This window comes from Homalodisca vitripennis, chromosome 8 (genome assembly GCF_021130785.1).
Source record: "Homalodisca vitripennis isolate AUS2020 chromosome 8, UT_GWSS_2.1, whole genome shotgun sequence".
Classification (NCBI taxonomy): Eukaryota; Metazoa; Arthropoda; class Insecta; order Hemiptera; family Cicadellidae; genus Homalodisca; species Homalodisca vitripennis.
The window spans coordinates 105350563-105472458 of NC_060214.1; the positions used below are offsets into that span (position 1 = coordinate 105350563).

The 121896-nt window shown below is 33.7% G+C and overlaps 2 protein-coding genes across 2 annotated transcripts; both read left to right on the plus strand.

Annotated features, from left to right (window-relative positions):
* Positions 1 to 42799: 42799 nt before the first annotated feature.
* On the plus strand, positions 42800 to 65897 carry LOC124368302 (serine/threonine-protein phosphatase 6 regulatory ankyrin repeat subunit B-like). The gene is made up of 3 exons (XM_046825575.1): positions 42800 to 42965; positions 55285 to 56507; positions 64065 to 65897. Exons 2-3 carry the CDS (start codon positions 55287 to 55289, stop codon positions 65478 to 65480), a joined length of 2637 nt encoding a protein of 878 aa, XP_046681531.1. The 5' UTR covers positions 42800 to 42965; positions 55285 to 55286; the 3' UTR covers positions 65481 to 65897.
* Positions 65898 to 70122: 4225 nt separating this feature from the next.
* Positions 70123 to 121406, plus strand: LOC124368303 (G-protein coupled receptor Mth2-like). The gene is made up of 7 exons (XM_046825576.1): positions 70123 to 70224; positions 78990 to 79273; positions 79425 to 79636; positions 109421 to 109499; positions 111725 to 111909; positions 113904 to 114069; positions 119034 to 121406. The coding sequence occupies exons 1-7, from the start codon at positions 70123 to 70125 to the stop codon at positions 119392 to 119394; spliced, it is 1389 nt and encodes a 462-aa protein (XP_046681532.1). The 3' UTR covers positions 119395 to 121406.
* The last annotated feature ends 490 nt before the right edge of the window (positions 121407 to 121896 follow it).

The following is a 121896-nucleotide window of genomic DNA, read 5'->3' on the forward strand; positions in this document are numbered from 1 at the left end:
AATTCGTTTTTTAAATCTAAAGTGTTTATTTTTATTTCTCTATCGGTTTGCTCTAATTTTTGTCTAGTTGAGTTTAGTTCTTGTCTTATCACAACATCGTTATTATTAACACTGGGACTAACATTGACGATCCTCCTTTTTTAACCAGCGCAATGTAATAATTTTATATATTAAAAATCGATTGCTCGCTATTTTGTATTTCATTTTTCAATTTAGTTTCAAGATGATTAATTAAACCGGTAACATTTTCCCGAAAATAAGTTTTTAATTCTTCAACTTTTTTATTTATTATTGTAAAACAATTGTGAATAGCATCGCTGAAAATATTAAAATTTATTGCATCATTAGGTTCTGCTGCATTACCTAGATTCCAAATTCTCTTATTTAATACATCATAGTTTCCATCACCGTCGATATGGAATCCATCACCCTTAGGTCCTCTCAGATTACTAGAACTAATACCATCACCATTCGAAAAATGACCAAACTTATCAACACTCATAGCTACTATCAGATACAAAGGATGAAATAAAAATGAAAAATACAAGTATTGTAATCATTCTTTATTAAAATAATTTATCTCTTAATTCATATAACTCTTCTAATATTGAATTTATTTCATTTGAATGTGCTGTATTCCCCGCTTTTAGAGAAGCCAGTAACATTCTCAACCTATCGACCAGTTCGTTAGGATCATCATAGTAAATTACATCTGGTTTTAAATTAGATATAATTATTCCACTGTCTGCCGCTGCTTCTTGGTGATTAATCTCATCTGTATAAGTGTTCACCATAGAAATTGTTTTTTCTTTTCATAAGTATTGGAAAATTATTATCTTTGTTTTGACTGTGATTTTTTTCTAAAGAAGAAAAATTAGATAGTACTATTCCACTACCTGAGGCTGCTTGTTGTTGATTACCACTTTCATCGGTATTAGTGTTCTTCATAGATTTTGTGTTTTTCTTCTCTTTAATATTCGAGAAATAATATTTTGATACTTGATGCCTCTATTTGATCTTACTTTTCCTGAAGACGAATAATTAGATTTATGTACATTGGTTTGCATTATAATTAAATAATAGTTTTCTAAATCATATTCAGAATAAATATATGCATTAGGATTATTCATAAATATTAATTCATAAAGTCATCGTGTTCCTTCATATCGTATTCCATCAATAATTAAATCATCACCGTCGATATCTACAAGTTTATCACCGATTTTCCATGAATCACCCTCACCATGTAACCCGTAATAATTATGATCAATATGTTTACTGCCTGTTATTAATTTAGAAAAATATTCTTTGGTTATTTTACCTGTGAAATTTTTTCAATATAATATTTAGCAAGTTGTTTTCCTTCAGGTGTTTTTAATAGTTCCTCGCCCGTAGGCCGGGTTTGATGTATTTTTTCAAAAACATCTGATTTTGCTGGAGTAACAGCAGTTGTTGTTTCCATTTCTTTTTCCTCTTCATCCGTTCCAACTGCTTCCATATCACTGTTATTATCATTCGGAATTTGAATTGCTCCTCTTTTAGATTTTGGAATGTCTAAAGTAACATCATCGTATTCAAGATCACTTTCAAAATCACATTTACCAACAAGGTAAATTAATTTTCTGTTTTCTTTTTATACCTAGAGGTGGATTTACAACTCGAAGTTTTACTGGAACTGAATCAGATTCAATTTCGGTTTTAAATAATTTCCGTTTCCGTTCAATTCTTTTAATATTATCTTGTTCTTCTTTCTATGTTGTTGTTCTTCTTTTATTAGTTGTTTTAACGGTTCTGATACAGGTTTCAATTGTTTTTCCCACAATTCTTCTGTGTCAAACTGTTCTCGTTCAATCGATCTATGTTTATTTTTTATATTTGTTCTTAATTTATGTATTTCTTTAACCACATCGTCTTTTGTTTTGTTTTGAAACCAAGAATCATCAAATTTCTCCAACAAAATACTCACTATGAATGATAACATTTAAACTAGTTTTATATTTTTATTTAAAAATCTGAAGTAAAAACATCAAAACCTAGTCGATAACGTCCATTATTTAAACTTCTATCCTTATCAATCACTACAGATTTATTTTTCCTACGATTCCATACTGTAATACACATTTCTTTAAACCGTTCATAAGTCATATCCATGTTTACATGATCATTATATACATGGTGTAAATTTCTATCATCTTGTCTGAACAATATTATAAAGTTTGCATTATCTCGAACTAACTGTTTAGGTATAAAACTGTATGTTTGACATAGATAAAAAGTATCAATTTTACAATGACGTCCCATTGCAAAATAATTTTTTATATTTTTTTGACTATCGCATATTACATTATCAAAAATCATAATTGAATACGGTTTAATTTCACTAGGAAATGGAACCTCATCTTTATCAGAAAAATAAAAATAAGCAATTTCCTTTATATTTGATAACACACATTCCAAAAATGTATATTTTTCTTGAAATAATGATTTAGAAAAAATATAAACATTGGAAAAGAATAAACCTTTTAGTGAGAATAGTAAATTTAAAACTAAATTAGTTTTACCGCAGTTAGAAGGGCCGCATATTATACATCTTATTGTGTCAGGTAACAAATCGCCATGCCTTTTGGTTTTATGCATATCAATTGACTTTCCGCTAACTAATCTATCCAAATTTATTATTGGTATTTGTACACTTTGTTTAGAACATTTCATTCTAATAATTCTTTTTTATTACTCCAACTGTCGTGTGATTCATCGAATCCTAGCCAGCGTACTAAAACTTTATCACCTTTACGTCTTATTATCTTTTCTACTAAATAAATATCGTTAAATTTAGTTTTACTTAATTCTTGTTGATAAAATCCGCCTTGTACTATTTCTCCTCTATCATCTTTTAAAATGTAAGTAACAGGAAATGTAGATTGTACTTTCCATATTGTATAAATTTCATTGCTCCATTTTGGTAAATAACCTTTTGTAAAAATATGTTGAACTCTACTTATTCTAACACGATCACTAACCATGTTTGTTTTAAGTAAAGTTTTTCTTGCATTTATAATTCTAGTTAATATTTTTTTTTCATTTTTACTATTCACTTTAATCGGTCTCATTCCTATTGTACGATGAACTGTATTATTATATTGTTTTACCAAATTAGGTAAAATATCTACTATAGTTACCTTACCAACAATAGTTACCTTGTATACTAAACGAAATCCACATTTTATTTTTTAATGCGCGATTCCAACGTTCTACGATACTTGCTTTTAAATCAGAGAATGATTTATAATGGTTAATATTATATTTATTGAATAAAGATTGAACTTTCACATTAAACCATTCTTTTCCTGCATTAGTTTGAATATGTTTCATTGGAAATTTGGATAAAATTGGATCTAATGCTAGCGCAATATCAGTAGCGCTTTTTGATTTTAACAGCTATTGCAAATTTGGAAAAAACAATTAATCATTGTCATTATATATTTATAACCTTTATTACATTTAGAATAAGGTATCATTTCAACTAAATCCGCTTGATATAAATCTTTTAATCCCTTCAATTCTACATATCGCCGAGGAAAGTTTTTACGTGCTTGTCTGTGCAGTTATTTTGCTATTTCCTCTTTTACACTCATAGCTGATATGAAAAAGTTAATAACACTAGTTTGTATTTGTATGCTCTCTCAGTATTTATAAAGGATAAGTGTAGGGTAAATACAAAGAAAACATTTTTCAAAAACAAACATATATTTATTTACTATACACGTTTTTACCAGTTACAAAAATAACAGTCCTTTATTTTCGGTTGTGGACCATCATTTTCACAAATTCTTGGGAAAAAATGCTCTTGACAACGTAGTGAGTTCAATATGTCCTTGTCATTTTTCAAATAAACTGGTAACTTATCATAAATACAATCAATATTAATAATGATATTTATTATATATTCTTTTGGTAGATATTCGAATTGATCTTTTGTCAAATTTGTGTAACCAATTATGGAACAAAGTTTAATTGCTGTATTTATTTTTTCCAAATTTTCTTTAACATATTTTGTATTCTTCCACCAATTTAAAATTGCATGTACATTTACATATGCACAATTTGATGAATTATGATTAAATACACATGGCTTCAATATATCTATATTCATTTGTTTTCTTAAAATACATAAACTAGGACAATTTAGATTTTCAAGATTAATTACTTCAACATTGAATTCGGATGTCAAATTTTTTATAAACTTTTCTTTTTCATTGCCTTTTACATAAATTTTACTTTGTACCTATTTTTATATTTTTAAAAACGTCTTTCAATTCAGAATAATGTTTAATACCAGAACTCCATTGTAAGCCGTGATGTTGTTTCTCTAACCAATTAACTTGTTTTTGTAAATGTGTAGGGAGGTTGTTAAAATTATACGGTGGTTGAAATAACTGTAGTTGATACACTTGTTCGTTCGTTGATATTAGAGCAAGCTCTTTTATGACAAAGTCGTTGATAATGTTTTTGAATCCTTGAAAATCCAGTATAAACTCCATCCTATAAAACAAAAATTTAAAATAATATATTTTAAGTACTATATTGGTAATTTAATCTATTCCAAAATTCACCATCAATAGTATTAATTTGTTTTTTTAAATTCAGTCCATTTATCAAGATCCATATAAGCAAAATTATTTTTATTATCTTTATTTACAATACAAATTTGAACTTGGGTTTACCAACCACTAACAACTACTTTCATATCTCCTGTAACAATAAAAGTTTTACTGTAAGAATACTCCATATTACCTGTTCAGTTCAACAAGTAGAATGAATATGAATTAAATATTATCACTCAAGCATATTTAACCAATAACAATAGCAGTTCATTGAAACTAAAAAAACCAACTACGTTCTGATTTTCTTTAAGTAACCATATTAAATCATTAAATTTTTGAAAAATGATGTTATTTACTGGAAGATTTTTATATATTGATATATAACAATATTCATTGTGTTCTGAAAAATCTAAAATTCTAAGATTATCATAAAAATTAACTCTCAAAAAATCTATTGTAACACTTCGTAATATATTAATATCTAATAATCTAGAAACACTAAATTTAGTATCACCTACAAATATTGCATAAGTTGTAATACACCCATCCTCAACATAACAATTTCCTTTTTTATAAAAATATGTAGCCATTTATATAAATGATTACCTACGTAAGCTACAAAATCTGAAGAAATTTGATGTGAATAAAATTGACCTAAATACAATGTAGATGCATAAAAAGAAACTATATGCACAGAATCTTTATTTAAAGTTTTATTAAGAATAACATTACTTTTCCAAGAAAATATTGCATGCATTTTTTGAATACAGTGTTCTTTACAAAATAAATACCAAAAATAATCGTTTTCTATAAAATAAACATCTTTATATGAAAGATTAAGCAATATTTTAAATTTTAACTCAAGTGGAAGTGAAGAAATATAATGGTTTATTAAATCACACATTACTATTCACAAGGTTGCCGTCCCTGAGGCGGCATTAAATAAGTTTCACAACTCGTCTTTAAATAACACACATGAAAGTTTCCCACTCACGTTGCACTTGGCTTTTTCAAAGTTGATTTAAACACTTCTTCAAATTCAGCTATTCTTTTTCTAAAACGATCTCTGTCGCTTGCAATTTGTTCCCATTCGGATTTTCTATCTTCATACTCTTCTAACATATAAAATTTACTAACCACAGGATTGGAAAATGATACTGTTCTATAGTCAAGTCAATCAGTTGTATCTTCATCATCAAAATTATTATGTCTCAATCTAAATTCAGTATCAATAACAGAAAAATATTTTTAAAACTTTTTCCAATTATCAATATTTAATATGAAAGTTTGATTGTTTAATTCTAAAAGAACTTTTGTTTTATTAAAATTTTCTCGCACAAAAACTTTAAAAACATTGGTAATTTGAAATAGCCTTTCTTTAAAAAGTTCCATATTTAATTACCTGTATCAACACACACAAACACACATGAAAAGAATGGATTTTGGTTATGAGAACCGTGAAATAAGATTTTAGAGGCTCGATTAAGAAGGACCACTTCACACTAGGCAGTGAAGACGCCGAACACACTGATTTTAACAAGAGTTCACCAGGTTACACATAATGAGTTTATGAACAGTGCATATTCAAATAAAGTGCAGAAAATAAACAGTTACCTTTGTTTTCATGAGGGGTAACCGTAGTCTGCTGTTGTTGAGGGCCAGGTTGTGATCAGGAAGTGTGGAAATATGCTGCTGTCTTGTAGGCAGGCGTGACGATGGAAGATGTCCTTCACGGATTCACTCACGCACAATACGACCGCAAACGAATAGTTTATAACACTGTGGCCAGTCCTGTAGAGCACGGTAGACGCGAGTGTCCGGGAACAGAGACGTTTTGGTAGAGATTGCCAATCCAGAGCACTGACTTTAATGTTAATGTAAATGTACAACAAATAGAGATAAACTAATATTTAAGTGAGAGAGTAACACATGGGGCATAAAGTCACGTGTTGAGTAAGTATGGTCAGCAGTGGCTAGAGTGCTATATAAGTGCCCCAGGCGGGACTGAGCGTACACTGAGCAAGCGTGCAGTCGCTTGCAAGGTGGGCAATTGATAAGTCAACCGTTGTAATTGGTTGGTGAGTGTACAGTAAACAGCTGATTCGTGAAACAATGGTTCATTGGTCTGTCACTGTACGTGAATATTTTAATCCAGTAAGGAATGGTATTGTAGGCACTAGGCCGCAGAAAGAGATATAGAATTAATGCAGTATATACAGTTTAGTAAAATAAAGGCAAATATAGAGTATAAATTGCCCAACAAATATATACATAATTATTGTTCAATAAAAGTAGCCTTTTCATATTAGGCAATAAAAAACAAGTTATTTAACGCAATAATACTTAACAACACACAAACTAAATAACACTATATGAAATGTTGTTCGTTACTAATGATTTCGTTCACAAACAACTCGGTTTAATACTAAAATTATGACGTCAATAAAACAATATTCTTATGAATAATGATTTATATTAAATTTAACCAATCATATCAATCCTGTAATAACATATTTTTAATCACCTAATATCTCTGGCGGATGCAAAGTACACAATTATTAGTATGCTGATGCAACAAACGACCTTGCACTGCGCGTAGCTTAATCACTGGTATTTCCTAGTCATGTGCATTTTACACTGCGCAATCACCTAAGTATTACATCGTTACGCTAACGTCACAGTTGTATGACGTACATCATAAGTAAACTACGTATAGTCATGTGTTGTCATAGTTGTATGACGACTCAAGTCTTATGACGAAATGTTCTTACAACTCAAGGTCAAGGTCATTGAGTGACCTTGAAGTCCAGAACATACATTCCCTCTCTACTGTAGTCTACACTCTTAGTCTAATTAGACACAATATTGCCCTAGACATAGGAGCAATAGTCGATCACGGAGAGCCCGATAGTCTAGACAATACAAAGTTATCTATACATCGGAGTAGTGTACACTCTTAATCTAATTAGACACAATATTGCCCTAGACATAGGGGCAATAGTCGATCACGGAGAGCACGAGAGTCTAGAAAATACAAAGTTATCTATACATTGGAGTAGTCTACACTCTTAGTCTAATTAGACACAATATTGCCATAGACATAGAACCAATAATCGAGCACGAGAGCCTAGACAATACAAAGTTATCTATACATCGGAGTAATATACACTCTTAATCTACTTTTGACACACTATTGCCACAGACAGAAGTCAACAATCGATCACAGAGCACGAGAGCCTGGACAGTAGAAAGTTATCGATACATCTGAATGTTCGTCTTAATTTAATGTAGACGAAACATTGCCATAGGTATAGGGGTAATAGTCGATCACAGAGAGCACGAGAGCCTGGGCAGTACAAAGTCATCGATACATCTGAATAGTCTACACTCTTAATCTGATTTAGGAACAATAGTATAATTTTATAAGCTCTTCCTGGACGTAAAGTATAAGTCGTAAATGTTAACTATGAACTACAAATAATATTTACAGAAACATTGTAGAAAGAAGTATTTTGTTAGAAAGAAAGTAAAATCACATACTTGATCAAACGGAATAAAGTGTTTTTCAACTATTTTGTAATGCAGTCTGTATTTCTTCTTCGATGAGTATGACACTGTAATATAAGCACAGATAAATTTGTAAGTTCTTTATTAAGGTCTTTTAGAAGTTTTGTGCAACAAAAACACAATAAAATTTCAATTATAGCCTTAACCAGTTATGAAGACTAGCAATACAGAACAAAAATGTAAAATCTACCGCTGCCTTTTATTCATTTCACACAAAACATATATCGGACTTATGCGGTATTACTCTTACATAATTCTTGTTACATAAACAGTACTAGAATATACATTATGACCAAAGCTATACCAACAACAATATAAATCATCAAAAACAACATAGTCTACCATAAATGGATTTTTTATTATTGAAAAAGATCTGATCCGAAATAACAATAATAAATATAAACAAATATATAACAGTAATAAATAACAAAACCAACTTTTAACACAGCTAGAACTAAATAATTAAAAACAAAAATATGCATTCCATCCACTTTGATACCATCTCAGGAGGTTATAATAAATAGACTTTTCTGGCAGTGCAATAAGATTTTCTGTGGGATTTTCTGCTGTATTAGTACTAGAATATAGTGAATATTTCGGCTACCTGCTGTATGGAGAAGATTCAGCAGACTTTGGTTCCATACTTCGTTCTTGATAACTCGGTAAGCTGCCTGTGAAATGGGGGGGAGGGTAATTCTCTGCTACATCTATATATATAAAAATGAATGTTTGTATGTTTGTCCTTTATGGAATCGTGAACTATTGGACCGATCATGATGAAAATTTGTACGTATATGTATTTTTCCACGGAGAAGGTTTATAAGCTATGCCCATCCCTTTCCCGATTCAGGATTCCGCCCCACTGGTTACAGAAATACCCATAAGAAATGCATTGCAGCAAACATATGTTAACGTCTTTTCAAATGTTTAATCAGCTGTTCTTTGTAAACATATATTACACTTATAGTTTTAAAGCATAGAGTAAGCTTAAGAGAAACGACAAATTTTGTTTAAACTGTTTTTGCAATCACTGTTAAACATAGACTTTACTATCCAGATAATACAATTCAAATTTGACGTAAAAATTCACCTTTAACTGCAATATTTATTTAATATAAACCATGCTCATGCTTGATCAGAAGAGTAATGCAGATATCATAATTACTATCTTACGTTGGCTACAAATATAAAGAATGTTATAAAATCAACCTTAGTTGTTTTTTTTGACAGAAGTATGGTTCTCAAAACTCCGTGTGTACATATTCTCTCGATCGAGACAACAAAGCAAGCTCAATCGTGGCATCGGAGATATAACTAATTTAATCTAAAATTTATTATAGTAAAAAAAAAAATTACTAAGTAATATAAGGACTTCGGTTCTTAAGATTTGCGTGCGAAGCCGTGGGTAACAGCTAGATAGAGGCAGGAATATGGTACATACCTTCATAATACGCCCAAGAGGCTCACGATGGAACGACTATCAATTATCTCAGCAATGTTTAGAATGTGATAGAAAAAGAATAAGTGAATATAGTGTACTGTTTTCAACGGGAAATTGCGTGCGAAGCCGCGGGCAACTTTTGCAAAAAATTATTGAAATGCGCAGCAAAGCGCGCCGGGCCCGCTAGTAGTACATAAATGCAAGTCCGCTCCTGTGGAAAATATTAAATTTCGATAGATAAAGTAATTTATTTCGCGATATTCTGGTACTGGAGAGTAATAATACACTGCTGGGCAGATAAACTTGGAGGAGCTCCATTGGTGTATTTAGGCACTTGCTATTCTGTTCTCACGCACAGGGCGGGAAGATTTAGAGGGGGGGGGGGCAAAAATTAAAACTTTTTTGTCTGGTTGACAACCCTATAACGTGTTAATCAACACACGCAAACGATCAGACTACTGAGTGCAGTGATGCAACGAACGTGGGCGGCCCAGATTGCAAGAAACCGTAATAACTGTTTTAAATATATTTAACCATTTTACAGTACATAAGGGCTTTTGAACAACGAGATTAAAAATTAATTTCTTGCTAAGAAGCCGCTTTTATATTTAATATATTTAAGCCCATAGTTAAATTAAAACCGCAACTTGGGAAAGCCAAAGGTTATTTTTTAAATTCTAAGAGAGACTTTCAATTTTTCAATGTAATTATTGATATTTTTATCTGTAATCTTATGAAAATAAGTAGGCCTAATTAGAAAAATCCGGCTTTTTATTACCATGTCAAGGCAAACTTTAGAACTATCAGTAGGTTATTAAAGAAATTGCTCTATATCTTATAGAAATCCACAAAATGAAACATGTTAATTGTTTATTAAATTATGGCTTGGTCTTTTATGCTTGAGGTATAAATTATGCCTTGTATTACTGTACGGGGCTGGCTTGTGGATAACGAGAAGAGGTAAGAACGGGCAGAGCGGGGAACGACACAGGGACACACAATTAAAAAATACAGGCATCGTTATATGCTCAAGCAGCCACAACGATGGATTTCCCAGAACCAGTTGTTTGGAGACCATTCACACCTTCTTTCAGGGTGGAAAATTTTTTTTGTTAAATATTAATTCTCCTAAATTCGCCAACTGGGACAAATGCTATTTTTGGATTAATCATTTACACTGGGATATCACTGCTGGCCACCATAATTTTTTTAAGGAGAAGCCGATCCCTTTGTATGCCTTTTTCTGCCCGTCCTCATGGGCCACTGGCCTGGCGAGGATCTTATCAAACAGAATAGGGGGGGGGTCGATACAGTACAAGGTCGATGGTACTGATAAAAAGTGCAAGGGTCAAAGACAGGATTCGAACCTGCGCTATCTCAAACTCAGACTCAAAGTCCAAAGTCTTAGACAGCTCGGCCATCGGCACTCCCATTCCTGTATAAGGGGGTTCGGTATGCCCTATCCTTCCCATGTTAATTTGGCCAATTTTATGTACCTTTTTCTCAGAAACCTTTAAAGCTCTCATCATCAATCTTTAGGACACTACTATTTAGACCTTTGTTAACATTTAGAGCGGAACAAAGTTAAAAAAAAGAAGTTTTTATTTAATTTGTTGTAAATAAAAAAATGATTAATTTTTTTGTAAAATAATTTATAATTATAATTTTTTTAATAAAAATTTAAAATAGATTTTTATAATGTCTTCCGCTCTAAATGTTAACAAAGGTCTAAATAGTAGTGTCCTAAAGTTTGATGATGATAGCTTTAAAGGTTTCTGAGAAAAAGGTACATAAAATTGGCCAAATTAACATGGGAAGGATAGGGCATACCGAACCCCCCTTTCAAACTCAGTAATTTGTTTTTCATTTGATGTTGGATATTCAACACAGTTGTTCACTAATGATTTCTTCTTTCAATATATTTGGAACAGCTGGTCATTGAAAAAATGTATAGCCTATATTGTGTGTTGTTACCAACGAACTATACTATATATAATTCGTTGGTTGTTACTAAGGAAACATAACAAAAGAACCAGATTGTCCAGCAGTATGTTTCACCTCATAGAAACATTTTTTTCGCTTTTCATCTCAAAAACGAAACTATTCTCTCATAATATTCATAGCCAGGAAAAAAGACAACCCCTTCTGTACGCAAGTATTGTTCTAAAGGTCGTTACGCAGGAACTAATATTGGATTATCAGAGATTTTACACCATATGATAACAGTCATTCACAAGGTGTTGGTAGCCATAGTGGTGTGACTAAGGCTTGTCTCTAGGGGAGGGGGCTTCTGATTGAAAACCACACAGAACCAGGGAGTGATTATCTCATAGAATTTTCATGGAGTAAAACTAAAAGAAAAATCATTGAAACAAAAGTTACGGGTGCCCTAAAAACCACACGGGGTTCTGATTGAAAACCACACAGCACCAGGGAGTATTAACCCCATAGAACTTTCTTGGAGTAAAACCAAAAGAAAGGTAATTGAAACAAATATTACGGGTGCCTTAAGTGGGGTTCTGCTTGAACACCACACAGCACCAGGAAGTATTAACCCCATAGAACTTTCGTGGAGTAAAACCAAAAGAACAATAATTGGAAGAAACTTTATGGGTGCTTTGACTCGGTTGAAGGTACTTAACACCGCCGTCATTAAAACAGTTACAAAGGAAGATTAGGTTGGCTATATTAAACATGTAACAACAGTTGAAGAAGAATACTGGAAGAAGACGATATTCTGGAAGATACTATTGACTCTAATTGTGCAGTTGGGTGTAGACAGTGAGGGAAATCTATCTACAGATGAATCCTCGGAAGAGTCTGGATCATGACGCAGCAGTGGACTAACCAGGCCAGTATTATATACTAGAATATGATTGATCGATGGCTTCAATTAAGTTAAAATGCATACATAAAATAACAGTGCATACTATTAAAATAATTCTTGTATGAGAAGTAAAATAATTTGCAATTCTCATATATTTCCAAACTAATTTTAGTAATCACGCATTGTTAAAGATACACATAAGCTTATTTATAGAGGAGGTAAAAAAATGAATTGTGTAAAAAATTGAAAATTGTATTTTACCAATAATACCATAAATACTCAATGAATAAAAATTAACGGATTCAATATAAATCGAAGTAAAATAATTTCTCATTATTACTGACTGTCTCGTTGAATTTGTAATTAACTAACTATTGTAAATAATACTAATTAATAAGTTTGTCCAAAATGTATTGTTTAACATTCTTTAATTTTCAAGCTTTTGAACGGTTGAATTCGTCCAATGTTTTCTCCTACAAATTATTTATTATAAACTGCGCGAGTTGATTTTTTAAAATTCTCTTTTAAGCCTCAGCTCTTAGGCTATGCTGGCTTGTTTTTGGGCTACTGTGGCTATTATTCCTATCATGGTTGGACCTCCCCGGGATTTGAACTAGTGATGTCTCAGTTAGAGAGCCGTGACTGTATCCACTAGTCTACGGAGGAGGACAAAAGTTGACGTTTTCAGGTTTAGCAGAGGTTAGTAAAACACCTGTAACCAAATAGGTTCACCCCCACGGATGATCCAACGTGTCTTATGGACCTATCCCAGCAGACCCTCCACTACATTCCTGCCACCATCTCTCTCCTAGCGATCGGACTGTACAGTCTGTGCCAGGAGAAAGTTGTCATGTTACTAATGAATGATGCATGGGTGGGTGTTTCTGAAATCGTTCCAGGCTCAAGGTAAATTTAATAATTCATATGGATTGTTACTGTAAACAGCTTAAATACAATTAGTTTTATTTCAAGCTGTAAGTGTTTCTCTTTATTTTATTCACGTGTATATGTGGTATTACATATACACGTGAATAACATGTGCACAAACATACATCCAATCAACCTTTGGTGGTAATGTAATTTATTATTAATCATAAAATTTTCTGATTTCTATAGGCTTGAAGTAAGTGCTTATGGCTGTGTTTTATTCAATATTATACTTCCTGCGGAAAAGTTTTACATTTCGGTTTGAATAATCGTTACTATTTTAACCTTTTTTTGGTAGGAAGTAATTTTGCTTCATTTATAAGCGATATTGCGGAAAAAACTGGTGAGGAAACTGATGCTCGGTTTGGCTGAATCTAGTTATATGTAGTTTTCACGTTATTGTCATCATAATACACTAATATAAGAGTCATAAGTAATGGAATTTAGATAATAAATTCCAATTTTGGACTTAAACGGTACAAATGTGTATTATGCATTTCATTTATAAATTACGTCATAATAAATCAGTTCAAATGTACTTAATATTAATTCACATGTTTAACACAAAACTCAATACAATATGAATTATTGTATTATTCTAAACCTCAATATTAAGATGAAAATAAACTAAAATCATGGATAATGTATTATTAGTTTATGCAAAGCTATTTGTTCCGATTAGTTTTTCAGAATTCTTTTAAACCTATTTCACAGTTATATTTCTTAGCAGGGCGGCAGCCCCGCAAGTCGGAGGAAAATCTTAAATATGAGCATAGGTTAAGTAGTACATAAGATTAAAGGGCTCTATTAAAAGAACACAATGCTGCAAATCCGACCTCAAAATTTCATGCATTGAAATGGTGCTGTAATTGTTAAAAAAATATTAAGCTTGTGTATGAATTTGTTAGCCCCAATATTTTAAAATAATATGAACCTACTAAAAGATTTAATTTTTTAATCTTCGATGTTTGTTATAAAGCTTTTAAACATTTGATAATTTGTATAAAATATATATATCAAAATTATGTATTTTTGTTCACTTTAACCGTCATGCAAGGCACAGAAACATAACCTTTTTAACTGGCACTCAAAAGGCGTGAGAGGCTTCTCATTTGATAAACAGGGTTCATACTCTGTTCGTTTTAATACGTCATGCGTCATGCCATCATCACAACAAAGAACAAGAAAGTTTTAACTAGCCACCAAACACTCCTTATTGCTCTGAACTTAGGGGCTTCGAAATGATCCTTGTTAAAATTTTAACATACAGGGAAAGGGCTTTGATACTTAATAACTTGGCGAAATAGATGTCTGAGGCAGACATGTGAAGGGAGCGGAGCGCAAGTGCCGGTGCTCGATCAGCTAGCTGATGTTGGTAGAGGTCAGCGGGTCTGCATGTAGTCTGCCCTAATCTCACTTATCATTAGCAATGGATAAAACCATATGGAACCCTTCTAAATAAGATTTGTCATCGCGCACATCCTTATATCTCGTCACTCTCCCTTCCCCGGAAGTTTAAGTTAAAGAAAAATAAATAAACAAGCCTTACATTCTTCCTGGTTGCCAGGACAGTGCCTCTCTTGTACCGGATTATTTCAGATCTCTAATGGCTATTATATACTATCAGTGCGCTAAGATTTCAACATAATCAAAATTGGAGTGGTGCGTAATTTAATTATTAGTTAGATCTCAGTTTTGTTACTGAATTCAATTAGGATTTGATATTGCACTACGTTTATAACGTTAAATCGTGATTGTGGAGTCAAAATGTTAGAAAATTGGATAATGATACATTTTTTATATTTTTTTTATAATTCATGATGTTTTGCATTCAAAATTAGTTTTATTTTAATTCTCACCGAATTGATGTTTAAATACTGAAATATTAAAATAGTGCGATTTTTTTATGGTAGTGTTACTCGAACTCACCGCACCACATTGAAGTTGTATACTGAATGGTAGATTGGCTGCAGATGATTCCAAAAAGAATCGTCAGGATGCAAGTTGTGAAGATCGTCCCAGGAAACTTGTCGGACGCTTTTCTTTTAGGATACGGGAGTTGAAGAAGAAATAGAACCTCGAGAGTTTTTTCCCGAAGTTTGCTTCCAACCAGAAGAAAGCGTGAAGATCTCTCTTAGACTCTCTGGATGCCTGTCCTGTTAAAGTTCACAGATGGATGTGAGAGAACTCCTCTGCTGACTCGAGAATTCAAAGAAGGAGCTCTTTCAAAGCCTTTGCGGGACTGTTGAAATTAAAACCTCCTGTTGTCTACTCCGCTGGGCTGTGTCCTCTTCAAGAAACCCTGGTGGTTGGGACTTTTATTGCCTTTCCCTTTCTTTATTGAAGACGACGCTGTCTCTAACAAAAGATTATAGACTGCAGCGGACACTGGTCTAACTCTTTCTTCGTCAGAACCCTCTTTCAACCGGGTGGATAAACTCCTTGTAGTGTACCTCCTAAACTTTCTTTCGACTCCTCTTTAGAAGTTACCTTTCAACTAGATCTAACCGTGATTTGTTTACAGTAAGGAGCTCTTAAAACACGTGCAAAAAGCACAAACCGTTAAATAAAAGACCCCTAGTTACCACGGAAATAATGAACAATACAGAAGTTTTCAATTTATTTGGTTTCCATGAAAACAAACAAATATAATTGTTTTGGATTAATTTACATTAGATTTATTTGCGATACACAAAACATTATATTAATATAGGTTTATGCCTCCCAGAATCGTTGCAATCGAAATCCAGTAACTCAGTTATATTAGTGGCCATTATGGTTTTATTACAAGATCACGCTTATGCAGTCAAATCATGTTTTTTTTTTTTTTTTTTTACACAAAAGTTCTGTAATAAATCATTATGCCCATCATTATGTATGCATGGCCAAAAACTAACTCGAAAACTTAAATTTTCTTCTGGTTGCTTTAATTCTTGAGTGAGTCTAGACGTCTCAAGACAGCATCTCAATAGGAGCAACTTTTCGAGGAATCGTATTCACATTTAGTATACAGTAGAAACAGTTCAGCACTTGCCGTTTTCAAAACTCTACGAGTGTCAAAGGACCTGACATAACGCAACGATGGCTTTATCGCGGACGGACACTAGATGTCCTTTGACATTTTTGACCTCAAATTCAACAAAGTTCTCCTTGGACCAAGAAGAATCCATGTACCTAGTTTCATATCTATAGCTGTTTCTATTTGGGTCAGATAAAAAAATTCGTATATTTCCTACTTTAAATACTAGTTATTTCGCGTTTAGGGGATAACACCTTTTCAGTTTTTTCCGTATTTATGGAAGTTTTCTGTACTTAGGTCTATACATTTAACAGTTTGTTCATGAAGTTTATGCATTTGTTTAAGCATTTAATGACATTATAGCGCCTCAAACGTAAAAAGCGTGTTTTTTTATAGTATGTTTTTTGTTTTTAAAGCAAGCTATTTTTACAAACTATGGGGTATACAGTTCTGGGACCTAGTTTACTCAATTTTTCTGTTCAAAAAGCTCCTTAGTATTAGTGTAAGTTATTTGCAGGGTATTTACAGATTGGGTCAATCTATTTTAAGTTGTTTGTATTGTTATTCAGTAGACAACGTTGTTCCAAGGAGACAATGAAAACCAAATTTTGATATGTAAATCACGATATTGAAATTTTAAATTAATACTATACAAATATTATTAATTGAGGATTGTGGCTGAAGGTCCATCTCAAATCGTGCAAGCGCAGTTGCTTTTAGTACTTAATATATTTGTTACTGAATATTTGTTTCGTATATCACGGTTTACATAATTTCCAAACATAAACACACTTCCGTGTATGAGGACCTTGCTTTTCACGTACATTCATCAAGGGCACTTGTGGGTCAGACAAGTGATCTCTTAACATTTAACATTTGTTTCTGTCATGACGTTTTGCTTATCTTCCAAATATTTTAGTGCACAGGTACTAACACGAACTGCTCCATATGGCGAGACATTTTATTTGATACCTTATTAAGTTTTCAAAACGTGTAATTCTAACACGAAAGCGAGGTCCTATACCAAGTACATGTATACAACACACTTTCGAAGTCCCCCTGTTTTATTTAACCCTTTAAAATGTTGACGACTACGGAATGATGTTTCTTATATTACATGGTCTTGTAAAGGTTGAATATCGACTGTCACATTTTATTTTACCCATTCACTACTTTACTGTTCCGTTTATGGCCTTATAATTTCCAGTGATCATACCAGAATTTCTTTCCGTACATAAAATATTAAATACGTTCCGTCTGTAAGCAAGAAATCACTAAACACGAATTTGAAGATGTTGCCCATGCATGAAAATAGTACATAATGAGATATTGCACATCAGAGATGTCCACATATCGTACTATACAATCATAAAGGCACAACTAAGATCTGTTCACATTCTACATTCACAGATCTTAAAACCGAGGCCTTGTTACATTAACATATGGTACGCCACAGGCAATAGAGTAGGTTTATAGTAAGTACATAGAGCAATTTAGAGGTTAAAAAGTGTATGCACTGGAAGTAGAAAATGTTAACTTTGTGAAAAGGCCCAAATTGAAACGACTGAAGAGTTGTACACAATGAAAGAGCATGATTTAATAATATTAACAAATTAAGAAAATTAATAAAATTCTAAATAACTTCTTTTCTAAGTAAAAACACATTCCCTTCAGCGCTTTTCTTTAGGGCTGTTTATTAGATGAATCAAAACTATCCCCACAAATTTCAGTCAACAAGTCCACCAAAGATCGGCCGCCAACACAATGCTAGGAGAGAGCTGGCGCTAGTTATTCAAATGTCATACGGACACAGATGAATAAATCCGTGATCACTGACCCAGCTGGACGGATGTTGCTCTCTATCTTATATATGCGCGCTCTCTCTCGCACACTCGCCCTGTGCCTGACCGATGCCCCTGTCTTCTAGCGCTTGCCAGACGAGAGGAAACACTGTTATTATTGTTCCCGTTTTACTCTGCTTTCATTGCACCCTTTCATGAGTGACGTATTTGTTACAAACCTTTCAACATATGAAAACAGTTTAAAAAATAATCCCATAAATAATGAATTTCAAAATTAAGTTTATGAAACTGTAGATAGTGTACATACTCGTATACTGACGAGAACAACTTAAATGTACGCATGAGGTATTCCAATGTAAATTTTCTATTATGTGCAGGTTGATCAGGAAACGTAACATAGGCCTATAATTGTCCTCGAAATATAAACAATTTTTTCAGAGTCAATGTTTTTTTGACTGTATAAAAATGTGAATGATAGGCCTTAGTTACTGTACAAAAATGGTTTTGTATTAACTTTGTTTGGACAGTTGAAATTGACCATAACTTTTGTTGGTATTGTTTTTGGCATACAGTTTGAATATTAATACGATCAACAAAGTATTCTTTTACAAGACTCAAGAAAAATTAAATGTATTTAGTAAGAAGCATTTAAAAAGACAAAATTTTATGAATTGGATGAATACATTTGAATTTTTGTCTGGTTAATTGAAATTGAACATTGAACCTCAACGAAACCATGTGGTGTGGCGGGAGAAAAGGAAAACATTTCAACAGGTGATTGTAGACATACGAATAAGACAAAAAGTCCATGTAAGCATATGTCAGGAAATGCTTCGTTAGCTTGAGAAGGATTTCGCCCAGATTTTCACGCCGAGGATTAAATGAAACCGGAGTGAAACAGTTTCATTTAATGAGTGAATTGATTGAGTGAAAACGGCAATTAAGACCAGCATTTTATCGTTTTATGCGAATCTTGACCTTAAACATTTAATAAACTAGTTCCAGAACTGTAAATCCCTTATTTTGAAAAATTGCTCGCTTTGAAAAAAACTTTAAAAATCACGTATTTTACGTTTGAGGCGCTATAATTCCATTAAATGCTCAACAAATGCATAAAATCCATGAACAAAATAGTAGTGAATTTAATTCTAAAAAATTTATGTAAATAAAGGCAATAGCAAACAAATTCTAATTAATGAATTCAAATTTAATGCAACCTGCACTACCACCCTCCCCTTACAATGTAACAATTCTGTATTATCATAATAAATGTTTTTTTTAGCTGATAAAAATTTAATTTACCATCAAGATACCGTTCTAAATAAAACTGTCGTTCGTTTTCGATTTAACGAAACGGCCGGGTCGGGCTGGTTCGATCGCAGTGGGCGCCGAACTTATATATAATATAATATAATATTTTTATCAAATAAAGATAATCTATTTTACCAATCAATCTGATTGAAGTTGATTGATTATATATTTTTATTGTTATCTGAAGAAGCATGGAAATTATATACCCCCGTTGTTGAATAACTTTTTTGCGAAACCAATAGGCCTACAAAATCCAAACATGTCACTGTTTACCTCGTCTATTTTCATATTATCTGTATATGAAAAAATACCTCTAAGGCCCATCACGAAATCTCCAAAACTACAAAACTGGTAATGTTCAATAATATTATCTTCATGATGTTACATATCATAAACTATTTTTTTATGTGCGAGATTTCCGTTACCTTATTAAGTCAGCTATGCCACAACTATTAGGTCAATATATCGGAACCACTATGTAATCTTGTTGAAGAAGCATACTACACATTCATACTACATTCATAAAATATCTAATTGCTTCAGTGTTTCAATCAAACACGTACAAAACCCCTCATATTTTTCCAAAAACTATTCTATTCTATATAGAGACTTAAGCTAAAGTCAGTATATTCTGTCAGAACAGGATGCCGTGTAGGTCTTCCCCATCATGTTGCACCTGTCAACGCCCCTTTGTCCCAAATGAGTGGTTTATTCATACAGAACTCCCTCGCCCTTCGGTCGGGCGGTGACCTTGTCCAGGCTCGGATGACCTCACCGAGTTCTGTCCCAAGGGTGATACTCCACTACTGTTTCCTTATACTGTCAAATTTCTCGTAAATAAACACTAATTTGTACGAATTTATACACATTCTTGTATGAAGTTAAAAGCATTTTTAATAATTAACACATTTACCAGGAACTTCTAACAGAAAAATTAAATAACTTTATATCAATTCTTAGTAGCATGTACTTTATTCGTCTTGTAGAGAGTACCTTTATTCTAATGTATAATTTTGTATACAAGTAGATTTATGAATCAAAGATACAACAAATTTATTAAAAACTATGACGAGAGTATCTGATGAACCTTTTAAAATTAGCTAGTCACTTTAAAATGACGAAACTTTCAATGAAGGGGAAGTACAAATAATTAAAATAAAACGGCAAAAATGATTTAATATCCTCCTAAACAACTGAGCAGAAATGTTAAAGATGCCAAAGAAGTACATATGGTGCACAGACACGGCCGTTTCTGGGTATTGCCGACTCATGCCGACACAGTCCACAGATCTCACCGGCGTTATAGATAAATAACGTTTGTAGACAAGTAGCAACGATACGCTCTCTACATTCACCTTCGGCACTGTGCTAATTAAATAAATATCAAATCATAGTAGGAAACACTGGGTTATTTATTGAACATATTTTAAAACAAACTACACGTTAAGAATTTTTACAATTTCTGTAAGGTTTGGAGAGGATCTTGACACCCTGAATCCCCCCCTCCTATCAACATCTCTGTTACCGTAACGTTTTTACCTTTTTCTTAATTCTATAGGCCCTCGAGAACACTGTATTAATTTAAAACTGGATTCACACGTTTCATCAGTGAACCTGGAGGTTGACAGATTCGTATATTAATTCATAATTTAGAAACCCTATTGCTTTGTTATCATATATAATTTAGATGTTTACTATTGAGCGTACTATTGATGTATAAAAACGTCGTTTATTTAAATTATATATGTAAGTATGGGTTCATAAGTAACCAAGAGAAAATGTTCCACGATTGAAAAAGGACCTTTTGTACCATTTTAGAGAATAATCAATTCCTCATTCTGAGATAATCGAGATATATATATATAAAAGACTAATTATGCAAATTATTTAGTAAATGGATAGTACTTGAACCTCTATTGTCTACCCAGCATTCTGAGGTGGCTCCAGCGGAAATGCCCAAACGCCGGAAGTTAGTTTCCTTTCCCACGTGCACAAAGGTATGGTATCGCTCTAAATTTGCCCATTTCGTCGATTAGGCTCTACAATCACCCCAATCTAATCTTTGTTATCGAGAGTTTATTGTCATCGTTATGGTTCATTAGACAGGTATACAGTGCGAATTTGTTCTTTGGTGGGAGGGTGAGGCGTTAAAGAAATTAAAGGGGTTCGTGAGGATTTGAACAAAATGACGAAAGCGTAGTTGCGGGTTTTTTAAATAATTTCAATTGAAATGTGTAATAAAAGCACTTACATTTTGTCGCAGATTGGAAGTAGTCCACTACGGAAATCTATATGAAGCAATAAAAAACTATTGATAATCAGTGATTTGTGCATGCATTGCTTTCCCGATGTTGAAAGGTGTATAACATTCCTTTTTTTTTGTAATATACTGATTTATTGTAGGCAGGACATTTTTAATTTTACGTTATAAATAACAACTTGCTGTATCGTAGCTTTGGTTGCTGATGTAAAGACACCAAAACACATAACAAAGAAAATGGAACAATTTGTGATGTTTGTCGTTTTATCGATTGGGCGGTGGTTAGGCTACAGTGGGCTTTCCAGAGGTCAGTTAAAATTACAAAACTGTTGTTGACAGTTACATTTCAGTTTATTGCCTTTTGATGAGTGTTACAATTCCACATAGGTAGGACCAGTTTTGATTATTTATATCCAAAAGTTATGGCATACAGAAATATAGCTCCCGAATTAGAACACTACTTCCAACATAAATATTGAAAATAATATTTAATGTTTCTCAATTAATTCAAATAATGTGTATTATACGTTAAACAAAGAGTAGATATGTCAATAATTAACTACACACGTAATACACGAATGTTGCGTTATGAGAAATATATAAACTTATATTTTTTTATTTTAGTAAGGGAATATTTTTTATTGCAGGGAAATATCCAGCAGGAACAGGCACGATCAAGCGTGTTCGGACATGTAGTCTACCGGACAAAGCGGCAAAGAATGGACGTAATTCCTCAGGCTTTGGAAGAACTTGCCGTAATGCTCGGTCAACCGAAAAAAAAAAAAAACATTTACCATACTCTTGACAACCACCGGTTCTACCTTGATCACGTTCGTGATAACATAGCACTTCTGTTATATTCGGATCACATCATGTTATAGGACAGATGGAAGAAGCGTGTGAGGTGCACATTGATGGAATTGAAGGTGTGTCCCAATGTACTACCCTCTCGTCAATTACTGACGACCATGTACTTCAGGCAAGTAAGCTAAATTATATATTTATATACAGGCTAAGTAGATGTAGTAAATCTTTAGTAATGAACACTTTTTTTAAATATAATTGTATATCCAAAATTAGTTTGAGAGTTTTGTTTGTGCACGGTTTCAATAAATACTGCTTGTAAACAAAATGCAACTATGCTGATCACAGTCATTTTAACTTTTATTTTTTGATAGCTATTACCCCCATAAAGTATTTATTTCACTTTTTTGTTTCAGGGGTTCACTGTGTTTTGATCCAAAAGTGCTAATTAATACATCGCTATATTCCGGTTTTTGAAAGATTTGGCTCCAAAATTGGTCCCCAAATCTGGTTGTGGTGAAAGATTTTAAAAAGGGGACTATAGGTCGCTGTTAGTGCAGGGTTCCCGAACGCTCAACTATACGGCTGCTGGTTCCACTCGGCCAATGTAAGTCCATTATGTTTAAAAATTAACTAAAAAACAACAGTTAAGAGTCCGATTTTAAGAGTAAGAAACTTATTTTCAACTACTGGAAACTTTGGCAACTTGTCTTTGCCTCAGGATCTATCCCATTTTCGAGTTACTATTTCTAATATTTCCACTAGCGAAACATTTAGACTTCTACAAAAAGGAACTTGAGATTTTCTCAACAAGATGTCGGTGGCATGGATGTGATGCATTAAAGGGGGTTATTATGAAAGGTTTGGTAAGACAATATTGTCATGCTAACATTTGTCATTCTACGTCAAATTTGAAATTTTATACGCCACACAGTTATAGCATTTTCGAAATGTTATTAGAAATCTATAATTGGCTGAGCGTTAGCGAAGCCTGTTACTCGAGGGGATGAAAAAGTTAATTTCTGTCTGTCCGTCTGCATCTTGAAAATGAACAGATCTATATAGACATGAAACTTCGTATGAAGCTTTATTTCTATGTAGGGAACACTGGGTTTGATAACGATTTTCGAATGAAGGAATGCACCTTGTACTATTATCCTCTTTATACACTTATTCTGGTTTCCGTACTTTAGACGCGCCATTTGCAGATTGAACTTGTTCACGCAGCTTCTTAATGTCTATTAAAAACCTATCAGCTTTCATAAAATCCATAACTTTGGAAATCACTTCTTGCGACTGGCTGTTATACTCTTTGTCCCCTAAATTTGAAACCTGGAGGATAGCTATCCATGCTATTGTTTTGTTAAAATGGTGTAAAGAAAACTGTGAGTAAAAAACTGAGTAAACGAACAAGCACGAAAAGAAATAGGACGACTCAACGCACTTGGTCGAACAATTGACAATAATCACAGCACTACGTTTTTTTGGCACCGACTGTACCTCGTGGTTTAGCGTGGAGTGGAGGGGGAAGTTGATGCACATGCGCTAGCCACGGTTCACGCTGGCTGGCTTCTCCAGTATAATAGATTCTTGTCCAAAACCGTGTATAAATTACCATATATCAATCTAAAATTCAAAACAGAAAATCTCTTGTCCATCTTTTGTCCCTACACGTGATGGAAGATCTTCAATCGGTGACGGAAGGTAGCAGCTATTCTTCTTGTTATGTCAGCTGAGTTCTTCCCTAAATTATTTGTTCAGTATTTTTTAATGGTACGGTACCTACTCTTTTTTTATACTGACATTATAAAATAAAATAAATGAAAAGTCTATAAATAATTATAAAACGAATCGAATGGCACATTATAGTTATACATGCATAGTTATCAATATTAGTATTGAAATTCATATTTAATATTAAATAACGCAGGAAGAAAGTTAGTGAAACAAGGCTTTTGACTGTACTAAGAGATTGTCAGCTATAACTTAATAAAAACGACATAATCAATACAAAAATGGTTTAAAAGGACTACACTAATATTTGTATACAGTAACAGGAATTGGAAAGTGAGGTGCATTGTATTATGTAGTAAGCAATCTAATGTTTAATATCAGTTATGCGAAGTACGACTAAAATTAGTGTATTAATTTTAAAATATTCTATATCTGTTGTGAATATAATATTTACTTTTAAACACTACCTAAAAAAGGCCAAAGAGGTGAATAAAACTGTAAATGTGAGCAATATGACATATTATATCTTTGGTTCAGACAAGTATGAAAACTAAAATACTTCAACATTTTAAGTGCATTTTATATTTATTTGTGAACAGTACTTGATACTGGCCTGTGACATTACATGAAACGCTGAAGTGTGCAAGTAACATTTGATGGTATAAATTAAGTTTATAAAATAAGAAGTCTAGCAGTGTTTACAGATAAAACTTCTATTAATAATGTTGTAAATTCAGTGTACAACTGTATAATAATATACGTGAAAATGGCCAATGAGACGAATAGGACTCTAAATGTGAGCAACATCAAATTGTGTATCTTTGCTCCAGACAAGTAACAACATGTTTACATTGTCCCTTTGTGGTATAGTTGCTGTGCCTAGTAGCAAGAACGAAAATAAAATAAAAATTAAGATTTTATTCTCAAAATGATAATCAGTGTTTAATTTATGCACTTTGTAAACCCTTATTTGTTATTACCCGTACACAGGTTAAGTTTTACAATACGTTTTAATGGAAACAGTTTAATACTTTACCCGTCAAGACAAAACATAGCCTATTTTAAAAGCTAAACCAGTAATTTTTATAGTACCATAAGTGGGCGTTACCAAACAGCATTTAAAGTAAAATTGGTATAAAAATACTCGATTTGGAAGGCTATTTAAAACTTATATGGGAGTGATTTCTCTATATATTTTCAATTTGTTTCCAAACTGGTTTTTTAGATTTATTACATAAACATTTAAGACTACAGCTTTAACCTATAATACAATTGGAAATTATAGTGTAGGCCTATCCTAATGTTACCTGCAGTATGTCATCTTAAGAACATTGTAACTTCACTTTGTGTCCATTTTGGTTTACCAAAGGTCACACAATTCTATACTAAAAACATAGATTTATATGATTTATATTGGTTTAGTTCAGTAAGGGAATGTTTGTTTTATTGCAGGATATCCAGAGTGCCCCGCTACACGTCTTTTTGAAAGGACCGTGATGGACGGGTAGCTCATTAACAAAATAATAAGATGTTGTCAATGGGATAATGGCGTGGGGGTGGAGGTGAACGCTTTGATGGGGGCGCGGTGGCGGGATATAATGGGGTCTAGCTGAATATATTTTCCTGAGCCCGCCAATGATGAATAGTCTACGGCCCTGAGGAAATACAACGTGGATTCCCCTCACTACTTGCTTAGTTTAACAATAAAAAGTGAATTTCTATTAATGTATAATACATTATAAAAATACTTAATTAATTAAATGTTATTGTAATATCTTTGATGTTAATTTCTCAATGACTACTTTAGGTGAATGAGAATATCACTACTGAGATGTGTACCGGTACATCATTGTGTGTTTTAGAGAATATTTATTTTGATGTTCAATATAATTCAAGAAAGGCAGTTTCACACAATATAATTAAATGTGAAACTTTATTGCATACAATTTCAGAGCTGGAGGTTTTTTACGCTAAGCTAGATAAACCTGAAAAGCTTGGACTAGCCTTCAAAAAAAGTTTTATTTAGTGGTTGCACAAAAATTAATAACAACTTACACAGTATGTGATCTGGAGGTTTTTAAAGCAAAATATGATTTGGTCATAGAAGACTAGAGAATCATTAAAATATCTACAGACTATTTTTGTGTAGCAACAATAATTACAAACAATACAACAATTAAATTGATATTAGCAATTATGTCATAACCCTAAGTCCTGTAGTCTAACCGGTGTTTGGTATAATCATGCGGCCTAAACCTACCCAAAGAGATTATTAAAACTCGAACGTCAGTATTAAAAAGGTTAAATTACATACAACACTTCAATATACTGTATATCAAAAAACACACACACACACACACACACACACACACACACACACACACACACACACACACACACACACATATGTAATGTATTTTAGAAATACCAATACTTAATTATATAGATACCGAAAACGTTAGTCTGTGTTATATTGAGGATACATATTTGTTATGGGCAAACATTTCTTTAGTAAGCATAACACCACAACGAAATACCCTCCACTGAAATAAACTGTATTTAATACCAAGTATGGAATATATTTATCCCCTTTATTGTGGTATGTTACAAGTACCAAACGATAACAAAAGAAATGCCTCTGTTTCTTACACCAAATTTTAATTGATAACTAACAAAATTTACAATTATTTTACATATTTTACAACACAATATCTAACAAGCCCCAGAATACATAGAAAATAATATTGATATTTGAATATAGAATAATTATTTAGCAATAGATTAACCATTCATTATTATATTATGCTTACAATATAGTGAACATAATTTTAAAATATAGATAGGCGTATATGATTTTAAATATACATTTGTATACTTTTGTATAATAATTTTACTTCTGTAGTACACTCAATGATTATATAAATTATTTTTTCAAACAAATAAGTCTTTCTAACTGATTATTCTTTTTGTTTTAACCTAAGTTTGAATTTAATATGGGGTGAAACGTTAAAATGTTTAATATGTGATTATTGTATTAAGCAAATTAATAATGTTTGATTAAATGAATGAATTATACTAGACTTAAATACTTATTGGAATCCCTTACTCCTGAAGATAATAGAATTTACTATTTATTTAGTAAGTAGTCAAGTGAGTTACATCACTATCATAATTAGATCGAATAAAACTAAAGGCTATTTTTCTTACGTGTCATAGGCATATTACTGGATTAAGTTTTTCCCCAGTGACATCCTTTTGGGATATGTCTAGTTGTTTTGAGTTTGATTTGAGTTCACTATCTCATTAGCAACATAAATTTCTTGACTCCCTGTAGGAGGGCATGTTATACACCTGATGAGAGCGTTTAATTCCAAAAATATTTAAAGATGTAGTCGTACTTTAATCGTGAAATTAATCACAATTTATTAATCTTTAAAAAAGTTTTGCGAATGAATAACATGTTAATAATATAAACACATACGTTGTGTTTAATACACTTTTAAAGCAGATAACAATTAAGATGTTAAATGATATTTTTTATAGTTTATGCATGTCTACACATTTATGAATGGAATATCTAGAGATTCAGGGACGAAAAAGCTTTCTTAAACTACAGTCAGGACACATTTTGAATTCAATATTAATTTAGAACCTGAATCCATAAAATTAAAGAAACCTTAAAAGTGTATGAACATTTTTAGCTATAAACACTAAATCAACTATGATATTACAAACTTAAAATATATACTACATTTCAAGGTTTCTATACTACCAAAAGTTTCTTGCTTAGAATTTCTTAAACAACCAAGATTTAAATATTTTATAATATCAAGATTGAATCTAGTTTTAATGGGGGTTTGGAAAAGTTTTATGTCGAAATCAATGGTTAAATATTTAAAACTTTATACACTCATTATATCTAAACTTATGGGATCCTTTTTTAAAACATGTTTTCAAGTAGAACTGGGAATAAATGGATATTAACACCATAAAAATCCAAAACAAATCACTTTAATATAATCTTTAATGCAAAATTTCGTGACGATCAGAAAACCATGGGATCGTCATGTTTTAATGTCAATAAACATAACGTTAGGATTGTAATTTCAATCAGAATTAGTACTGACAAAGTTTGTGCTAGTCATCCGGAGGGTGAAGAAATATTTAGTAGTTTAATGAAGTCGTAGCGGGATTTAAAGAAATCTTTAATAATTTTGAAAAAATAGAAAACTTACTGATGATTTACTAATTTGATAAATGTCAATATTCGTCCAATATTTTTTATGGCTCATACTTATATTTTCAAGAGCATGGAAGGACATTTCTCTAACACTCCTCTTCAGCAAACAGAAAATAAGTTTTTTTTCTTATTTAATTGTTAGCTCTAGGCTAGTAGGCTTTGGGAAATCCCATGCCGCCTTAATGTACTATTTGTTTCTTGACGTAGGAGTCTTGTAAGGATCTAGGTCATCTTCTCGCTAAGGGTCCATCAGGCTTCCTAGGTTGAAGCACCTTATCCAGGTTACATTTCCCATATTCAGAGAGTTACTTTGTTTTAAATAAATTTCTTAATTGAGCTCAAAAATTAAAGTAATTCTTTAAAAATCTCTAAATCGTTTGACTGGAGAATTTTAGTTAAGTTTTAAACATTCATCCCATACTTATTCTTTATTAATTTTAAACCTTGGCTTCTAGCATGGTCATATGCAGGGCACGTAAAAAAGATATGTTCCAAAGTTTCACTATGACCTAAAGTACATCTCAGACATAGTGGAGTGAAATACTGACCAATAGTATATAGGTTTTTATTTATATTGGCGTGACTAAATCTTAATCTTAGAATGTTGATTATTTCCCATCTTTTCATTTCAACATTTTTGAACCATGTATATTTTGGTATCGTTTCAACAACCTCTTTATACCATCGGGCTTTATCTACTCCTATAAACAGATCTTACTTTTTGAGAAGTATAATTGTTTTTGGTACGCTTTGAAATCGTCTATGGATATATGTAATTTATTGTTCTATTTTAGTGCCATCTTTGATTGCCTCTTTTAAAAATAAGTTTATAGCTTATATAAAAATCATAATACTCTCATATTTTGTTGGAATGATATGCGTATCCACATATAAAATACTAAGTGCCGATAGTTTAATTTTGAAACTAAGGTATACAAAAGGGAAGGTTTGATATGGACGCCGCATAGTGGTGTCTGTGTGCTTCACGTAAACAAAGGCGGGCTCAACAATGTTTTTATTTCAACTTGTTTGAAGGTAGGATTGGCTAAAACGGGTGACGGCAACATAATTAATATATATATAGGCTATATACAGGGCCGCCCACGGGGGGGAGCAATGGCGCAAGTTGCGCCATTGAAACAAATATTGGGGGGGAACTTTAAAAGCGGGTTTCGGATACGTTATTTACAAAGTTAAAAAAATGTACAAGTTTGTATCTACTGCATAGTTTTAACTAATAAAAGCCGTGACAGGCAAAAAAAATAAATAAAATGCAAATTAAACTTTGCAATTCAAACGAGGCGAATGCAGTAGTAGTTCTATTTTTAGACCAACAGACCCCCACCCCCGCCTTGCCAAGGTCGTTGTCAAGGGGAAGTCCACGCACCTCATCCCTTCCGCGCCGCTCAGTCAGTCACGCATTGTCTTCAAGTGTAGTGTGTAGTGTGTAAACCTAACCTCAACACAACACAATAATTAGTGTCTTTACGAACGTAGTGGACCACTTAAATGTCGTGTGTGCGTTTCTGTTTCGTTTTGTTATACGAGTTTAGTAAAGTAGCTACTGTATTTCTGTGCTAACCATAACTTTTTGTTTTATAGAATTAAATAATGCCTCGTAAATTAAAAAAGGCATTAAATATAAGTGTTTGGAAACTAATGTGCAATCGGTGCACCGCCATGACAAGTGGCTAGAGCACTGTAAAAAGAAACACCTCTATAAGTTCAAAAACAATATTGATATAAAATAACAGAGGAGAAAGAAGGTGATGGACCTTGGATACCCTACATGGGACGTGGAGAACGTTCTACTTTAACTATGGACGACGAACTTCAACCATCAACTTCTGCGCAATCATCGGCTATTGAAAGGTACCGCAATATTACAGTAACAAAATGTCCATATCTTAGTTTGTTCAATTTTATAAGCAGGGAGTAAACACATATAGGCTATGCTCTATTAATGACTCACTCTAAAGCTTTCAAAACATTAAACCTTTCTAAGTAACAATTAATTAAGGCATTAAAGACCATAGAAAAAGGACAAAGCTTATAAAAGAAGACTAACAAATGATAAAAAACTTCAAAATGCAAGTAAATATTATACTGTATTGAAGAGATGAGGCCTGCCTGATATGGTGACAAGCTAAATATATGTAAATATATTAGCATTTTACATTAACAAACATACTATCAGCCAAATATTAAAGTAGTATTGGTCCAATATACGTTATGAACAAAAGCATCTAATAAAATAAAAATTCAAATACAATTTAGTTTAATAATGTATAAGCCTATTGGTCTATAGAGTTTTTGTAATTAAAATATCAAGATCGTTTTACTTGTTATTGTTACAGCTTACAGCTTTTGCTTTGTCCCTTCAACCTATTAACACTCTTTGTATGTAGAAAAGGAGTTGCTATCTTAAAAAAAACATTTTGTCATAATATATTTTACCACTTTAGTATGATATTACCATTTTGAGGTGCCCTGAGACAAAAGAGGTTTCTCTAAAAATATATGGCTTTATGTGTGTTCGTTTATCTCCTGTTCAGTGTAGCAGAATGTGGCATATTATTAATAATAAACTCAAAAACAGTTCTAATTAATCTGTACTTGAAAAAAGGGTTTATAGATTTTACTAAATTTTGACTAGCAGATTATTGATATAAAAGTTTACAGTGAAGGCATTTCTCTATATTTAGATGGTGGTGCCTGGGCTAGAAGACAATCCACATTCTGGAACATCAGCTGTCCAAGACCGCAACGACGAAGAAGTTGAGCTGCAGTGTCACCAAAGAGGAGATGGATCTAAATGTACGCCTCTAATACTTGTTCACGATAAAGAAATTGAACTTCCAACGTCCTCCATGGAAATTAGCCTGCCAATGTCAACACCAGAAGAAGAAGACGAAGTTTTAGAAAATATAGAGGACCACAGAGAAGATACCTGAACCTATTACTTTGACCGAACTTAAATTCTCTACAATCGATCCTACAGATGACTTGATTTGATAAGATTGGTTATGATTGGGCAGAGCATGGATGGTGCGGGAAACATGCGTGGTCCATTTAGTGGGGTCAAATCATTTGTCCTCATGGAATGCCCTAAAGCATTCTACATTTGGTGTTGTTCGCATTTGCCTTAGTTGTCGAAAAATCAATGGAATTGTGCCCACAAATAAGGGACATGTTCTCAACTCTGCAAGAACTGTCCAGAATTTCATGTCTGGACATAAAAACCATCATATTTTTCGTAGAGAATTTAGAAAAAGGTCCATGTCAGGCTAGAAAAAAAGCGTTTGAAAAGAGTCAATACGACAAGGTGGTCAAGCAAAATGATGCCGTAAAAAACCGTTATAACTTGCTATGATGTCCTAAGAAAAACCCTGGAAGACATATCTGATAACACTCAATCTGAAAACGGACTCAAGAACATCAGCAAAAGGACTTCTGAAAGCACTATTTGATTATGAATCTGCTGCAGTTATGATCATTGCTGCCGAAACTACTCGTATTAAAAATTCTGTCACCAGTGACTGTTTATTTACAGTCTAAAATTATTGACTATGGAATGATTCCAACAGTGGTGTCTGAAACTATTTCTAACTCCAATCTATGAGAACCGACGAGGGATGGGACAAAATGGTGGGCAGTATTAATCATTTTGCTCAAGAACACAACCTCCAGAAAACTTCAAACAAACGAATCCGAAAGAGAAAAAGATTCATGGACGAACTTGCCATTGATGAAATAATATTAGATCCTATGGCAAAACTGAGGACAGAAGTCTTCTTTAAAGTGCTTGATTCCGTGATCACACAACTACATGATCGTTTTCCTGAAAGGTCATTAAATTTTGTGCAGCAAATGACTCATTTTTCTCACGAAAAGTGCTAAACACTGGGGATGACAGCCTAAACCCAGACATTGTCATTTACCTGTGTGGTTACTATGGATTGGATACCGAGAAACTTTGTGAGGGGAGTTTGATGTTTTCAGCCAGTTATACAAAGGCAGCTATCAAAATATTGACCTGTCAGATGTCCTTTCTTCAAAAGATGGTAAATACTAACCAATGAAGAAGTTGAAGTTGAAACACAAAGATTCTTCTGATGAAGCATTGGATTGTACAAGTACAATTGCAAAGCAACGATATCTTGATCAATGGATCAAGAAGGGCTTTATAAGACCCTATCGCTGTTTATTGAAAATATCTGGGTTTCCATATTTGACATCATTGTATCAGATAATTCTCGCCCTGCAGCAACAAGTTGCTCAGCTGAAAGAGCAATGAGCAAACTTAAAATCGTTAAAAATAGATTGAGAAGCAGTATGGGTGATACTGGTTGTCTGATATGTTGGTTTTGGCATCCGAAAAGGATATTTTACAATCAATTCCAAACAGTGAGATCATAGACAAATTTGGCATTTCAAGTGAGAACCGGAAAAAAATGCTGCGTTACGAGGCCATCAAGGGTAATCAAGGGTTAAGTTCATCAAGTTAGTTACCTTTTTGAAACACCTCTAGCCATTTTAACTTTTAATTATAAATACTGTACATTGATTTATTATTTTGTATGGCATATGTGTTGTTTATACATTTTATTTAAAAAATTTGACAATAATTATACTGTATAATTTATACACCCCCATGAATGGTAAATTTTTTGGGGGGGAATGCGCCATAGCCTTTGGGGGGGATGGGCACCCCTGGCTATATATATATATATATATATATATATATATATATATATATATATATATATATAGCGAAATTCTTTCACTGAAGGGGAAAACTAGTATCAGTAGTCGGTAGTAGGAATAGCTTAAAATGTATGATTCTGTTTTACTGTTTAAATTTGTTTTGAATACCTCATGAATGTGACATTAAAAACAGTTTTAATCACTCCACTAGAAAATTAAATTTGGGAAATTTCGTAATAATTCCAAAATAAAAAGGCTGAACAAATCTGTATATCTTTACAGTATGTATATGAATGAAGCTTCAGGAAATGACGTTTTATTTATTAATTTATGATGTATGAGGTAATGATTTTTTTAAATAAAAACGTCTCTCTTTTTATTTCTCATGTATAGCCTTTTATGAACAGGTCATATTTTTATTTTCAATAGTTTTATCTTTGGTCCTTTTTATAGTGTCCTAAAATTCCACTTCAAACTCCTGTCACTTGTAATAAAAAAATAATGTTTTCCTGTTTCTAGAAATGGTACCAGGGATGGCATCATACTTCTCTTTAAACTTATAAAAATATTATTCCAACCAACAGTCTTATTGTACCATCTAAGTTGGACTAAGTATTTAAGTTTGATATATCTTAATTCAATTCACAATTATATGCAATATTGGAAATATAACCTTTATTCCTTGAAGCTTTTAAAACTCTGAAGAGCCCTAGCTTTGCTAATAGTTCTGAAAACAAAAATCAATATGATTTTAAGGAACTCCTTTTCCTTACTAGTCAGAAATAAAAGCTTATTTGTAAATCAAGTATAGGTTATAATGAAATCTCTGAGACATTTCTAAATTTTGAGGTATTAACACAAAGTGTAAGGGAAAATATAGACATGGCCTACGAATATTTTACACATGCACTCGTACATGCAGGCGGTTCTAAATATAAAAAACAGGGGATGGCGAAGCCTTCCTTATTACTCAACACAACATTGTAACTAAGATCTCATCGAATAGATTTAATTCTTGTTATACTGCAGAACTGATTGCTATTCTGAAATGTACTCAATGCATTAATAATTTAGACGATTTTGTTATTCTTAAAGACCCTTAAGCTGTAATAATAGCTATTGAACATATTTACGAAGGCCTAGCAAATCAGATCGTTTTATAATCAGACAATATTTCATTCCTTTACGATTGAAATGCAGGTCAAGAGGAAACATTAGAACACATATTTTTATTTGTCCAGAATTCAAATAAGCAAGAAGTAACATTTTAAAGAGAATCATATGTAATTTTGAAGTAAAAATAATCAGAGCTTAATAAACATGTTACAATCAGAGATTTTCAAATTTTTAAGAACTTAATTGTGTTAAAAAGGGTTAAACAGCCTGAAGATATTATATGGTAATGTAGTTGTTACACATTATATTGTAATGTGTCATTACAAACAAATTGACAGATTTAGAAGTTATTACCAGTTTGAAAAATATGCAATATTGGAAATATAACCTTTATTCCTTGAAGCTTTTAAAACTATCACTCAGAAGAGCCCTAGCTTTGCTAATATTTCTGAAAACAAAAATCAATATAATTTTAAGGAACTCCTTTTCTTTTAACTGGTCTACTCTCTGACAGGAAGGATTACCTAAAAGCCAAAAAAGTTATAGAGCTGAAATAAATGAAGCTAAAAAAAATTATGGTTGCCTGTAAAGTCGGTTTTACGCGCGAAGATTTTACATGACAACGTCTTTGTCTCGGTAGAATATTTATTGATATGAATATTATTAAATTGCACAATAGGAACAAGGAATTGAATGAAAATAAGAATTGCACAAATTTTAACTATAGAAATATATTTTGTTTACTAAAACATTGTACATAATTTGAAATTAATTAAAATTTTTTATTGTAAATGGTAAAGTTGAATAAAACATTTACTAAAATTGGAATTTGAAATTCTTGCTAAACACAGTTAAATTCTAACTCCGCGCGTGGTGATTGGTCGGTTTAGTTCGTTTGTTTGGTCGCACTGTTATGACAGGTTAGAGGTTATAATTTGTTATTTTAAATGTTTGACTAGCAATACGCATTGTTTCTTCTCAATCGACTGAATTACGATTGATTGCAGAGTGATTTAAACTAATAATTTACTTAACACTATCAACATTTGTCAATAGTATGACATAACCTATAAACTCAGTTTCTCAACTTTTGTGTCAATCTAACAATTAATCAATCAATCATAGTTTACGATAATGAAATATCAGTGTACAATTATTTACCTTTATTGTTGTAGTTGTTGTAAATGACGAATCTAAGCACTCCACATTTTCACGAATAAACATAGTTATCTGCTTTATCCCGTGCGGCGGACCCACAGTTATCTGCTTTATCCCGTGCGGATCCCGTGCGGTGGACCCACTGGACGGGCATCGTAACGTTACCGGGCATTACACTTTTTCATGAGTGACTCCGAGCCGCAACCTAATTTAAGACGTTGTCACGTCAAAAGTAGTTATGTAAACTTTATCCTCAACTCAGACAACAAATGTAAAGCTGCTAGGCGGGTTGTGAAGAACGATCTGGGCTCCAACATTGTATCACAATATTCCAGCTGCCGATGTTTTCGCCAACTTCTTTTTGTAGGCCGTAAATAATGTGAGGCAGAGTATCCCTAAGTGGATACTGCGGGAGCCGACCTCGTGCAAGTCGCAACCCCTGAGATTTCCTTCAAATGTAGTACTGTCTCTTATATGGACATATAAAATATAATTGCCAAAATGAAACCGAAGAGAAGCTGTAATATATATATATATATATATATATATATATATATATATATATATATATATATATATATATATATATATATATGTATGTGTGTGTGTGTGTGTGTGTGTGTGTGTGTGTGTGTGTGTGTGTGTGTGTGTGTGTGTGGTATATCTTCTGTAGTACTTAAGAATGTAACTTAATTGATGTAATTTCTTTTCATTTAGCCTCGTGAATTAATGCCAGTCAACTTGAAGGTATTTTCCCATCTAAGCTTAAAGTTTCTAATTTAGCGCCAATCTTTTAAAAAAAGATGATAAGGATGATGTCAGTAACTATATAAACCGATCTCTTTGGTACCTGTTTTTCCTAAAGTCTATGAATCAGTAATACAATTGTAGTTGAACACTTTGTTGAGCTCAATAAGTTGTTCACCAATAGTCAATATGGTTTTAGATCTGGACTGTCCACGGTGGACGCAGTTCTGACTGGGTGGACTTAGTATCCCATGAGCTCTTCAGTTTTGAGAGTGGATATGACACCTATGCGGTGCTTTGCGACCTTTCTAAGGCCCTCAGCTGCGTTGACCGGGATATTCTGCTGATAAAGCTTGAACACTATGGTATAATTGGTTGTGAAAATTCACTGTTTAACTCTTATCTCAGCTATCAGCTTCAAAAAGTTTACTCAAAAGGTGGTTCCTCAAATTAAAAAATTGTATATCACGCTTTATTTCAAGTATCTTCTCATATGGTTTACTTTTGTGGGGAAATTCTTGCAGAGTAAACACTATTTTGTTAGTAAAAAAGAAATCTATCAGTATTATTGCAAAGGCTGATTTCAGATCTCACTGCAGACCACATTTAATCCAAGAGGGTATTCTGACTGTTGTTAATATGTTTATTTTTCTCTGCTTGCAGCATGTGAAGAAAAACCTGCCCTACACCACACTAAACAGTAATGTACATATACATAACACAAGAAACAGTAGCAAAATTGCTTTTACCTGTCTCTCTAAAGTATTAGATGTTTATGAGGTTGTAAGTATACAGTTTTTAAGTGTTTGTCTCAGAGTGCTCAGCATGTTAGTTTTATAAGATTTAAGAAAATAATTCATGCCTGGTTGATTGCAAATCTATAGACTGTGGGAGTTTTATGACTCAAATGTTGCTGATGTAGACTTTGTGTAAGTGTCATCTTTTTTAGATATTTTTTAACGCTTGTACACTTTGACTTGATTTGCATAATCGTTGTTATTTTTAGATATTATTTGCTTGTGTTTTTTTTACTTGCTTTGCATGCTATGAAATGCATTATTGTTTTATGTTGTTTATCTATAGTATCGTTGTTTTATCTGTAGTATGACTGACAGAATCTAAAGCATGTATATGTCCTTGAGATCAATAAACTTATTCTATTCTGAAGGGTCCCTGGCGAGAAGCAACCTCACACCTTCACAATTTTCTTTGACCATTATATATATATTCCAAGATTCTTTCTTCAGAATAAATAACAACAAATACTACAAGACATATGGAAATTTATACACATATATGTTCATCCCACTAATAATTTTCATAATATAATTTTAACTTTTACCAACTATGCAAATTAAAAAAAAATTTAGTATTTTAATAAAAAAAGGGACAACCACAGCAAAGCCTTTTGCACTACGAAGCAGCGTGTGTTTCCTCAACGGCTGTTAGCCGTTTGTGCTAACTTTAAAAAAAAAATACACTCTAGGGTGCGTCACCGCGCCAAGTTTCTTTGTTATGTTATGCCGGTGCATTGTAGAGATGGAACAATGTCGTTGTTTAGCTGCATCGCTGTTGCGACGTTATTCTGCCAACCGAATAACAGGTTGCGGCAACGTGTTATTTTAGGCAATGTTATCGGCTGACCGTTGCGCCTGTCTATCCAATGCGCAACGTTGAGTTTCAATATACGTTTTTCCCAGTGGCTGTTACCTATGTAGAACGTTACTGAAATACCGTACTATAAACATGGACCACCATTCAGTAACGGTCTTTGGTTACTATTTAGTAAGTGTACAAAATTCGTCATTTAGCTGCTTTGTCTAGTACTATAATTTATTTGAGATAATTAAAAGTATCTTTTGGTTCAATTAAGTACAAATACAGAATGGGTTTATATTGTGGTTGAATGTAAAACATTTCACAGCGCTTTGTACCATTTACACTATAGATAAATCATTAAAATATTCAAACTGAAAAATGGAAATATATTTAGTTGTATTAAATATAATTTACCACTAGGGATTACTTTATAAAGCTATAGACAAAATTTAATACAAACCAATAAAACGTTTCTGTAAATATTCTTATATTAAATGAACACACCCTAGGCTTTTTTTATAAAAAGTAATTTATATAAAAGACTAAAGTTCTTTAAAATTACATTTATCTTAAAAATAAGGTGTTTTTATAGCCCAAATTGGTTTTTTACACGGAAAATATTGACCAGTTTAAAATCAAACCGTTTTAATACGTGTTAGTTACTCTACTAGTATGTAAATGAGAATACATTAATGGATACATTACATCTATATATTTATTATTAACGAATGTGAAATACATATTTGATTATAAAATATATTGGAAATAATTTATAGCCTACAACTTAAGTAAGATTTTGTAAGTGTAAAGTAAAAAACGTTGGACAGTGATATTTAGCTAAAAAATGTACTGCTGTGAATGTTACTTACTATATTAAACTGAATTAAATTATATTAACTACAACAAATAGTAAACAAATGAGTTATTAATTGCAAATGTATACATAAAAAACTATTTATCAAATATAAACAAACATGGTTACACTGCTATTTCTATTAATATATATAGGAATCTCTTTTAAATTACAAATATTTAACATACATAAACATATTGTTCAAATTGTACATTACAATTACACTGTCAAATATTGTACTTTAGATTAAATGAAGATACACGAATGTATGGAGATTCAAAGACACAATTAGCATTTTTAGAAAATAAAATGGGCAATATAACCAAACTGTACACATGGCTTTTCATTTAAGATTAATTGCAAAGAAAAATGACTTTCTTAATTTTTCACTATAATTTACTTGCTGAACTTTTATATATAAACTTTAAATTTTTTGATATCTATTGTACTGTAGAAAGATTTAGATTTCCATCAAAAACAGCACTGCTCTGCTCGTTTGAACTCTAGTCTTGTTCGGCGTTCTGTTCAAAAAATTTCCTGCTTTAGAAAAAAGGTCGTTCACATGGGACGGATGTAGCCATGACGTTAAATTTTAAATTTTCACCAATTTGTCTTAATAGGGTTTTACATGATGTATTCTTCTTTTCCACAAGCCCACTTGGATCTTTTTTCGGTCCTAGATAGCTGTCTTCTAAGTACGGTTCAATCACAATTGCAGCGGAGGTGTTTCGTACCTGAATCCAATTCCTTCATAGCAGTGAACTCCTAAAAGCTTACATAAACGCGTTAAAGTTAAACAAGAAGATAATACGTTGTAGTTACCAAGTTAAAAACCCTAATTTAATTTATTGAAAATTCTAAATTTATGAAAAAAATTTTAAAGCGGTTACTGATTAGGTTTCTCCTTGGCAATTATGTTGTCAACGTCCTCCCAGATCGGAAAATTTTGAGGAATCTACGTTGCCATCTTTGTTTTGAGTGTTACCAAATTTCTTCATTCATCTTGCAGTGTGCAAGGTTTGCCATGTGTCTCTGTCAAGATTGCAGCTAAAAAGTTCTGTACAGGTTTTTTTGTATCATTGCTTTGCCGTTCGTCTTGAAGGACAGGCAAGTTTGAATCTGGGGATCTAAAAAGAGTTGCAAGTGCTATTGTTTTGCTGTGTCAACATTTTTCCATTGCGTTTTATCGAGACCATGCAGCAGCTTCATTAATATATTTTGAATACTGGTTTGAATGGCTCCTTTTTGCATTTTTTTAACTCGGAACATCAGGGCTCTTGTTGAGGGGTTATCACTTGGCTACCTGTCACGTTAGCGGTTCCCCACCTAATTCTGTGAAAGTGACATCCTCAAAAGGACGTAAGATTGTGCTTAGGCTCTTTTGCATAATCCCCACTCTTCCTCTGACCCAAATACAGGGGTAAATTTTATTTATTAATGCGATAGTACGTTTTTACCGCGTCCTCGCAGCTCTTAGCCAAATCTGGGGAAAACCTTATAAAAAATGGTACGAGTTCCATCTCGTTGAAACCGCTTGGAATAAGTTTTTTTGGCTCAAGGCCCATATTTTCTGGGATATCAAAAGTTTTTCAGTTGCATTTGTGCTCCTTTAAAAAAAGTCCACTATCAAATTTTATTTTGTCAATTAAAACAGTTTTACCAGCTTTAAACGCATCCTGATGAATCAAGTTTAAGGTATGGGCCAAATACAACAAAAGTGCTTCAATTTCAAGTCTTTTGTACGACCCTTTGATGTTACTGGCATTGTCTGATACTACGACTAATCTTATCAAATAATATGAAATTTGTCTACAATTAGTTTTGGATCATCTTTGCTAGATTAGCACTTGTGTGAGAATCAGACATTTCTAGAACATTCCATCAATCATCGACTTTAATTTATAAATTTTCTGAAATGTAATGGTCAGTTACACCCAAATAACTTTCATCATTTGTAGAAGTCCAGGTAATCAGGGTTAGACATACACTTTGTACTGAGTTTAACATCATTCGAAACAAAATTCAAGCATCTCTATGTTCAGCTGGAATCATACTATTGGAAATTGTTTTTCTTACTCTGCAAATTTATTAATGCGGGATTCAAAGCGACACAAAGTTAACAAAACCTCTGTTTCGACCAAGTGTAATGGCTGAAAGTCAGTTAATAAAAAAAACTGTAAGGAAGTTTATCGAGTTTTTTACGTTGAGTCTCACTCAGCTTTTTAGAATTGGGGTTAAAATGATCTAATACTTGACTGGTTACCGTCACTAGAAGATGAAAAATATGCACTTAGTGGAATTTGAATTGGTTAGCGCTTCTGATACTTGGTTGTTCGGGTTCATTTAAGTTAAAATTGATGTAGAGCTTATTGTAGAGTTTTTAGTTGAAATTAAAGCTGTCGTAGGGCTTGGCAAGTTGAGTTGTAGTTTTTATATTTTTTTGGTAATATTTACAGTAGGATGGCGCTTTCAATGTGGTGTCTAAGATTAGTTATAGTAGACTTATAATTTAATACCTTGCCCACATAAATCGCTCTTAAGCCAGTTTTTATGTCTAGCGTCAACCACCCACAGTATAGTATGTCCCCAGTAACTGGTTTTTTGATTCTTTGTTACCACTCATTTTTTTAATATAATTATTTACAATGTAGATATTTATAAATAATTAAAAACAGTAAAACCACAAATTAAACGTGTTATTTCATACTTAATCACTATACAATTATTTGTCAAGAAATTATTTTAAAGACAAAACATTAAGAAATATAGTTATTTAAATTAAAATTCTAAACCACATATAGTTTAATAAGGCTGAGATTACATGTATGTTGCTCTTGAACAATTAAAAACAATTGTACTGCGGGTGTGGGAATGGGATCATAATTGATAAACAAATTGTGAATAATCAGGTCAGGTTTTCATGAGAAGTTTATCGAGTTTTTTACGTGAGTTCTCACTTCCCTCAGCTTTTTAGATTGGGGTAAAAAAAATGATCTAAAGATACTTGACTGAGTTACCGTAACTAGAAGATGAAAAATATGCACTTAGTGGATTTTGAATTGGTTAGCGCTTCTGAACTTGGTTGTTCGGATTCATTCGTAAAATTGATGTCGAAGCTATTGTAGAGTTTTTTAGTAGAAATAAAGCTGTCGTAGGGCTCTTGGCAAGTTAGTTGTAAGTTTTTATCTTTTTTTTGGTAAATAAATTTACAGTAGGATGGCGACTTTTCAATGTGGCTGTGTTAGATAGTTTAGTTGATTATAATTTAATACTTGCCCACATAAATCGCACACATTAGCAGTTTATGTCAGGTCGTCAACAACAGTATAGTATGTCCAAAGGAACTGGTTTTTTGCTTCTTGTTCACCACTCATTTTTGAATATTAATTAATTACAATGTAGATATTTATAAAATAATAAAAACAGTATACTACAAATTAAACGTGTTATTTACATATCTTAATCACTTACAATTATTGTCAAGAAATTATTTAAAGAAAAACATTAAAGAAATATAGTTATTTTAAATAAAATTTAACCACATTTTAGTTTAATAAGGCTGAGATATAACTGTATGTTGGGGTGCTCTGACAAATTAAAACAATTGTATGCGGGGTGTGGGAATTGGGATCATAATAGAATAAACAAGTGAATAATCAGGGTAGGTTTCATGTCCGAACAGGCACATCCCTCCCCAAGCCGCAATGTCGCGTCTCCAGTATTTGATTATTTTGTACTTTACTATATTTTCGTTAGGGTGGTGTTTGTATAATAACAGATCAAGCTGCTGTTGTCATTGTCAAGGCCGTAGATAGATTCCCGGCAATGAAATATTTGTCATCCTACAACTCTGTTGTTTGTCTACACGTTGCTCAAATAACAGGTGAAGAGTTTCCAGTCTGCGCTAAGACTGTTACCAGCACAGGGCTTACCGTTGCGGAACAGAAACGAATGAATTCATTGTTCGTTGTATCCTGTTATAACAGGAAGTTTCTGATACACGTTGCGGGGATAACTGTTGCCGCGCGGCAACAACACTGTTATTTATCCTGTTATGTTAAATAACGCCATCTTCTAGTGCATTGTTCAGTAGTCATTTGCAGTAAATAAGTAACACATCATTTTGGTGCTAGTGAAGATTTGTATGCTTAGTGCTTATGTTACTTGAATGTGGCAATTTTAAATTTGCATTGGAATTAGAGACTTCCATTTACAGATCAACGGTTTTTATTAGAAAATTGCATTTTTGGTAGGTCTTATTGAAAGTTTTGTGATTGCTATGATTAAAAATGGTGATCCCCATGCCCTCAGGGTTTTAGTTTAAGATCCAATTTTATTAAATATTGCAGGTGTGTTCCTATGCCTAATAGGCTAGTGAATACACAATGTACATTTTACTCCCCAACTCTTATTGCGAGGGGGGAGGGGACCCAGGAGGAGTATCATGACACCTTTTATAAGTTGTTTCAACATCTGAAAAATAAAGTGAACATTTTTGGTAAATGTGAAATTAACAGACAGAATGGCAAAATACAAGTTTCACTCTATTAACCTATTGCTATCATCCTGAGAAAACAATATAAGGTTTCTTAGGCTGCAGTATAATAAGCGTCCGAACAATCGTAATATTGAATTATCAATATTCATGAGAAAAGAATCCACACTACAGCTACTTATATCAAATTACGGTATCAATTTACATTAACGTGACCATGGAAAGGTATGTTCATTTGGTAATTATCATATAAACGGCCGGAGCGGCAAAATATGAGTTTTGCGTTATTATCTTATTGGAATCTTCCTATAGAACAAATAAAATATAAGGTTTGATGGGTTGGAAATGAGAAATAACGAAGTTCTAGAACATAAAAAATGTAACAACTGTTCACGCGCTGAGTAATATTTCCATGGTGTACATCGACGGCGAGCGTTACGTGACCTTTTGTGACCATGATTCAACCTCGTGATGACGTCATTGGATGGGTCGCCATCTTTGCAAACGTAAATGAAAAATAATACTGAAATGAGCAGAATTTTGATCAAAATGAACAATGTTTTTCTTAATTTCGAGCAACAAATTAATTACTTGTTATCGAAATGAGACGAGTGCCTCCGGCCATTTGTCATTTGCACCCCCTAGTACTATACAGTGGAGTCCCGCTAATCCGAACACGTGTAATCCGAACGTCGGTTAATCCGAACAGGTCCAGGAGGAATTATTTATAACGATAATGAAAAGTTATAGGAACTAATTACTTAAAAAATGAAAATGGGTGCATCATTTCGTACATAAACAAAGAAAACTTTAATTAAATAGACATACAGTATTTTATTAAGACAAATTGTGTACGGTACAGTACATAAATAATGAAGTTAAATACAGTACCAAATTTAAACTTATAGGTTAAGTATGAGTTAAATTACTGTATTAAGAAGTGAAATCATAATAATATCAGTACGTAGAGTACTGATATTATTATTTAGTACAATATTATTTGTTAAAACACATAAATCCAGTTATTGTCTTCTGACGCATTGAAGAGAGTCTATTGGATGACGCGTAATTTCGCCATCGTGTCATAAACATGATACAACATGGCAGGTGTAGCAGTAGCCTGTTGGTCTAAGTATCGTAGTGCAAGGTTAAGCGCTGCTGCACCGTCTGCGTGTGGCAACAACACGCCTTTATCACCCAGGTTCTCGTCACTTCCTTCCTCCTCACATTCGATTGATTCTTGAGTGACTGCCGCAACTATGTCATGATCAGTTAGGAATTCGGAACACGCACCATCTGCTACCATCCATTTATTGACGTCTGTTTCATCTGCTTTCTCGCAACCAGGAATTGCTTGAACTAGCCGTAACACATTTTCTCTATCGTTGTCTGCTTGGTTGTCTTGGAACGCAAGGGTGGGCCATAGTTTTGTCCAAGACTTCCTCAAAGTTTGGTCTGTAATGTTCTCCCAAGAATCAGCAATCCAATACACAACATCCTTGATGTTAGTTTGTTTTATTTTTTGAACCAAAGAGACTGTTTCATCTTCAATCAGGGTTCGCAAAAACTGCTTGCGGTATTTAAGTTTAAGTGATTGCAACACACCTTGGTCCATTGGCTGCAATAAGGCTGTAACATTTGGAGGTAAAAATGATACTTTAATTTCACCACTAGAAAGTTCTTCGGTATTTGGGTGCGATGGCGCATTGTCAATCAAGAGAATAGCACGTGGGGGTAAATCATTGTCATTACTGAATTGTTGGACACGGGGTACAAACTCGTCATGAAACCATTGTTTAAACAACTGTCCGTTCATCCACGCTTTTTTCTGGTTCCTGTAATAAACTGGCAATGAGTTCATATTGACATTTTTGAAAGCTCTAGGTCTAGCAGATTTCCCTATCAACATTAGTGGAAGCTTGTGATTACCAGCAGCATTAGAACATGCCATTATTGTTACTAGATCTTTGCTCATTTTAAAACCAGGAGCATGGATTTCTTCTTTAGACGCCAAACTCTTTGTAGGCAGTGCTCTAAAGTTGAGGCCGGTTTCATCAGCATTATAAATTTGCTGTGGAGAATAATTTCCGATCCAATATCAAAGTTTCAAATGTACTCTAATTATATAATAATTATCATACCTCTGGCAACACTATCCATATTTTACAGTTTGGTATTACTCCGCGCCTTTTCAAATAAAGAAGGGACATTTTGAACTACTGTTGTTCCTCCGCGTCTATTCTTAACCTCCTAGTTCAGTAGTGGTAATGGCACACCTTTGTGGTTAATGGCACACCTTTTGATGCTGACTAATACGTTAATCCTATCAACGATGCCTGCCCGCTGCGCAGTGCTGCGCACTGCTTGCTCTTTTAGAAAAAAAATTAACTCGAGCTTGCAAAAGTCGGATCCCAGATCACGTGATGCCCCTGCTCTAACTAAAAACTAAAATGGTGATGAGCATGCATCATTTGTCTCACAAGCTGTCGGACACGTTTAAATTGGGGTACAAGTACTTGTACTAGTTAATATAAAAACATGCAAGCATGGAATAGGTCATTAAAGATGTTGACTAAGTTTTTTCCTAAACGTGTGTTTCAATGTCTACTTTCTAGAAAATGCACACATTTCAACATATCCAACTTTTTTTAGAGGAGTCAGAAAGCGCCACCAAACAGTATGGTAGTATACAAATAATAAGTCCAGAAGAGTCCCGAGTTGATATGCCCAAAAAGCTTTCTTTCGGACAATATCGTAACCCTCCATAAGTCTTTTTAATAAGTCTTGTTTTTATCAATTTGTGTGTATGGCAAGATTTAAATTTCTTGTAATGCAGCCCTAAAATACTTTGTTTTAATTTCCTGTTTGAGAACAAAAATACACAACGCTAATTCTATACATTAGGCTACTTTGTTGTAGTGAAAACTGTGCATGTGTTTCAAGTAATGTTGTAAAGACAACAGTAAGATTAATTCTAGACTGATATGAAAACATTAACAAAAACTTCATATAAAAACACTAGACACGTTTGAAATGAAATATTAAATAACAAGCTTTTATTTTGTGTTTCGTTTTGTTTTTGTGGAACTATTACAAGTAATTGGATGCCCACTCTCCTTGTCATATTGTTTGGCTGTGTTTCCTGACACTCAATAAAAAGTTGGAGTGAGCAGGAATGATAAAAACATTCATTTAGTTTTTCAAAAATGGCATTGAGCACATGTTTTAGAATAGTATTGGTTAAAATCAGACATCTTTATAAAAAGGGCTTAATGTTCCTCCTCACAAGGGGGAGTTGTAGGATAAAATGGCCAACTAAAATTGGTCTTTTTTTCGATGTTGGGCTTTAAAATAAATATACCGCACTCCTGAAAATTGCTGTTTAAAATGGTGATTATTAAAATATAAAGCATACTTTGTTTATCTAAAATCTGTATTGGAAATCCAGTTAAGTAGACTCTGTGGACTTAGTTTTGTTTTTGTTATATTTATTTGAAAATTATAAATGAAATATAGTTTTTATAAAGGATTAGTTCAGAAACTAGGTTAGGATTGGTGACCTGAGATTATTTTTTCTATGGATGGAATCTATTGGCAGTTTCACACTGCTGATTAAATGTACGTTATACATTTACAATTGGCCATAGGAACAGACCTGCAAAATTTCAAAAAGATTGGTTCAATAGAAATGAGCTATCAGAGCCTGTAGGCAGGGTGACCAGATGGAAATTCCTAAAAGGACTTTTGGGTTTGAAAAAGGAGGAGGTTAAAGCAAAAAGTACAGTATTAAATAATCTTATAAACTTTTTGAAAAACATTTATTTATGCATTATTGGAAAAATGCACATTGTAAATCAGTACTACTGTACTTAAGCACATTATAGTGCAAATAAAAAAAACTCAAATTGGATTTGTTTTGGCATTTAAATAAAAAAATTAATTATTATTAAAGAATATATTGATGGATACAAGTATTATCTGAAGCTATTATTTTCAGTCATGTATGATTGAATTAATTATTGTTAAAATTTTTCTCTTTAAACATTAGAACTCATTTTAACCCAAATGTTTATAATTATATTCAAAAAATTGATTTTTTAAATGATTGGAATGGAATTAATTAATTGCATTGAGTCATTACATTATTAGCAAGCTGTACTAACAGACATATATCAGACATTATCACTATAACAAAAAAATATATAACTTACTATAACAAAATTAATCAAATCATTCATAAAACATAAATAGAAAATCAAGGGGTAGTAGTGCCAGTGCAGCTGAGCAGATAGAAACAACAGTGAGTCAAACAACAGTGAGTCAGTGACACTATAGACAACACTCAACATACAACTGAATCTAACAGCAGTTCACATTCCATGGCATAAAGTGTACAATGCAATAACTTTTCATGGTTTATCTTCGGGACTTTGAAAATTGGAAAAAATTTTGTAATGTGATGCTATACTTTTTGAACATTGTTAAGAGTTCCCTAAAAAGCCGGACATTTTACATAATTTTCAAAAGCCTGGAGGACAAGCATTAAAAGGGAGGATGTCCTCCTAAAGCTGGATGCCTGGTCACCCTGTCTGTAGGTCACCATAAATGTTGTCTTTGCATTGCTATTAGGCTATGTTTGTAGAATAATTCCATGTTATGGAAAGTTGCTGATCACGTGTAATGTTTCTACAACATATATCCTCTAATTTAAAAGGTATTATAAGAATCTAATTTTACTAATTGGCTGAGTATTATCGAAGTGTATCACTTGAAGTGGTTTTTGTGTGTACATCAGTGCGCATTATATTTCGAAAATAAACTGACATATAGACTTCAAATGCTGAATGAAGCTTCATTTCTATATGGACAACACTGAGTTCGAAGATGATGCATGTCACTTAGTGTTATTTTGCTGAATATTTGCTAAAATTTTTAAGTTGGCTTATGAATAACCATAATGGCAACAAGAGAATAGCACATTAAATACATTTGTAAAATACTAAATACAATCATATGAGATCGTAACAAAACTTTTACTGATATAGTAAAAGAAAGAAATAGAGTAAAATGTGTATGTATAGGGTTTTTCATTTTGGGCGGGTAGATGGTGAGATGAAATAAAACAAGCTATGTATTATATATTAACGAAATTTATTTTTTATATAAAAGGCCCATGTATGCCATTATGTATGGAATATGACATCATTCAATTGTCCACCGCGTTTCTCACAATGGTACGGATTCGAGTGGTTCAATTTTCAATTACTCTGCCGCATAAATCTGATTGAATTTGAGCTATGGCCTGCGTTATGTTGATCTTAAGTTCATCGGTTGATTGAGGCCTATTGGCATAGACCTGAAACTTCAGAAAACTCAGTAAAAAAGTCTAGGGGCGTCAAATCACACGATCTTGTTGGCCAATTCACGTCACTTCTGCGAGAGATAACCTTACTTTCAAATCGTTTATGCAAAATGTCCATGGTGTCGTTCGCTGTGTGGCACGTAGCGCTGTCCTGCTGAAACCACATGTCGTTTACGTCCATATTGTTCAATTTGAGCCAAAAGAAATCTGTTACCATCATTCTGTAGAGTTCACCGTTGGCAGTGATGCCCTCACCAATGTAACGTTTTAACTAATCAACACTCATTTTGATAATAAAGTTTAATCATCTGAACGTGCTGCTCAATCGTATAACTTGTCATGATGAAATAAATTTTCATGAAATGGCAGCACTCACTGAACAATAATACACCAATGAAACAGCTGAAACCAAAACAACATGGCCGCCACAGGCTGCCAACATCTACCCGCCCAAAATGAAAACCCTTTATAATTCAATGATATGACAGTGATATAATTTATTTTTTTGTTGTATCAAAATGTAATATACTTTCTGGATAGTCCTCGTAAATTATTTAGTAAATTTATACACATTTCCTGAAGTTACTATTCTCTATTCTATTGGGAGAGAAACTAGTCTACATAGAGGATGTTAGGTAAATATTTAATGGTTGCCTACCACTCACAAAACGAGCAATTTTGTTCAACTTACATAAGAGATCAACAGAATAATCTTGTCTAAATATCACTTATTGCAAATATTTATAGTAAATATTGGGTAAATTTTTACACTAGCCACTTCATTTGTTTGCATTTCTTACGGTTGGTTTTGTGTGTGTCAAGTTAAAACAGAAATACATGAGAAAAAATCATGATTTGATTACAGTGCGACTGACAATTGATTTCTTTCTTATTGGAAATTTCTTGATCGATTTCAGGAAAAACCAGGTAGTGTGCGTGTACAATGTGAAGTGACTCGTGGTTCATTGACTATAAGTGTTTGGTCTGTGTAATTTTTGACGTCCTAAAAAAGTATGGTTAGAATTTTGCTTGGAAACTGCTTAATACTCACTGTCCTTTAAACTATTACACCTCTTGGTTCTCTGTCTGTAAAGTTTCCTAAAGTAGTCCACAATCTGTATATTAGAAGATCCAAGTTGATGATAATGGTCAGTATGAATCTTTTGTGTTAAAATAAACTTTTTATAAAAGTTCAATCATACGATCGGAGACGGGTTTTTAACAAACTGCTGTTAAAGTGAGCTTTTAAAAACTATATCGCTAAAAACCTCCACACCTTATTAACCCTCGTGGTGGTAATAGTATCAGCTTGATTATATTCTCTGCCCGAGTGATATTGCTTACGATTACGTAAGCACTTTTTCAAAAATCTAATATTTCGTATAGTGCCGTAATCATGAAACTTTAAAGTTTTTGTTTCCTATTTGGAATCTAATCAAATATTTTCTTAGCCATGTGTATATATATTTTTTTTCAACTAGTTTTCAATTTTTGCAACAGCTGTTCAGTTATGGTTTTTGCCATGTTATTGTTTTTAGTTGTGCTCTATTTAGTTGGGGTAGGGTACGATAAGCGGACCCGGTTTTTTATATCGAAGAATGTCATATAATCATTCGATACCTAATATTCGCATCTCAAATCCTAGCTTATCAATTGATATACAAGTTTCTATAGTTCCCAATAACAAACATATGTTTTAAATTAAAATGTGAATTTATTATTAACAGTGATCAAACAAATTAGGAAAACTGAAGACGACCATATTTGCCCTTCTCACAGTTACATTTGTTTCTTTCCCACAAATTTCACATAGTGGGTTTTTCGGTACGAGTCCTACATGTTGAAGCCACGAAAAACATGTCTTATCATCTTTCAAAGCAATTTTGTGTAGTTTTCTAAAATTTACTGTCATTTTTAAGAATCAAATGTTACTTATGTAAAATTGAAACATTACCTTACGTGTATTATTCGAAAGTGTTTACAGCTGTTGATATAGATTATTTAAGTTGTTCAAAATAATTAATTAGTATCGATTGATTATATCGATGGTTATGATTAAGAAATATCGTTTGCCAATTTCGTTATAAAAAACCGGATCCGCTTATCGTACCCTACCCTTTAGTTGCATTAGATAAAAGTTAAAGGCTCAAATTAAATCAGGTAAGTATAAAAAAGTAAAACGTAAAAAAAGTAAGAAATAAGTAATTTAGAAGATTCTGGTAATAAACATGTGCTGGAATATGATTAACCCTTTCCATAACCGCTTAACCCTAACCGCCATAGTGCCGTGTCTGAAAAGTGCCAGGCGGCAAAATATTGCTGTCGGTGACATATGCGATAAGCGCCAGGCAGCAATATATTGTCTCCTTGATATTCGTAGTTTTCCTAAATAAATACGACGTCAAATGATTAAAGTTTTATCTTTTTTATTCCCTGGTATATTTCTAGATAATTCATATGAATATCATTTTTATTTTGGAGGTCTATGCAATTTTATTTCGTAATTATCACGTGACATTATCAGCTGACTCGATATTTCGTTGTTTATTCTTTATGCTTCAGTGTAATCGTATTATTGTATGCTGGAACCTTCTTCATTATTTTACTTTGTGGTTGTAAATATTAGTAGTTTTAGTTGTTATGTGCTTAGCTATTGTGTGTAGTTGTTACAATGTCTGACAATTTGCGATCTCACGGGATTGAAATTGACAGACAGTGAAATAACGATATTGCATTATCTGATACAAAATGTGTCATAAAAAATTTATTTATGAGAGAAATAACACAAATGTTGTATGGATGTTCCTTTCGAGATGTTTATATAATATAAAATAGCTTCCCACTGTAAAGTTATTTTTAGTTATTTGCAAAAAAAATTAAAAAATAAAACATATTTGATGTAATCTATTAAAACATTTTTTTTAAATTTAAAATTACTTAAAACTACATATATATATTTTTTGTTGATAGTATAATATATCCATATGAGTAATTTGGTGCAACTTTAGGTCATTGTCTAATTTTTATGAATACTTTATCTAAGAGACTGCAAAATCACCAATTTTAGCCTGGCTTTTTTTTAGGATATGTGATGTGAAAAATTTTGCAACATCTCATATTTTTCCTGGCTCTGAAGTTTTAAGATGTATCATTAGAGGATTTTTCTTCTGGTAGTGCTGAAGAGTATGATGCAAACTTTGAAACCTGTCCACATAGTTTCATTATTGTTTATAGTATGTAGTACATAACATGTTATAAAATTATTTTAATAAAATATTAAGCTTTGTTTTCACTATTATACATACTGACCTTAAGTTCAATATTAGTTTACAATGTGTTGTCAATAAGCTATTTTTATTTACTTTTCGTGCAATGGTGTTCTTTGCTATTCATTTCTATATATTTTCTTAATACGATAAATTCAACTGAGGTTAAATGGAAGAAAGTACTTTAAAATCCTAACTTTACCTTTAATATGGCTCTGTAGTTACAAATATTCACAGCGAATAAATATTTCTTTGAGGTTCCAGCTTTATTATCTGATCACGATGCTATTGTGATGAAAGCCTTTCTTGAGAAAGAGACTACTATGATGCCAATGTCCATAGTATTTTAAAAGAGCCTGCCCGATTTTAGTTTTTTTTATTTCTGTTGAGTATCTTTACAGGTTCAAGTTTGTGCAGTATCTATAACTCGGTGCTTAGTATTAATTACTTAATGTTTTCATTTTTGTATATTGTCAACAGGGCTTATTCATTAGTAATGAGCAAAATTAGTTCAAGTAAATGTAATACACTTTTTTATAAATGGTATAATCAAGAGGCTTGAAATTATTAAGAGAGTTGTCTTTGTTGTTAAAGTTAATAAAAGTGACAACCTAAAAATTGAATGCAAAGATTTCAAGTGTCTATAAGTGAAAAGCTCAAGGTAAGCTAAGTGAGATTATTCCGATCTAGTAAATAAGTCACTTAACAAACGTAAAAAGACAGACTACTATTAATTCTTTAAATTGTGCTAATAATAGGGCTATTCCATCCATAATAATAGCAGTCTAACATCCAAACGTTTAATAACTTGATTAATGTGTATATTAGTCACATTAGCTCTAACAATCTAAAACGACTATTATCAATTCCTTAAACTAGGTATGTTTTCATTTCCATAAATAATTTTTTTGACAATCTCGATTCATATATCACATAATAAATGATAATATAATATGTTTGAAATTAGGTTATATCCCAAATAGTCTATCAATGTAGGGGTCCGAGGAGAATCAGGGTTTCTGGGTGGGGGATGGCAAATTCAGCAGGGTTAGGCATTGGTGGAAGAGATAATCAGGATACCAATATTTACACGAGAAAATTACAAGTAATGTTAGAGGTCCGAGTACGGCTAGCAACTGCATACGAGGATAATTTATGAATTTTTCAGTACTTTTCTTCTTTTTGTTATTGTTCAGATTTTACTATTTCAAAGTAAATATGTTGTTCGTCGTGTTTTTTTGTCGCTATCAGCCATTTTGTATTCAGTTGTGTTGTGTTTATGTGATAGTAAGATAGTAAGATTCTAGAACAATGGATTTACCTTCTAAAAGTGAAAAAGTTTTACCTATGGACAATGTAGTGCGTGCTCTATCATGTTTTTAAATTGTCTTACAAAGATGTTCTGATATTGTATCCTTTGATATTTGACTTGGAATATTACATTTCTTTTCTTGTTTTTGTTTTGTTGTTTTAGACAGGTTAAATATGGTTACATGAGTTTGTAATATTTAGTGAATATTAGTGTCAGTCTTTTAAAATTTCATATTTCAATGATCGGTACTATCTCGAGGATGTTTTTCATTCACTGCCTTCATCATTGCTCCGCGCGAATGGTCGGAGGCATTATTGTTAGTCCGTTCAACTACATTGTCTTTTACAAGATTAAAAATCTTTCAGAAATTTATGTGTCATCTTTTTTAATATATATTTTTTAAGATTTCACGTTTGAATAAGCTACGTACATTGTGAAGGGGCTAAACTAAACAATTACCAACGAACCTGGCACTAAATTTAATTTTGTCCCTTTAAGTGTTGAACAGGTATTTTATTTTATAATGAGCCTTAAGAATAGTCAAGCTGGAGATGTAAATACTCTTAATGCAATTATTTTCAAACAATCAGCATTGTTTATATGTGGCTGTTTACAACACATTTTTAAGTGTAATTAATGCTGATTATTGAATTATAACTGTTAAAAAACTTTGTATAGCATATCCCTAAGTAAACAATTCCTTTTGTGGACAATTCCGTCCATGGTATTACTAGGCCTGACCCTCAGATTGTTCTGTCAAGATACCTTCCAGTCACTCAAGGACAATCCAAACCATTCAACGGACGATTTCATCAGTGGTAGTACTAGGCTTGGCCATTACATTGTCCCGTGGTTTCAGTGACTTTTTTGTGATCTACACTCAAAAACAAAAGGTGTATTTAACTTTAAACTGGCATGCCTCTCTGTATCTAACTATACTATATGACTTAAAAAAGTTCTTTAATTTATGTACAATGCTCAATCAAAAAGTATCTGTATTGGTATTTTATCTCATCATATCATTCATTATGAGTGCACTTCCATGGGTCGAACAGTTGTTAAACAATATTATTATTGTGAAATGTTACGTCAGTACAAGAAAAAGGCTTAAATGCATTAAAGTGGGAATTGAGAACTCAATGATAAAGCTTCACCTCAAAAATTACAACGTGTCCAGCAGTTTTTTGTTAAGCACACACAAGTTTAACAGCATTCCTACTCTCCTGGCATTGCTCCTCGTTCACCAAAATCAGATATGAAGGGATCAAAATAAAAGGATGTCAATTTCCAGATGTAGTGGAGATATAATTCAAGTGCAATGTACCAATTTTTGGATGCTCCAAAAAGCGACTTTAAAACTTGCTCTGAGCAGTAAAATCAGCAGTGACCTACTTAGAAGTATTTTAATCTCACAGTCGTAAGGCAAACCCTTCTTTTATAATAATGTCAATCAGGATACATTTTTATTACATCTCTATGTTTCGGTTCACTCCAGTATCTAGCGCATTCATCATGTACTGTAGCTATGTAAATTTTTGGAAACAGTTTTACCACCTCTCATGTGAGAAGGACATTCCCTCAGATATAAAAGAAACTGAGTAGTCCTTCAATCGATTACTAAAAATTGGGAACAAAGAATGAACATTGTTATTTCTAAATTCCTAGATGTGGATCGTTACAATTGCACATGTAACTAATGTAGCATCGATGTGTAACGATAGCGTTAGTTTTAGTAGTGTATGTTTCTAGTCTTTTTACAATTATTTCAGCCGAACAAGTCATAAAATTATCTTAAATACGATCAAAGAAATTTCTCCACTATATATTAAGTATAATTCTTTTAGAGTTTCTCTTCAAAAAGGATTCATATATTGGCATCCGAATTTTACATCAGCAAAAAGATATTCGTAGTCTTAGCCTGTTTGTGCGTAAATCATACAGCATTTTCATTGAAAAGAGGCTTGATTTATTTAACTGTTAAAACATTTAACAAGTTGTTAGTGCTTGTATGCATTCATTATTATAATGTATAAAAATGTAGCAACTGTTCTCATTTTTCTGTTTATGAATGGATTTAAAGTTAAATTTTTTTAAATATGCTATAGTAAGTTAATAAGTTAACTTCATTTACAGATATGGCAATGAAAACATCACACATAATTGAAGCTATAAAGAACCGCAATGTAAAAGAGGTAAAGGCCTTACTGGACAGTGGAGATCGAGAAATCAATGTGGCTGATGAATTATTGCGGACTCCTCTTCACTGGGCAGTGGGTGGAAAGTTTGAGGAATGTGTAACTCGGTTGGAAAGATTAAAAAACATAGACGTGCATGATGTGAGTAGGCATACAACACCCTTCTCCTTACGGGACTCCTACATGGGAAGTGAAAGCATGATCAATATTCTTAATATTCTTCTAGACCACGGGGCCGAGATCGACTGTAAAGATAAGGATGGGATGTCGCCTCTTCATGTGGCATTGATCTTAAATCTGACAGATGGTGTTGAGGTTCTGATCAACAGAGGGGCTGACCTCAACATCCAAAACAAGGCAGGAGACACACCCCTACACTGTGCTGCTAAAAATTTTTACCTGGATACAGTAAATATGCTATTAAAGAATGGAGCCAACTTGATGCTTAGGAACAACAATGGTGAAACGGTTTTGCACGTAGCTGTCAGGACACGTGATAGGTCAATTGTAAGATCATTGTTACTGCACGGTGCTGATGTGGATGCTCAGGACAATAGTGGCAAGACACCTTTACATGTGATTCTCCAGAAAGACATCAGTAATGAGAGCGATGTTGTGGAGGATTTACTTGACTGGGGGGCATCGCCGATTATCAAAGATGAAGATAGAAAAACGCCTATGGACCTTAATACACCTCCTAGCTATGGTTGGATGAAACACTTTATTAAATTACAGTGTGTTGATTTACAATTCCCTTATAACAAAATTGAAGTGCCGTACGGGTTACAAATTTTATTAAGTGGTTACAAACAATTGTGCACCGAAGAATTGGCAAAGTTGAAAACAGCCGCATTTGGTAACCAATTTGTACTTGATGTGTTTACAAAATATAATGACCCTACATTTTTATCAAACAGTACAATGCGTAAAGCTATATACTCAATTTGTTTTGAAAGAAAGTTCCCGTTGTACACTATGGTTTTAAGAGCAATGTTCAGACACGCTGAGAAACGCGTTCCTTTGTTGAATATTGCTCAAGGTGTTTTAATCGACCTGATCGATGCACACGTGCCTAATGAGATTTCAAGAAAAATTATCTCCCATTTATCTAATGAAGACATCAACAACATGATAGGTGTTGGGATTGCAATTAATTGCATTTGAGATTTTAATTGCAAAATGATAGTTTACAATGATTTTAGAGGTTCAAGTTTCCAGCTGCAAAAGTCAGTCGGTCAAAACTAGATTATACATCAAGTGAAAGCCTATGAGTTGTTTTGAATGTAGCCTATTGTGGTCTTTTATTTTCTTAAATCCTCTAGTTACCAATCTGTGTGGTTTTCCCAAATGTGATTTTGCTGTTAACCAATGTGCAGTGTAAATTGTTCTTTGTAAAAAAAATCGTGTTCTGTGTTCGGAAGTTTTTTTATTTGGATTGTGCAAAGTTTTATCATATACTGTTCATTGTACTACTTCATAGTAAATTATTCTTGTCAAATGATATTCGTAACATTCTAATGGAATCTGATGTGACTGACTTTGTTAAGTCTGAAGTGGAAGTTGTATATTGCTTTCTTTTGTTTTAGTTAATTTTGAAGTAATACACTGTTCTTGATTAGGTAACTTTATATACGAGTAGAAAAAAATACATTGATTTGCATTAAAATCGATTTCATTATGGTTATTTCATTGTGTTGATTAGCAACTCACATTGGGTAAATATTTGCTACTTTACCCTTTACTTTGTAAACAGAAAAATTGTTTAAATATTTCTTCTGGAACTACATACCACTATAATTATATTTTTGGGGTTTCCAACTAAATTTTCTATAATCTGGCTATTTTAGACTTTTGAAATATTGCATATTTCATTATAATATGGATTCTTTTATGTAATATATTTTTCACATGTCAAATAATAAATACAATATATGGTAATCAAAGATATACTTTTTATTTTTACTTTAAAATTATGTAGGATTATTCCCTGATTCGTAACAAGAAACTTAATAAACACTATTCATATATACAAGAATTTTTTATGAAATTTACAAAGAGATGTTGTTAAACCTACATAAATCAGTGCACACTTTAGAATATCTGCTAGACACTCTCATGGTTATTCGCTTTTATCCTTTCATTTTTTAAAATTATTATTAATTATATTAGGATTTTACTTTAACTTGAAAAATCAGTTTAGAAATAGAAAATTTGCAAATGATAAATTACTTTCAGCAGAACAAAATTAATGTAAAAACACTATTTGATGATTTTTTTTAAGAAGTATGTAAATCTATAGCACTTTTGCTCTCCTCTAATTAAAATTTCTAATAAGACTCTCTCAAAAAACTCCAATCTAATTAATTGGTATACTCTTGCCTTAGCAGAAACAAAAATTAGAATGTTGACTATTTTTGCAATTTACAAAAATCTAACCAAGCAAGGGTCTGTTAACTGAGAACCTGCATATAATGTCTACTTACAACTAAAAAGAATCTACCAAAAAGAATTACAACATGCAAAAAAATCAGTAGTCGAGGAGTATATTGGAAATGGCGCAAACCCCTGCAAGGCAGCGTGGAAGGTAAATGAATTTTCTCCAACTCATAGTAGTGAGGTCAGTCTTGATCCAGAAGAATTAAATTCTTTCTTCTTAAATTCTATAATTCAGTTATGCAAAGGAACAAACCCAAGGCCCTACAATTCAGAGGAATTTTTGGGAAAAAGGGAAGGAAATCAATTATCATTCACATGGTCTAAAATATCTTCATCAGATGTAATTAAAGCAGTTTCAAAATTTTCAAACTCAAATTCTATGGATTACTATAATTGGCTTTCTAACTCTTATCATTAAACAAACAATTCATCTGATTAGTGAACCACTTGCTTTTGTTTTCAACAAATGCTTTTATGAGGGATATTTCGCGCCATCACTTAAGATTTCAAAAATAACCCCAATTTTCAAAAAAGGAGATGAAAACTTATCCCAAAATTACATACCTCTATTTCGATCATTCCTATATTTTCTAAAATATTTGAATCTTTAATGTACAACCAGCTTAGTTATTTTTTTGAGTCACAAAACTTACTTTCCACATGTCAACACGGTTTTCGGCAGGGTAAATCTAATACCTCTGCAGTAATTAATTTGTTTGATTTATCTTTGGATGCTTTTGAAAGAAAAGAGTCAGATTCTGTAGTTCTATGTGATCTTAGTAAGGCTTTTGATAGTGTTTCATTTAATATTCTGTTAAATAAACTAAAATTCTACGGTATTGAGGATAGCTCATTAAAAATAATTCAGTCGTATCTATCTAATAGGAATTAATTTGTTTCAGTAAGAAATAAAAGTTCATCTATAAAACCTATCGAGACAGGTGTACCTCAAGGCTCTGTTCTAGGTCCCTTCTTTTTCTTAGTATATATAAATGATTTGCCTCAAAATTTAAATGTACATTTGATTATTTATAATGATGACACCACTTTAATGGCCCATCACAAAATCTTAATTATTTAAAACACATCACTAAACAAGCAAAGGAGCAGGCTGGTTTTCTTGTAATAAACTATCTTCTAATCCTCAAAAAATACAATACCTAACTCTAATCCTAAAGCAAGAAATAAACGTGGAATCCATCAAGCTTCTAGGATTTCATCTATATTGTAAGTTACAATGGTTCATTTATATTGAAACAGTTTGTAAAAAAATATCAAGAGTAAAATTATCTACTATGGAAATAGATAAACTTTGTAAGCTTGGAATATTTAAGCTTGGAATATTTAAGAATGTCATATTTCGGTCTGTTTTAATCACGTATACTGTACGGTACTAGCTTGGGGCCATTCTACTCGTGTAAATGATATTCTTTTATTACAGAAAAGGCAGTCCGTAACATTGCAGAAGTGGGTTCGCTTGCTCACTGTAAGCCACTTTTCATTCAACTCAAAATCCCCCACAGTTGTAAATTTGTGTTTTTCAGGTACTATTATATACCAAAACAAATTTAATACTTCCTCACGGACTGGCTAAAACTGGTACCTCTTTCAAACTAAACTGCATTTATTTTTTTAATACGCTGCCTGATACTGCAAAATATGTTACTTTTAGAGTCTTAAAACATAATTATATATATATATATATATATATATATATATATATATATATATATATAAAATTGGCTTATTCAAAGCCCATTTTACAGTACAAAAGAATTTTTTAATTGCAATTTTGATATACAATTTTAGCTCTTAACTAATGTGACTAAGTAGTTTTAGAAAAACCTATTAATTTATACTGTTTTATTTAGTATGTATTAAAGTATGTTTTAAATTATATATTTTCAAATTGTACATTTTTAATAATAATTGCATATGGTATTTATTTTTAAGTCTATTTTAAACTGTATATTTATAAGTGATTAAAGTAATTGACCTAAATTAACTATTCTTAATAGTTATTTGTAATAGTTTTCATTGTGCTAAAACTATTGATTTTTGCTTTTTTATTTCTTAATATTAAAATTAGTTGTTTGTGTAGATTAGAAAAACAAGTTGACTTTGCCTATTCATTGTAAAGTTGTTAATGGGAATAAAATTCTTGATTCTTGATACATCAATTGACTGATGTTAATAAAATACGAGTAAAAAATTATGTCTTACAATTATTTTCCTCAGTTACATGATTTCATCTTCATTTGCGCAAGTAAATAAAAAGTTAAATACTTTTTTTTAGTTTTATCAAAACTAAATGTATATTTAAAGCAGATAAAAATCATTTAAAAATAAATATCCTATGTGTGTATGTATTACTGGCTGAAAGCATATAGTTAGACGTGTCATTATACAAAACTATATTAATGATTTGACGCCTTTGACACATAAGAAATAAGGTAAAAATAAAAATTACAATTTTGGAGGTACAAATGAGATTTTGAGGATTTGAGACATTTGGAGGTATGCAGTTCTTTTTTTAGGGAATTCCATCCATGCTACTACTAGGCCTGGCCGTCAGATTCTGCTATGAAGAGTCGTTCTAGTGACTCAAGGGCAGTTCATACCTTGGACTACATAGTAGTACTAGGCCTGATCGTCAGGTTGGGTTATGAGGAGTTGTCCAGTGACTAAGACCAAAAATTTCTTTTTTTTTTTTTTTTTTGTCAGTGATTCAAAAATTTCCATTGACAAATCAGTCTGTCATAGCACTAGGCCTGACCATCAGACTGAATAAATATATATATATATAATACATTTTTTTGTCTTTGTTTTTCGTTTTTATTAAAACATACTTTCTGGATCAGCCCTTTTATCTTCTCCTAAACGTCTGTAAGGGTGTCGTTGGTATCTACAAGGTTACAGTTTGGAAGAGACGTCTGTAATTTTAACACTTTGGTGTTAAAAATTGTTTTAACAGTAGAGAGCTTCCGAGATAAATAGAGGATACCTGTTATACATATATGCACCAATAATTTGGAAATATTGAATACTAACAATTAATACTTGCAGTTTTGATCGTATTACTTACATGGGAGATCAATCATTCATATCGATGAGGTGTGTTGAGATCCAGCGGATTATTTCAGTTAGTTCTGAGGTTCGAGACTAGGGCTGCACTACGTAACTTTGGTTTTCACCGTTTTATTACCTGAGCTACTATTCGTTGTTCACTCCACAAATGGCAGTCCGAGAGTTATTTCCGTGCCTTAATTTATAGCATTGAATGATTTTTTTTATTTATTTGTGTGTAACTAATACAATCCATTGCTTTTACGTGACGATGTAATTGCATAGTTACAAATGTTTTCGTTTGTGTATATGAAATATAACTTGTGTTTTCTTATGTGGCACACAGCTGTAGTGCGATTCGACTTCTTTGCCTCTTTGTATTATTGTGTTTATTCATGGTTAGGCAACGAAGTATTGTTGGGTAATATAAGGTCGGTATTTGACATGAGGACATTCAGTGATTTACAAGAACAATACAAACATGCACAGTGAATATTTGATATTTCAAACCTGATGGGGTGGGAGAAAATTGAATCTTTCAGGAATTGGAAGCTCGCACGTTTATTTTTAACTTCATTGTAAATGTTAATGCTTCTTATACTCTATATTAAAAAAAATGTATTAATGTATGTAACAAAGCGTGGTACTTTGGGATTATACCGACCACACCCAGACATGAATCGTTATTTAACATTTTGCTTCTACTGATTACTAGATTAGCGTAGAAGACTATTTCGTCAGTATAAAACAGGAATTGTCTTATCGCAAACCCCTCCCCATCCTCAGACAGAGGTCAAAGTCGAGCGTCTAGTAGATAACGTGATTGCAGAGCCTCGCCGCCCGTTCAGCTGGTGCATCGCTTTGTTGTACTTTCGTGTTTTACCTCTACATTTCTCCAAACACAAAAATTTAACAAAAACAAACATTTACCAAACTAAACTCTTTATTAAAAAAACACTCAAAACTTGTTTTTATTCTTGATCACATTCCGCCACCCAAAATGCGAGTGCCTCCGGCCATCAGCGCGGGCTTCGACAGCACCTTCGGTGCTGCCCCGCGCTGATGTCGACGAAAGAAAAACATCCCTCGAGATAGTACCTATCAGTAAAATATCAAATTCTAGAGGGGCTAATCAGAAATATAAATTGAATTGAAATGGAAAGGCAATTATGTACCGTGCAAATCACGTGATGCCGCGCGGCCTGCCGTAATCAGGATTCTCGAGAAAGATAAGATAACAGCGACAACAATACCGATCACAATACCTGGAAATGCTTGTAAGTTTGTAATTTTGTAATTGAAGAGTTGTTTTTTCGTTCTATCATGTTTGTTTTCTATAAATTTCTATTTTTGTGTTCTTCATACTGGTGTGGTCGGTATAATCCCAAAGTACCCAAAGCGTTTTACACAGTAAGATAATTATTACGCAGATTGCAACGTAAGCATTCACTTTGACAGGCGTAACATGACAGTGGACTAAATGAAGATTTTGCTTGGAGGAGGAGGGAATACGGTCGGAATGGTGGTGCGGTGGTGGGACACTCGGATATATTTATTAAGGATATAAAAGTTTTAAAAAAATCCTAAACACGATTCATATTAACAATTCTATTTTGACATTACGATATATAATAGTACAAATGTCAAAGGATTGAACAAAAAGTGAGAATCATCCAACAATTTTAATAAGTTTGAATTATCCACGTTTTACTGTATTTCTGTGGATATAGTGTCTCAAAAAACTTTTATGATAAATGAATTAAAAATGAATTTACGAAGGGTAACAATTAAAGATGTTTGCTGTTGTTAGGGTTATAATAGAAACGCTATTTTAGAACTGGTATCTACTCACTTCTTTAGGTATCAAATCCTAAAACAAGATTACCACACGGAAAAAGTTGTCAACAGCAAAGTTAAACCACTGAAGTTATGATAAGTGAATACTTTCTGATCAGTCTTAACTTGTTGCTATGGTGCGTGCATCGTGTGTTTCGGGGTACATAATGATATTTTAAATGTCAATTTCCAAAAAATCCAGCAGCAATTCAATAGAAAAGTTTTCTAAATCTTCTTAGGTAAAATCGGTCAATTACAATTGTTGCCATGTTAAATTGTCATTTAAGTTAAATGTCTACACAACTTCACCAATCATGACATCTGGTGAACCAAACCAAAAATAATGTGTTCTGGAATGCTTGTAAGAATTTCCAAAATGTATTCAATAACCAGTTTTTTAAATTTCAAATGGTTTTCACAACATCAATTACATTTAAATCCTATAACAATTAATTGTGATCACCAAGAACTGGCGGAAGAAATGCTGAAGCAAACATAAATTAGGCACAACAATTGATCATGATCATATAAATGTCTTAACCACATTCATTGGCCAGGTTGATATGTTATTTCATTCCAATACGAAGAGTATTTTTAGTTCTTAATTTATAACTATGGACTCGGATAAAAAATTTTAGTGTTCTGGAACTCTTGTACAAATTTCAAAACGTTTTGAAATTAACTATTGTTTATCTCAGATGGTTTTGACCTTTCAATTCGTGTAAATCCCATAAAAATAAATTGTTAATATTTGAGTAGTAACAAAATTGTCTACTTTTTTCAACTGACCAGGAATTACTATATTTAAAGATGGTAATCTACACCCCCCTCTCTCTCTTCTCTCAGCACTGTAATATTTAAAATAACAATTTAGGATTTTGCTTCAGTCCACAAATCCCTGTAATTAACATGGATGTAATTTCTTGTCTTGTTTGGGGGATCCTATGAGCTTTTTCTAGCACCAAAGTATTGTCGCAAAGGATTATTTTTGGTACATTGTAAAATAATGGCTATTTCAACACCTTATATGTTGTCAAGGTTTTGCCGATGGATTATAAAATAAGAAAGTAAGTTGTATAAGCTACGTTATTACCCATGATGAACTTAAAATATAGTTAAGTATCTTTATTTGGACGTTTGTTCCAGGTGTTACAACAAACAAATCAAAACGAACGACTCTTCTTTTGGACTGGAATGGATACTGTGTAACAACTCGCTGTGTGAATAAGTGTACATTTTTATAAAGACTAAACTAGTTGGGTTTTCAATTTGGGACGGTTAGAGCAAACACATAAATTTATTCAATCTTTCCTAGTGGATTGTGTTTTAAAAAATCTGGTACTAATTAAATAATATTGTGAATGTAACTTACTTCATTAAATGGCAAGACCAACTGATGATTTTCATAAAAAATGGAAGATGATTTGGAATCGTTTCAGTGCCCTGACTTACTTTCGAACACAGTGGCACCTGATGTTTTCAGACGTAACATATTTCAATAAACCTGAACACTGTTGTCTTCTTCATAGTACTGTGGAGAAATTTTCTGTCAAAGAGCTAGAATCTCTGCTGGAGAAAGTAGAAGATATAAATGCAGTATCAAAGTACAGACGAACACTACTTCACTGTGTGATTAACAGGGGATTTGAGCAAGGGGTGGTTCTGTTACTGGAGAGAGGCGCTGACGTGAACATTCCTGACGGTTTACTTCGCACTCCTTTATACGTTAGTTGTTGGAGCAAAAATGAGAACATTCTCAAATTACTTTTGGATGCAGGGAGTGATATCCAATTTAAAGAGTGTAGGGGAAAAACTGCCCTTCACATAGCTGTTGTATTCGAATTCATAACAGGTGTAAACATGTTGATAGAAAGGGGAGCCGATTTAGATGCCCAGGACAGGGAAGGGAACACTCCCCTGATGTTTGCCGTATACATGAATAGCCAGCCTTTAATCGAAACACTTGTATCTAAAGGTGCCTCTTTAAAAATAACAGACAAAAAAGGCTATACAGCCTTGCACTTGGCTGCTAAGTGTACCAACAGAATTATTGTGGAATTTCTCTTGGATAACGGAGCAGAAATCAACTGTCAAGATTACGTGGGATTTACCCCTCTACATCTGGCACTGATGAACAGAAATATTGCCAGGATACTGTTGCAGAGGGGGGGCGGAGTGGACATACAGGACTACACGGGATGCACGCCTCTCCACGCGGTCTTGATAGACATGATGGATTATGGGAATTATATTGTGGAGGAATTGCTGGACTGGGGGAGTTCCATGCACACCAGGGACATCAACGGTGAGACTCCTCTGGAAACAGCCAACAAACAGATGATCCCATTGCATGGGATTAAAAGACACGTAATTAAATTACAATACACTGATTTACCTTTGGAGTTTGACTATTCCATTGATCTCGATGACTTCAAATCGTACCAGGTATCCTGTTCAAAGGAAATGGCCAAATTAAAGATTAACAGATTTGGATGGAACTCTTTGTTTGATGTATTCTCAAAACAAGTGGACCCCACATTTGTGTTGAACGATTGCCTGCAGCAAGCGATCAGATCGCCACTTTTGGAAACGGAATTTCCAATATACTGTTCACTTCTGAGGTCAAAGTATGAACATGCTGTGAGACGATTTGCATTGCTGGACACACTTCAGAACAACTTAGATATCCCATTACCGAACGAAATTATTAGGAAGATTCTCTCTTATTTAGATAACAGACATCTTGAATGTATCGCCAAGGGAAAGAAAACAAATGCGAAGATGGATGAAGGTTAAAAGCACTTGAGGAAACATCAGAAGCAACACCAATATTTTGTGGTCGTTATAGAAAAATTTGTATGAAGACATTTTAAATTTTCTAACAATTAACAGTTCGGCATAGTGAGGAAATGGTTGGCACCAGAAATCAATTGTAATAAGGCTTTAGGTACAGTTTTGTTGTTAACTCACTATTATTATTATTATTATTATTATTATTATTTCAATTATGTCTGTGTATATTGTAAATACATTTTATGTGCACAACAAATTTTTATCTTTTGTAAGATTATTTTATTTCTTTCTACTGTAGAACAACTAAGTATAATTGTCCTTACTAAAATAACATTTAATCAGTTCAAACAATATTTTGATGTTATTTGAAAATATTAATTACTTTCTAGGTTATTAAAATCATTAAATACGTTTTTCACAAAACTATAATGTTCCAGAATTGACCCCTTTGCATGTAATTCCTCAATCTCATTTCAAAATTTGCTTTTGTTTCATGTTGTAACTGTTTTTTTTTTGCGTTAAAAACTGTTTTAATATCTGCGTAAAAAAATAAATTGGAAAACCAAGAATATAAATGACAACATGTTTGCAAATTGCTCAAGAAAAAGTCGACAACATATCGCTCTCCCCAACAGGGCCGTTGAAGGTTTAAATTAAGAAAAGTTTTTATACACCTGTTGGAGAGGGTAGATTTCAATCCTCGAAACGTGGCGATAAAATCTTTTATAACATATAACGATGGCAAGGATACGAAATTCTATAATCTTTTAGAATCATTCATAATCAATAACTCTAAATGCTTATTTAAAATTTATTGCAATCTGAAATAAATTGCAATTTTTAAAATACTTTCAAAATAATAATAACATATTTAATTACAACTAATAACTTTTTAGTAGTTTTGAAAATAAACAAACTTGATAAACAATTCATTTTTATTGTATGTCTAAAAAATTAATCGGTCGAATTATAAATAAATCCTATAATAAGTGTGTAATCTTATTTATTAGTTTATTTGATTTTGATTCGTTTATTGTTACTAAAGAGAACAGATATTTTAATGTTTAGATTGTGTTGACTTTTATCATTACTCCGTTTTATACAGTTTCTGAAAATTTTAATGGTTTGTTTTTTTAATATTACAAGGAATTGAAACAGTTAAACAATACAATTGTGCTAAAAAGCATTCATTAGACAGATATCAAAACATTTAGCCATACTAGTAACTTGAAAATATTAAACATTGTATTTTTTTAAAGTGTCTACCAGAATGTTCTTTGCCAAATCGAATGTCTCGTAACAACTTTGCGAATGTTTGATGAGAAAAAAAACCTTATATATATATAGTTTATTTAATTCTCGATAAGTCTCACTGCTGGATATACAGACAGGTAATCATGCAGAAAATAATTCCTTACAGGACGCAGAAGAGAAATCGTGCCACCGTATGGATGTTTTAATGGGAACGGTTCGATTACTCCGCTGATTGTTGGCCCAACGACCCTCGTAGAATAAATTTAACTTGTACAGGGGTTGTTGTCCCAATTGCCCACTGTTCGATATAGCTACAGATGTTCGATCATTCCACTGGCTCGTTGGCCCAACGACCCAATTTTGTTTAATTACTGTGAATCTTGCAAAATAGTGTCATTGGCCTTACAGATTTAATTTACTGGTTCGTTTGGGCCAACGATCTGTGGTGTAACTAAACCATAAATTAATATTAAGTCACAATAATTTAAGTGTGTCAATGGGCCAACAAACCTAAATGAAAAATCGTACACTGTTCAAAAGAAGGCCGATTACACAACTGGGTGTTTGTACAATGACCCATTTAAGCGGGAAAAGGGTCGATTAGTCCACAACTAGTAGTTCAGTCGCATTTTAGTGTTGTTCTTTAGATACAAATGTATCTAGAAAATGTTTAATAACTGATAAACTAAATTAAATTATTATTAATTATTAAAGTTTAATGATAAACATATTGGTAGCAGCAGTATGTGCTATTATATCAATATTAGTATTCTTAAATGCTATTATAAAATGCTGTATTACTACTTTTTTAATAGTTATATTACAAGGTTGATATAAAAAGTATAAAGTGATTTCATATATTACCAAGATTAGGTTATTACATTTCGTTGATAGTGATTTGTCTAGTCAATCAGAAGTCGGTAAAAATGAAATTGCGTAAACGTTAGACTTTCTTGTATTTGTTTTACAAGTTTAAGAATAAGTATACTTTATATACATTATTATTATAATAGCTTACATAAGACGAAATATCCTACCCGGTCGGCTACATCTTACCCGATTTGAACCCGATATTTTTTCATAATTTATCAATAATTGTTTTGTATTTTACAGACCTATTCATAATTCCTTATTACAGATCTATATTCCTCAGTTTATTCCAAAATAAATTATCGTTACAAAATATGCAGTTCTATTTACCTATTTTATGGTGTTTGATATTTTTTTAACACATTATTAAGAATGTGACTAACGATATTTTTAGATAGCTCGAGGGATTTAGCGCTTTTACTTAAAGATATAAGTTATTAGAATAATTTGAGTTCTCAGTCTTAAACAATTTCACGGATATTTAAGTACATACATCTTTTAGTTCAGAATGTTGCAGAAATCGTCGGATATTTCCTGGTATATTTTATAGTAAAATAATTATAAAATGCACATATTATTATAAGACATGTCTGTTGTGTGTCCGTTTCTATGTGTACCCATTACGTTTTACAACAACATTCTGATTGTAACATATTACACACTTTAAATTTTTAGCGATAACTTGTATTGCTTAAGTCATCGTTTTACTAGAAAACTAATTTCATAGATTACAAAATTGCAGCTTCTTTTAAAACATGTGAATTCAAAATAAAATGTTATAAAATTTGATCAAAAACATAAATAACTGAAAAATATAATACAACATTTCTACATAAACAAGTACAGATTGTAACTCACTAATCTTAAAACAGTGTTTTTTTTTTAATACTTAGTATACACTTAAAATATCTAAACGGGCTATAGAGAAGTATCTTTTTAAAATGTAGGAGCTAAAAATGGGCAGATACTACATAATGGGGAATGAATACTTTGTAAGACAAAAGAAATCTCTGGATCAATATTCTAATTTATCTGGTTTTGAAGTTCCAGCTAAAATATTTATCCCTAAGTAAATGTTGTTTGCAAACTGCTTTGAAAATGTAGAATCCAAAGATCAAAAATGTAATTTTGACATACGTTATGGTGCTTCGAGAAAAGGAACTCAATATAAAATTACAGACCAGTCATTGTAGCCTACTCAAGAAACATAGGATGACCTCTTGGAGTTGTGCCTTTAAGGATGACAGAACGACCACTAATATTTTACATAGTTTTTAATAAAAATATTTCAAAACTCTGATAAAAGACTCAAGAGTGATTCAGACTGTAAAGGTTAAAACTTTGAAGAAAAAAGAGGGAACCAATTGAAGAGGTCTAAAAAACTTGAAGACAATCTCAGCGACTTCTATTTTGAAAGTTAGGAAAATGTTGTAAATTAGGTTCTTGCATTAACAATAGCATCCATTATGTTTTATGATTTATATACATTTCTTTCATATTTATTGTAAATATAGTTTAGATCTATCTGAATAATGTACCAGATACACAAAAATGTATAAATGTTTAAAATCACTATACAATGGTTTTTTTGAAGAGAATTAACTAGGTTTTTACATTTATATGTATATACTATCAACAATAGGAACTAATGTTATCACTGATCTTTAACTAAAATAAAACAATTTGTGTGGAAAATTCATCTTCAATAAATGTTTTCCATAGTGCAATCATAAACTTTAATATGCGATATTTATTATAAAAACTTAATCGGCAATACTTCACCTTTACTCTACTATATATTTGTTTAGTCACAATGATTATTTTGATGAAAAATTTGTTTTATTTCAGTAAAACGGAAAAAATCGGAATATGAAATATATTAAGGTTATATTAACCCAAGTAATTTGTTCTTCACTGACACAAACATAATAATAACGTGCAAGTTACCGCATACCTGCATTTTATTAAATAATTATATTTTAATAACATGAAATCACATTCGTAATGCAATAAAACACTTATTATTTCAGTGCAGGAGGAGCGGCTTCCGCCGCCTTCCCTGATCGCGTGCCGTAGTGGACTAATCGGTCTGTGGAGTAATCGACCCTTTTCGTTTAAAATTCAATGTTTTATTCGATAAGTTCGTTGGATCAAAAAACCAGTTGACTAATATTGGTGTATTCGACCATGAATTTTAAAAGTTTACTTGTTACAAATATGTTGGACGGGGGTGTTGGCCCAACCAACCATAATTTTGGATTGTTGGGCCAACGAACCCTGAGTGTAGGCCTATATTCACGTTTTATATTTTAAATTAGTTACGTTGGGCCTCATTTAGGGTTGTTTTGCTTTATAAAATAAAACAAGTTCCGATCACACCACGGATCGTTTGCCCAATGACCCTCTTATTTAAATTTATAATGATGTTTGGTCGTTGGGCCAACTGTCGGTGCTAATCAATCGGATCAGACCCATCACATCTGGAGTAGCGTGTTTAAAATTTAGGAACAGGAGGAGAAGAATGGGGAGAGTGATGGAGAAGAATGGTGAGAGTGATGGAGAAGAATTCAGTCAGCTGCCGGACAGCGCGCAGAGAGGTCGTGGAAGAGGACACTGCGATGAAGTAAGTTTTGCACGTCATAACTTATCAATGGAATGTATTATTTTTGCTATGATTACTTATTATTATGTAGGTTTATCTCAATCGAGTGGCAAGTTATCGCTGTTATCGTTTTAGCAAGTTTTTTTACACTAGTAATCGCGTGCTGTGTTATGAACATCTAAGCATCGATATGAATTTTTGTTTTGTTTTCATGAAATATTATTCTAAACTGAGATTAGTTTCTCAAATAAATTGGTTAGATACATATCTTACCTTGACGTTTAACATTTTTCCAAACAAATTGCAAATGCCTTATGAATACATATTATAATGCTTAGCTTGTAATGTTTGCAAACATGACACTGATACAAACAATTATGTTTTGCGTCATTACATTTACATTAGAAGGAGCCCTAGGAGTAATGCTTAATTTTATTTATTCAAGCAGAAACGTTTTAAGTGTGTTTTTTTTAATAAGACATGCAACATCATTCTTGGGTTGAATGATAACAATAAGTGTAGAGATCATGATAACAATAATTTTCCAACTTGCTAGACTCTTTGCTAGAGTTTTTAATTAATAACTCGTTTATTAGAGAATCTACAAGTAGTCTACAGACTTATTTAGGGTCTATTTTGGTAAAAGTCAATTAATTAACAGTGGACAATAAACACTCTTAAATCCTAGTGTGGCTTAGGCAGGAAATGGTAGCTTTATTTCAAGTTAGACAAAAGGAATTCTCCTTTAGCACAAATTGGCCTAACACACGCTGATGTCCAGTTAAAAACACAAATCATAGTAAACTCCATCGACTCAACTTTTACATACGCGTAATTTCAAAATAGCATAACAGGACTCCTTCTTATGTGCTTGAAAAATGGCACTTGGCGCTAGTTATTGAACTTACAAAACACTAAAGGGATCCCAACTAGTTCATATATCACTCCAAACGAATGCCTGCCGTACAGAACATCACGTGTACATCCATTACAATACCTTCTCCGAGTGTCTGAATTACAGAAATCTCCATAAGTGACTATATTACAGACATCTAATAGATATTGCACAATGTTGCTGTATAGCACTACCGATGAGAGTACTTTTTATTACACGAATGCTTACGTTACAGCATTCTCCACGAGCACCTACGGGTAAATTACAGAACTCCCCACTAGTCCCTACATTACAGTGCTATTCATATTACAGTACCCACTATAAATGTATAAATCACAGCATTTCCATCTTGTATTTACAGTACAGTGTGTCCCAAAGATCTTCGATCAAACTTAACTAATAAGACTAGCAATCCTGAGTCAAAAACTGTAAGGCAGTAAGGCAATCTGTCTAGTTACATCTTTGGCAACACAAATCAAGGATTAGATTGTTTGGACATAAATATTTTTGACTTGCTTTATTTAGGAATTGCTCAAGTAAACAGTAGGCCTAAGTGTTCATCAATATTGTTATTTTATAAGTAATATTTAATATAATAAACACAAGTTTGAAAACAACGTTCTAATTTAACTGTATAGGTTATGTAGAATGCAGCTAATATAAATTAAATATTTAATGTTTGTGGCTAACAATAAACTTTATATCTTAATTTATATTTATGATTTCTTAGAACAGCTTTGAATCTGCTTATTTCGAATGTACAGAAATTACATAAAATTAAATTCCACATTAAAACATCATAGCGAATTATAATAAGTATTTTTTATTTTAGTTTTTTTAAATATTCCAATTAATAACATAACATTTCTAAACTACCGTATCCATTTAATTATTTTATTGATTAATTATCTCATTACATTTATGACAAATAATAGTAACAATTATGCATTCTTCCATAGTTCCAAATCTCTTTTATTTTAGACCTGGATCGTTTTATAGGCTAGAGAGAATAAAGCAGATTATAGAGTAAAGTAAAGTAAATATGTCTTATTTTACCAAGCGAAGTTAGGGCTAAGAAGCCCTCTAACTGGGAACGAACGGCTTAAAGTGACTTACGAACCACCAACAATTGCCGGGCATGCGAACTGCTTGCAAGAGTAATCAGGTTTGGAAGACTAAATCGTTTGATGTGAAAAATAAAACCAAGAGGTTATACACGCTTTGGTCGACACGCTGTCCAAAGCGTGTTGTAATGGAAGTTGCAATCACAGATAAGTACAAACATAGTTCACAAGAAGTCAGCGCATCGGATGAGACAAGTGGGAATAAGGGAACAGCAAATGCCTGGTGCAAAAGACGAAGTCTACAAAACTAACGAGGTTTTCAAGGGGTTCTCAAGATAATACTCGCACCTTGTGTTTTTACATTAACCAATTAAATCGAATTTAAAGATAACCTTACGAGACAATGTTTTTTTTCTGGTCAAAAAGGCGAGATAGAGGAAGCCACTCCACGTTGCCACCAGACTGCTGGCCCGGGCCGCCAACATGGGACGCCGTGCCAACCGATCAAGAGATTGAATCGGCCAATGGGGAGGAATCACCTGACGCTACGCCACCGTCTATACACTGTAGTACAGTCAGATCATTGAGTATTAAATATATATGACACAAATATAAACCAAATTAATCTAAACAATGAAAGCAATATTTTATACTAATTAAAAATATATATTATACACAGGCAGGCTCCCTTGAATTCACGTAGGAGTACAACAGAACAAACCTATACATAATTAAGAGCTACCTAAAATCACACAAGAGGGAGGTAGAAACACCTTGACCGTAGGGGGTTCCCTCGGAGTCGCCATGTGCATCACACTGTCACTACCAGAAACAAAGAGGGAGGAGGGTTGTCCTGCTGCAGTAGCAATGATACATGAGAGTAACGCTGCTCTGAAATGAGTTCCTATGTTAGCGTGGTTAGCCAGATGTCTTGAGGTGGTAGGGCATGTTTGTACTCAAGAAATGGTTACGGTAGTCACACCACAGGAACATAAAGTTAATGTTAAAATGGTCACCTGATTGTTCGCCACAGTAGCTAACCAGCTGAGCTAAGAGATAAAAAAAACACACTGTTTCAGTATATGGTAGCGAAACACGCTTAAGAGGGGCAACAAAAGTTTGTTTTATATATTTTGGCTTACGTGCATTTCATGTACACTGTTTGTGCACCGCAAGTATTCTAAGGCCTCGTACCCACATTGGATGCGCCAGAGCACCCATACACTTCATACTGTATAGGGTCATTCATCTGTAGAGGACAGGGAATAGAGATGTCGGTCATACTTTTAAGTTCTGACACAAAAGAGCTCCACTTTTGGCAAAATTCAGTAAAATGGGGTTTATCCCAATTATTACCCAAGGGTCCGAGCAACTGTATAAAATATTTGGCGGTCATTGTGTAAGGAGAGAGAAAACCACAAGGATCATAGACATTGGCAACAAGGCTAAGCACTTTACGCTTAGTAGGAGTCTCCAGGTAGACGTCAATGTTGTACGTTAACGATTCACTTTGAGAGGACCAATGTAGGCCTAGTATAGAGAAGTGGGAGTTATCTGGCTGCTGTAAAAAGACATGATTTTTAAAGTGATCTTCACGAAGTCCTTTTAAAAGTTGGGGACCTAGAAACCCATTGCATAAGTTCGAAGCCTAGCTTCAAAAAGTGTGTGAGCTGGTCTTGAAGTTCTAATGTTGCTTCGACACTGTTAGCACCAACTATGATGTCAACCACATAACTATGATGGGTGAGGACTTCAGCTGGTCTTGTAGTTCTAATGGTGCTTTGACACTGTTAGCACCAACTATGATGTCATCCACATAACTTTGATCGGTGAGGACTTCAGCTGCATGGGTGAGGGAAGCATGCACATTCATCTTGGGCTGATTGCTTCTAAGTTTTCATGCCAATGTAGGGAGAGCTTTCTATATCATACAGTAGTGAGCTAGTAGACATCGAAAGGTTGATAGGGATGAGAACGCCAAGATATGGGCTGGGCGGTTGATCACGAGTATGAACCTTGATTTACATTATAACACAGTGAAGAAGTTTTAGTCCTGTCATCAGGAGACTATAGAAAGTGAGGCCTAAACTACTGATCTTACAACTGGTATCAAAAACTCTAGTAGGAGTGCTACTATGAGTCATGAGGGAGAGAGAGAGAGAGGGATATTCTTCGTCAGATTTTCCATGTAGGGAGGGCGCTCTTCATGAGTCCAGAAACGCTGAAGAGAAGAGGAGATATTAACCTTATAATCTACCATATAACCTAGATGGGTGCTAAGAACATGTGGCATTTTAAGCCCAGAGAGTAGTGCTAACTCTTGAGTAGTTGAGGGTAGATGGCAGCTCACAGGAGTATGTTAATGGGGCCAGACATTGAATGTGGAATCAGCCTGTATGTTGGCCTTCACCCACCGCAAGAATTCCGGGGATCATTTGCGTAGGTGGGGGTGGGGGAAAATCAACAATAATTTTTCAAAAATATAGAGAGGGTAGTTAGAGCCCAATTTGAGACGTGAGAGGACGCAGCGGTTATCCTAGGCATCATTAATGACCTAGTATGATGGTCAATTTTATAGCAAAAGAGAGGGTCTTTGAGAGATGCATAACACGGGGTTGGATTGTGCATGTGCAGTGGTAGGCTTATATGCCTGAGAGGGAGATCTTCGACATTTGAAGGTCGATCTTGAAGGTCGTCAGGCATAAAGTGAAGTAGAGTGTGATGTTTTTTCTGACTGTGATTCAAAAGGCCTTAAAGTTTCATTGAGAGATGGTGTGTGTATCCAGGCATGAAACGCAACGGTTATCGGCCTTCACTATACTGTGGCGTGCGCGAGGGATATGCTTCCTGAACAGAGAACAGGTGAACACATGGTGGCCCGGTACCTTACACACAAAGCAATAGGGGCTATCAGGGACTTCTATCTTAAAAGGATACCTGGGGCGGAAGTGAAGAGCATGGTCACATTTATAGGATAAAAATGTACCATTATAGGAGAGAGCGGTTTAGGCCTAGAATGTGAAACTTTGTTATCACGTGGGGTTGCCTGAAGATTAGTATCCTCAACGGAAGAGCATTCGGTGTTCAGGAACTGACTGTATTATTTCCTGAACGCACGGAAAGGTGTGAATCTCATCACCTTCAAGTGGGCCGAAAGTTTTTAGATCAATCCGTAATCAAGCTTTCGCAACAGATGTACAGAGAGAAGAGGGTTATTTTCAGTCATACTACAAAGCTTTGAGAGCTTTAGTTATGTTCATAGAACGAGTTTACAAAAGCACTCATGGGCTTGACAGCTCCATCTGACACACTAGGGAGGTCTAGTATGTGATTCAGACGTAAGGTTGTGAGGGGTCTAGAGTTATGATGGCGTTCACGCAGTCAGTTCTACGCTATCAAGTAGTTAGGAGCAGTGAGATTCAGAGATTTCACTTAGTTGAGAGGTTCGCCCGATAAAACTGACAAAAGATGCTGAAACTTAGTTACATTGGGTAAACTAGAATTCCAGTGGGTTGTGGAGCCAAACAGGTTTACGAAGGAGGTACATTGAAGAGTGGATTCGTCAACGTGTTTCAGATACAATTTGGGTTGCTTAACACTGATTGTCATAAGCAGCTCATGCTAATCTTGAGAATGTACAGAGCGAGACTAACCTACAATGCTCGATACGCATTTCAATTACACTAGATATCTGTGTATAAAAGCAATTGATTTGATCCAAATTTTGAGAAAGTATGGCACTGTTCGCGTTTTTTTTCAAATTCAAGAAGACGCAAATAACACAGTTTCAAAGTTAGTACGCCTTTTAGAGATCTGCGTATTGTAGGTCTTAAGAGCGCGAAGATGAACTTAAATGAGGGGAGGGGGCGAATCTTCAGTTTTTAACAGTTTTTTTTTTATTTTCAGTATCAAACTCACTAGTTTTAATAGGTCGAGTGTAATAGAGTCAGTCGACACGATAAGATTCCGGTTTAAGTTCTCGAGGCACGATGAACAATATTAAGTACAGTACAACACAGCAAAATAAAAGACGACTAAAGAGAAATAAAACACAGTATAAAATACAGACACTATATAAGGTAGACTGGGATAACTATAATAAACAATGTTAATACCTGTAAACAATTATTAAACTCAAGATATTCAAATTTTAAGAGAAATGCCAAGTGCTACGTTGTTAAATCCACAAAAAGAGAAATAAATGCCTAATTAGTAGACTAATAAGAAAAAAATATTTCCAACTTGGGTTCAGCATAATTAAATATCTATCAAAACAACAAAGAGCTAATTAGTTCCAGTAGTAGATTTGAATGGCAGTAAGAAAAAACTGTTTCATTTGATCGGACTATACCAGCCAATTAGATTGCAATACGCCATAAAGGACTAGTTAATCTATTAATAAGTAGCGTAATTAAGTAGGCTTTAATATTTTAGAGTAAAAAAGGGTGAACTGGATTTATATCGAATAACAACAATTATTAAGAGAAGTGTAGCTTAAATGAATCTGGTTTTATCTTGTATGTGGTCTGATTAGACAGAGAGAAAGAGAGTTAATTATTGTAGAGAAGTTATAGCATGACTGGTGACTTCGAGATGCGCCGTAGGCAAAGACAGTACTAAAGTGGTGGGGGGTGGAGCGGCTCAGCTGTTGCCGTATTTAGCCTTGTGAACTTCGGTCACCAGTCTTCTATACGTGCCGCCCAAAAACATTCGCTTGTGCCAATTCACGAGTTGTAATACAATTTGTGAATTAATTGCGTTGTGCTCATTACGTTTTAGGGAAAGAGTTTGTGATGGATCGTAATGTAAAAAGTAAAATTGGAGGTAGAAAGGTTATACACGGCCAAACAAGAGAAGTGATTGCAAATGTTTACCATTTTATGAAACGGGAAGCTGAAACCAACACACTTATAAATTTGAAGAAAGTTCAACAGCGTGTCGTAGAGGCAACTGGAATTTCTGAAAGTACACTGAGACGAACTTTGAAGGAGGAAAAAAAATAAGTCCAATTGGCAATTCTTTTAGTACGCCCAACAAAGTAAGAAAACGCAAACATACTAAAAGTGATCTGGACAATTTTGATTTGGGTGTAGTTCGAAGAACAATAAATAATTTTCATCGACAATGGGGTTTTGTTATGTTAACTATTGCGTGTGGATCGTTGGCGTTATTGTTATTTTAATAATACATCATTAAATTAACTTGATACAAGTTGGTAGATAAAACTGAGTTTTTTTCTTATTCTACTGTGTATATTGACAAATTAGTTTAACCAGTTTTATATTAATTTTTAATTTAGCAGCTAGGCTATGTCAGTTGAAAATTTTGTAGTGATAATTGTATCTACTATCGTAAATCCTGAAGCTTACACGGTTAGTATATGATAAATTGAATTTTAATGGCTAACAAAGCGTAACAATTACAATTCTGAACTGTTGTCGTCGTTGGAGATCAAGAATAATATAAATTCCTACCCCTTTCCAATTTATGAGAACCCTTTGTTACCGCCAGGTATCTCTACTGCGAACTCATTAAGAAGGGTGAGCTATGAACACAATTTCGGCAGAACATAGTCATTGTTAAGATCACGTACATCCGGTCCCAATATTTCCAAGATTTTCCTGTATTGAATTCCCCATCATAAAAGTCCGTCGCCGTAACTACAAAAGAGTCTAGAAATGTTAAAATATTCTCAACGTCTCCTATACTACTCGTAAATTGCTCATCATAAAAGACCACCGTGGTAAGAACATAAGGGTCTAGAAATGTTGGCAAACACTACAATATTCGGCTCCCGCCACCACTATGAGCCGGGAGCCGAAAACTCTCAGTAGGGGTAGTAGCACCGTATTCACTCCCCTACTCTAGATTGTGCCCCCACGCGCTCACCTCCTCCACACCTCACGCGCATCCCACCGGTCATGCTATAACTTCCCTACAGTAAATACTATTAAGAGGAATTAAAAACCTGCGAATGCATGTACTAATCTTTACACACAAGAGTAATTGTAAATAATACAAATCAAATCAGTCCTAGAGTAACAATATCTCAAATAATTGGCAAGATGTTGGAGGCAACAAAACTCATCACAATTTCAAATTAGTATTTACGAGAATGTAACAACTTACTATAGAGATGAATACATTTGGAACCAACAAAAGATATATAGAGATTACAATAATTTAATTGTTATGTAACAGTGACATAGCAGTAAAATATGTTTGTACCTCTTAAAGAACAAAATGTATGTTTGAGAAAGGACAAATATTACAGCCTATTGGAATATAACACTAATTTGAACATAGAACAATATAAACAAGTCAAGAACAATAAAGTCATTCCTTTAGTAACTAAGTTTATCGGCTCTAAATTAGTAACTGAGTCTAAATATAGGTTACATTTATCTAACATGATACCATATTATTTTTATCCATTTACTGTGTTATATTACTTATTACTGTACAGTCAATATTTTAACATTACTAAGAGGTCTATTTCTCTCTCTCTTGGAAATCTTAATCAGTGATAGTTTCATCTAAATTTGCTAGAATTTTATCTCAAAACAATTGCGGGAAGTGTCCAACTTCTGTAGTATTCATTTTTATAAAATTAATATTGAAAGAAAATAATGTCACTTTAAATAGAATCTTCAAGAAACGGAGCGTAGAACGACCGATTAACACTCATGAAACCAAAACCTTGGTGCAGGGAAACGTCAGTGCCGGCGGCGGGGTGGTGCCTGGCGTTGTGCGTGGTCTTCGAGCTCTTCGTCGCCTTCTGGATCTCGTTCTACATTATCTGCCCTCAATGTTGGCCCTTTCCTCAGAAATGGGAGCCTCCCAGCTCACCTGATCCACACTGCCCCGTGCCTCCGTGTGTCCGCAAGTGCTGTCCCCAAGGAGAGCAACTGGTGGTGGAGCTGCCGAACACCTGCAAACCCACCAACAGTTCAGAGTTCAGCCTGGAGTCTGTACCAATCTGGGAGAATAAAAATATAGAGGAGTATATGGTTGCAACAGACTATAGTCGTTTCCAGATCATCAACTACGGACTCTGCCCCTTTGGCTTGTACGTGCTGGATTCCTCCTACGAGGATGACAGGAACGCCCTGTTGGCCAACGGTTCCCTCGTCATGTTTAAGTCAAAGGAAGCCGTGGACCACAAAGATTACTGCATCGACACATACAAAGGGAAAGAGGGCACCTACGTATTCCGCTGTTTCCCAGATCAGGTGAGAAATGAGTTGACGGAAATGGAGAAGATGGTGTTCTCCGTGGCTCTCACTATCTCTATCCCGTTCCTCCTGGCCACGGTGCTTCGTGTACCTCCTGCTCCCAGAGCTAAAGAACCTGCACGGCAAGAGTCTCCTCTGTCACGTGTCCAGCCTCAGCATAGCCTACATCTTTCTGGCTCTGATGCAGAGCAACTTTCTCTCCATGAACGTTGAACAGCCAACTCTCTGTGTGTTTTGTGGTGAGTCTTTAGCGTAATAATTTATCTTAATCCACCAATCATCTATTTGTCTTTTAATAATTCACAATTGACTTTGAATAACAGTGAAGAACATGTAGATTATGTAGATAACATAAGTTTACATTTAGAATACCCTTAGCTTTAACCAGTTTAGGTTTAAATGTTTCAACCAAACACGAAACCAGTGAACCAGCCATTGTTCTGTTCAATAAAAACTTGGTCACAGCAATTTCTCCAAGACCTAAGGCCAGTTTATTCTGCCGGAATATACTCATTGAGAACAGTAAAACTACGGTTGTACAGGTAGATCAGTCCATCCAACAGCTTGTAGCACACACTTTGTAGAGCTGTGGTACTGTAACTACCAACCTACTTAGCTGGTTTCCCTGACTTTAACATTGCTACTATTTTAGACATTATAAATAATTTACGCAAAGAGCCAGTAGTCAGCATGATATTGACCATTTTGAAAAACCATCCTCCTACTTTAGGGCCAAAAATTAAGTATTCTGACATAATAAACCATACGATATAGTATAACGAACAAAGTCTAACAATATAAAGAAATGTACCAAAACCATATCTTAGCACAGAACGGTCTGTATTTACTTTCCATTATTTACAGGTTCTCAAAAAGCGTCGGTAAACTAAACAACTAAACGCCAGCAGTAAATAAATAACGTCGGGCAAGTAAAGAATAAATCATTTCTGAAATAATATAAGTCGGATGTGTACCTCCATGGTCATGGGACTTCCCATCTCACTTCACAAATTTACTTACAGATAAATGATATTGCAAGTACCGATAATCTATTTCATTTCACAAAGCGTTTCTATAATCTTATGTATGGAATTGAATATTTGCATTTTCCTTAAAATCCTTAATAACCAATTATTAAACTAAATAAATTCCACAAAATTTTTTTAACTTAATCCAGACCATTTGTTCAGTCAGGCGTATCATATCTATCTAAAACCATAAACTCTTTTCCAAAATTCGTCATATTTAATCGTCATAGATTGTACGGTCCCAGAGTACACACCCCCCTTACAGGTTGTTCCTCGATGGTAGTGAACGTAAAACTCTAGCGGTCTACAGGTACTGTCTTAATATCGTAACGAGTCATCATGGTCTGTTAACAAGTTAAATAAGTTGGAACTTTGTATAAAAAGTTATCTCGGCTAAGTTCATTACCCAGCTTGTTACACCATTTCATTCCAATTTTCAGACTTTCAGTTTAGACTTATATAAATTCACAATTCCGTTATTTATGGGCCTAGAGTTAAACTGTTTTGTACAAATGAATTTGGCTTTCTGTATTTTTAAAATAAACAAAATTAGTAGTTGTCACAAAATCTACCCACCTCTTCGGTCAGAGACATCAGTAGGTGAGCCAGCCTCGATGTGACATAACTGAAATAAAACAAATATAAATGGTTTTAGTACAAATCTGCGTTTTAAAGTTAGTGATTAAAGTAATGTTTTTATTTTGGATAAATTAAGTTTATATTCTTGTTATCATTTATTAATCATCCATTATCACTTATCATTTCTGCGGTTGTTATCTGGTTGTCATCTTATTGTCAAAGACTTGCTTGTTGTAGCTATGATGTATTTGTTTTTTCTTAGATTACGAGTATACATAAGTTGCACAATGTTGTCATTACGTTGTTTTTCCATACGAAGATTTACATTAATTATTATGTCGATGAGTACATATTCATGCTGCTGATCGCGTCTCGATCTCCACACACAGGCTATGCCCATGTGGAGATCATTTCCTGTTTTGCATGTATGTTGATATCTTTGTATCTGTAATGAAATAAATAAATATTCATTTCATTTCATTTAATTTTCATTTCATTTCATTTCATTTTCATTTCATTTCATTCTTCAGATTCTTGTCTTATAACAAGACATTATCAGGAGGTTACTGTTGGGTCTTGATATAACATGTCTAAGAGACTGCTATTACTGTATAATCTTAAAGCTAACCGTCTGTTAGTAAAACGTGAATTAGTATTAGTTTGAACCTCCTTTGGGTGTATTGAGTGTTTACAAATTTATTTATTCTGATTTTTTCTCATTACCATCATAGTTACCCAATGTAAAATATTCACTAATGCTCAGCCAAATTACAAGGAGTAACATGCACCATAATCGAACTCAGGGTTCCTCGTGTAGAAATTAAGCTTCGTGCTAAATTACAATTCTATAGTTCAATTTTGAAATATCGTGCAAATAGGCAGACAAACAGAAAGTGTTTTTTCAGCAGCCACACTAGTCATATAAAACAGCCAACTAAATTTTAGGTTGTATTAGTTACCACATATCGAATGTATTGGGTCAGAAACTATATTCGTACGCTCTTGTGGTTTAGTTGCAAATCGAAAAACTATATTATTTAGAAACCGGTTGCGCGATGACTCGTGATATAAAGGTACTAGTCTATATGTATAAACTCGAAACTTAATACATATAGACTACTTTTTGTCCAAAGCAGAACTATATAGATTTAGGAGTTGAGGGTTGATGAGTCAGCAAAGTTTCCCTTATAATCAGTTGCAATTGTTCGTTAAAAAAACATTCGTTATGTTTTTTCCAGTTCTTGATATTTATTTGTTTCGGTTTATTGCCTGAGCTTTAGTCTTTTGTCTACCTTTTGTGACCGTGTATATATAAAGCTAGACACATTTTATCTTATATACCTTTATGCAATGCCTAAGGGGGAAAACAAACGTACCAGTGCAAGTATGTAAAGTGGGAGTGGTGGGAGGTTTCTTAACTGGAATGAGAGGACCACTTAACGGATTAACCCGAGTAAACTCAGGACCCACTTTAATTGTCGATACAAAATGGATTAACCCGAATAGACTCGTGCTCGACCTTATAATGTAGTTTAGTGAATTCCCGCGAGACTGCAGCACTTCTCGAACACATAGCATTTTGTTGATTATCCTTATCCCTACTGCACAGTGCCACTGGCTCGGATGTAAACAATCTAAGCTACTCGTGTGCCACTACAAGTGCATTTCCTTTATTGTTCTATCATAACAATTTTGGAATGAACAGTGACGATTATCGTGATTCTGAAAATTAACATTTGAAAGAAAGTAGTAGTGAAATGAAATGAAAAATGTCTTTATTAGAGGCGAAGTTAGGACTATAAAGTCCTCTCTACCACTTAATCTCGTAGAAAATTAACCTAACATATATAACTAAAAATAAATCTATTTATTTTACCTTGTACGTTAAAAATCTTAGCTTTAAAAAAAATATAAATAATTAATGTAACTATGTACATATTTACAATACTATAATAAGACACACACGCATTCATTCAACTTGCATTCAGTTGCCCTAAGTACCACATTCCAAATCCGCCAACCGCTATACCCCCTGAGCCCCCAGCATCAAGGCCCTGACCTCCGCCCCAAAGCGAGCGCGCCTATCAATGTCTCTGATGTTTATAGGTAAGGCATTCCACAATCGACAGGCAGAAACTGTAAACGACTTACTAAATATAGTTGTTCGATGAATTGGGATAGATAATAAGGATGTACCCCTCCTTGTACTTCGTTCACTTATTTCAGACATAAATTGAAAGTTGTTTGAAAGATAACTGAGACAATTTGTATTTAAAAGAGCGTGCAACAGAATGAGTGAGTGATAGTCTCGAAGATCTCGTAATTTTAAGATAGATAATTGTTTGAAGTAGGGCGTTACGTGATTATCACGTCTGAGATTGAAAATGAACCTTAATGCAAAAGTTCTGAGCACGCTGGAGTCTAATTGAAAGCTCCACAGTCACGTCATTTCTCTTATTTTGTATTTTGTTTGTATTTCTCTTATAGAAAAGTGGCGGTATATTTGTAAGTCATCTGCATATAAGTGAAAATTGGAATGAGTAATTTGAGTAGTAATGTCATCTATGTACAGTGAAAATAGAAGTGGCCCAGGACTGAACTCTCTGGAACTCCACGAGTGACTGGTCTCCATTCTCGACTGCTTCTCACCTGACCTGACACACTGGCGTCGTCCCGAAAGATAAGACTCAACCCACTTGACACTACCACAGAGAAACAATCCTTCCTAAGTTTGATGAGGAGAAGGGGATAATAAACGCAGTCAAAAGCCTTTGAAAAGTCGAAAGGGGTTAAAATGGTTACCTGACTCTTATCAATTCCAAGGCGTATATCATCAACTATTTTTAGAAGTGCAGTTGTAGTGCTGTGGTTGGAGCGAAAACCAGATTGAAAATTTGATAAAATGTTATTACTTTCAAGATATATGAAAATTGCTGATGGACAATCCGCTCCAAACACTTTGCTAAAGCAGGGAGTATACTTATTGGCCTGAATTGTGAAGGATTTTGTGGAGAGGAACACTTCTAAAGTGGGCGAACTAAAGCAGACTTCCATGTCAATGTGAACATTGAAGTAGCCAGAGATTTATTCAAATAGCAGTGATAGTTGGAAGAGTGACTGGAAGAGTATCTTTTATTAACCTTATAGGAATGCCATCGGCCCCCGACTGCGTTACTGGATATCCTTTAACACATTCTCTTTTGACTCTGTTACTGGAGTGAAAGAGAACGAAAACTCAGGTTTATCAAAAGTAGCACCTTCGAGCTCGGAGACATACTCCTGAGCCCCAGACTGATCAACAGGAATCTCAAACAAAGAAGTTGTTGATATCATCGAGATTAAGGGAAACCGGGGGAGTAAGTGTTAGGCTTGCCGACTCCAAGATCTTTTAGTTTTGACCACAAAATTCTGCTAGATTATTTTTTAGACAGGGAAGAGTAGTAAAACCTGATATTAGCATTTCTAATTTGTTGTTGCACATTGTTCCTTAATTTTTTATATGTAGCCCAGTCATCACGTAACTTGGACCGCTTAGCCTTAAGGAAAGCTCTATCTCTTTGCTTCTGGAGGTGTCGAATAAATTCTGAGATCCATGGAGCAGGCTGTTTGGTTACTCTTTTTGAAACAAATGGAGCGTGTTTATCAAGAAGACCATTTATTAATGAATTAAATGTTGATACCATAATGTCCACATTATCAGCCGATGTGACCTCATGCCATGGAGTTAAAGAAGCATCGATAAGCAGGGAATAAATATTGATATTTTGTAGTTTCTATAAAACATAACTTTTGGAGTTCGATCTTAGTTTATAAGCAAGAAAAATAAGGTCATGTTTGGAAAGGCCAGGAGCAGGAAGTTGCCCGTAGTGAGAGCAGTAGTTCAGAGAGACAGAAGTAAGCACAACTAACCCTCCGCTAGCCCCTCCACGATTTCTTTTTACAGTTATATAAAGCATAAATTTTGGACTTTTCGATAAAGACACTGATGTGCTCGAAGTCTTCGAAAACTATGTACCGGACGAACTCTTTCAGCTGATATGTAACGAAACCAACCTCAATACGCTCAGACAAATCAAGGGGTTTTTTCTGAGCTGCCCGTAGACCTAAGCGAACTCTAGTTTTGCTAAAGGGTACTGTGATTGTGTATAAATATTGATAAATAATCCCTTGAACTCCATTCTTTTTACATTCTATGCCTTATAGTAGATTCAAGCAAACAGAACAGTATCTGCATTTTACAAATAATAATGAGTATAACTGCAGAATCCATCCAAACCCACAAGGTAAATAAAATTTGGCCGGGTTTGGAGAAACTAAGGGCAATATTCAAAGATATCGTTACACCTAAAAGAGATATATCAGTTTATTGTTATTCAAATGTCGTTTGTCCTGGAAGCAGTTCATACCACTAAAGCGAACTCGTTTTGGTATAAAGAGCTATATGCTATGTGAGGCAAAAATTGAATTTGTGTGTGACCTTTCAATTTAAACTGATAATGAGCATGAAGGTTGCTATGCACAGGTATGGGAGGAATGACTGCTGCTGATTTAAAAAGAAAATGTCAAAATCTGAATGTGCAATGATTTGTTGGGGAAATGTTACTGTTTGATAACAGACAACAGTGTCTCAACTTGCGGAAACTCTTATTAATAATTTGACTAATATTTACGGTACAATAAATCTGTCAAGAAAAGATGTCCCAAAGCAAACGAAGAAAGAGGAGTTGAAGAAACAACTGAAAGAAGTCTCTTGCCAAAAAGGAAAAGACAAGAACATTTTTGCCCTTCTTTCCACCACTCACTCTGCAACAATGGTGGACGTGGTGAAAAGGTGAGTTACAACCAAAAGGCGGGTCATTTGGACATGATGATTGTGGTAGTCTATAATGAAAACGACGGTGGAGTGAATAGTGTAGACCAGCATGTAAGTACCTACGCTTCTGGAACGCATATGTATTTTACAAAAAGTGTAATGGCCAAATTAGCCCCTCTCTGATCAGACTGGATGTAATTAAAAGAACAATAAAAAACGCGCTTGAATGAAGGCATGAAGGCGAAAAGGGGACAGCCAAGCCATTTTCTCAATCCAGTAAGGGTGATTGAACGTCATTTCCCTGAATACATTCCAGCCAAAGCCAGGAAGGAGCACCCCTACTCTTTAGTGTGTGAGTGCCGGACGCACGCGGTAAAAAGATCCGCAGGGAATCCAGATACCATCGCCCAGATTGTAATTATGCTTTGTGTGTAACTCTATGATTCTACGTATACCACAACCGTTGTTGATATATAACTTAATCATGCTACCTGCTGTAGACTAAGTGTTTGGCCTTCTAATATTGGTCAAGTGTTTTCAACGACGCCAATAATCTTTATTTTCTCAATACATAACCCATTGTTTTTCTAAATGTAATCCTTCGTCTCAGTATTGTTTTGAAAAATTAAAATTATGCGCAAAATTGAAATAAAAGGAAATGTTGAATATATAGATAGTATACAGAACATATACCTTACAAAATATATTTTTTACTTTATAATTGCCGTTTTTATAAGTTTTTGTTGTTGTTTTTTACGCTTTTACTTTGACATATATAATTTGGGTATGCATATATGAAATACACACACATATATTAATGATTGATTATTATTGGAAAAAAAACGATACCCGATTTTTTTTAGCTGAAGCTGCTTATGAATATATGAAAGAAAGAAAGAAATTTATTTCTCAAACAACACCTTACATACATACATACATTTAATAAGTATATCGTGAGAAATATTTAATCCTCCAAGGCTTAGCCTGATTGGAGGCTTTACTGCAATTTTAAATATCACCGTTCAAATGGCAACTAACTATATTACTACTACTACTATATGTCTACTACTACTACCGAGATATTTCAGGATAATCCTTACAGGTGTCGTAAAGTACATTCTAACATACATGCTAGAAGTAAGAAAACAATTTGTTCACAACAACGTGACTAGACATAAGGTACGTATTTCATCAATGAAAAAGGTATGATCAAAATGGAACGTTTTTTTTTTAAATAACGAGACCCTCAAGTACGTCATTAGTATGACGAAACTCTGGCTAGAATTGCATATTCCTCTAACATTGTAAATGGTATGTTTGATGCAACGAGGGACTATTACGAAGTTACACAACAATCCTTTGTGCTTCTTGAACGTAGAAGATACTAGACAAGCATTATGTGGCATGTTTCATGCAACGAGGGACTATTAAAGTTACACAACAATCCTTTGTGCTTCTTGAACGTAGAAGATACTAGACAAGCATTATGTGGCATGTTTCATGCAACGAGGGACTATTAAAGTTACACAACAATCCTTTGTGCTTCTTGAACGTAGAAGATACTAGACAAGCATTATGTGGCATGTTTCATGCAACGAGGGACTATTAAAGTTAAACAACAATCCCTTTACTTTAAGCAACACCTAGTTTAACAGAATCCAAAAACGCTGCTTATTTTGTACAAGTTATGAAAAATTATGATACTATATATTATGCAACGAGTGTGTTGAATTGTTAGACAACTTAATATATTATACTATGAGAAAGCTGCATACATAATCTATGCGTCTACACCTACATCTACATAATCATGTATATTAATGCAATTAGAGGCTGTTTTCCAGCTTCATATCATTAAATATTTTTTTGCAACGTCTCATTGAGTCACGCAGGTCAGGAGGGTGTGGTGTTGTTTTACAAATTAGAGAAAATGTGGCAGTTGGTTACTGATATCAGACTAATCTGCATTTTACCTCACCTCATTCTACTTTATTAATAGTAATTACTTAGATAACGAAACAAAACATGTTGAACCGTTATCATAGCACCATCTATACGTGAAATTAAAGAGTTGGCTGGGAGATAAGATTTTAAGAATTTATGTACTTAAAAGGCGGGTCCATAACGGTGTATTCACAATAAAAAGAGAAATGTATGCATGATTTGCCCTGAAACTAGTAATGCATAGCTGTTTTAAGCTCACTTATAAGTATTTTTGTTTTAGATATAGGTTCTCGTAAATTTGGACCAGTTTCCAGTTGTCTAAAATCAAACAGGTCCACATATGAACCATAGGATGTAACAACCTCCCGAATCAAATGATAAGCGGCAAAGATCAACTGATATAGAAAGCACGAAATCTCTGAGAACATTCCAATGACTTTAAGCAGAAAATGTGTGTCATGCCGTACCTGGCACAACTAGGCGTAGGGTAAGAATGTATTACAAAACCATTCAGTTAACACAAAAGTTTATTCAAAATTTGTCATAGATGGCAAAATACTGATTACAAGCGATAAAAGAGCAAGAGTGGTTGGAGTGGGTTATTGCTCTACTTTTAGCGTTATCATTTACCCGCTTCCGTAAGGAAAGTTACTGAGTTATATTTTCTCATGGGAACAAATATTTTGCTCTAGTTTATAAAGTATTGATAAAGAAAATATTAAATTATTTTAGAGACATTTTATAATAATTAATTGGAGTTAAGTTAATTTGGGTACTAGGCAACAGCACTACATGTGGACTGTTCTGTACTTAAATGCCACTAAATTAAAAATGTTTTAGTTTTTTTAACCATATGAACTTAAAACAACTTACTATGAATGTTATAGAAGATATTCAAACTGTTTGAAAGGCAACACTACTATCTCATTTATGCCTGAAATTTGTAAAATCTGAATATGTTGTTATTGTTCAACTTACGGGCAAAGAGCAATTGATTCATTCCACTGTTTAGGTAGGAATTCCCAAATTATACAACAATAACAAAATGATAAACAAATGGTTCCCTTAATCCAAATGATCCATTTAAGAACAAGGCGTTAATTATTTCTTTGTAATAATATCAGTATCAATTGAAAGAGAAGAGCAACTTTTAAAATGATCCCTGATTAAAATTTCTGAATAAGTAAATTAACTAGTCATTAGATTTAAATAGGTAACGGTTGTTTATTAAGATTTTCAAAATTTTCAGTTTTACGGTTTATTGTTAAGATATTTTAATAATCATAATTTTTTAATAAATGATTCTTTTGAAGTGCAGTTTGGAACATTCTTCTTTGCTTGACTAGCCCTTTAAAATGATGTGCATGTCAAACTAGGTTACCATATACAAGTATCTACCGGGTGCTCCCATGTTGGAAAGGATATGTCCGTCTCGGCTTAAATTCTTTTTAAGTGAGATCTAAATAGCGATTTATAAATCATCGAAGAATTAGCTGATGTAGATTCCATGGAAAGCAACGTTAAGGGGACAAAAAGTTTTTCGCGAGAAAATGGAACAAAATCTAAACTTGAACTTGATGTACAAAACATTGGGGAATAACTAAATATGGAAATGAAATTATTTATGGCCCTAAAAAAAGCTTAGCGGATATATTTGGAATTCAGCTATTCAAAATCGTTGGAGGTTAGAAACTCATTAAACAGAAAAGTAATTAAGGTCATTGTTATGAAAATTAATCAAATAAGATCTAACATTCTGAAGCAAGTCAGTCTAAGCATTTTGCTTCAGAAATCAGGAGTAAATGTCAAGATTTAACTACGTCAAGCTATTGATTTCACAGACCAAGCCCGTATAAGAGTTATCAGTTGATCGGGGGCTTTGGAAGTTTGCATTTGGATCTTATACCACTCACCTAACTCACTCACCTGGAATTTCAAAACCATATTCGATAACTCATAGTTAATTTTTGAATCAATCTTGCAATTTGTTTGAAATCAGTTATAAAAGACGATTTAAAACCAATTTTGAACTTACAAGGTACAGATAAAATCTTATTATAGAAACTTATTTTTAAAATCTTCTGAACTTCAACTTGAACTGACTGAACAAGCTAAAAATGACAACCTAAAAGAATACTGCAAAGATTGCTGGAAGAATGGAGATATTGAATTTTATAAAAAGTTTATAAATATCCGAAGCTTTGGTGAAATAATTGCCTTGAGTGATAATTTATTATTAGTCAATCAGCAAAGTATTACAATCCCGCGTTTTTATACTGTTCGTCGCAAGTTTTTGAGCAATGACTTCAAGAGAACAAACCATTATACTAGGTAACATGTTTTCAATTTTTGAATGTCAAAGTATTAGGCTACAGCCGGAAAATACCTTTAAATTGAATTTTTTTAATCCAATAATCCAATATAGGGTGAATCTATTTTATTAACGCCTAAATATATTTTGGTAACAGGTGTGTCGAATTTTAAGCCAAGACAGATTGACATTGTTGGCTAATTAATGTTTTGTCAACAACTGCAAAGAGTATTAATTTTAGTAAGTACAAAATAATGTATTTTAAAAGTTAGAAACCTTTCTTTACAGACATACTACATTGTCCTAGTTACAGTAGAACCTGTATTTTTAGTTGCTATACATAGCCATAACCACATTGTCTTTCAATAAAATATACAGGGTGATTCATGAAGTTCTCCCCCCACTTCTACAGCACATTGTACTAGTAAAAATAATGAAAAAAATGTTATATATAAACATAGGTCCGAAAACGCTTCGTTAGCGAGTTACAGCTAGCGAAAGATTTCGCCTGATTTCCTGGGTAAAGAGTAAAATAAAGCCATACTGAACTTTTGGAAAGGTTAATTAAGTAAGAAATATCGTGGATTCTTATGTATTTTTACCTGATAAAGCTAATAAAATAGGTTTCAGAACTGTACCTGTAGTAGTTTTTGAGGGATTCAGGGTTAAATGCAAAAAATTGGGGCACGAAACAATGTTTTTTTTTAAGTTTGATGTACAATAACTTTGTTAAATTGGTAATAAATACATAAAATCAACAAACATTAATTGTAGAGAATTTAATTCTGAGAAAAATTGATATAATCAAAGTCTAAAATAAAACAGAAATAAGTACCAAAAAATCGATTTTATTCAGTATAATACATTACTAGTTTTAAGCAAAATTAATCAGGTTGGGCCAACCGTTCGCACCTTTTTATAATAGATGTTTCGAAAATGAGGCCATCATTATCAATACATTTTGCAGCACGTTTGTGTATTGCTTTTGTTGCGTTTCTTAATTTTTCAGGACTTCCCTGTATCTGCACAGCTGAATCCATAATACGGGCAATTAATTCATCACGAGAATTCACTTTTGTCTTGTATACAATGTCTTTCATCCATCCCCAGATGCAATAATCCAATGGAGATAGATCTGGTGATCTTGGTGGCCAAGGGTGAGGCCCTCCACGACCAATCCAGTGTCCAGGAAATTGATGATTTAAGTAAGCAGAAGCGGCACGTGAAAGTGGGGAGGTGCTCCGTCATGCTGGAAGTACAAATTTTGTCTGAGATGTAAAGGAACATTCTCTAACAGCTGCGGCAACTCTTCTTGAAGGAAATGCAAATAGAACTCAGCATTTAGGCGTCCAGGTAATATGAAAGGTCCAATCAGCCGATTGTGCAAAAGGCCACACCAGACATTGATGCTAAATCGGTGTTGAAAGTTCTGTTCCACTACCTCATATGGATTTTCTTCTGCCCATGAGTGTTCATTGTGCAAGTTATTGACACCATCCCGAGTGAATTGTGCCTCATCCGTAAACAAAATACGCTTGTGTAGAAATGATTATTAATATTCAAAAAAGTTGCAAAACTCCAAGCGAAGCGGACCATCCCCTAGCTGTAGATGTTGAACCTTTGTTTATGAAACGGATAAAATTTGTTTCGATTAAGTGACCTCCACACCGTTGACTGCGAAACTCCTATCCGCCTAGAAATACGTCGTGTACTTACACCTGGACTGCGATGAACAGCATTAATAGCAATATCATCATCAAGTTGGGACAGCTCGTTCATAATTGGTTCTAGTACTTGGTAGTGATCCTGTTTCCCGAAGAGTACGAAAAGTTCCTGAAAATTGTTTTGGTATCTGGAATCCTTCTATTAGGTTAACGTAGTTCATATTCTTCTACAGCAGCTCTAGCATTACCATTACAGTAACCCAAAATAAAAACCATATCAGCGTATTCCTCTGATGTAAATAAGTGAGGTATTTTTTCGCTGAATAAAACAATCGAATTATAACTCACAGAAAAAATTGCATTTAATAACACGATTCACAGAACCCGATCTACTTGCTGTAGCTTGCAAAACACCACTAATACACAGTTCTAACGTAACAGTACAGAATACCATTGTTGATCAGCTGTTATTCGTGCGTTACCAACTTAGAAATTAATAAAACAAAAAAAACTGCATTTCGATGATTAGTAAACAATAATGGGGAAAATGTTTGCTTCATTTATTTTCGAACATTTGATGTAAATTTTCATTAAAAAAAAAATACAACGTAATAAAAACATGATATTTTTATTTACAAACAAAATTTATTTAACAGTTAATCTTGTTTTCTTAATTTATCTCATCATTAAGGAAACAAACATTTTGTTTTTGTTTTATTTTAACTAAATACTGTACGGTATTTCTTTATAGCTAGTAATGTATTATACTGAATAAAAATCGATTTTTTGGTACTTATTTCTGTTTTATTTTAAGACTTTGATTATATCAATTTTCTCAGAATTAAATTCTCTACAATTTAATGTTTGTTGATTTTATGTATTTATTACCAATTTAACAAAGTTATTGTACATCAAAAACTTAAAAAAACATTGTTTCGTGCCCCAATTTATTGCATTTAACCCTGAATCCCTCAAAAACTACTACAGGTACAGTTCTGAAACCTATTTTATTAGCTTTATCAGGTAAAAATACATAAGAATCCACGATATTTCTTACTTAATTAACCTTTCCAAAAGTTCAGTATGGCTTTATTTTACTCTTTACCCAGGAATTCAGGCGAAATCTTTCGCTAGCTGTAACTCGCTAACGAAGCGTTTTCGGGACCTATGTTTATATAACATTTTTTCATTATTTTTTACTAGTACAATGTGCTGTAGAAGTGGGGGGAGAACTTCATGAATCACCCTGTATATGAAAATTATTAACTAGCCTGACGCCAAAGATCATTAATTTTGCTCCTGTAACGAAAATTTTTGTAAAAGACTTCTGATATACACAAATGTATATGCGCCGTCCTCATTCCACCAACCTCCATGGAAGCATTAAACTTTTTATAATATTTTATTATGAATATGAAAAATAAAATTTTTTCACCTGCCAAACCGGATCGCCCTGTGCGGGGGCACAGAATAGCACAGCACAATAATGTACGCCCTGTGTGGAATAGCAGCGAGCGATACCCACATATCGGGGCGAATTGTAAATAAGATGCTGATTGGTCGGTTATTTTCTGGCATGTACTGGTGGGGGAGTTACTGATTCCGGTTCATCCTCAGTTGGTTGCGAGCAGATGAACCGCGAAATCGCCGGTGTGGCGGAGTCCCATCCGCAGGGTGGTGGCCGCAAGCGGCTGGTGTTAGGTTGCCTTCTGATTTTCGCTGTGCTGGCCGTTGTGGTGCCCGTGTACTACTGGCTGACTACGGACCCTCCTTCCACGGATGTGTGCAGTGTTGACCTCAGCATCCCTCTCAGAGGCCGAGTACAACCTAATGGTTCTATCGTGGACCATGATGAGGTCTTCCCCAAGGGGTACCACTTCCAGAAGAACGGGACTACACTGGGGTGTCTGTGTGCTCTGAAGTCCTGCATACGAAAATGTTGTGCTCTTGATGAGACATTCTTCTCCCCGATTGACTACTCTTCATTCAACTGCGTGAAAAATCCAAGAGCATCCCAGTTCTTCAACTACTCTTCCACCGTCTACAAGAGCGCTGTGGAAAAAGTGAACGTAACCAAAAATCATTTTGGTATTCTCTTCGGCAATGCATGTCACCACGGCAAGATATGGCTAGATCCTTCTGTATCACCTGCTTACAAAAGCTATTTGATGATGGACGGCAGGATTCTCGTTTACGGCAGAAACCACGAAGAAATTTACTTTGATGCATCCAAATACTGTCTGGAATCAGTGAACGGGTCCGACTTTTTTTACACGTATTTGTGCGTTCAGCCTATACGCGATGCTGAAACCGAAGCTAAGTTCGTCCTCTACCCCGTCGGCATGTTGCTCTCCATACCGCTCTTGCTCGTTACGTTCGTTGTGTACGCGATCATCCCTGACCTCCACCGCAGCATCCACGGGAAGTCCCTCATGAACCACATATTGAGTCTACTCTCCGGATACCTCACATTAACTGTTTTGCACCTTAAAGGAAAGAACATGCCTGGTTTTTGGTGTGTCTCAATCGGTGAGTTGTAATTTGATACTATTACTAGAATTTATAGTTGTTCGGTAATGTATCTACGAACGAGATACATTTGAATTTATCAACCCTAAAATATGTCTGACTGGAACACTGTATAGTTTTTCTGAAACGGCTTTTCGATAAGCCGTTAAGAAATCAATCATCACAATTTAAATGTATGTTAAAACTGTAGGTAGTAATAGCTTTATCTTCTATCCGATGAGTGTATTACAAAAGAAAATAGTTTCTCTAAAAACATTCGGGAATTTTACGTTCTCAAATATCGTTGAAGGGTTGACATTCAAACCTTGAGTTTATCAAACAGTAAATATAATGTTTATTTATCGTATAGTTTAAGTTCAATTTGTGGAATTTTAAATACGACAATAAATTTAATTTTGTTTAATATCTATCAATTTCATTCACAAAATCTATATTTCATCCTCCTTTCACTAATCGAGGATTGATTAAGAGATAGCTTATATTATGAATGTAAATCTTTAAAGATTTCGTCTCTTTTCAGGTTGGGTTCAATGTTCAGAACCAATGGTTTATTAGTCTACGTGTAATTGCCATTACTTAAGCTTTGATATATCTCAAAATCTCGTTAATTAACTGGTCTTTGTTACTTATTCGGCGAGTCGTCTAGGTTTGGATTGTCTCTAATCATTAGACTCGTTCACGTAGTCTGTAAACAAGCACTGGCATTTTTAACAGTAATACCCAGACACAGTCCAAACCTAGACATCTCAGTGAGTTACGTAGTTACGAAGACGAGTCAACAGAATTCGCTAGTGTTGCGGTAGATTTCATTCATTATAGTTACGACTGTTACGAGGTTTGACCGTTGGATCGCATTAAAAACCGTTATTAAGTAAGACTTCAATATTTTTTGTTTTATGTGGTAATTACTATCAATAGATTCCCTGTTCATGTGAAGATGCTAATTATGGCTGAGGGTATTCATAGACTACCTATCTCAAGGTAAAGAAGGAATACGGACTTACAGTTGTTCCTAAATCTCAAGAATCCACAGAGCATTTTCTACTCCATGCTTATTTACAAGTGTATTATGTGAAATTTAAGATCTAGCCTTTTTCGTACTCACATATACTTTGTTCTTCCAATTATAAGTAACATTTAAAATAAATCAAAACAAAAATAGCGCTGCACTGGTAAGGCAATTATATGAACAGTGCTAAATTTAAATTAATGTTAATACTTGGTATGCATTTACGTAAACCAGCCTTTTCCCTAGTCAAGAGCCTCAAAACAAAGGATCTATGATAAGTTCATTAGACGGTCAGAAAATGAACACTTTTAGATGTCAGAAACAAATATCAAAGAACACGGACGCGAGAATCCTAAATAATATTATTTTTCCATACTGATATAACCCATATATTATTTTGTGTTATTTTCTTATTAGTTTCATGAAAACACACACAGTGTAAAATTATGTAATAAGTCACCTTTTCATATAATACAACATTTTTATGTGAAACAAAACATTCAAAGGTTAGGGAAATGGACCCAATTGATTAGTAAAAGTGCAATACGATCTCATCCACAAAAGGTTTATAATTTCCCACACCATGCACATGCACCATCATCTAACTAGATTTACTTAAATAAAAATGAAGCTTCATGAAAAATTCACGCCTTTTTGTTCATTCGTTGTCATAATATTATGTGGAGATACATATATACATAATAAAAGACACAGTTCAATGTTGTCATAAAATGCGTGGCTAATAACAACATGCAAATAATGGAAATAGCAACAGCAGAAATTCTAATGTTGACCCCTGCGTCTGTGATATGAAGCATGTGAACATACATAGATTCAAGTGAGTACGATAGTAAGTACATGACTTACCAAGTATGTCAACATGTATCATATCAGCCAGGGGTCAAGGGTGTTATTTGTTGGACAATCTCAGTTATCTACCCGCCAAACCTTGACCTTTTTCTAGACATCTCGTATTTATTTAATAAAATAATATTGATTTTGCAATATTTGTTAGGTCTCTCAAGAATTATTTGTGGTCAGGCCTTGAATAATATTATTTTGTTACAATGCCGCTAGTGCCTGCTCTGTCAGCCTGTGGCACTAGTGTCAGATTCTTCGGAAACTACTCGTAAAATCATTGTCTATATGACTGTCATCAAAACTGTATGGGCAACTTCTTGGTTGGGATTTATATTTTAGCAATAAAGTATTACAGAAAAAGGTTTTGAGGATAGATAACGACTAAAACAGAATTAAAGATAAATAATAATACTAATTTTAGAATGAATGACTATTGAATGACCAAACACTTATGGTAGTAGTTGGACATCTAAAAAGCATATGACATATTTCAACTACGTAACACAGCTATGGTAGGAAGGGTTAATTCAGTGCGCATTTTGAATTTTGCCACATTTCAACTGTCAGACAATGTCAGATTTTATACGCTCAGTAATCAGTAATGTATTGTCATTAAGCAGGTCAGGCTGTAATAGACATAATCAAAGATATTACAGGTCTATAAAACTATAAGGTATACAGTCCTAATTATACAAACAGTATGTGCTACACAGAATATACTGGTGTTGTAGAGTTACAAATTAAACATAACGCAGTCAATTTTTTCCATTTAATATACATACATATATATATATATATATATTATATATATAATATATATATATATATATATATATATATATATATATATACATATAATATATATTAAATAATTGTATTATGTTATTAACTCCACTTATATAGACATTTAGAGGTTAATGTACTCTGATGATGGTTAAAAACCGAAACACGTGTATGTCAAATAAAAAGATTTTTAAAAGGGGTTTTAGTTACTTTTCATTACATTAATAAATAATTATATATTTATATATATAATTGTCTAAAATATACGGTAACCCTCTTAACAAATTCTACATGTATTAATATAACATTTAAAGTAGTTTGAAATGTATTTTGACAATGGAAGGATTGTGAAGGAAACAGGATTTATCCGGACATGTTCCATCGTTTAGTGAAACAAAATATCATTAACACCACGTTTCGAGATCTGCAATTTGATCTCTTCTTCAGGTAAATAACTAATCTAATACATAATTACAAACTAGGTTAAAGTAAACAAATCATACCAGAGCGTTGTGACACGCCTATGTTAGGAATCACAACCACAATGGCGTGTGTCAACTTCACTAACTCTAAAACATGCACTTAATAGATGTTCTAAACACCGATAGTATAAGCATTTTCTTTCAGAAATCTGGAGTAAATAACCAGACTTGCCCTAACATTGTAGTGTACATTGGTAAAGCACAGGAAAATGCTTAACATATGATTTAACTACGTCAACTTATGGACATGTTCATGGTGTAACAGATCAAGCCCGTGAAGAGTTTAAAGTGGTCACTGGCTTTGGATGTATGCTTCAAAACATAAATTCGTAAGGCATTTTACAGTTTTAGAACCAATCTTGCACTCTTTAAAGATCACTTACAAAAGAACATTTTGAACCATTTTTAAACTTGCAAGGTATTATATTTTTAAACTTTTATTATGAAGATGAAAAATAAAATTTAAAACTTTATCAACTTCCAAATATTGTCGCCCTCTGGGTGGGAACAGAATATCATGTGTCTAATAACGGGCCTGCATAATAGCCATATGTGAGTATGGAATCAGTAGCGGACGATAAGCGTAAGATTAAGAAAGGAGTATAGCGGCGAAATGTAAATAACAAGGCGATTGGTCGGTTATCTCCTAGCATGTACTGGTGGGGGAATTGATGACTCCGGTTCATCCTCAGTTGGTTGCGAGCAGATGAACCGCGAAGTCGCTGGTGTGGCGGAGTCCCAGCCGCAGGGTGGTGGCCGCAAGCGGCTGGTGTTAGGTTGCCTCCTGATTTTCGTTGTGCTGGCCGTTGTGGTGCCCGTGTACTACTGGCTAACTACGGAACCTCCTTCCACGGATGTGTGCAGTGTGGACCTCAGCATCCCCCTCAGAGGTCGCGTACATCGAAACGGTTCTATCGTGGACCAAGGTGTGGTCTTCCCCAAGGGGTACCACTTCCAGAAAAACGGGACCACACTGGGGTGTCTGTGTGCTCTGAAGCCCTGCATACGAAAATGTTGTGCTCTTGATGAGACATTCTTCTCCCCGTACGACCACTCTTCATTTGACTGCGTGAAAACCACAAGAGCATACAAGTTCTTCAACTTCTCTTCCATCGTCCACAAGAGCGCTGTGGAAAAAGTGAATGTAGCGAAAAATCATTTTGGAATTCTCTTCGGCAACGCATGTCGCCACGGCCAGATACGGCTTAACCCTTCCGAATCACCTGCTTACAAAAGCTATTTGATGATGGACGGCAGGATTCTTGTTTACGGCAGAAACCGCGAAGAAATTTACTTTGATGCATCCAAATACTGTCTAGAATCGGTGAATGGATCCGACGTTTTCTACACTTATTTGTGCGTCCAGCCTGTGGAAGACGCTCAAACCAAAGCTAAGTTCGTCCTCTACCCTGTCGGCATGTTGCTCTCCATACCGTTCTTACTAGTTACTTTCGTTGTGTACGCGATCATCCCTGACCTCCACGGCAACCTCCACGGAAAGGCCCTCATGAGCACCATATTTAGTCTCTTCAACACATTTGTCACAACAACTTTTTTGCACCTTAAGGGAGAGAACTTGCCTAGTTCTTGGTGTGTCTCAACCGGTGAGTTGCAATTTGATATTAATAGGTATTACTGTTGTCCGATACAATCCACAATTCTATTGAATGTTCCTTGTTTCTAATCTGAGTGAGAAAATTATGTTTGTTTCTCTTTATTAAGTGACTAGCAGTTGCCCGCGGCTTCGCACGGAACTGTTGAAAACAGTACACTATATTCACTTATTCTTTTTCTATCACATTCTAAACATTTCTGAGATAATTGATAGTCGTTCCTTCGTGGGCCTCTTGGGCGTACCATATTACTGCCTCTATCTTTCGTGGTTTTTGCTAGTTGTTGATAAGTTATTCAGAAAAATTAATGTATATGGATGAATCTCGGTAAACTAATTAGGTTATAAAGAATCAAATTCGGTCTGTTAACATTAATTTTCTGTCTAAGATATTTCCAGTATTATTTAGGAGTGTGCCTTCAAGAAAATGTATAAAAAACCCAATTTCGATCATAAAGTGTCTTCTTTCGGCTCTTTTCATTTACCTTCGATGTAACCAAATTCGATTACCTTATGTGCAAACATTCACGGATTTGTACAATGAGGCTGTTTTCAAAATAGCGTTTAATAGTATTTTCATTGCATTAGATAGTTTATTGATCATTGGTGCAATCTGAATTTAAAATTAGGCAATGACGTCTTCTACGCAACCTGCATTACACTACTGATCAAGCACTATACAATAAACATTTTCTATATTTTAAATGTAAACAAATGTTTCTGCCTCTTTGATGAACTTCAGCTGAAAGTATTAACAGCTGCAGTTCGCTTTGTATTACGTGTCGTAGCGCAGTCTGTCAGATCCAATATTTTATAATTAAAAACTTAATTAAATAAACTATTTAAATTGGACCAAATTGTGAATCTAAACCATTCTCGAATTCCACTGAAAACACACACAAAATTTCATCAAAATCGGTCCAATAGTTTCTGAGTCAAACACACAAACATTAATTTATATATATACGTAGTTTATTTGAATAAGTGAATAAAAGCAAAGGATCTAGTGCAGAATCTGTTAACTTTTCCTAGTTTTTAATCTCTTGTGAGAATACAACTATTTCTTTCTTCCATCTATTAATTAAGTAATTATTTGAATAACTTATCGAATGTAAAGGTATACGGTAACGTAAAGCTGTATATATACTAGTTGCTACGTGTTTGAAATTCAGATTTAAGGTTTGCAGGTGGATTCAACGTTGTTTGATTTGGGAATCAGATTACGTGTGTTATAGAATAGGGGGTTACAAATATAGTATTGACTATACCGAAGATGTTACACGTTCCATAAAAATAAAGTTACTGTTGTTACAATTTAATCGTGACTATTTTTCGGTGCAGTACGAGAATAACAGTTTCGTGGTTCCAATAACTGTTATCTAGTTACCCGTAGTACTTTCTTTGCAACAATGAGTAACGGTTGGCAGGCCAGCATGATTCCCTTTCCTCCTAAAAGCGTGCAAAAACCATTATATCTCAAGGTCGATTTAATCATGAAAAGGTCATGAAAATCGTATTACAGACGATCAAAACTAAAAATCCAGTGTTATATAATTTTTCTTCACCATGAGGTGTTATATCAACCCAACAATTAAAATACTGTAAAGTAAAGGTAATTGACATATTGTAGTACACGTAACAGTATATATATATATATATATATATATATATATATATATATATATATATATATATATATATATATATTGTTTTATCATTTTCCGCCACCAACAATAAAGTTTGGAACTATTGTTGAAGGATTAACTATTTAGCACACAGAATTAATTGTTAAAAACAACTCTATCATGAAGGTCACGGTGTTTTCTTTTCCTTCACACTGCACGTGAATGTGTAAGTGTAATATTATTCATTGCAGGGAATCGTTCTTTTGTGTAGTTAGAGAACGAATCTTCATAGTTTCTGTTTTTAAATTTTAATTTCTGAAACACGATATCAGTATGTGGTGTGGTGTATAACAAAACTCTGATCGATTATTGGACTACACAGTGGCGTAACTATGACGATTTTTTTTTTTGGGGGGGGGGGGAGAGGTGTGAATCTAATTAAAGAGCACACCATATAGGGAGATAGAATAAACCTGAATTTATAAAAAAAATAGATGTACCTAGTTAAAAATTTCCGTAATATTTAATTAATTAATAATTTTAGGGATTAGGTTCTACCATCCTCATTGCCCTATGCTACTCACCCCGCTTTAGTTACGTCACTAATCGACTACAGTTTAGTGATAATTTTGTAATATAATTTTAACCACTACAACAAGTTTTAACAACTGTTCTAACTAGAACAATATTTCATAACATTCTCAATAATCTAAAACAAATAACAAGACCACAATCAAATTTCATCTACAGGAAACTAACAACACTCGTTCAAGTATTAAACAAGCCATGGTAATACAGAAATGTAAGAAGATAAGAAGAGTTTAATACAAAAAAGGAGTACATACTATTTACATTATAATCAATATCTTCAAAATATTCAAAATTTAAATCTAAAATACGTTACAAATTAAACATTAACTATAAAATAAAATTTGAATAGATGCAGTGGGTACATAGTTATTTATTTTATTGAAACTTTTTTGTTCACTGCGAAAGTGGCATACTGTAATGCTAAAACACGTGTCGTTTTTTATTTAATAAAATTTTAAAATCAAGGTTAAGAGTGTGCATTTTATAATATATACATGTACTGTCTATAACAGTATAGGAATCATAATTATGTTAGAAAAAGAATTTGGTCCAAAATCATGCCAGTTAAAAATAATATTGTTAACCCACAAGCGCCTGTTAACGAAATACTGTAGTGAAATCTGTGAAAGATAAACTTTCTACATTTCAATCTAATGACTTTATTTTCGTGATAGGAGGTACTAATGATGTCAGTTTTAGATCGAAAACAACTTTATTGAGGTAAACACGGACCTGGTGACTTCCAAACCCAGCGCTAGCTTGTTTATCAGCCTTAACGCAAAGGAGAATGAGTTTACCAGACAATCAGGAGCGTCGTTAGGGTAGGGCGCGGTTGGGCGACCGCCTAGGGGCGCCGGTCGAAAAGGGGCGCCAGTAGCCTTTTTTCGTATGTAACTGAATTGCAGTTAGGGGGCGCCGAAGAAATCTCACCCAGGCCGCTAATAATGCTAAAACCGGCACTGCAGACAATATAATTAGAAATGTAAAGAATTATTTAAATCCTTTCACTACACAAAAATTCTAGATCTTTGAAGTAAGATTATCAGACTGTTTTCTAAATACGATGTTCTAAATATTTAATACACTGTACATGAGAAATAACTAACACTGTACCTGTTACAAGTTGGAGGGAATACTTATTAGAGTGAGCTAATTTCAAAGTAGGCGTTGAAAATGTTCCCCTCCAACCTTCTGGCAATGTGCTAAGCGTAATCAGAAATACCTGCTGCTAATAGAAGTATAATCCTAAGTGAAAGTATTGGGCCTGTTAGGGGTCGCCATCCACTAGACTTGCCCACAATGACGTTATCTTCATTTATCAGTTGCACTTAAGCTACAGTAGTTGTAGCAGTCTTATCCTTTAACTGTAAGTTACAAGCTTTAACATAGATTTTCAAAGTTCTTATGTTCAGCTATGTCGCTTAGAGAGCAAGAAAGAATTACCGTACACTTTTATTGATGCGCGGCTGGGGTGATAATGTAAGACCCTATGCAGAAGATACAGATTTATTCAATAATACTTTTCCCGATAGGAATCCTATTTCAAAATCCACAACACAATACACAGTTGCGCGCTTTTTAGAAACTGGTAGTGTTAAGGATCGTGTCAACCCTGGATGACCAACGACTGTTAAAGACGAAGACGGCCCATTAGACATTCTTCAGTCTTTTCATAGAAAATCCAAATTAATCAGTTAGAGCTGCGTGGACAGTCTCGTGAACCAGTTCGCAAACTTCTTAAAGAAGTTTGGTTTCAAAACATACTGTGTTTCCCAGTTGCAGCAACTGAGCGAAGACGATTTTGATCGTTGGACGGAATTCTGTGAAATTATTATGAATACAATTGACCAAAGCCAAATACTTTTGGACGTTATTGTATTCGCAGATGAGTCGCCTTTAATGTTGAATGGCCATGTTAACATGTATAACTCCCGGAATTAGGATAATGTTAACCCACACTTGATGTTAGAGTGTCACACACAACATCCCCAAAAAGTTAACGTTTGAGCTGGTATAATACGTAATTCAATTATATGACCTTTACTCATTAATAGAAATTTAAATGGCAACAAGTATTACGATATGCTCCGAAATGAGATAGTTCCTGTTCTACAAGCTAGTCAAGGCGCTGCTTCCAAATATGTTTTTTCCAACAAGACGGAGCACCGCCACACCATGGTTTTCAAGTGAGGTAATACTTACACAATAAAAACAATATTCTTACACCGGAAGATAGGAAGACGTAGAACGATTGAGTGGCCTGCTCGTTTCCCTGACCTAACTCCGCATGACTACTTTTTATGGGGATTCTTCTTCCTCTTCCATGGGGCGGCCTACTGCCATGCACTTAAGCCTCAATGGCCTTTTGCAAAGCCCAGAAGCACACCACGAGGCCTAGCAGTCTATGATTTCAGCAGTTTCAAACAACCGCCAAAAAACAACCTATCAGGTCCTCCTGGGGAAATTCATCACTCTTGTCCAAACTACCAAAGATGGCATACCGCTCCCTTGCTACTCAAGGGCAATCAAAGAGCAAGTGTTCGGCAGATTCGTCCTGCTCATCACACATTCTACAGAGCGGATCCTCCTGAAGGATCCGACTTTGTGAAGATGCTTCGTCAGGTGACCATGTCCCGTGATCAGACCTATGACCCGAAAAGACATTGATCTATTTAGTGAGAGAAAGTCAGACGCAACTCTGGAGGAAGGCGACTGTAGTACCATTCTGCTCATTCTCATTCCCGGATGTAACCTCCACCTTCTCTCATGTTCAGCGCGAACCCATTTCAAGACAGCCCCAAAGAATTCACACCTTGGAATACCGCAGAACGGTTGACTACCTCAAAGACAAAACATATGAAACAGCTTACAGATCTGATCGAACTCAGCCATAGGATAGCACAAGTGTCCAAGCTATTTCACGAGAATACATTCAAAATGTAATAGCCAGCCTTTAAAACCGGGGAGCACATTACCAGACGACATATATTGGAACATTTTGAACACCTGCTTTGAAATTAGTGCACTCAAATAAGTATTCCTTCCAACTTGTAAGAGCTACAGTATTAGTTATTTCTTATGTACAATATATTACTGGTTTTTAAAACTAAAAAAGCAATTTCTCCGGATTGGATGAACTTTTTAAAATTCAGATTGCGGCATTGCTTTCAGTTTAACTAAATCTTTAAAATAATGTACAACTCAACGGAGGGTGTCATTAAAGATTTCTTTCTTATCCCTGACGGGTCGTTCCCCAAATTTGATATTCGATTACCATGTACACTGAAAAGTATTTTACTATTACCAGTAGCAGTATGACAAATTCATTGTTATGATATCTCTTGTCATTTAAAAGTTACAAAGTCCTCTTAAGCTCAAGACTTGAATGTCACTTTGTATAATGTTATATATTATTAAAAACTGTTATTAATTATATGATACTCATTTTCTATATTAATTTTGTACTTAATTAAGATTAGACCAGAAGAGGGTGCAGAACTTCTGACACGGCTTTTCTGAACTTCTCTATACATCCTTATTTTCTGTTCTCCAAAATTGCTTTTTCTTTTGCCTTTAGTAATATAAATAATCACATCTGTTCAAAAACCAACTTTAAAACATTTTTTACACTAGATAAATAATAATAATTTTTTAAATAATTGCCTCAATTTGTGTTTATTATAAATGCGTGCACACATATTCATCCGAGTATATGTGTACATATATTGTCATGTACTCTATTTTGCAAAGTTTAATTTCAAACATGTTTTCCTTTTCTTTTCCTAAATTTTGGTCTTCTTTCTTTCTTATAAACTAAATGAAACTTATACAGTCCATGTAATTAATTTTTAAAAATTAATGCCTTTCTTTGCTTGAAAAATACATAAATATATAATACATTCACTTATGTATGTATGGATTTTAACAGAAACTATTTCTATATAAGTGCAATAGACAACAGTAACATTGACTGATCGTCATCCAACTATATAAACTGGGTGAAAATAACCTTAAAACCTTAATTTCCAGACTCTTTATCCCTATGGATGGCTCTGAAACAACTGATATTTACGTACGTCACTGTAGTTTTTAAGTTAAAAATTAATTACTTGTGAAAATTATTATTTTGTTTTTTTTGTTTTTTGTTTTGTTTTTAAGCCTTTTACTACTCTAACATTTCTGCCTTGACCAATAGTAGCGTCGTTGATGATTGATTTCTTTCTTATGAGAATTCTTATATAGATTCCACGAAGAACTAAGTTTTATAATACGAATAGTCTCCTACATTTTGGAGTTGAAGATTCCAAAATCCAAATAAATATTCCCCACTTAAAAATCGTCTATTGGTTGCAGTAGCCTTTGTAATTCCTTGCCATAATTTAGGCAGGAAGCTGAGGTCTTGCAGAAGGATGAATACTCAGAAATCCCCATTCTGCTGAAATACAGCAATGTCGCTGACCTTAGAAGTTCACGGAATGCCGAACAAGACGTTCTTATCAGTTTTGCTCAGCTTATCAGCAGTTAAACCTTTATCGCACCACGCGTCAGCAACACAAGACATTATCGTCACGGTGTTTTTCGTGTTAACATCCGCAGACCTACCTAGTAACAATATCGGGATTTAGCTATTTATTGGAGAAAAATATCGTACACGAGATGAAAATAATTTGTGCATTATTGGCTGAGCGTTGGTGCAGCTTATCACTCGAGGGGCTCCAAAAATATCGTTTCTGTCTGCCTATCAATCTATATGTCCACATGATATCTTGAGAAGGAAAGTAATCGATACACTGGAAAGTTTTGTCTGAAGCTTCATTTCTATATAAGCAATATCTAGTTTAGTAATGGTACATGTCACTCTATAGGAATTGAGTGAGCGTTTATACACTGGTGTTTTCACTTTCACGTACGTTTCACTCAAGCGGCCACACACCTTTTCTCTAGTTTATTGGCAGATTTATTAGTATGGATGCAGTCATATATAAAATCGTTTCACATAGCACAAAATTAGATTAGTAATTGTTTGTGAGTGTTAACCACTGTGAAATTCAAGAAACGTGGTTCTCGTGAACTTGTTTTATTAATACAATAAGACTATCTATAGTTCAAGCAACGCCGAGCGTGGCCGCTGCTTGGACAGGTGACCGCTGAGCGATCCTGTCCTTGCAAGCGGCCCGCCTGCCCAGCCATTGGTGGTGGTTCGGAAGTCACCTTTAAGCCGTTGGTCCCCAGGTTAAGTGTTAGAGAGGGCTTCTTAGCCCTAACTTCGCCTGCTAAAATAAGACATTCTTTACTTTACTTTTTTTTATAGTTCAAAATAAATATAAAAGTGTTCATTTTAATTGGGTGAGAAATGTATAGAATGCTCCTCAGATATTTGAAACTGAGACCTCCTGTATATTTCATTCGTGAGCTAGTTTCTAGACCATGTAAGGGAATTTGGTGCTAATTTGATGTAGGTGTTACTGGTTTGAAAACCACCTAAATAATGGGTTGCATCCACGTAGGTGAACAAAAACCGTTGGAAACAGCCAAGTATCTGATTAGATTTTTTTGTACGCTTAGAAATCTTTTAGATTTAGATTTCTTTCTGATTAGATTTGTGGCGGGACACTCCTGAATGGGGTTCTGGCATCTTTCCCTGTAAAGAAAGGATTTGAATGGAAAACTTCCCTCTGTACCTCAGAAATAGATAAAAACATCGTTTTAAAACGTCGTTATTTAAAGATATTTGGAGGGTGTGTCCTAGAAATCCCCTTACTTTTGGGAGATAATACTACATAACCTTCATAATCCCGGGAGGCCGTAGCTCCTTCACCTCTACAGTTGACATATCTGTAGTAAAGAAGCGATAACTATATTGCTTTTAAATTGTATAGATATTTATCCACTTTTCTAATGGATCTGGACTGTGGAGATAGGTTGAGGAAACAAAGAAGGTGCTGGGATCTACGCTCTTCTCCCAAAACTCATGATCCTCCTGCTCTAAGGCAGATTTGGTGTCCACCGTTATTAATTAAAGGAAGACTGTTTGGATAGGGGAAGTGGAAAATGAAAGAGTCCTAGGTTTGAGGACGCTACGGGTTCTCAACCAAGCAATTGGATATTCCTCGTCTCCAGAGTCTCATAATAGACTCAGAGGCTGTAGACGATATTACTTTCTTCAAAAAAGTCCAATCAGGTAGTCATATTCTCTGCTTCGTTTCCAGTTATCAATTTATTGGTGGTACGGGATGACTCTTGCAGATTTTGCACCGAAGAAAGTCACCTCTTTCGAGAGTCTTCTAATGTCCAAATACATTTTACACCCAAAGTCTTTTCAAATATGCCATCAGGTAAATTTAAGAAATGTGAACAGATTCCTTCTTGCAAAGTGATTCCTTCTACAAAAAGTGCACAACTATACTCGTACAACTGAAAGTCTACGCAGGTGATGGCTCATTTTTCGCTCAAACATGCTGTGTTTACTTATGAATAAACACAGTGTTGGAGTAAGCCGACGGAAAATCTCTGTTGAAATTCTTGTTTGCACTTCTCTAGTGGCGTTGTTTGCTTCTAATACTCCCACACTCTTACTCCTCGACCTTCCAAGAACCAAGAAATGTGTGTGTTCCTTATAAGAGCCTTACAGGAGCTCTAATAAAAAGACTTCGTAGCTTCCTAATGTGGGGAATAGTTCAAGCCCTAATAGTTTAACTTGAGCTTGAGTTTTACAATTCTCCAACACTAAACAAGATTGTAGTCGTACTATCATGGAATATGGCGCAGATTATTTGTTGAGGTTAACTGGCCAATCGTAGTAATTAACTTAACTGAAATGGGAATATCATTTTATTGTTTAGTCACCGATTAAGATTAAAGACTAGTTTTCAAAGTGGAAAAACATGTATATTCCGAAGATAAATTAATTTATTTCGGAAACCAACATATTTATGGCTCAATAAGTTTAATTTTTTTCTATCTATTTGACCGTATTATTTTAAAATTATTTATTAAAAACCAAGGTGGTAAATAGAAGTGGTCTTTAAAACAAGTATGTTAATTTACTAATGTTTTGTCTAACTGTCACGTGTTTCTGTTTTATATGCACTACTCGTTTACACGTTATTTAATAATTACTTACATTTTTCACAAATTACGAGATTGCATTTTAGGCAGTTGTGGTTAACAGTTCAGTAATACAAATTGGTAGGTTGATTTGTTATCTCTATAATCTGTTACATTTCAAAATAATTATTTTTAAAATATCTGTAAGCCAAATTCTGACTAATTTTGTAGGTATTCTGGTGTATTTTACATTATTAATTCTAAACTAAAACTTACAAAAAATACGTATTTTTAAAAGTAATTAGAAGTGCATTAAAAAGAAATAGATGAGTTCCTTGCAGATGAGGTTACTTGCCAGATTATCACTCCTGAGGATCTAGATTCGATTTCCGAATGGGACTACACTTTTATACGGTAATTTTTATATTGTGGGAGGGGGAGGAGAAATTGATTACTTGCTCCCAGCATTAAGTGCGTGCGTAACAACTTCAGACTTCACATGGTTAACCAGGTATCATTTAAGGATTAACATTAAAATTAAGTGTTTGAAATTAATTCCTGGTATCTCATTTCTTTCTTTCCAATCGGCGTGAGCATTTGAATGTAAATCTAACTTAAGTTTAAAATCATATTTCTGCTTAGTTCATCGGACTGACTTCTATACTGATTCCATGACTGTCTATTGTGGCATAATAGATTCAACAAATGTAAAATGGACTTTCTGTTTGTGCCTGACCATTGCATTAAAAACTAAAAAGATCTAGATAATAAATTTTTATAAGGATCTAATCTCATGTTGTCATCAAATCATTTAGTTGTGTAAAATTGATTGTTAAATAAAATAATACCCTCATCTCATGGCGTAGCTAAGGGGGTGAGATGAAGAACCCCCTAATGGGGGTGGTATAGAACCCCCTAATGCTGTGCAAAATTTTTAAAAATATACGTATAACAACAATCTAACTCGCTTGGAATACAGTAGATAAATGTTTTACTTTGAATTAGGCCTATTTAATTTAGAATTAATCAGACTTATCTCATTTATCCTATTGTGTTTTGTACTTGAACCAGATTTATTTCCTACCCAAATCCAAGCCCTACTTACGCTATTTTTCCTTTTAATAATTTATCTCTTTCATTTTCAGCTTTCGTGATCCAATTCTCCTTTCTGGCGACTTTTTTCTGGCTGAATGTTATGTGTTTCGACATTTGGTGGGTCTTCAGGTAAGTATAATTTGAATAATTCAAAAAGTGCTTTATTGCTTTACCTAACACGTATTTAGTATAAAGATGAAAATTTTCGTCTTACTTTAAGAGAATATACGAAATCCTTGGTGTTCCATTATTACATTGAGTGAAAAATAAACCTATTATTTTGTGATGGACGTTCAAGTGATTCTTAAAGATAATCGTTATAGTTAATAATTGATTCTCAATATTAATTACTTTGGCATCACACAAAAAACGCAAATTACACATTCTGCAACTATGGGGGTCCAAACTGGTTACGTCAGGATTTCTCTATTCGGGGGTCAATCTAACGATGAGTATGTAGGGGATAAATCCTCCCTTTCTGATGTTTATAATCGAAATTGAAGAGTAATAGTTTTGGATATATTTAATTAATTATTCTAAATATTTCTCTGACTGAAGAACAAAAATATTCTGAAGTGCGTCCCTGACAGAAGTATAAATGGATTTTAAATTCCAAGACAAAGACCCCTTAAAGAGACATACTAATTAAGGTCCTGACAGAAATACAAAGAAAACTTTCGTTTCGAAGAAGTATAGGGAAAATATCAAGTAATAAAACCTGAAGACCCCTCAAACTAATTCTTGGTGCGCTTCTGACTAAAGAGCAGTCAAAACTCCAATTAGCAGGGATCAAAGACTCTTTAAAAGGTGGAACCTAACTATAGATTTGAATTTGCATGAAGCTTCATTCCTATATAACCAAGACAGAGTTCAATGATGATGCATGTCACTCCATGGAGTTTGGTTGAAGTTAGCGTTTTCTATGTTGGTCTTTGATGGCAACAAGAAAGTCATAGAATAAACAAATTGGTAAACAGATATGAGTATAACCATGAGAGTGTATCGTGATATTTTGTGTATTGGGTGGTAAAGCTTTGGTTACGTCCTATCGGATCCTTTAATTGTGGGAGTTAAATACCTTAAAGTTAAGGTTAACCTTTACGAGCTCCCACGTGATCTGAGCTTTAATTTAGGTACTATCTCTAGGGATGCTTCTCTTCTGTCGCAGAGCATTTCCGATCAGTACTTTTCCAATGTCAAATCAAGTGTCGAAAGTGCCGATGCTCCTGGCCATCAGTGAGGGCTTTGGTTGTGCCTTCGGCACCCACCTCCCCCTCCCACCATACTGCTGCCGTAAAAAAAAAACATCCCTGCAGACACTATAAAAATTTATTTATTTACAGTATCCAACGCTCACAAAGGTTAACTTTAACTTTGGCACGACTTGTAAAATCTTTATGACAACCTAATCAAGGGGAGTCCGACCCCCATAAGAACGCAATGTTAACTATATGTTGCATAACTTGAGAACTATTTCAGATAGCTTACTGCTTTTGGTTTTATTTTGAAGATCATGTATTTTTCTAGAGCCCTAGGAGAGGTTTTTAGTTTTTTTCTTTTAATAAATAAATTATGAATTTTTAAAGTGTTTGTGTTTAAAAATTTAAAAATATTAATATATAAATATTTTTAAATCAAATTAGGATAATTATATCCCAAAACCCTCTCCTAGGGCACTAGTATTTTAGCCAAGGAATGTGTTTTAGAAATTTCATTAAGATATCTCAATCGGTGTAGGTTTTATGCAACGTAAAGTTTTAAAAACTTTCGGTAAACAGCAAAAAACAAAAAAATATATGTAATAAATAAATTTTCTTACTTTTAATAATGTCCAGCACAGTAACTAGGATTGTCTGGATCATCTTCTGCCTCATAAAAGTCCTCTAACTTCCTTCCAAAGAAAAATAAAGTGTTATAAACTAAAAATCGCACAAAAAAAATTTATTCGTTTAGACTGCCCAACCTATTTATAACCTGCAATAACAATTAATACAGTATAAAGGGACATAGTGGCCTCCATAAAATACCAAGGTACCACCTTTAATTTTGGCATTTTTACCCCAACATCAATAGATTTCTCTCTTGATCTCCCATGTACCAAGTATCTAATCTCCAGGACATTTCTAACAAAAGGTATCATCGCAAGGACGGACAGGCGATAATATCTTAAGAAGGACCTGTTGGGTCCTTAATAAGTAAGTGATAGACAATCCTTATCTGTTAATTCTCGATCTACCACACGATAATTTGTTATCTTCCTAGTTCTATAGGACGCAGCCAACACAGAAATGCAAGTTTTTTATAAGATTATCTTGACAGATTAAAATGCTCACTGAAGTGTGGTCTGTTTGCAGTGGTCTAAGGCCTCTCAGAGGCTCCGTGAAGGAACGAGAACACAAAAAGTTCATAATGTACTCGCTGTACGCCTGGGGATGTCCTCTGATCATCTTGGTCATCACTCTGATCATAGAACTTGTGCCTTCAATTCCCGACTCCTTCATCAAACCGGAGTTTGGTGTCATCAAGTGCTGGTTCGGCAGTGAGTAAAATTTACTTTTCAAAAGTTTACAGCCGTATTGGTCTGAAACTTTTATACGTTATTTTTATATTGTCATATAACTGAAAATGTTTGGTATTTTTTATTACACAGTACATTCTACTGCGAACATGTGTGTTTGTCTATTACTTCGATCATTTGGTTCAATTTAGCGAATTGCTATATTTTATTTTTTTAAGACATTATACCAATACTTTACCTATACCTCACAGTTTCCTTAACCCCATTTTAATATAATTATGAATAATTCTGGTTATGAAGGACAAACAATACCTTATAAAAATGCAATTAAAAAAATATAAAATTAATTTTTTTATTTATTTACTGTACACCCTAAAACTTTTTGTCCAAACCTAAACCTAAAAATTTTATTTATATTAATTTAATGTTATGAATATAATAAAAATTATTCACTAAAATTCGTTTAAAAATTAAATTGTAATAACAAAACGAAATACAAGATTAAAACTGCGATGTTTTACTGAAGAGGGTGGGAATAAGTATTATTAATAAAAAAATGCCATAATTCATTATAATGAGTAATGAACAAAATGTATATATATATATATATATAATTTCTTTTATATACTTTTTTTATTTACATTAAATTGTATAAATGGCAATTGCCTTATTTAATTTCAATAAACATTGAATCGCAAAAAGTACTTGCTCCGCCGGGAGTCGAACCCGGATCTCTCACTTGCCGGGTGAATGTGCTACCATTACACCACAGAGCGCTTACTTTTTCCGATTCAATTATTTTGTATTTGGCCATATCTGTAACATATGTGTTTAAATAAGCAAACTAACATATGATCGGAACACCAAATACTATATATATATATATATATATATATATATATATATATATATATATATGTATAATGTCTTCATAAAAAGTTTTAGTTTTTCCATTTCATACAAAACGCTGGTTAAAATATAACGTTACTACATATATTTAGGTTGGTACAAGTTTTATTTAAAACTATATAAACCATTAAGCAACTCGTTTTTGCTGTGAAACACAACAGGCTACTTCATAATACTTGTGATTTCCTTGTTTTTATCAACTACTAGCTGTTTCCCGCGGCTTCGCACGCGTCTCTTAAGCTTTGCCCGTATATTTCTTTGCCTTCAAATAGTGTTTGGATATTTTAATATACGTAACTACTGTGTTGTAATTGCAGTTTATAATGTGCAGGCGCTTTGATAACTTTTATATCTTGCAGTACAGCCTGGTGGTTAGTTACATCAATGGGCATTGCGTATAAACCTTCTACATAGAAAAATACAAATTTTCATAGTGATCGGTCCAATAGTTTCTGAGTCTATAAAGGACAAACACACAAACATTCATTTTTATATATTATGATTGCAGAAACAGTTTTAAACAAAATTTGTCGTTTCTCTTAAGCTTACTCTATGCTTTAAAACTATAAGTGTAAAGAAATTTATATATAAATATATTTTTTGTCGCATTATATATGTTTACAAAGAACAGCTGATTAAAAATTTGAAAAGACTCTTTCACTTAATAACATATGTTTGCTGCAATGCATTTCTTACGGGTATTTCTGTAACCAGTGGGGCGGAATCCTGAATCGGGAAAGGGATAAAAAGTATCCTATAACCTTCTACAGATCAAGACGAACAAATTTAAAAAAAAAATTAGGCGAATCCGTCCAGCCGTTTGTGAGTGATGCTGTTACACACGAACAGTTTTCATTTTTATATATATAGATCAAAAATACAACTAAATTGATACACATACTCATGATTAACTCTTTTAAATTTGTTTCGTCTAACTATTTGTAGTTTATAAACTAAATTCAAACTAAATATACTCGTAATCAAACATAATTCTAGGTTACTTTAGTGTTGATAAAAGGTCTTCATTGTTTAGTACCTACTGTAATTTCTTGTCTTTGATTTGAAACAAAATCAATAAAATCTTGTGGTACCTTTTTCTGTCACAGCTTCAAAAGCACAACTGTTATATTTCTACTTGCCTATCGGAGTCCTGGTGCTGCTTAACATCGCGATGTTTGTGACAACAGCATTTCGACTGCGCAAGCACTCGCGTGACACGAGGGTTCTTCAAACCAGCGAAAGCCGCAGGAATGACGAGGCGGAAAAGGAAAGGTAATTACTTCAATAGATTTTAATCTACTAGTAACCTTAGTGCTGTGTAATAATTTGCTGACAAGTAAGATCGTATAAATTGTTTAGAAGTATGACGCAACATTTTACTGAAAGATTTTCCTCCGGCTGATACATGGCTTACTTTTATTCTATAAAGACATTTAATATAATATATTGCTCATTACGACACTTGGTTTTGAGACCTCTAAGAACATGAAAATTATTTTTATAAATAGTTTGTTTTTAACAACATTTTATTTATTTACAATCTGTTAAATTTGAGAAGAACAATAAGTAAATATTATATACAGAAACAGTATTAACAATTAAAATTGAGTTAGATGTTAACCATTGTTAACACTAACAAAATTAATTCAAGAACCTAAAAGGTAGATCCAGGATAGCAGTTCGGTGGAGTCTGTACATATTTTTAGAATTATCAAGTAGATTTACCGCAAGGTGGTTTGGATGATCTTGAAAGATAAATGCGACTGAATTTAGTTATTTCTTCTTTGACTGTTGGGATGTTCAAATCTTGATGTAACGTTTTATTAGATACATTCCATAGCGCTTTTTGCAATTTGTCTTAACAATTTTGAATGATACCGTTAAACTATCTAAAGATTTGGGTTGATTGCTGTGCCCCATAACAGCACACACCACACAGGTTTTAGGATAGTTTTATATAATAGTATCTTGTTCTTCAAACTGAGATTTGATTTAGATCGGAGTAGCCAATTAATTTTATTTGTTTTTAAATTTAGCTATTGTCTCTTTGTCCAAATGTGGGATTTCCATGTAAGCCTTCTGTCTATGCGCATGCCCAGATAATTTACTTCAGTTACTTGGGGTAAATGATCGTCATTCAATGTAACTGGAGGACCTGAATTTTGATTTAACGGAAACGTTATGTGAGCTGATTTATTTTTTTAAATTTTTGATTCTCCATGCCTTAAACCAATTAGTAATTGCATCTAAGCTCTGTTGTAAGTAATGAGATGCTCGAACACAATCTTTATGGACTGACAAAATTACGATATCATCTGCGAAAGTTGAGTTTGAGTATGTTCATTTTCAGGGAGGTCAGCGGTATATAGTAAGTATTAAAAAGGTCTAAGTACACTTCCTTGAGGAACTCCGGATTCTATTGAATGTAACTATTTGGTGACCTCGACAATGTATTGAAGTGGGGGAGAAATTACGATATCATCTGCGAAAGTTGAGTTTGAGTATGTTCATTTTCAGGGAGGTCAGCGGTATATAGTAAGTATTAAAATGGACCTGATTCGGGTTCTCGCCAGACTTTCAGATTTTTTCGCCCAGCACTAAAAATTCCCGTGCTGATGGCAAGGCACAAATAATATTTTTCATTGCAACAATTACAAATAATGTCATACGCGTTTATATTCAGTAATAGGGATTTATTTGTAACAATATTCATTTTATTTTTCCTCTTATTAGAGTACAGTAAATTCAAATGGACAGTGGCAAATTTGCAGACAATATTTAAAATAACAATAGCGTGCATAATGAGATGAATTAATTAGTGTCATAGTAATCAAAGTGTTATCACCAATTTTAGGTCTGTATGCCTATAAGGAGTAATGTAACCAAACTGTAAATGCTGACTCACCACGGTGGAAAAAACATTTTATTCGTGTTATTGATTGTGTTTGAATATTATAATACTACATACACAATAATGACTGTTATATTAATAAATCCACCACCAATATTAGGTCAACATGGCGTATGACATCACCCTTAGTACCACAGCGGGGATTATAATACTTTTAGTGTAAATAATAACATTTTATTCATGACAGTTATTATTTACAGCAATTATAATGATGAATAAATAAAATTCATAAAAATGCATATGTTATGCCCTTATTTTTGGTTGTATAATCATGGGAAATCTCTAGCTTCAGTACCATACAAATAATTGTTTTAGTTTTTATTTCGTTATTGTTTGGAACGAGAACCGCAAATTTGTTCACTTTATAGTTTAAATATACAAATAATACACTTTTAAAAATGTTCTGTGTGTTGGCATGCATTTAAATTATGCATATATGACAATTTGAAAGTGTTTGAGATTGAACATTACTCTTATTGAGTAAAATAAGGGTGGTCCAACCAAAATGCACGAGGTAAATTGTAAATGAAACAAAAAGTTTTCAGAGAATTATCTTAATATATTTTTACTATGATATAAGGATCTATGACAATTATGTGTGAAACAAAATATCGGCCAAATGTTCGCCCCGGCTTCGGTGGCATATCTCTATCCGATGCTCCATATTTTGAATGACTCTGAGACATAATTGAGGCTCAATGTCGTTAATATGCCGAATTATCTCATCCTTTAGCTCTTGAATTGTTCTTGGCTTATTGACGTACACTTTTTCTTTTAAATATCCCCAAAGAAAGAAGTCCAACGGTGTCAAATCACATGATCGTGGCGGCCAATTAACATCGCCACGACGTGAGATACCATGGCCATTGAATTTCTCGCGCAAAAGGCCATTGTTTCGTTGGATGTGTGGCAAGTGGCACCATCCTGTTGGAACCACATATCGTCCAGGTCCCTATCACGATAGCGAACACCATTCACGGTAACTGCTTGGCGTACCTCATTTTCGAAGAAGTACGGCCCGGTGACGCCGCCAGCCCATAAACGGCACAAGTCACTCTTTCTGGATACATCGGCTTTTCAACAATCACTCGTGGATTCTCATTTGCCCAAATGCGGCAATTCTGCTTGTTTACAAATCCACTGAGGTGAAAGTGTGCCTCGTCGCTGAATATAATTTTCTTTGAAAAATCACCATTGACTTCTGTCTGTTCAACCAACCATTCGGCATATTGACGACGCTTGAAATGGTCAGTAGGCTTCAGATCTTGAGTTAATTGAACCTTGTAAGCGTGTAAATTCAAATCTTTATGCAATATTCACATCAGTGATGTTCGTGAGATGTTCAATTGTTGCGCACGATGACGAGTCGAGGTTGACGGCTCTTCTGCCACACTATCGCGAACACAAATTTTTTTCCGCAGAACGAACTGGGCGAGCACGCACAGGTGTTTTCACACATTTCCAACAGATCCGGTTTGCTGAAATTTGCGCACAATTCTCCCGATTGTGGACACATTTAGTCGATTACGGTGACCAAAACATCACGAAGTGCACGAAATGCATTTTGATTTAAACGTCCATTTTCGTAAAATGCTTCAACAATCTTAACGCGCTCCTCAATGGTATACCACAATGGTATTAGTTGTGCTTATCCATGGTTGAATTTGTCGAACACTGAACCAAAGAAATGTCAAATTAAGTTGGGCAAAATACTTGACGGTAAAGTGTGACTAACAATATTATCATCGTGCATTATGGATGGACCACCCATTATCAAGGTCTATTCACTATAGCTGGCTCTTCAATAAATGTGTAGCCCAAAATAAGGACTTTCACTTCGTAAGCTTCGGCTTCAAATCGCTCTTGGCCCCGTAAAAACTGTAAACCACCATGGAAAAGTGTCATTTAATTGTGTCAAATATTAACTATAAATAAGTGAAAGCTCCATCTGGATATTTCTAATTATTTGTTATTGACATTATTTATTAGGATACGGGAATGAAGAGACCAAGCGTAAAACTCAGTCAACAGTGAGAATGACCTTAATTCTCAAAGATTTGGTCCATCTTTACTATAGGCATGGAAATTAAAAAAAGTTATGCCATTGTAAATATCTATATCACTTATATTTGTGTTGTGTTATTAAAATGACATTCTTCATTAAAAAGAAAAAAAAAAACAAATAGCAGAATGAAAACGAAACTTTCAGGGGATTCAAAAGTTCTAAGTGGACAAATAATGATACCACACGCATCACTCTGTAGCCCTCACGCCCGCACAACGTCACTTCTTGCAGTGGTGCTTACGTACTAGTACAGTGATTTACCTCTTGACCCCAGTCAGTGTATACATTTCAAGTGACTTTCTCACCCCATCACCGACTACATTTGGTGCTGGTTACTTGAAGATTGTTAAAATGGAATAGTGGATCAACGTGTTCATTTTCATCCATCCCTTCCAGCAGATTTTTCAGATCCTGGACTAAGAGGTTCTAGGATTATGGTTACATAATGTGAAGTGGGAGACGATTGGCGTGTGTATAAACATGCTACGAGACATTTTCGCACTAGTCCTACTAAAACCTGATGTCTTTGCCGTCACCAAAATTAGGCTACTTTATCAATATCCATTCTACTCTCGGGATAAATAACTAAAAGCAATAGGTTTTCTCTTCAAATCACTTGTATTAAACAAACAAAATGTTTTCAAAATATTCGAAAGTTATTGATGAAGTTTATTGCATGTCACTATTAGACATATTAATCTACTACAATCCTTGAAAATGATTGAATACAATGCCTCTACTTGGTTTTATAACTACGTCCATTGTATGTTTTTAATTAGTTGTTAGACTATGTAGTTTATACTAATTTAATGGCAAAGGCAAATTAACAAGATTTCAGCAAACCTAAATTTACGCTATTAGTGACTGCCACGTTAAAGAAATACTATAAAGTACATACAGTATATAATTCTGAGTTGGTAATGGTTTCGTCAGATTTTGTGGAAAAGTGACAACAAAAGATGGTTTAATCTAAACGAACTGAGAAATCAATCATTAGTGATATATAAATATTGCTTTTGTTGTGCTACCATCACTTGAATACATAAGATTTATGTAGGTTCGTTCTTATTTTTCTTAATGCCCAACATTTCTCAAGTTTTTCTTTTTACGTTGCCACATTCCTAGGAATATTAATGAGAACCAGAGAAGACTTGAGAGAAATCTTAATAAAACTTATTTTGAACCTACCTTTTTAAACAAGATTTTTGTCAATTGGAATGTGTAGACTTGAACATAAACCTAACCTTTATCTTTACTCAGGTTCAACTTGTACCTGAAACTCTTCATCGTGATGGGGATCAACTGGGTCATGGAGTTGGTCTCATTTGCGGTCGGAGGTCCCAAGTCCCTCTGGTTCGTGACTGATCTGGGCAACACGCTACAGGGACTTCTGATCTTCATCATCTTCGTGTGCAAGCGACGCATTCTGGGAAAGCTGAACCAGAAGCTCTGCCCCCGATGGGAGCTCGTGGCCCCCACATCCTCCTCATCCCGTTCTCAGGCCAGCTCCAGGAAAACCAGGACAACAAGTCCCTCTAGGACACCCAGCAGCAACCCTGATAGCTTGTTACTCCAACCTATCGCTCGTACCACCTCTGAAGAGAGCAATACCAACAACTGACCTTGTCAATCTGGCACTACCCTCTCTGACTAATGAACTCTCATGTATTCTTAGCTTTAAAACTGTACACGAATTGTATAAGAGTAATTTAATCACAAACGTTTTTAGCAGAAACCCAAAATAAAACTAATATTGTTACATCAGGAATCCATAAGTAATAATTTTTAAGTTTTCAGAAAACAATTTCAGTTATATAGCGGAGTGGAAAGTGATGATGAAATGATCATCAAAACTGTAAATGATGGCAGTCACGCCAAAAGCACAATTCTATTATTCAAGTCATGACAAACTAAAAATGTTCTATACGTTTTTGAAAGATTTATCAAAACTTTATGCAAAGCAGTTACTCGAAATTCAAAATTATTTCATATTTATCTTTGAATGTAAATTTCGTAACATTTTCTAGTTATGACATATTATTAATATTATTATAACATTAAATTTACTGAGTTACTTATTGCTCTCTAGTATGTTAACCTATTTTGGTTAAACGTTTGAGCATTGCAGTACTAGAAAAACTATATTAGTTGCAATAAATACGTTTCAAAACCAACAAGCTGACTACATCACTCGAAACAAATAATTTGAGTGAGGTTATCATCCAGTAGTCTCTGTCTATTATAATTCTTCATAAAGATTTTTTAAATTTCAGACAGATAAACAAAGATTCAGCAAAGATAAACAGTACGAAAAATACTAAATCATGTAAGATTAGCTTTTTCAGGCTGCAGCGACGGCTTAAGGTATGGTTACTATGGATGCGAATTCTGACGAAAATCTGTTCTGACGAGCACTGACGAGTTCGTACGAAGTCGTCCGAACAAACAAAAGCCTGTTTTCTAATGATACTGTTTACAGTGGCAGCGATCTTTTCGTCAGAAAAGACACGAAGTCGTCAGAACGATTTGAGCGATCAAACAAGTTTGATTTTTTCGTGCGGCCAGCAACTTATTTCACCCTGTGCGTCGAATTTTAGAGTTATTAACTTAAATTAACCATGGATATTGATGAATTAATCGGTCTTGTGTACGAGAACAGGTGTTTGTGGGACATGAGAGATAAAAATTACCACAACAGAGATCTTGCTCGGAAGAATCGAGATAAGGTTGCAGCAGAACTCAACACAATATAGGGTGAATGTGGGTAAAATGTGGGTTTTCAGTAAAACTATTTTTTTTTTTTCGAGGAAATTTATTCTTTTTATCAAACAAAGGTTGTTTTATTTCTAGGGTTAATTCTTACGTCAATCAGATTTTCAATAATTTTATGAATCTAATTTGTTTTAATAAGATTGTTTTGTTATAATTAAAAAATAATTTTTATTTGACTAATTAAATACATTGTTACATACTAACAAATATCGGGTTAAAATAATTATACTGTTTTTACCCTTTTCAACGACATTATTTTTAATAACGGGCTTTCAAGAAAATATTGTTCATCGAGTTTATCCATTTAGCTGGGCGGCTTTGACACGTACTGACTATCAGAAGATCTGAAAACGCGCACACTGTAACCGCCTTGTTCTGACGAGGGTTTCGGACGTACTCGTCAGAACAGATTTTCGTCAGAATTCGCATCCATAGTAACCGTTACCTTATCCATGAAAATAGCGATTTAAGGACGTGTAATAAATTAACCAAAGTAGTAAAAAATCTAGTATGACAGAAATGATCAATCTGTAATTTTTTCTAATACATAACTTGCTAACTTGAGACGATAGTCTGGCGTACAAAATATGCTAGGTGTTATAACATTAATTATGTATTATCTAGTTTAACATTTTTGGCAGCGTAGCTGTAACACATTGTTAAACGCATAAAAATGCTTGTTTGACTGTAGTTAGGTTATACTGTAACTGATTATACTCGTATAATGTTGTAGATGCACGGACACCTTTTTTCTAGTTTTTATGTATTAACAATGACAATTTTTGCTTGTATTTTTATATCCATAGATTAGCTTTTTGTGTAATTTGTACGTTTGTGTGGTCCGTGTTTATCTAATAGTATATATATATATATATATATATATATATATATATATATATATATATATATATATATATATATATATGTATAAATTATTATATGTATAATAAGTTTTAAGTGCAACATTTTCACCAACAATTCTTCAAAATTACAAAATTAATGTGAAATTTAATCTCATAATTTCAAGATATATATATATATATATATATATATATATATATATATATATATATATATATTTATCGGTGTTAACTCCTTCATAATAGTACTACTTTCCACATGTTTCGATATTTGCACACTTGAAATTATGAGATTAAATTTCACATTAATTTTATAATGTTTAAGAATTGTTGGTGAAAATGTTGCATTTAAAACTTATTCGTATCTCTTATCATAACAAAGTCGTTAGGGATACATTTCTAGTCATAAGCTTAATTTGGTTTAATGTCATATTATCGCATGGCATAAAACAGTATTTGTTCGTTGACTTTACTAAGAATCAGTTATATAT

Coding starts and splice junctions, on each gene's coding strand:
- LOC124368302 (XM_046825575.1), top strand. CDS start 55,287: ATGGCAATGAAAACATCACACATAATTGAAGCTATAAAGAACCGCAAT. Junction 56,508..64,064: donor GGATTGCAATTAATTGCATT/TGAGATTTTAAT, acceptor TTACTTCATTAA/ATGGCAAGACCAACTGATGA.
- LOC124368303 (XM_046825576.1), top strand. CDS start 70,123: ATGGGGAGAGTGATGGAGAAGAATGGTGAGAGTGATGGAGAAGAATTC. Junction 109,500..111,724: donor GACATTTGGTGGGTCTTCAG/GTAAGTATAATT, acceptor GTCTGTTTGCAG/TGGTCTAAGGCCTCTCAGAG. Junction 111,910..113,903: donor CATCAAGTGCTGGTTCGGCA/GTGAGTAAAATT, acceptor TTTCTGTCACAG/CTTCAAAAGCACAACTGTTA.